Source organism: Saccoglossus kowalevskii, chromosome 21, assembly GCF_978046115.1.
Source record: "Saccoglossus kowalevskii chromosome 21, keSacKowa6.1, whole genome shotgun sequence".
In the NCBI taxonomy this organism is placed as follows: Eukaryota; Metazoa; Hemichordata; class Enteropneusta; family Harrimaniidae; genus Saccoglossus; species Saccoglossus kowalevskii.
In genome coordinates this window covers 13,648,254-13,770,149 of record NC_140661.1, presented here as the reverse complement: position 1 = coordinate 13,770,149, position 121,896 = coordinate 13,648,254, and the positions used below count along the sequence as shown (strand labels likewise).

The 121,896-nt window shown below is 35.8% G+C and overlaps 1 protein-coding gene across 1 annotated transcript; it reads left to right on the top strand.

Annotated features, from left to right (window-relative positions):
• Positions 1-2,393: 2,393 nt before the first annotated feature.
• PRTG (protogenin) lies at positions 2,394-85,899 on the top strand. Its single transcript, NM_001171244.1, is given in 15 exon segments — positions 2,394-2,506; positions 3,830-4,129; positions 32,713-32,863; positions 33,369-33,664; positions 35,140-35,298; positions 39,842-40,129; positions 42,261-42,395; positions 47,678-47,836; positions 48,421-48,735; positions 49,271-49,468; positions 77,967-78,053; positions 79,250-79,445; positions 80,389-80,516; positions 84,098-84,140; positions 85,488-85,899. Coding segments are annotated over 15 exon segments (2,550 nt in total). The 5' UTR covers positions 2,394-2,439; the 3' UTR covers positions 85,516-85,899.
• Positions 85,900-121,896: the final 35,997 nt, after the last annotated feature.

The following is a 121,896-nucleotide window of genomic DNA, read 5'->3' as shown; positions in this document are numbered from 1 at the left end:
TGGTTTTGTTTAGAAGCGTGTAGCATTTATCTACTTTTTCACAGGTCCTTATATTCAAAGCCAAATACCGGAAAAGGCTGAATAAAATGCATCGCCCGGATGCGCTCACTGGTTGCAAAAGTTGTGAGCTGCGTGGGTGTTTTTTTTTCCCTGCAAACACTTGTGTTTAGAAGTGGGTATATAAATAGAAAAAAAATGGTTTAGAAGTGAGTATGGTTTACGAGAGGTGGGCTACACACCCTTACCCACTTAATGTGGAAGTAGCCCCCCCCCGGGGGGGCCTAATCCCTGCCTGATCGGACTCCCGAAACCACCCCTCTTCATTTATTATTATTAATTTAAAACGTGTAAATAACTAGTAGTGTTGAGGAATCTTCAAATTTAGCTAAAATATCACAGCCTGAATTATTAGACATTCTACAAATTCATGTTCAATATTGAACATTAAAGGTCTTTAAAGTGCGCCGCCAAAGTCGTGGCACATACATTGTATGTCCATGCTTTGTATAGGCTAGTACGTCGCATGGGGCCCCAAATCGAACGCGGCGCATCGCTACGACCGTGAAGGTTTGAATACGATTTATTTATTTTATTTTGAGACGTGCCAACATAGTTTTGCTAATTTGTGGCACTTTTATGTAAAAGGTGGCGGTCGGTATTACCAGGTTTTTGCACACGTGGTATCAATGTCCGAGTACGTTATACGGAGGGCAATTTTATACAGGCTCGTTCGCATACTAATACACCCAAGCTTGATATTTTGTGCATATTCACTGGGTTTTAAATTTACGAACGTGCCAGTGAAACAATGAGTTCTATTATTTTTTTTACATGTTCCGGTGTATTTAACCTATTAGCGAAAATAGCGAAATTAAGACCATGCGACTTATTCTTAGAAGTACACCACCTCTTTCCACTCATGCTATGTATAAACCGCTTAAATCGTTTAAGCCATATTTACAAGGCAACCCATTACTTAACCCCAGCTTACATTAGTAGTACGCTCCAGAGCTATATTCCGTCTCGGGTTTTTCGTTTTTCCAATTAAAAACTATTAAAAGTACCGAGGATCGGAACTATGCTAAGAAACGACTTGCGATTGTCTTCATTTGATCTTGAAAGTTTTCACAGCCCGCTACTGGTGGCTGGTGCGTACCGACTGATTTCAGGTCAACCCACCGAAGTGTACGTTGTTTATTTCACTAAATTGTCATTTGATCGATACAATAGAATACAATAAAATCGAGTTCAAATAAATAACATAAAACAATTATCAGATTCAATAAAATCAAAACTATGCATCTTCATTCTGGAATGATCAACGAAATAAATCAAGCGTTAAAAATGGGGAGGGAAATAAGCTAAGAACGTACAAGGTATTCAAAAAAGATTTTGTATTTAGACAACATCATTGATTTCAATTAGTACTAAATCTACGGAAAATGTTATCAAGATTTCGACTAAGTGATCACACTCTAGAAATATAATTAGGTTGCGGAAAAAATGATGTGATAGAGGCTGAGATGCATTTCATTCTGGAATGTACATGTTTTAAAATTGAAAGACAATCTTTATTTCTAGAGTGTAACATTACTAATAAAAACGCAGGCAAGCAAAAATGGAGATGTTTTTCTTAAAATAATGAAGCATGACCTTGCCCTCTCCAAATTGTTCCGCACTTGCACCTTTGTTGCGCGAAAATATTATGCCCCCTCCGCCAACGGCGCTCCCGCTACAGCGTAATTATGCATGTCAAATATAGTACAAATTTGAGTAAGTAAGTGTAAAATGTTTAATTTGAATTCGTTGAAATACAAGTTTTACCATTTACAGAAAAAAATAAAATAAAAATAACGGTTCTCTTCACTACGTCAATTTGTGTCGTTATCGACACATTTTCTCGCTGTATAAAGCCCACTAAACTGCGTCCGAATGAACAATATACAAACCCTCGATTTCTATACGCCCTTGTGTGGGCCCTTTGTCCTTGAACTCAAATATACTTGATGTATTCGCTATTTTTTTTCGCGGGAAATGCTTTTGCTTGATAACATGGTTCAATAACCAAGTAGTTTCCGTTTTAGTACCCCCTCGGGCATGCTTTCTACCGAATATACAATGTGCCCTCTATATTGGGAAAGAAGAGAGATATTCTTCTTACTAATAAAATATAAATAAAACATTAAAAATTGCGTTTATCCGGTTCGGAAAAAATACTATTGGATAAATTTATTAGCATTTTGATTGGTTTCCGTTGAGGTACTAACAATAAACGGAAGAGCCAAACAGTCATCTAGTGCCACTTTGTTTACGCGGATGCATACACATTTCTGCAGTATGTGATTACGCTGGTAGTATTACTCCACGTATCGCACTGAACAGCAATTCGATGTGAAGTTTTTTTTTATCTGCAAAACTTACTCCAATGTTCGGTTATTTATGGCGAACCAACCTTCAGACCTCGGATCGTGGATGATATTCCTTTTCTCTATACTGCTATACTCAGGTAGGTTGCTCTGTGATCGCGATTTTCGCCGGTTTCAGTACGTATTTAATACGGAATGTCTGCGCTTGCATTTCAGGTCCTATTAAAACATGATGGCGAAAATTGGCCTCGTTCGAGTTCGGCTCTTGTTTACAGATGTTCGCTGTGACATTGGGCACGGTTTCAGCTCGAACGTGTTATTATTGACGCGGTATCTTAGCCGATCTCGGCTTATTGCCAATGGAAACCCCTTCATGTGTTAATGGGTATAATGCTTCGAACCGCCGTTAAAATTTAAGGCAACTTGTATGGCCGCGATGTTGTCCTGCAATCTCAAGTTCAGGGGGCGTACTGGCAATCGGGCCGAAGCTGGCATTGAAACGTTTGATTGGACTACTCCCTGAAACTGAAACAACGCGCTGCTATTGTCTTGAACTTTTTCATTCTCTGCAAATAACGGAATGTTACTACAATTTTTTAGTAGTAGGTGATCGTTCTGTTAGTGCATGTCATTCATTTGCGGTGACCGGCCGCCATGAAATAAACAACACTCGATACAACGTGAACCGTCGTTGGTTGATCGTATTCGCCGCACAGTCGGGTGCGCATCGTTTCGCACATTGCACATCTCAGATAGGTGTACTAGTTTAACGAAAACGAAATCAGTTATGGTACACTCGTCGAAAGACTCTGCTTCAAAAACAAAACAAAACAAAAACAAACCCAAAACACGCTCGATGGTGTGATTAATAGCGGCTTGTTTGACCCTTAACAAATGCTCCCACCTCCCCTTTGAACCATTGACATGGAGACGAAGCGAATACTCGTAAGCGTGGGTACAGTTTCTAACACTGATCACCATTCTTTGGATCACAATAAATCGTGAACTTGCATCCACTATACATTATGGAATACAGGTTACAACTGGAATTGTATTTTGCGATAGAGTGTGTACATCAGTCTGTCCGCTACTACCGTGTTAATGACACTCAACTTGCACTGCAAGTAGGTTACATGAGTCACGTACACACAGTTTTTTTGGACAAGACAACCACCATGGCAATTATGGAAGCCCAGACTTCCCACTTGATCTTTTACTTGTTCTTATTGTCGTTTTAAACCCTATTCGATTTACCTTGGCGTTGCTTTCTCTTTTTTTTGCCGATCGATCGGGTACATTGTTTGCTTTTTGAAAATGAAACTGTTTACACATTCCGTGTGCAAATCTCACAATACTTCGCTTATTGTCATTTAAACTTTTTTTTTTATTTACTATTTTGGTAACCTCTCCTGCATGTTTGGTTTCAGTTGTTTTATTAAAATCTGCTCACTTTATTGTTTTAGGTTTGTCCTCCACAGAAGAGTTGAGATTTACAGTAGAGCCTAAGAATGTGATTGTTGTAAAAGATCGCCCATTTATATGGGACTGTCAAGCTGAAGGGGAGGCGCCAATAAATATAACTTGGAAAAAAAACGGGCAGATAATTGAAAACAATGAACGTCACAATGTTCTCAGGAATGGATCACTTTTTTTTGTGCGGATTGAGCGCAAGAAAACAAAAATAACTGACGAAGGACAGTATGAATGTGTTGCAAGAAATGGAGATGGGGCCATCACCGCCATAGCTGACTTGCAAGTGGCTAGTGAGTACTATTCACACTTTTTTGTTTGTTTGTTTATTTTCCTCAAAAGAGAAACCATGTCATCACCACTGCTTGGCAGTTATATGTAAATTAGGAAAGTAAACTGATTTGTAATCATTAATGTGAAGAACAGGAAACTTAGGCGCATAACTATAGACAACAGCATGTGTTCTGTCCATTTTTCTCCTGCATAATTAAAATTTATAATTGGATTACCTTGGTTGAACAAAAGTCAGCACAACTGTAGTTGTGTTCACGTGTGCCGATAAATGGGGGGAGTTCGGGTAATTTGTCAATATTCAGTGGGCTAAACCTGTATTCTGTTCATATGTTGCAGAGATTTATATTTTAACTTTCATTTATTTAGGCACGTTACATATTACACATAATATAAACAAAAATGGCTGACCAAAACACTGTACCTCATGTTTCTGTTGGTTCTTTTTACAATGTACGTTTGAGATGGTTTAATGTTTAGAAAGATTATCATTGTGTCCATTATCACTTTTTAGTCGAGTGGATTCAGAATTTGAATTAGAAATAAACTGTCCAAATGAGACGGCCATTTCTCTCATGTTGCAGCATAAATCTTGTGACAATTCGTCCGTCAAAGTCAAAATGCTCTGGTTCAAATGCAAATTAATAATATTGTTTTTTTGTTGTTGACCAAGTATTGCCGTGCTCACTGTTTGCTTGCACGTTGTCTGCAAGCTTGGAGTATATTCAGCTAATAGCATTTGGTGCACTGTTAGAAGGTGACCGTGTGTTTTTCAACAGTGGGTTAAAGGAACTCTGGGTCCAGTTCTGTGAACACCCTATGTAGCTAAAAGGAAGCAAATTTTGTCTTTTGATTTGAAGTTCACCGACCCTAACTTTAATTTCCTGTTTTTTACTTGTCTTCATTAGCACTCTCATCATAGTAAACATTAATGAATGATGTCCAAACAATATTTTTTGTCATCGGTTATGTCAAATATAATAATAACATAAAAACCTTAGTTTCATCATAGTACATGTAGTGTGGTACTACAAACTATGTACATTCTAGTTAAAGAACTGTTCCATTGTTGACCTATCTAGTAGTCACTAATACAAAATAAATTAACATAACCCTGTTAAAATTTTAAAAACAAAATGTGTCATTTTTTTTAGATGACCCTATTTATGTGACTGACAGAAAATTCTTGATAAACAGGAGTTATAAAGAACTACCCTGATACTGCAATAAAAGAAATGCCTCGGTTTTCCATCCTTCTTTCCAGTCTAGGATACGATCACTATATACTTTCTTTTTATCCTAAAACCACACAATAGAGGAACTTCTGGGTGATGAAATTGTCAAATGGCTGGTCATTTTTTTGTTGTTTATTTAAATTATATCCTACCTGAAAATTGAAAGTTATTTTCATTTGTGATGAGTGTAGTTGTTTGTTATTAATTACATTTAAAATTTTAATTAATGAATTGACTACCAGGTGTTGACATGGTGTACATTAATTACTTGGAAAGATGGACATGCTTCCGTTTGTATTGAGTGAGTCTGTCAAATGAGTTTGTGCTTACAAGATTTGACAAGCCAAGTAGAATTACGGTAGACATAAGTTTCTGTGAAAAGTTTTTCAAGACAAAAGTTACAATGATTTTGTCACATCAGTTGAAACCCTACAAATATCTGTCATTGTGAATTTACTTTCTGGTGATTTTACAAGATTTAAAATTAACAAAAATGATTTCATGATTTTTTTCCTGACTCTCAATATTAAAGTGGGTTACTTTGAAAATGAACAACAGAAGTCATCAGGTCTTTTGTTTTGTCTTTTGTCAACATTATTTGATGGTGGACGATTATTTTGTTTTCTCTTGCTTTTGATCTGCACCAGCTGGGTAGAGCTGATACTGGAATATATTAGCGAATATCGTTGTAAACGTCACTATTTCTACCTTGTTTTTAAATCAAACAGTCATTTAATTTAAATTTGTATGCATTATGGATTTACTGGGCAAGGTAGTGAAATTCAGTAGTTGTTATCATTGTATACTCATGTTATCTCCAATATTTGTCCAAATGATCCGGATTCTCTCTGAATGGACTGGGTGTCTATAGCCTATATAATCAAAACTGAATATATATATAATTGAATTTTCATAAAATTATGTCAAGTCACAGGCCTTGAATTTCATTATCCTGAGGACATCCAATTTCAAGGGCAAAAGTTTTTAAAATTTTGAAAGAAATATTTGAAGTTCATGGATGTATTTAGATGTGGCAATCTAGGCAACCGTCTCCATGGTGTTTTTTGAATCTGGAACTTGTGCATCTGTTGCAAATATCATTAAAATAACATAACATGATATACCATTTTCTGTTCATTGTGAAATTCGGTGTTCTGTGAGAATTCGTAAAAACCAGTCAAACAAAGGTCATAATAGCATAGTGGTGTCAACATATTGCATGAGATTTAGAAATATTTTTTTTTTGGTATTTCCACGTTTAAAATTGTGCTATATACACATTTGAAGGCCAATTTTGATGAAGTTGGGGTATCTCAATGCTATATTTCCAACTGAATATTCAAGTTCAAAATCAGATCGTTTGATTTTTGTGGCAGAGGTTCGATCTGCACCTTTCATGTATTATGCAAGATTTTGCACTGAACGAAAAATCGTCTATTGGATATACATATCAATGGCAAATGTTTTGTTTTTTATGATTTAATGCACTTTTTAATAACAAAAATATATAAATTGATAGCTTGACATTTTCTCTACCAGTTCCTTCTTTTCATCATAATTCACAAGATAGTTCCGTTTACGGTCTACATTTTCCTTCAAAAGATTGTGACAAAAATTGCCAAATTTTTTGAGTAAAAACTGAAAAATTACTCAAATTTTTACTTGGGTTCATTCATAGAAATATTGAAAAATATATATAAAAAAAAAGGTGCAGAAGAATTTGGGCGAGAACGTCAGGTGGTGAACAAAATATTTTTTTCATGTACTTACTTGATTCATAGGAGTCAAAACTCCTAACTATGTGATCTCTCTTCACAGCGATAAATTGGTAATTTATTGCCTTTCCCACAGACGAGATGTTGTTTGACTTCAGGAGAAACATTTTCCCCAGTCAAACATTCTCTTACACAGTTCCTCAAATTTTGGGTACTTTAAGAAATTCACAGAAACATGTATATTGTGAAACTATGTGTAAATTGGCTTAGTCAATCGTATATGATATAATCATATTGGGCATAAACCATTAAACTCTTCTATTGAATCTTAAATCAACACCAATAAATAGCTGTAGTAAAATTTATGTGTTTTCATTCATCAATGCTATCAATTTGAAGAAAACATAATAAACATAGGCTTAGAAATTTTAATTTGATTTATCATCTTTTCATCCTTTGATATTTACATGTATACATAAATTTAATCATGTCCTGATAGTGAACGTGATTGCTTTGTCACATCTTAACTATTTCACCACCAGATTTTTTAGCCCAAATTTTTTTACACTTTTTCCTTAAATTCTTTAATATTTCTGGAAATGAACCCTAATTTTAGAGCCAACAGACAAAATTTGAGTCAATTTTCAGTTTTTACTCCAAAAAAAATTAGCAATTTTTGTCCCAATACTCTGAAGGAAAGTGCAGACTATAACAGGACTATTTTGTGAATTTGTGATGAAAAAAGGGAACTGGTGGTGAAAAGGTTAAACAAACATTCTCAGAGAATATCTCATCAATTATTAAAAGTAACAACAACAAAAAACTCCCAGATCAGGGAAATGAAATTTGGTGATGGATGTAAATTTAAATTCGGCAATAAATTTGGTATATGCTTGATTGATTATTATTGGTACATACATCCAACTGGTAATGCTAATATACATTCTAGTTCTTTTCTCCTGTCTCTGCCCTACAGTGTTTAAATCAGCGTGGACATTATAATCATTTACATTTTTTTTTCAATATTTGTTCACTAATTTTAATGAATCCTAATTCAAAAATTTGATTTTAATTCCTTTTATTTTACAAAAAAAAGAGATGAATTTTTATTGAACATATCACAAACCACATGCAGAAACACAGTTACCTTACACCGGCCTTCCATGAATATATCAAGGTACAAGTTTAGTGTGCATTTAATTTTCGTGGCTTTAATTAAATCTTTTTGTGGAGTCTTAACTTTATGAATAACTTATTATACTTTTACAGGAGGTAAAATTATAATTTTAACTGTAACTAATTCCTAAGAATGATTGGTAAAATTTCTACACACTGACCAACTATAGTGAATATCACCCGTGACAAAGTGTTGTCTAAAAGTTGTGAGGGCAGTTTTCCCAATTTTAAAAATCATGCTACAGACTTTTTTTTTTTTATAAATCAGTATGTTTCATTTCATGTTGTTTTATATGATTTGAAAATGACTTTTTTTTAAGTGAGTTTTTTAATGTGATATTCATGTGATGAAATTTTTTTTTTTATTTGTTATTTTTCCGCTGTGCGGATTCCAAGCTGTAATCACAGATCCAGGAATTAACAAAAAACATGTGTGCACTAAATAGCATTGTGATTCCTTGAAAAAAATGTTGACGCCTGTATGTCGAAATAAATTATTGAGGGATGGATAGAAGAGAAATGTTATATATGCTCAGAAAATACTATTAGAAAAGTAGACCCAGTCAACACCACATATTTGAACTGTACATTTCAAGCGCGAGTCTTTAATACTCGTTGAATACCTGTCGAAACTTAAATGAATAGTGAGAATGAGAAATTCAAATGAAAGTAATCAATCTTGTTTTGTCAATTAAAAGGCATAACGTTTGTCATTTATCGGTCTCGCAGTCTTCGTCGGAAAACATCTGAAATGTGACTATTTGTAATCTGGTCCTAAGAGTACCGGTATATACGTCAACAATCGGTAATATGGGCTTAGAGAAACTTCCTATTGATGTCTTTGTACTGGTAAATACATTATGTATGTAACTATGTACTTTCAAAAAACTATTGTCATTTATTCTGTATCTGAGGTTAATAGGTCATTGCAAGTTGGAGTTGGACAATTCAATCTACCCACTATGTGTGGTCTATTAAGAGCAAGGGCAAGTTAAATCCATTCAATATTGTGTTGTTAAAGCACCAATTTTTCTGCTTCAAATACTTTCTGATATTTCTTGAAATTTATCGTTGCCTGTTTTCAATGATATGTAATTCGACAGTTTAGTTAAAGTATATTTAAATCAGGCTGAATTTGATACGTTAATAAAAAAAATGTCAACAAACAAACTACTCTCTGATTGGTCTAACTGATAGGTGTTAGAGATAGACAACCAATCAGACGCAGTCTTGTAAGTAGCTTCGGATTGATTTAAGTTTGGTTCCAACGTAACTAATTTTACCTCCAGTAGCTTTCAATCAATCTTCCTGACTGATGTATTACAGCAAGTCTCGGAAGTATTCGGGCAGCCAATATTGCAAACTCGCTAGCGAATTGGCTAACTGCTTGGGTTCTGAATAAACAGTTGGCTTTTGAATCTCGCTGACATCGACTCGTGACCGTGTCCACCCCAATACTTCTGAGACTTGCTGTAATGACATTATTGCGTGTTAAAATTTAAAGTAAACAACAAAATTCAGAAAGAAAAAAAAAAGTAACTTCAAATTTACCTGAAAGTTGTTATAATGTACCCTGCCAACTAGTACGATTTAGTTTAATCGGTGAATAATAAATAACAATATTTTATTCCCTGTTAACCCTCGCCAGTGGCAAATTTCTTTCATTTTAGCTCTGGCTACCATAAGTTAGATTAATTTTGGCAAGAAGCTAAGAGGAATCTCTAACCAAATATTCTGAGAAATGTTTATTATTTAAAAACAGGTTATCACCCACAGAAATTGTTTATCAAATAAGTGTTTGTTACATAAATATTGCCAAGTAAAATACATTTTGTGTTTCTGGTAACCATACCTACCAAAATATATTGCGAAATATGGAAAATTTAATTTATGCAAATACTTTAAATTTGGGTATTGTGTACTTCTTTTGACAAAGTAAATAATTCACTTAGTTGTATTTACCTTTTCACCACTAGTTCTATCTTTCCATCGCAAATTAACAAAATAGTCCTGTTTATAGTCTGCACTTTTCCTTCAGAAGATTGCGACAAAAATATCAAAATTTTTATGTAAAAAGTGAAAAATTCATCCAAATTTTGTCTGTTGGCTCCAAAATTAGTGTCCATTTCCAGAAATAATGAAGAATATATGAAAAAGTACAGGCAAACTTGGGCAAGAGAGTCTGGTGGTGAAAAGCTTAAGAAAATATATCATAAAAACTAACATGTCATTTTTCACATCTGTAAATATGGTTATGTTCTAACAAGTAACTTAAAGTACAAACTTATAAGTAAATAAATGGAACTACAACCTCTTAAGTACTTATCTAGTACTGTAAAATGACTAATTTTCACTGGGTTTAAATTTCACTGATTTACCATTTCAGGCATATTCAGTGGGTTTTAAATTCACGGTTTTATCATTTAGATAATGTGTTCTATGCTAAATTTTACATATTCACTGTGTTTTAATTTAGCGCATTTTCCAGTCAGCGAAATAAGCAAAATTAAAACCCAGTGAATAATTACCCCTTTATAGTATTATTGAACCCCTTACCAATAACACAAAATTTACGATTTTTTCGCTCGTTATCATTTAATCATGTGTGTTTAAATTAATGGATGAATCTGTCAGTGTTTTTCATATTGCCAAGTGGGGAAATAATTGATATTTTGCTAAAAAAAAAACGCAATGTAGTATTAACCACTGTAAATAAAACTATTTCATCCTTAGTGAAAACCCAGAAATTATACTTTTCATGATATTGTTTCTGAAGACTATAAAATCATCACTTTGATTTGTAATTTACGATAACTATCCTATAAAACTAGGAAAATACATCAGTTCATTGGTTGACCTTTACTGTGATTACGGTACTCACCCAAGAATGGGGTCAACTATAGAAAATACTCAGGTTACTTGCAGCTTAAACAATCTGATATGAAAGAACCAGATTTAAGGACAAAGAAAAAAACTTAACAAAAAAATAGTGTTGAAATACTAATTTAAATAAATTACATTAAATGTCAACTTAGTGCCATTGATGTGTACAATTGATATATAATGTATTGAGATTGTATGTTTTTTTTTTCTGTAGTTTGACCTATTTCTTTTTATCAGTCAAGGTCAGTTTATTTTAATGAATTATCCAGTAAATTCTCAACTATTGATTGACAACATAGTCATTGGCATAATCTTTAGAACAGCTGGAAAAATGTGTATTTCAAAACTGAGCTGTGTTATTGCGATGGTCGATGGTTGTGCAGGTGTTGTTAGGGAGGAAGGAGGTTTTACCACAGCATGCATTTGATTTTCAAATGGCAATCACTGCTGTTACATTTTTTTAGAAAAAAAGTCCAAGCGTATAATAAATCGTTTGTTAGACTGATGTGATGTGATATGATATTTGAACCATTACTTTGACTAAATTGAAATGAAATTTGTGAAGGAGGTAGTTTTAAATGTTGTAACCCCCCTAAAAAAATCGATGGTGATTTAACTGACTAAAACCTTTGTTCTTGTTCTTGTTCAGGAAGAATTAATTATATTTTTTTTTTTTGCTTTTTAAAGTGTTAACATTTATCTTATTCTGAACAACGTCACCATATTTTTTTTAACCAACATCTTTATGTACTTTTCTCTAATTTTATTCTTAACTGTTGGACATGTTGGACATAATTTTTAAGTGGTTGTTAAGCAAAATTATTCAATGGATCTTGTGTTTTGGATCCAAAAAAAATGTAGACAAAAAAAAAATGTAGTACAAATTATGCATGTATACATATGAAAGTTAGTGTTCAATAAGTTTATTAAGTGTTCCCTTCGCTTTTCTATGAATTTAAAACATACATATACTTCAAAAATAATCATCAAAATTTCCATATTACATAAGATCTGAAAGGTATAAAAATTTTCAAAAAAAAAAATAATCATCAAAATTTCGCATCTTTAATATCTGTATCCAGATTTTTTTTTCCCCATGTTTCGGTGCAAGATTGGTTTTGTTCATGTACCATGATGTGTTGTACTATTGAGTTTATAATTACAATACTCCTGTAAAATGTTGTATGACAATAGTCATCTGATCGATGTCCTCGCTGCCAGATTCTTAAACCCAATATCTTGTTAAACACTCCCCCTACCAGTGTACCTCGTTGGTCTTGTCACGTACGTCATGATAAAAACATGCCACGGCCGTATGCAACAAACAGTCCTGCTTATTAGCCTGTTCACCTTTTTCACCTTGTAAGTATATACCTCCTTGGCACCTTGCGAGAGGTCAGATCATTGTAGCTCTAAATTGCCTTTATTCATTTCCCTATTATCAATAATTTGCCAATTAATTTTCATCTTGAACTTGCTTTTGAAGACAACTTTTGTGATTTTTGCGCTCTCTATCCCAACAAAATGAACTTGATTTTGAACTTAATCAAACTGGTTGAAGTACACTTGAAGTAATCTGGACTGCATGGAATAAATTTGTAATGGTGATACCAACAATGGTAAAGTCATTATAATAAAAAAAAAAAATCCCAAGGTATTTATTATAGTGGCGTGAGAAAAGCAGAGGTCAAACCACTTCTCTTGGAGGTGTCTTTTGGACAATGGAAGTTTATTACCCAACTGTGGACAAACTGGTGTACTTTGCACTGGTTTTAGGTGCTAACCAATTCACAGCCAACATTGCATTGAGCTGTGTCCAAAGTGTTACTGTAACCGATCTGTTCACTGACACATGCCCACAATATTCATATTGTTAGATGCAATGTACTTAATTAGAAATTCTGTATGTTGTCATAGTTACTGTACATTATTGAAACATCAATGAAGTAACTTTTTAGCTCCGCTGTCGTAGAAGATACTCAAGTGAAACTGTTCATATGGTGTTTGTTTGTCATCTATAAGCAATTGTTCTTTTATTGCCTTGACACTGGATATACAAGTCAACTTCCATGACTTAAGAATATTAAAACCATAAAAAGTATAGATAAATAAACTACATAATATAAAACTGTTCCTGCTGGTCCTGGAAAATTGTTCACTCCACCTGGCTTAGAGTGCTAATTGTTGACAACTACAAAATGTTGTTTATAAATATTGTATAAATAATTGCAGTAGGAATGGACTCTTGTCACATACTACACACTGTGGTGGCGTGTATGTTTAGTGTGGCTCGTGAGAACGGGGTCAGTTTTTTTCTTTCATTCCTGACCACCCACATACCATATTCATCCTAGCAGAAATTTTAAATTACTATACACTGAGATTGGGCATAAGCAAAATAAAAACACCCTTGCTAAATTATTTCATCAAAATTGACTTTACTATAGTTTTTTCTTGAAAAGTTATCCAAATTAAAATGTTTGATCATCTATATTGTAAAATTCACCAAGGCAATTAGAGAATTTGACTGTCAGTTCTGTCTGGTTTTATGTAAGATTCAAAAATTGCAGTCCTTTTTTATTTGCGTATTTATTGTTGACTCCTGTGTGCAAAGCACATAATGGGAGTCTTTGCAGTTACCCTGTCTGAATGTGTGTCTGTAATAGAGCAAATATGGTTACATTCTGTTCTTTTCTGCCTTGTATAATATGACAGATGCTTCAACAATTTGAAAAACAGTTTTAAATCCTCTTGTAACATACTACCAGCATGCTGCACCAAAAAGATTGATGATTCATAGGTACGTGCAAAATCTGTGAATCTAAAAATACCAGAATCTGGTGTAAAAATGGAATAAAACAAAACATGCAAACTTGCAATATAGGTCGCTTTATATAGGCTGCTCGATACAGTTTTCCAAACCTGGTGAGTTTGAAGTGGACACAGAGGAGTTTCCATGTGTGACCACATTCTAATGAAGATGTATCAAAATAGTTGTATCTTTACAAATGTTTTATTTTTTCAAAATGTAGTTTGATTTGTTCATTACCTTAAAAAAAATCGCAAAATATGTTTTCTAATTGAACAGGTCGTGTTTTATTTTTCCTTCCATTGAGTCTTATGTATTTACTCTGTAATATACATATAGTAATCCCATGTTTATCTCAAAAATTACGTTTTTACCCCCAATCTTTTCCCCCCCACATTGTACAGCAGTATTAGACAACCTTAAAACATTATAATTATTTTTCTTAGTAATTGAACACCCCTGGCTAGAAATGGCTGACATTATAAAACCACCTTGATGTTTTTTTAATTAAAGGAAATATAACTAGTGACATCTTTAGGGTCTTTCAGTGTTTTGTTTGCATCTTTCACATTTTTGTTTTGAAATTTACCCCATTAACATTTTCTTCATTTATTTCACTTCTCACAAAAACGCATTCTAATTATTCAATTGCTAAAAAATAAAAATAACATTATCATTTTCTTAGTTTACACAACAAGCATGGAATATCAAAAGAACACAAGTACATGTACTATACTCATCTGGCCCAAGGTACTCAAGAAATTATCTAAATGACAATTACGTCTTTTTAGGAAAAATAAAATTGTCAAACAAAAGTTCAGTCATCACTATTAATCTCCACAAAATTTTTACAATCTGTTGCCGATGAAAAAAAATTATGGTTTGCGATTTTTGAAAGATAAAAAGTGTGGAAAAATTATTTAACAACATTCACACCATTACTAGGTCATGTTCAATTGTAATTTACTTGTTCACACCCAATTCACAATAGTCACAATAGACACTGTAATCATTTGAAGAATTGAAAGGATGTCCAATGACCAGGTTTCAGGATAAGTCTAATTTGGGGTGTTTCCGAAGGTATGGGCACTATGTCGAGCGTAACTTTCGAAAATAGAAATGCCTCGAAAGTGGTGGTGGGTGTTTAGTAGAGCATGGGAACAGTACCCGTACTATGTAAACAATATTTAATGAATTGATGGGATATATACATATGTTTATCATATCCATATCATATCCCATATTCCATCCCATATTCCATCTCCCATATCCCACCCCATTCCATATCCCATCTCCCATATCCCATCTCCCATATCCCATCCCCCATATCCCATGCCCCATATCCCATATTGTCACATGTGAGAAGGCTCCTAATTCTGTCAGATAATGATACTTATTTCTTGACTTAAATTACCATCTGAAAGAAGAAATGAAAGTGAGCAATAAACAGACCCCTTTGAAGGCCAATCAGGTAAAAGATCTTGTTAAAGAAAAAGAAAGAACCGGAGATGAATAACATTAATAACATTAATTATAGTAAAATTGAAAAAATTGCACACAATTTGAAAAAAAGTATGTAAATTAGCTAACAGGTAGATATTTCAATTCTGTTTAAAAAAACAGTAGTACACTTAAGCTTCAAATAATTTATAGCCCTTTCTTAATCATTTCAGAACACTATACACTAAATTGAAAGGTTGAGTTTTCTGCTGAATATAAATCTTGCAAGTCACTCTCTAGGTAATTTCTTGAGTCAATTTCAGTATTTTTTTTGGACACATCTGAATGAATGTGTAAATGATTGATTATTTACATCAAGGTTGATGACTCAAGAAAGTAACACCCATGTTTGTATTGTGAATACCTGGACCACTGCCAAGGTCAGTCTTTTTAATAAACTCCTTCAGCTGACCTCACAATTGTCATGGTAACTGTTGCTTAGAAACACCTACATCATCCTTTTGTGAAATAATTGTCCCACTTAGCAGAAAATGAATCTCTTTCACCTATTTCTTGGTCTTTCACATAACTCAACTTCATCTTGGGACAAGAATCTGTGCAATTTTTTTTGAAAGCCATCATTTTCCTGCTTTCTTCAATTTCTCTGTTAATAACCATTAAAATTTAGGAAAAATAATTAGACAGGATTATTTTGTGAAAAATTAAAAAAAAAAACAATTTTATCAATCCCAGGAAGTTTGCAGATATTTGGCTGTTAACTGGCCAATGATGGAAAGGAAACGTGCAAAAACTTATCAATCTACCAAATGGCTTTTGTAGCCAATGGAAGCCAAATATTTTGTGAGTGTGAGGACTTTCCGGGGTAAATATTTTATACATTGCCTTAAAAACATTCATAAAATTCACTGTGGAAGAAAATACATGCTTTAATGCTACAGAGCCCCTTCACACTGCTGAACCGATGTAATCCTATATAATTCTGAGACCTTGTCTTTTTTTATGATTATTTTATTTTAGGTTATATGTACAGAACTTGACCCTTGATCCCAACTTTATGTGTGTTTTGCCCTGTGTGTAACCATAAACCATAGACCATAGTGTGTAACAATTATGGCTAATACTTTACCCTATTATCAACTGAAAATCAGAGTAGGCAATGGCAAATCATTGGTGTCTTGACCTTGGCACAGTGCCAAGTTGAAAAGTTGAAAAACAAACCATGGAATTGAACCAAGCGCTTTGTTCATTGAACCTGAACTTTAATCACTTTGTTGGAATTGAAGATCCTGATCCTGTTTTCGTTTAATTGTTACAAGTTATTAGAATGTTAGTTTGACTCAAATTTAAACAGTAGTTTGGAGACTGATATTATTGGTGTTATTTGTCTGTGCTCACAGAATTTCAACTCTTTAGAAGTATTCATCTCATTACAAAACTGTCAATGTCAAAATCGATCTTTTCAATTCAAACATGATGCAGAACAGAACAACTTTATCAATGGTTTTTCGTATTACATGTACGCAAGTGTACATCAGGGAAAGAAGACAGAAAATATTGAACCATTTTTGGTAGATATTTTACTAACTTCAATTTTGTTGAGTCGTTGTTGTAGGCTTCCACAATACATTCAAAAACCTTGTTTTCATTAATACACACACAATGAATTTAGAAAAATTATAATTTATACAATTTTGGTATTTTTAAATACTTTAGTAAGATATCTTGGGGGGAAATATATGAATAAGTCTGTTTAACTTGTGGAAAGCTGAGAAAACTGGATCATAAATTACTAATTATATAGTTTTGTGTGTTTTATTATTGTACAAGTGCGGTTTAGAAGTTTTCAGTTTTGATACGATAGAACTTTCTCTATTGTGATTGTTATTTCTCTATTATTTTTATTACGTGAAATGCATCATCTGTTTTCAGTTGATACCCACACCTGTGATTATCTGAAATGAAACGTGTGGAGCTAGCATTTTGGCTCCTTCTGTATGACAAAAATAGAAAGATTATGTTGACAAAAACTGCTGTTGTTGTCAGCATCATTATTTTCGTTGTGCTTTGCCCTGTGGTTGTAATAATCAAATAAACTTTCATCTGATTTTAGAATATTTGTTTTTTATTAATTTGTCATATTAAATGTAATTTGATAATTTTAAAGCTTAATTGCAATATTGATATCTATACATTTGGGAAAAATTATGATCCATTGGACATTAATATGTATAATAATAATATTAGTAAATAATTATTCACACGCAAAGGTATTGTTCAAACTAAATATTAATAAAGATTTTTTTGAAAGTTGATATTTTTTGTAATGTAATATAACAAAAAAACATCCAACCAAAAAAGGATTCTCCTCATCATATCTATCAAAATAAGCCGACTGAAACTCGTTGTTTGCAATTATGGTTTGACAATAAACACCTTGTAAAACCTATTGTGAAACACGGCGCGTAGAATTTATGTCAGCGACCAGACGCTATAAAAGTACATGTCAACTCTGATAATTCTACTACTGTAAAAACCCTCAAATAAGAGCCACTTTGTAACACTTTCATTTCTGGGTGGTGCTTATTTGAGGTAACATGTTGACAACTTTGTAGCCAGTGGCTCTTAAACCAGGGTCATCAAACTTTTTCATTGTGAAATAGGGAAGAGGATAAGCAAACACACACACAACCTAAAAGACAAGTAATTATTAATGATGTATCATTGCAATTAATTTATTCTGTAAAAATACTGTTATGGGAATAACAAACGTCAAATAAATACGATGATTCGACGTTTCACCGACAATGTGTAGCGATGCCTGAAGTCACGTCTCACTGACAATGCGTAGCGATGCCTGAAGTCGGATTTGGTAGCACTCTCAGTGTCTGACCCAACACTCGAATCACTTGTACTTCCGTTGTACAATTGTTTACCAAGTTTGGTACGGCAAACTTTTTTCTTGAAAACTGGGATTAACTTGCGTGGCTGTGGCTGGCGTGGTGGTTGATTTGGTGACGATATAAAATAGTTTCGGAGACTTGCAAAGCAAGCATGGAACGAATGAAAAAAATAATGCCCAATCACTTGTATTTATGGCAAAAACAATAAAGAATAACACGTTTTTCTATAGATTTTCACAGCTTGGGTACTTGGGCATTGTTTTAATTGCGCTAGACGTCTGACAGTACAGCTTTGGTTTATATATTTCCTGTTTCATAATTAAGCCAGCTTATAATGATATGTTAATGATATTCACGTACTTCACAGTCCACGCAAACAGGGTCAAACTATAGCCCCACCCCTATATAACCAAATACGAAACGATACCGAGAAAGTAACAATTACATGTATTAAAAATAATTTCCTGTGACCAATCGGAGAGACGAAATCATTCACGAAAGCCCAGGCCTGTTAAAAGGCATTTTCTGATTGGTACAAGTCCAGATTATTTTCAATTCTCACAAATAGCTAATTTAAATATTTGGGTCAGGCGGGTCACGTAGACTTCACTTTGCTGTAAGACAAGTTGATCGCGCAAGTTTGTGGAACTAATCCATTCGACTTCAATATTGATTATTTTCGGCAAGAGAGTCCTCTTCAAACTAATGCCATTTATTTTGTTACTTCCCTGAACATTTTGTCTTGAATCACCCCAAAACGAACATCTCAAACGAAATGCAAAAAATAACCCAAAATCGCGATCAGCGAGAGTGGGCTGCGTAATCATTACATCTCACAGTCGGAGCTACGTCACGATCCCTCAAACGTTGCCAGGACCGGATTAACACCTCTGTTTTCCCCCACTCTAACCAAATTTCCCCCACGCTAAGGAAAAAATCTTTTGTTTTCTACTGACTTCCTGTTCCGGTTCATCTGTGAGAATGTATTTTCAATACCTCCGATTTTCCGATAAAGGCGTTCTAAAATCATGACGTTCTTTACTTGGTTATAACACAGTTGTGGAGGGACTGTTGTTATAAAGACAACATTGGCAGTGAATATCTCGACGTGTCCTTCGGTGTTTCGGCAAAAAACATACTAGTAGTTACTACTAAATAGTTTGTGAATTGGTCGATTGTGTGTCAGAAATATAAAATAGACAAGTTGACAGTCACATTCACGCTCTCAGTGCATTTCTTTCGTCTATCATTCTTCCGTTCTCAATTACACCATAGACCTTAGAAAACAGGCCATCGGGCAAGTTATGGGGATAATCATTATTTGTCTCACACCTTCTGTGGTGCAATAAACAATGCAGGGTGGAAGTGAGGCACGACAAGCTCGGTGTCTGCCTGATTGTAAACAACCGGGCGGCTGGCGCTTATTTCAGGGTTCTTATTGACAAAACCACTCAACTCTTGGTGGCTCTTAATGGAGGGTCAAATGTAACAAATTTTCACTGAGTGGCTCTTAATTGAGGGTGGCGCTTATTTGCGGGTTTTTACGGTATTCAATGAAATAAACAAAAACAAAAATATTGACAGTCGTACTTATAACTGTTGTGCATGTAAACAATTTCTCGGGTGGTTCATCCAGGCATTAAACTTATTTGGGATTCATGACAAATCATCGAAAAGCCACAGCAAAGTAACATAGCCGGAGACAAAAATGTCTTCATCATTTGTGCGCATTGTTCTAGTTGGATCTATTTCACAAGTTGTACCATGTTCTATGAATATGTTAGTTCTAGTTTTAGTAAGATCACATAATCATGACAGATTTGTGTCATATTTACTTACAGCTTACAACTTACAGCCTCCTTAAAAATGATATCAGTACATCGCCCTATCTGCATTTATTACATAATAGAGAAGACATCAAAGTAATGCCACACTTGAGATTGAGCTGCCATAAACTTCAAATTGAAGTTGGCAGACATAAAAGGCCAAAAAAATGCACTTCATCAGAAATTGAAGATGAAATACATTTTGTAACAAGGTGTGATTTTTATAATACTGAAAGAGAAATACTTTATACAGAATTCACAAATGTACTCCCCACTTTTCAATCAGAAAACATTATAAACAAATTCAAAACTATTATTAATACAAAAGAACATAAATTAATCAAGCATGTGACTAAATACTTATAACTTTGTTTCAAGAAACATGACACATAGACATGTACTTATCATACATAATTGTATATCACCACACTATCTCAGGCTAATTTGCCATTTATCTTAATTTTTATTTTTGTTACTGTTTTTAAAATTTATTACATAACGACCTAAAATGATTTGTTTACTTTCATTATGGTGTAATAAATGAAATTATTATTATTTAGGCTCAGTGACCACAACCTTGAAATTGAATTGGGAAGGAAGAGTAAACCAAAACCCCAGAAAATGAAAGAACGTGCAAAAAATGCAATTCAGATCAAATTGAAGATGAAATGCATTTCATCTTAGATTGCAATTTCTATGAAGTAGAGAGAAAACATGTCTTGGAGTATTTTAAAATAAAAATTAATGACTTGTCCAGAATGGAAAGCTTTGTGAAAATAATGGGAAATAATATGGCTTTGTCATATTATTTAAAAAATACTATTTTCTAAAAGATAAATATGTAACTGTGGTCTGGTAGAACCTTGCTGCTGTTTAATCAATTTTTTCAGAGATTTTCTAATTTGTATTTCTTACTATGTTGAATTTCAGTGTATTTTAATTTTAGTGTGTCTTATTTTATTTGTCTTTTGTATTCATTTTTTTTTTTAACTTACTAAACCCACAGATGGTTAAGGTGCTTTTTGTTTCACAATGATAATCAATGTTTTGTTACTACCTTATACTAAAATATGTTTGGATATTTAGAGTACTAACACCGGTTCAGTTAGACTTAAAATACACCACGAATATTCACTTTTGAGATATAATTTTTGGTATGTGTTGGTTCTTGGATATTTCATCTTCGTCGTCCTGTACTTCGTTTAGTAATTCGAACTTCCCAGTTTGCGTAAAAAGTTTCCCGATTTTGACATCTAAAATGCCTTTGCTTCATTATTTGCTGAAGGACGGCCACTGAGGTATGGGCTCTGTAACTTGCAGCACATGAACCTAAAAACGTTAGGTAATCAAACAAAAATGACGTACTAAAGTCCAAATAGTACGTTCAATGTCTTCATAAAAATATAAAAGATGTTAACTAACATTTGAATGTGAAATGGTACAAGAATACAACTATTTACACGCATACTTTGAGGTCCAGTGAATAGTATTGTGGTCTATTCTCAAAGAAATGATTAAGCATTTCATTGTCAGTGTATTCATATAAAAGCCAGCGTATCTATCATAATTAAGCAACTTTTAAAGTGTATGTTTATTCAATCGTTTAGCTCATAGCAACATGTGCGTTATGTAGTAAAACAAACATGGCTTGAATGAGAACATTTGATATGTGTTTTGTGATGACCTAACTCCATTGTGTTGATTTTATGAGACTTCATAAACTGTTAGAGTTTTGATGACCCTTTGATTGATAGAATATACCCTGAGGTTTTTCGAGTTGACTCCCATTATACCTGCCTGTATTCACAATATACAGGTACGTGCAACTGTATGGCGTACTGCTAGATAACTCATTCTTGTATATAGGCTGATTATTATAGCTCTTTGGCTGTTTGTGTTTACCTTTCTGGCTCTTTGGCTGTTTGTGTTTACCTTTCTGGCTCTTTGGCTGTTAGTGTTTACCTTTCTGGCTCTGTGGCCTTTTGTGTTTACTTTTCTGGCTCTGTGGCCTTTTGTGTTTACCTTTCTGGCTCTGTGGCCATATGTGTTTACCTTTCTGGCTCTGTGGCTGTTAGTGTTCACCTTTCTGATCTTGTAACTGTTTGTGTTTACCTTTCTGGCTCTGTGGCCTTTTGTGTTTATCTTTCTGGCTCTGTGGCCTTTTGTGTTTACCTTTCTGGCTCTGTGGCCTTTTGTGTTTACCTTTCTGGCTCTGTGGCCATACGTGTTTACCTTTCTGGCTCTGTGGCTGTTAGTGTTCACCTTTCTGATCTTGTAACTGTTTGTGTTTACCTTTCTGGCTCTGTGGCCTTTTGTGTTTATCTTTCTGGCTCTGTGGCCTTTTGTGTTTACCTTTCTGGCTCTGTGGCCTTTTGTGTTTACTTTTCTGGCTCTGTGGCCTTTTGTGTTTACCTTTCTGGCTCTGTGGCCTTTTGTGTTTACCTTTCTGGTTCTGTGGCCTTTTGTGTTTACCTTTCTGGCTCTGTGGCTGTTAGTGTTTACCTTTCTGACTCTGTGGCCTTTTGTGTTTACCCTTCTGGTTGTGACTATTAGCTATTCTGGAGTGGCTTTGTGGCTGTTACCTATTCTAGCTCTGACTATTGGTTCTGTCATGCCATGGAGCTGATGAACTAGGTACATAGCAAGGGCAGTGAATTATTTTGAGGTCAGAGAAATTAACTTTTTTAGCTCCGCTGTCGACTTTGTCGAGCGTAGCTTATCATATGAGTGATTGTCCGTCGTCGCCGTCCGTCGTTTGTGTCAATGTTTTACTTTTTCGACTTCTTCTTGAAAACTACAAGCCTGAATGCTTTGATACTTGGTGTATATGTACCTTGGGTAGACCTCTCTTAGGTTTGTTCATTTCATGTTGATATCTTCAATTCTCTAATTTTGGTGAATATTTTTGTCATTTTTGGTAAAAAGTGATATTTTCGACTTCTTGTTAAAAACCGCAAGTCCGATTGCTTTGATATTACATATATAGGTACTACATGTAGACCTCTCTCAGATTTGTTCATTTTGTGATGATATCTTCAATTCTCAAATTTTGGTGAATATTTTTGGTAAAAAGTGATATTTTCGACTTCTTGTTAAAAACCAAAATTTCAATTGCTTTGATATTACATATATAGGTACTACATGTGGACCTCTCTCAGATTTGTTCATTTTGTGATGATATCTTCAATTCTCTAATTTTGGTGAATATTTTTGTCATTTTCCACTTCTTGTTAAAAACTGTAAGTCCATTTGCTTTGATACTATACATATTGTTCATTTTCTAATGATGTCTTCAGTTCTTTAATTGAAATGTGCATTGCTAACAGCGGAGCTATCTCAGTCGATAGGCTGCTTGTTTTTTAATTTTGGTACCTAACATATGTCTTTATTCATATGTTTTATATGATTAGAAAAGAGTCACTGTGACCTGTTTGCAGTTGAATATCATGTTATTTATTTCAGTGAGATGACACCTCAACTTTATGTGCTTCGACATAAAACTTGTAAATAATGCATCTTGTCAGATCTGTGTGGAAAGTAATTTTTGAGAAAATGCACATTTTCCCACCACAATAATGCCAAATTATCAACCTGGCAAATTAGTCCCTATAGTGTATTGAAGCTTGATGTAATTGTAGGTGACCTTTCTCCATTAATGAGATGCATGACAATGAAAGTAGTTCCGGCCAGTGACAACTGAAATACACTTGCAGGCAATAATGATGAAAGTTGAACTTCATTTTAGATAAACACATATATCAATGAACTTGTCTAGTGGCTGGTGAAACTGAACCTTTAGTTTACAACTTCCTTTGGACTGAAATCTTGGTATTAGGTTGCATTGATCGTTCCCCCAGCTGGACAACCATTACTGTACACTGTAGGAGTTGCAAGTTTTTCCCATGGGTCATTTGGCACTGTAAATCACTTCTTAAAAACCAGATGAAGATATCAATGGCTTATCAAGTATTTTGTCAGTAGATGATCTGAGTCATGTTCAAAATGGAAAAGAAAATGATGATGAATTTAATTGGAAAAAATTGATTGAAGTTCCATTGTTGCTTCTACTTGATAATAGGAGTTTTGCTCTGAGTAAACAGCCTCAGCAGGAATTTGGCTCTTCCATTTGTAAGTTATCACCATTATTCCCATGAACACTGAAACTGTTGGTGTTAACTTCTCGGTGTACATTTTGCCAAATCTTGGTACAAAGCCGGAAAGTGAAATTTGTTTTTCTCGTGTCTGCCTATTGGCTTCATCTTTGTAAGTGCAAGTCATTCTCAGTCCCTCAGAACTGACCTGACCTACCTGTTACCCGAATAGTACAGTCTTCTATGTGAAGTAGGGCATCTAAGTACATGAAGCGTTGAATTGTTGATAAGGTATATAGCCAATCAAGGTCAAGAAATACAAAAGTTGTTGCCTCCATGCAAATCCATGGAGACATGGCAACTATGTTTCCAAAACCCCAAAACGGAATAGTATAAAGTATTTATAATTAGTAAGATTGACAAGCTTATGAATAGCTTACACAAGTGAATTGTATAGCTTCTAGCGCCTGAACTATGTAATTATTGTCATGGCTGTTACATTTATAGGCGAGTTAAACTAAACTCCATTGAAATTCTGCAAGTAATCACCGTCTCACAACACTGGACGGTGAAGTAATATAGCATTTACAATATCTTCTCATGTTCTAATGAATTATAAGATATATCTGCCTTCTCCATCTGACTTTTTTAATTAAACAGATATTGTGTTGTTTACAACTGTTTTTTGTGTCTGCAAGAAACAACAACAGGCATGACCACGGTTACATTGGCGTAAACAGTCTCAAAAATGGTGGAGTTTAAACCTTGGTGGAGGGGGGGGGGGTTAGCACCGGTTTATGTATTACATAACACTTAAAATTAAAAACTATTGTGAATATAAAATCGGTCTTCTTAATCGTCCTCATTCAGTAACCCTTTGGTACAAGAATATGACAGAGTTTGTCGGGGAAGTTGAGTTCTAAACATTATTCAATTTTTGGCATGTGGTGGGGTGGGAAACGGGAAACGGTCAAAATCAAACATTGCATGATCTGGAACCAACGAGAACTACCGGTACCATCGCTCTCTGTCTCTTCAGAAAAGATTGTTAGAGATTTGTGTATAACATTAACAATCTTGTTGATGCTCGGTTTATACAAGTCCTGCTGTATTGGTTGGTACTTGTGTCAATATTACTCATGGCTTTGTTTTGTTTTATCCATCCCCAATTTCGCAATGACATTATTTTCTGTCTTTTATTTGATTATCACACTATGTTTGTGTTTGCAAAATGTGAAATTTTAATTCCATGAAAAATAAGTCTGGAAATCCCACTGTCTTTTGCTCAGAAGTGCTTCATGACTAATGGCTATTGAAAACAGATGTAATAAAAATATTTTTTGACATGACATTTTGTGACGAGTATTAAAAATTACAATGAATAAGCAAAAATAAATTAAAATGAATAAATAATAATATTTTTTGACATTTTTGTGACGAGAATTACAAATTACAATGAATAAGCAAAAATAAATTAAAATGAATAAATAATAATATTTTTTGACATTTTTGTGACGAGTATTACAAATTACAATGAATTAGCAAAAATAAATTAAAATGAATAAATTTCAATATCTCAGTATAAAAAATAGGTAAATGTGTGGTTGTTAAGGTCATGAGTTATATATTTGATAAATGTGAAGTTATTAGTCGATACGTTGCAGTATCATATTGGATTAAAACTTGGTACATGTGCGCCCTGAAACAATACACAGACCTAAGTATATGCATAATATTTGATTGAACATGTTGAAAACCATACATATTGATTATCTAATTATTATTAGCCAATTTCTGATATCTCAAAAAATCAGATTTGAATTGAAGTTGTCACAGAGATGCTCTGGAATTAATTAGACTGAAAACAACAGACGTAAAATCAAATGTATTTTCTGTAAGTATTGTAAATTTTGATAATGTGATTCACATATTTTTACAAATATTAGTTGCCAAGCTTCTTGTTTGAAAGGCTAATTTTAAAGGGGCACTTAGTTATTTCTAAGCTTTCTTTGATTTTGTACTTAAAAACACCTCATTCAAGGTGTTCTTATGATGAAATCACAGCATTTTACAGTACAATATTTGCTTAAAGTTAGACACTGATCTGAATGTGAAATTCTCCATACAATATTGCAGGTCAAGGACATGGCTATTTGAACACAGTCTTTAGAAATGTTTCGAAAATGTTGTATTTTGATCAAAAAACTCAACTTGCAAATCAGACATTGCATTTAACATTGAGCCATAAAGGGTTACAAATAAAACAATGTAGATCTATGATGTTTGAATTTAAAACTAGGTCATAGCTTTGATAAACTTGGTTAGTGCAGATTGCAAATCCATGAGTAACAAGCTACCATTCATTCAGTGTGTTACATCCGCCCTTGGTTTGATGGGTGTTGAAACTTATTTGATGTCTTGAGTGATAGGAGTATAGATGTCTATTTTATTTTTATGATGTGTTATTTCAGGGCTTTTAGATGAGTCAACTGGTAACTCAACACCTAATAAAACGGGACAAAATCAACTCTGCAGTTTATAATGGCTTTTGAGTAAAAAAAAAACAACCTATTGTTGCCGCGTTTAATTTCAATGTTGTTGCACGTTGGGGGTTAACATGGACAGCTGTGCACGAACACATTAATAGTGACACTGTTCAGAGCAAGCTGGGAAAAGCTGTGAAATCAATATTTTAGTGGAATGGAATAATGGCGAAATTTATAGTGATTGGAAAATTTGATGTATCTTTAAATTGTCAGTTGTCATATCTGACACACATCACAAACTCTGCACCTTCTTCATTTTGTATAGTTGGATCAGTGCCAAATAGGAAACAGTTCTTCATTTTAGGTTTATGTCGCAATCACTAAAATATATACTGAGTAAAGTAAAGATACAACTTTTCTGATTTGGTAGAAGAAAAATAAAATGAAAGAAAAATTCATTTGTTTGTGAAAAAAAATTTAAGTAAAACTTTAGTGATAATACAGTTTAAACACAAATATTTTGCAATTGACCAGAAAATTTGTTCATTCTGAGCCTTAAAACTATTCTGACATTGAGCGTCTTTGTCACCACAATCTAAAGAGTTATACTAATCAAATATTAATGAAATGAGATAGATGGTTTCTTTGTGCAAATTCACAGATTTGATTGCATTCGGATTTGATTGCGTTCTAGCATATTAATGACCTAATTTGCTTAATTTGCTTTAGACCGTTCTGCCTATGTCTCTCAAAAGCAGTTGTGAAACTTTGATAATAATCATTTCAGAGGTAACTAATTTTAGTAGTATTTGAAGAATCATAAACCCAACCCATCCTAATTAATTAATTTTAATTAAACTACTGAAAAGCATCACTATGCTGATGATTAATCAGTTCACAATGATTAAATTAACCTTTTCACCACCAGTTCCTTCTTTTCATCACAAATTCACAAAATAGTCCATTTTAAAGTTTGCACTTTCGTTCAGAAGATTGGGACAAAAATATCCAAATTTGTTGAGTAGAATCTGGAAATTGACTCAAATTTTGTCTGTTGGCTTCAAAATTAGGGTTTATTCCCAGTAATATTGAAGAATACAAGGAAAAAATGCAGACAAATATGGACGAGAAAGCCTGGTGGTGTTTGTTTGTTTGTTGAATCTTAAGAATCATTAAATTCATCGATTGAACAAGTTGAAAGTGCTTTAAACTTTTACTACAAACAATTTTGATTTGTGGATTTTATGCAATTCATGAAGACAAAATTTAGTGAAAATCACTAACTCACGAAATTCACAAAAAATGTGTCCCCTGTGAAATAAAAGCATTTCACAATATCATTATATTAACAAGTAAGATTTAATTAACCTAAGTTGCTCATTGGCATGCTTAATTGGATTTAAATATGCATTTAATTATCAATGTTTCCAGATTCACATAGCAACCAACATTCCCCCCTTAGCCCATGAATATAATATACAAGTTTTGACTTTGATGTTTTGTATTACTCACAGGAAATTGTACTCTGGAATAAATTTAGTCAATTTATTTATTGATCTGCTTTGTTCTATGTATAAATTTTCCAAATATGAAATGGGAAAAATTAATGTTTTCACCCTGTTCCTTTATGCCGAAATTTGATATTTCACGCCTTTCATTGAGGCAGCGGTATATTCACTCATAAATCTAGAACAAAATGTGATTTTGTTCTTGGTATCTGCTTTCTTTCTATTCAGATTTGTGATTTCTTGGGCATCTTATCCAAATTTCTGTGTCCAAAAATATATTTGTCCTTTCTTAGTTATAGCTAAGGAGATATTAGTTGGATAATATATTATACATATATGTTGTGTACATTACACTATAATCTGATACATCTTGCCGAACTTGACGTAGTGATATGGCATTGTACTAACTATGCAAGCTGGTGAAAATAGTGGAATTCTCTCACTATTAATATTTTTTTTTTCAAAGATGTCCACCATTTTGGAAATATCTATTTGATTCATAATTAATGAAGAAATTATCGAAAAATATTTAAAAATATGCAAAATTTTACATTAAAATTTTTGCAGAGAAATATATTGTGTTCAAACGATTAATGTTAATATTTATAAATTTATAACAGTAGCTTTGTCAATAAAAAAAACTACCAGTAGTTGCATTTGACAATGAGATGCATGCTATGCTCTCTTAGATTGCAAGAAATCTGACATTGAAACTGCTGTATGCCATTTTTTTGGGAACAATGTCAATGTACATTAATAAATTTGAAAGTTTTCCAATAGACTAGGAGTCTTTATTTCATAAAATCTTAGAAATTTATGCTAATTGTTTACTTATTATTTATTATTGTTGTTTGTGACAGTGTTTGTTCTTTTGTTCATTTTTGGTGTTAAATTTTGTAATTTCAAGTATTCTAAACTATTCAATAAAAAGTTTGGTGCTGACATTATTAAAGTCTTTCAAGAAAGATGCAAATAAATGGTTTCAAGATAGATGCAACTAAATGGTTTCAAGAAAGATGCAACTAAATGGTTTCAAGAAAGATGCAACTAAATGGTTTCAAGATAGATGCAACTAAATGGTTTCAAGAAAGATGCAACTAAATGGTTTCAAGATAGATGCAACTAAATGGTTTCAAGAAAGATGCAACTAAATGGTTTCAAGAAAGATGCAACTAAATGGTTTCAAGTAAGATGCAACTAAATGGTTTCAAGAAAGATGCAACTAAATGGTTTCAAGAAAGATGCAACTAAATGGTTTCAAGAAAGATGCAACTAAATGGTTTCAAGAAAGATGCAACTAAATGGTTTCAAGAAAGATGCAACTAAATGGTTTCAAGAAAGATGCAACTAAATGGTTTCAAGAAAGATGCAACTAAATGGTTTCAAGATAGATGCAACTAAATGGTTTCAAGATAGATGCAACTAAATGGTTTCAAGAAAGATGCAACTAAATGGTTTCAAGAAAGATGCAACTAAATGGTTTCAAGAAAGATGCAACTAAATGGTTTCAAGAAAGATGCAACTAAATGGTTTCAAGAAAGATGCAACTAAATGGTTTCAAGAAAGATGCAACTAAATGGTTTCAAGATAGATGCAACTAAATGGTTTCAAGATAGATGCAACTAAATGGTTTCAAGAAAGATGCAACTAAATGGTTTCAAGAAAGATGCAACTAAATGGTTTCAAGAAAGATGCAACTAAATGGTTTCAAGAAAGATGCAACTAAATGGTTTCAAGAAAGATGCAACTAAATGGTTTCAAGATAGATGCAACTAAATGGTTTCAAGATAGATGCAACTAAATGGTTTCAAGATAGATGGAAATTATTTACTGCAGAATAGGGCTAAAAATAACAAACTATTAACAATATACAATAGTTCAGACATTATTCAAAATGTATCAGTTACATTTTATTGTCAACATTGCTGAGTCTATTAACTTTGTAACTAAATTGTATTACTTGCATTTATAGGGTAAATAATAGTTTATTGTATTCATACATTTGTATTTATTGATTGGTTGATTGATTCGTTGGTGATATTAGGCAACTACAGCCTAGTATTTTGTTATTTCTTCCTGCATGTACATATGTTTTTGATCAGTCATTGACTTTCTCACCCAAATTTTCTGCACTTTCTTTCTTATATTCTTCTATAATTCTGGAAATGAACCTGAATTTTGGAGCCGACAGACAAAATTTTAGTAAATTTTCAGTTTTTACTCAAAAAATTTGTCTATTTTGTGCAGACTATAAACAGGACTGTTTTGTGATGAAAAGAGGGAACTGGTGGTGAAAACATAACACTCTAATATGTTTTGGTTATTTAGTAAGCATGAGTTTTATACTATTTTGTACCGCCATTATTTTCATAAACTTCAGTCACTTTATCTTGAACCTTGCAGCTTTGTATGATGAGGGCCTGTAACTGAGTGGATATGAGATGAATATTTATTTTAAAGTCGTCTGAATTATCGCAAGACAAACTTACATTTCCAGAAATAATTTTAATGCAAATAACCAAGTCTTTGAAAGATCTGATCAGTGATGTTTTCCTAGTGTCCTTTTATATTTCTGGATTGTGTATCATGCGGTTGTATCTTGCTCATTTCTGCTCATTCGATTGAACCTTTCCAATCGTTCACTGTGTTCTGTAATGCTATTGGTCGGAAATATGTTTTACAGAACTTGTGCCCAATGAGCTCTTCTCCGTTAATGAATATGAAAGTGGCATTTACTTAATATCTAAATCTGTGAACAGATAGTGACCTTCATTTAATGTTAAATTATATATTGTGATTTTATCTCATCTCCAAGCGAGATATAAAAATTTATTATACTTAAGTCACCAATTATTTACCTTCAGTTCACTGTCAAAGAGCCATTATTAAATGATGTATGTTATAAGAAAAAAGGTGCAGCTACTAAATTCTAAACGCCAATAAAAAAGATTTATATCTGTCAGGTAAATCTGGCTTAGTAATTTTATCTTTTTTAATAGCTTCTCCATGTTTCACTGCTCTTTATACAAAGAAAATTGCTATAAATTTTTTAATTATGTTTATTAACAAAGTTTTTCTGATAGTATTAAAAAAATGATGGTCATGACATAAATCTGTTAAACCCTGTGTATCATGTTAACAATTTCTTGTGGCGAGGATAACTTCTAAAAATTGGTTATTTCACCAATCTATGAATATAAAATCTAGGCATATTCTAACTGTATTGTTGCTTGTTGTATATTTTGAAAGTTTATGAGATACAAAGAATAAAAAGATAAAATATTGTATAAATAATTACCGGTACTGATGACCTTATTGTTCTAGTTAAGCACCATCGTTAGTTGGACAGAGTCTGTAAACATGGACTTATAGATTACCTGTGTGCATCTATACCCCTGACATGTCTGGACTGATCACTTTCATATTCAAATACAAATACATTTTTAATAGCACTTAATTGCGTTAAAACATTTCAAAATTGAGCATTTATGCTATTTTAGAACTGGATCTGTTGTGTATGGACCGACTTTATTCAATCTTGGTTTATAAATTGAACATTGTGGAATCTTGATGCACATTTTTTTTTTGTTTTTGCTGATGGACTTCCAAAATTGACGACTGGCAGCCATTTTGTTGTCTACAATTCACTCCACAGTGATCACATTTCAATTACAGTATCACATTAAAATTGTCAGTAATATCTCTCTTATTAACTCCTATAGGTCACTAGCAATTATGAGCAAAATATTCTAAATTGAACCATTTGTTTTTTCAAATTTTATTTATTGTATTTTTCAAAAACTTTCCAGTATCCGGCTTGAACTGCTGTGTCAAGGAAATTAGCATTCAAATTTTCAAAAACATTAAATGTTTGGGTATTAATAAAAAGATGAATATCACCCTCATATAACAATGACAGTGCACTCTGGAGATGACAGAGATTGTTTGTCAAACTCATTAAGTGCAAAATGTGGAAAAGATAAAAGCAAACTTCCTTCCTGATGAGTAATGTAGTTGATAACACTTATCACTGAGACCATCTCTGAAACATATCCTGTCTTTAAGTTCTAGGTTTGTGTCTACAAAGTTAGGGGAGTGTGTGTAAATGATGTAACAGCCACTCAGTTAATGAACTTTAATAAGATGTTACAGTAATACTGTTTTATTATGGATTTGTACTTCGTTAATTACTTTGTTTTCTTTACAGTAACCCCCCCAAGAAAAGGCATCTGCTTTTTCTGAGCATGTTAACTAATCAACTATCAAGAAAAAAACCAAAACACACCTGTCGGTTACATTTTAGATCAAGTATATCTGCAGGCCTGAAAGGGGGCAGGTCATGTTTTTTGGGTGTCAATAGGATCATACCATTATCTCAGAGGGTAGTCCAGTGTGTTTTGATAGAAACTGTTTTGAATCATTTTATTGTTACATGTTGCCATAGTTACACATCAGTGCAACTGAAAGCTTATGATTCTTTGTTTTATTTTTTCAGCTTTATCCAAGTTTCAATCCCATTTACAAAATCCTAAGCCAGTTACAGCTAGCTTAGGCGGAGTAGCAAGATTTGAATGTCACGTAGACTCGTTACCTCCAGCAGTTATTTCATGGGAAAAGGACAAAGATCCAATTCCCTCAAACAACAGGTATGATGATGTCATAGCTATAAAAAGATCTTATTAACATAATTGCATCTTTTCTGATTGTTCCCTCTCAATGCAATTGAAGATACTGTTTATTTTTACATGTGCATGTTTGAAGAGACTAACCGGTAGTCAACAGAAACAAATTTGAAAACAGATTATTTATTGTCTACTGTTTCCATCGCAGAATATTTGTTATGCAAATCTACTGTACTAGTAAATCACGCTCAAATACCACCTTTCAGACCAAGCATCTCCTATGTACTCGGTAAAGCTTTTGGAAGATTGATACCAACTTGTTTGCAACAAATGTGTTAAAAAAGAATTCTGGTTTCTTTGATGTTTTATATGTTCCTGAGTCATGTATTCATGTATGATAAATTGCTGTTAGTTTTATCACCAAGATTGGGCAATGTAGTCAGAATAACAAAATGATACAACTTTATCAATCTTGTTTACCGATATGTGTACACAATGTGAAAATAATCAACTTAATTCTTGTTTTCAGATTCGTTGTTTTACCCTCAGGAGTTCTTCAAATTCACAACATTCAGGAAAGCGATGCCGCAAATTATAGATGCATCGCTGTAAATATCGCCAACAAAAGAAGAAGTGCAGAAGCCCCACTGACAGTGCAGTCAACAATGCCGCCAACAAATGAACCTGATCCAGATAGAAAACCTATTATAGTTCAAGGTCCTAAACCTGAAACAAAAGAGGAAGGAGACACCATTGTTCTGGAGTGTCTCGTTGTCCGGTATTCTCCGGATGATCCAGAACCTGAAGTAACTTGGAATAGGCTAGGTATGATTAATAGTCTTTATCTTGTCCATGATGTTAGTAAAGTTTTGGTATATCCTCGGGGGCGGACATCTGGGCATTTTCACCGCCTGGCAACCCGCGGCGGTGAAAACAAAGGCCCAAAACTCGCAGAAAACGGTACTTTGGGATGATTGTTGAGACTCCTGTGACCAGTGCAACAAGATTAGCCCTACGTGTGTAACATATATAAATTTGGTTGTTCAGGATTACTTCAAAGTTGAGTTTGTGTTGTTTTCTCGAATTTTCACCGGCTCGACCGGCGTTCCACAGCAGCGCGCACAGAGCCCATGGAAATGCATGTACAGTGGTGCGCGTCGTAGCAACGTGGAACGTCTTGTGACTTAGCTCCGCCCCCGAGGATAGGGGATGTCTGTTGTTACCCTCATTAACAATTCCTAGTCCCATGCAAATGAAGTTCATAAACTGAGACTAATATTTTGACCTCCTTGTGTATTCTAACTTCAAACATTACCTAAAACATCTTAGGATACATGTGCATTTCAATTTGTTTCATGATCAGATCCAAGATAGCTGAATGATTGCCATATTTGTGCTAAATTAATTGTGCTATTGTGTACTTCAGATTGTATGTATGTCTGTATGTCTGTATGTATGTATGTATGTATGTATCTATGTATGTGTGTGTGTGTGTCCGTCTGATCCACTGATATCTCAAGAACCATACATCAGTTTTTGATGAAACTTGGTGCATAGATGCTCTGGGCCAATGTGCAGATTTTAGTAGGTTTTGGTAAAAATCCATACATATTAATTACCTAATTTGCATGATAATTAGCCTAATTGTAGCTGTTCCACTGATATCTAAAGAACCACTCATCAAATTTTGATGAAACTTGTTTCATAGATGCTTTGAACTAATGCCAGGTATTCTTATCCTCCAATGAGAAATCTTCTTACATTGTTAGGTTAAATGCATATTTTTATCCTCCAATGAGAAATCTTCTTACATTGTTAAGTTAAATACATATTCGTATCCTCCAATGAGAATTCTTCTTATATTGTTATGTTAAATACATATTCTTATCCTCCAATGAGAAATCTTCTTACATTGTTAAGTTAAATACATATTATTATCCTCCAATGAGAAATCTTCTTACATTGTTAAGTTAAATACATATTTTTATCCTTCAATGAGAAATCTTCTTACATTGTTAAGTTAAATACATATTTTTATCCTCCAATGAGAAATCTTCTTACATTGTTAAGTTAAATACATATTCTTATCCTCCAATGAAAAATCTTCTTACATTGTTAAGTTAAGTTAAATACATATGCATATCCTCCAATGAGAATTCTTTTTACATTATGTTAAATACATATTCTTAGAAAAAAATTAGAAAACCTTGCTGTAATTATTCACTGTGTTTATTTAAATCTTTGTTCCTATCAGTTATTAAAGTCTAATAATTCTAAGAAAATATTTGACGTATTTCTAGGTGGCAGTGCTATTAATTCTGATTTGGGTGTTCCATATGGAAAAAACAATCTACTTATCAGTAATCTTGGTATGACAAGTACTGGTGTGTACAAGTGTACTGCGACTAATCCTGCAACAGGGGGTGCAGTGTCTAAAACAGCACGGATTACTGTACTCGGTAAGTAAAACACAACATAATTGGTTCAGAAATTCTCTCATTTCACTCACATAGTTGTTTCAACGAATCAGAATTGTTGTTACATTTAATTGATTTGATATTTATATATATTTACAACTACATACTTTTCTTGAATTTTGTGCACCAAACGGTATCAGTTAACTGCATCGATATTATTCAGATCAGAAAATAAAAGCGATTTTTTGTTTCTGACTCTTGTGATATCTTATTGATTTTGATGAAATTTTATGTATAGATCCTCTGAGCTAACACGCAGATCTGATTATTTTTGGTAAAATTTATGCATATTAATTACCTAATTTGCATAAAGTTTAGTCAATTTTCGGCTTTTTCGCTATCTCAAATACTAATCATTACATTTCAATATAACATGGTACATATTATATGGTACATATTTTCAACTTCTTGCTGGTAACTATGAGTCCGATCGCTATGATTTTATACATGTGGGTATCATTTTAGGATATCTTCAATTCTCTAATTGAAATGTACATTGCTAACAATGGAGCTATCTCAGTCGAGAAGCTGATTGTTTTACGAATCAATCATCACATTATAATTAAACTGGGTAAATATGTGCTCTAGAACAATACAGAGCTAATTAGTTTTATGTAGAAATCTATGCATATTAATTACTTAATTTGCATAACAAGTACACAATTTTCTACACATATCTCAAAAACAGATTCTTGCATTTCAATAAGACTTGGTATATGAAGTGCCTGGGAACAATGCTGAAGACCTGATTAGTTTTGGATTTAAATTTGGGCATACTAATTGCTTAATTTGCATAATGAGAATCATCATCAATTTGGTTCACAGATGTTCTGGGTTAAACCACAGACATAATTAGTTTAATTAATGTTAAAAAACATGCATTTTAATCATTTAATTATTATTAGCCAATTTCTGATATCTCAAAAAATCAGAGCAATGTTTTTTTATTACTGGTTCCATTTTGTTGTTGATGATCTGTTTTTTTTTTCAAATTCAATAATTGTTTTTCTTGTTTTTTTTAACCGATGTAGTTTCTTAAAGTTGTAGATGATGCAATTTTTTGTTTAAACTGCATGGTATTATGTGTGACCCTTAAAGGTCACACATCCTGGTACTTTAATGACCCCTAAAGGTCACACATCCTGGTACTTTAATGACCCCCAAAGGTCACACATCCTGGTACTTTAATGACCCCTAAAGGTCACACATCCTGGTACTTAATTGATGATCTCATAATAGTCACACAGGTACTTTATAGGGTTAAAATGTAAATATTTGGAAGGAAATAATTTAGAAATTCTCATTGATAGTGAATTTGTACCCCCAGAAAGTATCAGAATGTGTGACCTTTTGAGAGGAAATAATTGGGAAATTCTTATTGATAGTGAATTTGTACCCACAGAAAGTACCAGGATGTGTGACCTTTTGAGAGGAAATAATTGGGAAATTCTTATTGATAGTGAATTTGTACCCACAGAAAGTACCAGGATGTGTGACCTTTTGAGAGGAAATAATTGGGAAATTCTTATTGATAGTGAATTTGTACCCACAGAAAGTACCAGGATGTGTGACCTTTTGAGAGGAAATAATTTGGAAATTCTTATTGATAGTGGATTTGTGACCCAGAAAGTACCAGGATGTGTGACCTTTTGAGAGGAAATAATTTGGAAATTCTTATTGATAGTGAATTTGTACCCCCAGAAAGTACCAGGATGTGTGACCTTTTGAGAGGAAATAATTGGGAAATTCTTATTGATAGTGAATTTGTACCCCCAGAAAGTACCAGGATGTGTGACCTTTTGAGAGGAAATAATTTGGAAATTCTTATTGATAGTGAATTTGTACCCCCAGAAAGTACCAGGGTGTGTGACCTTTTGAGAGGAAATAAATCTGGAAATTCTTATTGATATTGAATTTGTACCCCCAGAAAGTATCAGGATGTGTGACCTTTTGAGAGGAAATAATTTGGAAATTCTTATTGATAGTGAATTTGTACCCCCAGAAAGTACCAGGATGTGTGACCTTTTGGGAGGAAATAATTGAGAAATTGTCAATGATAGTGAATTTGTACCCACAGAAAAAAATAAGGTCATGGTAAAACCTATTATTTTGAAATAAAATTATGTTAAGCTACATGTTTGTGAGAAATATGGTTGCGTACGTCTATAATAATTTATTGATAAATACCATTCACTTCTCCAGAGAGTGGAAGCAGCTCATATCAAAGCTCAGAAGTACAATACTTCATTAGGGTGTGGTGCGCCTTAGGTGAAATATACGAGAAAGATTCGGATGTATTTTTATACCTTTTTGAAAGCAAAATAATGCCCAGTAAAACATTTTTAGAACAGGAAACAGGGTGTAGTCAAGAGCATATTGGCAAACTAGCAATGTTATTCTGACGGAAATAAAACCCTTTGTGGAAAGGTGAAGCATTGACTTGTTAAATTGTTATTATCAAAATGAAAAAAAAACAAACAATAAATTTTGAATGTTATAATAACTGTATGTGACCACATTGAACAATACATCTTGTGTGTGTGTCGTGTGAAATCACATATCGAATACGACCAAAGAGCAACATCTTGTCGCGACTTTTCGAAATCCTTTAATAAATAAGGGAAGAGTTTTCTGTTTTACTTCAGATGTAACCTTGACGATATAACGCTTACTAGAAAACAGTTAAATGATATTTACGTCATTGTATACACACTGTTTTTTCAGATGTTTAACTTATTCGCCACCAGTTTCCTTTTTTCATCACAAAATAGTCCCGTTTATAGTCTGCACTTTCCTTCAGAAGATTGGGACAAAAATAGCCAAATTTTTTGAGTAAAAAATAAAAATTGACTCAAATTTTGGCTGTTGGCTCCAAAATTAGGATTCATTTCCAGAAATATTGAGAAATATAAAGAAAAAAGTGCAGACAAATTTGAACGAGAAAGTCAAGTGGTGTAAATGTTGAATGGGGCATCATATATTGAACAAACTAAATCGTAATGTGTGATCCCACAACTTGCGGGTATGTATGACCAAATTAAGAAGAGATATCAAGGGAATGAAGTTTTAAATAAATCTAGGTTGAAGCTCGCCACAGCCTTAGTTTCTATGTGAAGACTAACAGACTTAGTTGTCCCATGATACTAACTAACCCAACCAATTACAAAGTTAATTCATACGCTATATAGGTCACATGTTCTGTACATCTGTATATGTAGTAATGTAGTCCGGGAAAGGAGTTGCACTGAATTCATGCTTTCATCACTGCCGCACAAGTAGCAAATGTACTTTTCGAAATAACAGATGCACGTACGTCTGTGGGCAGCATGTGTCGTATTTGAATAAATGAAATTGTTGGGTCACATCTACTTTATGCACTTTTCATAGACAATGTAAAAAATGTAAATATAAGCAAAATGCATTTTCTAATTTTGATGTATGCTTATTTAAAGTAAATCATTATTTATGACGTTGTCATATGTCTTGTTTATCTAGGAAGCATTGAATCGAAAAGACATTTACTATTCATGAAATTCAATTACTTTCCAGAGATGTATCTAATACATGTTTTATGTGTAATCTAAGTTTTTTGACCAGTCTGGTCCTGTTCAGTTCAGCTCTCTTCCTTTTGAGGGAAATAGACCCTTTGCATTCAGTAAAACGTTGCCAAGGAAACAGCAGTCATATTGATACTTTATCAGAAGTTTATTACTGTAAAATGATTAATTTTCACTGGATTTAAATTTTGCTGATTTAGCATTTTAGGCATATTTATTGTGTATAAAATTGACGGTTTTATTATTTAGATAATGTGTTCTTTGCTAAATTTTACATATTCACTGGGTTTTAATTTGGCTCATTTTCCAGTCAGCGAAATAAGCGAAATTAAAACCTAGTGAATAATTAACCCTTTTACAGTATACATACCTTAAGCCTTTTAATTTTTGCTGCTAGCAATTTTTGCAATTTGACGATTTTATGATATGGTGAATTATAATTTAAATTAAATTTTCACTACTACAAAATATTATAATTCATACTGACTTTTGTTCCTTGTAAAATTAACTAATTCACAAGCAGTTCCCTCTTTTCATCACAAATTCACAAAATAGTCCTGTTCATAGTCTGCACTTTTCATCCAACGGTTGGGATAAAAATAGCAAACAACATTTTTTGAGTAGAAACTAAAAATTGACACAAATTTTGTCTGTTGGCTCCAAAATTTGGGTTCATTTCCAGAAATATTGAAGAATTTAAGGAAAAAGTGTAAAAAAATTTGGGCTAAAAAATCTGGTGTGAAATAGTTAAGATGTGACAAAGCAATCACGTTCACTATCAGGACATGATTAAATTAATGTATACATGTGAATATCAAACGATGAAAAGATGATAAATCAAATTCAAAGTAAATTCGGTTGAGGAAGTCTGATGGTGAAAAGGTTAAAGTGGTTTATAGTATATGTATAAAATATGTAAGTGCTGAAGAGGTCATTTGATGTTAAATGTGCATTTATTCAATTTTTAGTTCCTCCAAGACTACTTGATGTACCGGAATCTCAAGCAAAACTTGTCGGAGTAACAGCCAGATTTCCCTGCGTTGCTGAGGGTGTGCCACCACCAAGTATCACATGGTACCACAATGCCCAACCAGTTGTTATGAATGGGCGTTTCCAAAACCCCAGTAACAATGACGATCTTGTCATCACTAATATTTGGAAAAATCCGCACGAATCAGACGAAGGTATATATCAATGCGTAGCAGAGAATGTACGTGGACGAGTGCAGGCGTCTGCACAGTTGACGATAATAAAAGGTGAGCTTTTTCCAGCATAGTAACCCTAGCTTGAATGATTGGTCGAGTCAATGGTTATCTGGATAACTGAGGTGATTTGATTGGTCCAGTCAATGGTTATCTGGATAAGTGAGGTGATTTGATTGGTCCAGTCAATGGTTATCCGGATAAGTGAGGTGATTTGATTGGTCCAGTCAATGGTTATCTGGATAAGTGAGGTGATTTGATTGGTCCAGTCAATGGTTATCTGGATAAGTGAGGTGATTTGATTAGTCCAGTCAATGGTTATCTGGATATGTGAGGTGATTTGATTGGTCCAGTCAATGGTTACCTGGATAATGAGGTGATTTGATTGGTCCAGTCAATGGTTATCTGGATAAGTGAGGTGATTTGATTGGTCCAGTCAATGGTTATCTGGATAAGTGAGGTGATTTGATTGGTCCAGTCAATGGTTATCCGGATAAGTGAGGTGATTTGATTGATCCAGTCAATGGTTATCTGGATAAGTGAGGTGATTTGATTGGTCCAGTCAATGGTTACCTGGATAATGAGGTGATTTGATTGGTCCAGTCAATGGTTATCTGGATAAGTGAGGTGATTTGATTGGTCCAGTCAATGGTTATCCGGATAAGTGAGGTGATTTGATTGGTCCAGTCAATGGTTATCTGGATAAGTGAGGTGATTTGATTTGTCCAGTCAATGGTTATCCGGATAAGTGAGGCGATTTGATTAGTTCAGTCAATGGTTACCTAGATAAGTGAGGTGATTTGATTGGTCCAGTCAATGGTTATCTGGATAAGTGAGGTGATTTGATTGGTCCAGTCAATGGTTATCTGGATAAGTGAGGTAATTTGATTGGTCCAGTCAATGGTTATCTGGATAAGTGAGGTGATTTGATTGGTCCAGTCAATGGTTACCTGGATAAGTTAGGTGATTTGATTGGTCCAGTCAATGGTTACCTGGATAAGTGAGGTGATTTGATTGGTCCAGTCAATGGTTACCTGGATAAGTGAGGTGATTTGATCGGTCCAGTCAATGGTTATCTGGATAAGTGAGGTGATTTGATTAGTCCAGTCAATGGTTACCTGGATAAGTGAGGTGATTTGATTGGTCCAGTCAAAGGTTACCTGGATAAGTGAGGTGATTTGATCGGTCCAGTCAATGATTATCCGGATAAGTGAGGTGATTTGATTGGTCCAGTCAATGGTTACCTGGATAAGTGAGGTGATTTGATTGGTCCAGTCAATGGTTATCCGGATAAGTGAGGTGATTTGATTGGTTCAGTCAATGGTTACCTGGATAAGTGAGGTGATTTGATTGGTTCAGTCAATGGTTATCTGGATAAGTGAGGTGATTTGATTGGTCCAGTCAATGGTTACCTGGATAAGTGAGGTGATTTGATTGGTCCAGTCAATGGTTATCCGGATAAGTGAGGTGATTTGATTAGTCCAGTCAATGGTTACCTGGATAAGTGAGGTGATTTGATTGGTTCAGTCAATGGTTATCTGGATAAGTGAGGTGATTTGATTGGTTCAGTCAATGGTTATCTGGATAAGTGAGGTGATTTGATTGGTCCAGTCAATGGTTATCTGGGTAAGTGAGGTGATTTGATTGGTCCAGTCAATGGTTACCTGGATAAGTGAGGTGATTTGATTGGTCCAGTCAATGGTTACCTGGATAAGTGAGGTGATTTGATTAGTCCAGTCAATGGTTATCCGGATAAGTGAGGTGATTTGATTGGTCCAGTCAATGGTTAGCCGGATAAGTGAGGTGATTTGATTGGTCCAGTCAATGGTTACCTGGATAAGTGAGGTGATTTGATTAGTCCAGTCAATGGTACCTGGATAAGTGAGGTGATTTGATTGGCCCAGTCAATGGTTACCTGGATAAGTGAGGTGATTTGATTGGTCCAGTCAATGGTTACCTGGATAAGTGAGGTGATTTGATTGGTCCAGTCAATGGTTACCTGGATATTAGCATATTTGACAGAAGATAATAATCGAGCATAATTATATCCATTTTGTCAGAACTAATAATAAATAATTATAGAAAAATACGTTGACAAAAATCAACTTTTTGATGGGGAAAATATGGCACCTAAAGAGTTAACTTGTACATTACAAATACTAACGTACATTGTTTTCCATTTTAGTTGAGAGCACTCCGTCTCAACCACGTAACTTGCAGGCATTTGCATACTCAAGTACAGAAATCACAGTCACATGGGATCATCCAGAGGAGCTTAGCTCAATAATGGCTTACAATGTACTTTACAGACTAACTGCTGGTAAGATCTTTTGTTATCAACTTAAATGTTGCCTTTATGTGGCACGTATTAGGTAAACCATTGGTTTTAAAGCTGGATGTCAAGACATTTCAAATGACTTGATAACATTGACCAAGATTATTGTTGTTCAAGTTTAAATGAGAACAACAACAGAAGAAGCATGGGATATTAGCGGAAATCTTAATTATTAGTCCCTGTTCGGTTGAAGTCCAAAAACTGGGACTATTAATTTGGGTTTGTTTCGTCCGTATGTACGTCTGAAGCTATATCTCGGACACCCATTGACGGATTTCCTTTTAAACTTTACATGAAGACAATACATAAAGTTTTACATATGCGTGTCAAGTTATTTTTTGATCGGAAAAAAAATTGCCAACTGGCGGCCATTTTGGATGTAAAATTTGCTATTTCTGATACCTAAAAGTGTCCGCAGCAATTTCTTTGAGATGACTGGGCCGATTTGGATCAAACTTAGTATGATGATCACACATATTTGGTTATAGGTGCACGTCATATTTTTTCTTGATTCAAACAAATATGGCCGACTGGTGGCCATTTTGTAATGAACGTTTCTGTTTAAATATGTACAAAGACAGTATACCAATAGATACATCAACATGAACATTATTTTTGTAATTTGATTCTATTTGACTGCCCAATGTCCAATTCTCATGTAAAAGCACTAAATCCATCTCCTATTAATGGTTTCAATCTAATCTCAATGACTTCATCAGCATCAAATTGATATGTCAGATCAAAAAATTTTGGACGGGGACTGTGTCATTAATAATGACTTGTTAGTCCCTGTTCGAACGCAGTCCAAAAACAGGGACTTATCTTTTGACCTCTGTGCGTGCGTCTGTGCGTGCGTCTGTGCGTGCGTCTGTGCGTGCGTCCGGACCTGTATCTTAGAAATGCCTGGACCAATCACAATCAAACTTCACACATACATCATACATGATATCATACATATGCACGTCAATTTGTTTCATGATCTGATTCAAGATGGCCAAATGGCGTCCATTTTTGTGCTAAAAATCATCAAAATCAAGCATTTCTCGGTTGTTTACAGATGAATTTTGTTCAAACCTTGTATATATGTTGGACATTATAGGACCTTGATGCACATCATTTTGTTTTACGATCTGATTCAAGATGACCAAATGGCGGCCATTTATGTTCAAATTTTAAATATTCATTATACATCATATCATAGATATATTAGTTTGACGATCCTATTCAAAATGGCCGAATGGTTGTCATTTTTGTACTAAAAAATCATCAAATATCAAGCATTTCTGGCATTTATGGATGGATTTCGTTCAAACTTGTCTGGCGGCCATTTTGTTTTAATGAATGGGTTTCCAGACCCATATGTCTGAGTTGTTTTGTCTGATTATGTTCAAATTTTTAGCTCCGCTGTCGACTTTGTCGAGCGGAGCTTATCATATGAGTGATTGTCCGTCGTCGTCGTCCGTCGTCCGTGTCAATGTTTTACTTTTTCGACTTCTTCTTGAAAACTACAAGCCTGAATGCTTTGATACTTGGTGTATATGTACCTTGGGTAGACCTCTCTTAGGTTTGTTCATTTCATGTTGATATCTTCAATTCTCTAATGTTGGTGAATATTTTTGTCATTTTTGGTAAAAAGTGATATTTTCGACTTCTTGTTAAAAACCGCAAGTGCAAATGCTTTGATATTACATATATAGGTACTACATGTGGACCTCTCTCAGATTTGTTCATTTTGTAATGATATCTTTAATTCTCTAATTTTGGTGAATATTTTTGTCATTTTTGGTAAAAAGTGATATTTTCGACTTCTTGTTAAAAACCGCATGTCCAATTGCTTTGATACTACATATATAGGTACTACATGTGGACCTCTCTCAGATTTGTTCATTTCGTGATGATATCTTCAATTCTCTATTTTTGGTGAATATTTTTGTCATTTTTGGTAAAAAGTGATATTTTCGACTTCTTGTTAAAAACCGCAAGTCCGATTGCTTTGATATTACATATATAGGTACTACATGTGGACCTCTCTCAGATTTGTTCATTTTGTGATGATATCTTCAATTCTCTAATTTTGGTGAATATTTTTGTCATTTTTGGTAAAAAGTGATATTTTCGACTTCTTGTTAAAAACCGCAAGTCCGATTGCTTTGATATTACATATATAGGTACTACATGTGGACCTCTCTCAGATTTGTTCATTTTGTAATGATATCTTCAATTCTCTAATTTTGGTGAATATTTTTGTAATTTTTGGTAAAAAGTGATATTTTCGACTTCTTGTTAAAAACCAATAGATCAATTGCTTTGATATTACATATATAGATACTACATGTAGACCTTTCGCAGATTTGTTCATTTTGTGATGATATCTTCAGTTCTCTAATTTTGGTGAATATTTTTGTCATTTTTGGTAAAAAGTGATACTTCTTGTTGAAAACTGTAAGTCCGGTTGCTTTGATATTACATATATAGGTACTACATGTGGACCTCTCTCAGATTTGTTCATTTTGTAATGATATCTTTAATTCTCTAATTTTGGTGAATATTTTTGTCATTTTTGGTAAAAAGTGATATTTTCGACTTCTTGTTAAAAACTGTAAGTCCGATTGCTTTGATACTATTCATATTGTTCATTTTCTAATGATGTCTTCAGTTCTTTAATTGAAATGTGCATTGCTAACAGCGGAGCTATCTCAGCCGATAGGCTGCTTGTTAATATTCATTATACATCATGTCACAGATATACAGGTATATTGGTTTGATGATCTTTTTCAAAGTGTGCTATTTTTGTGCTAAAAAATCCTCGAATATCAAGCATTTCTTGCATTTATGGATGGATTTTGTTCAAACTTATAACACACGTTAGACATTACAGGTTCCTGATGCATGTCATTTTATTTTCAGATTGGATTCAAAATAGCTGACTGGCGGCCATTTTGTTTTAATGATTGGGCTTCTAGAGCCATATCTCTTAAATACTTTGACTGATTATATTCAAATTTTATATATTCGTTATACATCATGTTATATATATATATATATATATATATATATATATATATATATATATATATATATATATATATATATATATATATATATATATATATATATACATGTATTCAAAATGGCTGATTTTGAATGCTGTTCCAGAACAATATCTCTCAATATGGACAAGTACTTGTTTGAGGATCAGATACAAATGTCAATCATTTTAATGTTAAAAAAATCATATTCCTGACATGGTTATATTCCAGTTATATTACTATAAACATAACTATATATCTCAAATTTGATAACTAACGGGGACTGTGCCATGCATGGCTTGTTTTATTATATATTTCATTATAAATGATTCTGTGATCTTGTGTGTCACCATGCAATGATTCTGTGACCTTGTGTGTCGCCATGCAAAGATTATGTGACCTTTTGTTGCCATGCAAAGATTTGGTGACCTTGTGTTGCCATGAGATGATTCGGTGACCTTGTGTTGCCATGCAAGGATTCGGTGACCTTGTGTCGCTATGAAATGTTTCAGTGACCTTCTGTCACCATGCAATGACTCTGTGACCTTGTGTCACCATGCAATGACTCTGTGACCTTGTGTCACCATGCAAAGATTTGGTGACCTTGTGTTGCCATGCAAAGATTTGGTGACCTTGTGTTGCCATGCAAAGATTTGGTGACCTTGTGTTGCCATGCAAAGATTTGGTGACCTTGTGTTGCCGTGAGGTGATTCAATGACCTTGTTTCGCCATGCAAAGATTCAGTGACTTTGTGCCGCTGTGAAATAATTCAGTGACCTTCTGTCACCATGCAATGACTGTGATCTTGTGTCACCATGCAAAGATTTGCTGACCTTCTGTCGCTATGAGATGATTCAGTGACCTTGTCACCATGAAATGGTTCTGTAATGTTATCACCATTAAAATGAAGTAGTGAAATGACTTAGTGACTTTGTGTCCAATGCTTACAATTCATAGGTTTTAATTGTTTTCAAGCACAAAGATGGGTGTGATGCCGTCTGTCAGTATACGTTAAATTATTTGTATTTGAACCTTAAAATTATTTTGACATGATCAGTCATTTATGACGTAATCAATATTCCTATATTTTCTCTCTCGTTTTTGTTTTCATTTTTTCCAGACATAATCAAAGTTTTAAATTTTTCACTATGTTGTCTTTGACATAATCAAGGTTTCCATGTTTTCACTGTTTCTTTGACAAAAATCAAGGTTTCCATGTTTTTATTGTGTTTCTATAACAAAAATCAAGGTTTCTAAGTTTTTACCATGTTTCTATGACAAAAATCAAGGTTTCTATGTTTTTACTTTGTTTCTATGACAAAAATCAAGGTTTCTATGTTTTTACTATGTTTCTATGACAAAATTCAAGGTTTCTATGTTTTTACCATGTTTCTATGACAAAAATCAAGGTTTCTATGTTTTTACCATGTTTCTATCACAAAAATCAAGGTTTCTATGTTTTTACCATGTTTGTATCACAAAAATCAAGGTTTCTATGTTTTTACTATGTTTCTATGACAAAATGCAAGGTTTCTATGTTTTTACTATGTTTCTATGACAAAATTCAAGGTTTCTATGTTTTTACCATGTTTCTATGACAAAAATCAAGGTTTCTATGTTTTTACTATGTTTCTATGACAAAATGCAAGGTTTCTATGTTTTTACCATGTTTCTATGACAAAAATTAAGGTTTCTATGTTTTTACTATGTTTCTATGACAAAATGTAAGGTTTCTATGTTTTTACCATGTTTCTATGACAAAAATTAAGGTTTCTATGTTTTTACCATGTTTCTATCACAAAAATCAAGGTTTCTATGTTTTTACCATGTTTCTATGACAAAAATCAAGGTTTCTAAGTTTTTACCATGTTTCTATCACAAAAATCAAGGTTGTTACGTTTTTACAATGTTTCTATCACAAAAATCAAGGTTTCTAAGTTTTTACCATGTTTCTATCACAAAAATCAAGGTTTCCATGTTTTTACTTTGTTTCTATGACAAAAATCAAGGTTTCTAAGTTTTTACCATGTTTCTATCACAAAAATCAAGGTTGTTACGTTTTTACAATGTTTCTATCACAAAAATCAAGGTTTCTAAGTTTTTACCATGTTTCTATCACAAAAATCAAGGTTGTTACGTTTTTACAATGTTTCTATCACAGAAATCAAGGTTTCTATGTTTTTACCATGTTTCTATCACAAAAATCAAGGTTTCTATGTTTTTACTTTGTTTCTATAGGTGGCAGTGACAAAGAGGTGGCTGTGGAAGGCAGTAAATCGATTTGTGTATTAGAAATACTGCAACCGTATACAAACTATACGGTTCATATTATCCCCTATGTCACCAGTGGTGCAGGTGATCCTTCAAATTATATCACCGTTCAAACACTGGAAGATAGTAAGTCAATACTCGATTTGTATGTCCACTTATTAACGCTTCACTATTCACATTTCGTTATTATTTTATTTAGTTATGATGTCACAGTGTTAATCAAAATTTGCTGTATAAAAATTTCCACAAGAGACAAGCCTCAAAACAATCAAAACACTGTGTTTTCTCATCACAAATAACACTTTCTCTGTTTAAATAATCAAGACTGCTGTTTAACCTGCAGTAGAAATTATGACAGGTATTAAAATTGCTGATGGTCAACAGTTTCTTGTTATTTTTATTAACGTATATAACTGTAAAATGACTAATTTTAACTGGGTTTAAATTTCGCTGATTTACCATTTCAGGCATATTCAATGGGTTTTAAATTCACGGTTTTATCATTTAGATAATGTGTTCTATGCTAAATTTTACATATTCACTGGGTTTTAATTTAGCACATTTTCCAGTCAGTGAAATAAGCTAAATTAAAACCCAGTGAATAATTAACCCCTTTACAGTAGTTTCCAAAGTAAGTGAACTATGTCGTGAATTGTTTCATTTTGCAACTTTCGTGCTGTTTAATGTAATTACTTGTTTTTTATTTTCAGTTCCTGATAAAGCTCCAGAATTCACCTTGTCGAGTAATACCCCATCTAGCATCATCATAACATGGGGTCCTTTAGAAAAAGAGCATGCTAAAGGAAATATCATTAGTTATCGTATCTATTACCGATATGCTGACCACCTTGATGAACCGGTGTTACAAGTGGATGTTGGCGGTCATATTCGTGAATATGTTTTGGAAAACTTGGAGCCGAGTACTACTTATGAAGTGAAAATGTCTGCATCAACATCTGTGGGAGAGGGAGTCATGTCGCAATCTTGGAACTCCAGGACAACACCAGAATTTTTGGACTACAATAGTGAGTTGATTTTTGTCTCGTATCATAAATCAACCAAGTTTTTTTCAATAATTTCAATCAAGACCTGTATGTGATCAACGAATTAAATCTCAGTTTGCTCAGTTTGCTTTAAAAAGTGCAAAATGTTGTATAAAAAATGTGGCTGAGCAAATTTCAACAAATTGTGCTGGCAAATGCACATGCATTGTAGATTTTGCATAATTTGGTTAATCTTGCTTGCCAACACATTCACCACACATTACTTGTCTATTTATCTATTATCGCCTGCCATATATATATTATCATCATTTCTCATGCACATGAAAACTTATGATTATGCAAAGTAATCAAAATCACCCTTGACCTTCTTACCACAATCTTTTCCCAATCTTCTGAAGGAAAGTGCAGACTTTATAAACAGGACTATTTTGTGAATTTTGATGAATAGAAGGAACTGGTGGTGAAAAGATTATAGTTTTGTTTGTAACTTATAACAAGTTTTACAATGTTTCGCTGGGTATCATTAACTTACATAATTATGTTGTTTTATTTCTAGTCCCACAAGCTCCACTGCTATATCTATGGAAGGTTAATTCCAGTGCCGTGCAGGTTCAGTGGTCGATGCATTCAGTAAATGTACCTACTCCTGTGCTTGGATTCAAACTCTATTATGCTTTAGCCAGCAATATCAATGATCTTGCTGGACCTGTGATGTTACCTAGCAATGTGACCTCATATACCTTGTCAGGACTTTGTAAGTACACGTCAAGAAATTATCACTTTTTGACACTTTTCACGAAATAAACCTGTTTTTTGTTTTTTTTAATTTGGCTGAGACCGGCAGTCAATAGGTAATTGTGTCCATTTGGTCCAAAATTAACAAGGAAATAATAAAAAAACAACATAAAAATGTACAGTATGTTGTACTAATATTTTGGCGAGAAAATTATTCAAATAAAAGCTGTGGTAATTTTGAATCTAACAGATTTAATTTTAATTGTTTGTCATTTAACTGAGAATGTTCAAGTCTGATAATGCCATGACAGGATTTGTCAGCCAATCAGAGTGCCTTACAAAAACAAACCAGATGGTAGGTTAAAATAATCTGTCAACAAACAGGCTGCTTTCTGATTGGTCTGACTGTTAGATATTAGGATTGGGTAGCCAATCAGACACAATGCAAGCTGCTCTCTGATTGGTCTGACTGTTAGATATTAGGATTGGGTAGCCAATCAGGAACAATGCAAGCTGCTCTCTGATTGGTCTGACTGTTAGATATTAGGATTGGGTAGCCAATCAGACACAATGCAAGCTGCTCTCTGATTGGTCTGACTGTTAGATATTAGGATTGGGTAGCCAATCAGGAACAATGCAAGCTGCTCTCTGATTGGTCTGACTGTTAGATATTAGGATTGGGTAGCCAATCAGGAACAATGCAAGCTGCTCTCTGATTGGTCTGACTGTTAGATATTAGGATTGGGTAGCCAATCAGACACAATGCAAGCTGCTCTCTGATTGGTCTGACTGTTAGATATTAGGATTGGGTAGCCAATCAGGAACAATGCAAGCTGCTCTCTGATTGGTCTGACTGTTAGATATTAGGATTGGGTAGCCAATCAGGAACAATGCAAGCTGCTCTCTGATTGGTCTGACTGTTAGGATTGGGTAGCCAATCAGACACAATGCTAGCTGCTCTCTGATTGGTCTGACTGTTAGGATTGGGTAGCCAATCAGACACAATGCAAGCTGCTCTCTGATTGGTCTGACTGTTAGATATTAGGATTGGGTAGCCAATCAGACACAATTCAAGCTGCTCTCTGATTGGTCTGACTGTTAGGTGTTAGGATTGGGTAGGCAATTAGACACAATGCAAGCTGCTCTCTGATTAGTCTGACTGTTAGGATTGGGTAGCCAATCAGACACAATGCAGCTGCTCTCTGATTGGTCTGACTGTTAGATATTAGGATTGGGTAGCCAATCAGACACAATGCAAGCTGCTCTCTGATTGGTCTGACTGTTTGATATTAGGATTGGGTAGCCAATCAGACACAATGCAGCTGCTCTCTGATTGGTCTGACTGTTAGATATTAGGATTGGGTAGCCAATCAGACACAATGCAAGCTGCTCTCTGATTGGTCTGACTGTTTGATATTAGGATTGGGTAGCCAATCAGACACAATGCAGCTGCTCTCTGATTGGTCTGACTGTTAGATATTAGGATTGGGTAGCCAATCAGACACAATGCAAGCTGCTCTCTGATTGGTCTGACTGTTTGATATTAGGATTGGGTAGCCAATCAGACACAATGCAGCTGCTCTCTGATTGGTCTGACTGTTAGATATTAGGATTGGGTAGCCAATCAGACACAATGCAAGCTGCTCTCTGATTGGTCTGACTGTTAGGTGTTAGGATTGGGTAGGCAATTAGACACAATGCAAGCTGCTCTCTGATTGGTCTGACTGTTAGGATTGGGTAGCCAATCAGACACAATGCAAGCTTCTCTCTGATTGGTCTGACTGTTAGGTGTTAGGATTGGGTAGGCAATCAGACACAATGCAGCTGCTCTCTGATTGGTCTGACTGTTAGGTGTTAGGATTGGGTAGGCAATTAGACACAATGCAAGCTGCTCTCTGATTAGTCTGACTGTTAGGATTGGGTAGCCAATCAGACACAATGCAAGCTGCTCTCTGATTGGTCTGACTGTTAGGTGTTAGGATTGGGTAGGCAATTAGACACAATGCAAGCTGCTCTCTGATTAGTCTGACTGTTAGGATTGGGTAGCCAATCAGACACAATGCAAGCTGCTTTCTGATTGGTTTGACTGTTAGGTGTTCGGATTGGATAGCCAATCAGGCACAATTTTGAAAGTAGTTTTGCATCAACACTGAACATTAGCGTTGTTAATCACCTTGTGCACAGCATTTAAACAGGCCAATGAACATGTGTTTGTAGTCCATTTGTATGACATCACATACTTACATTTGCATAAATCTGAATAAGATATTACCAGCATCATACCTAGGCATCATCACAATTTAGGGTATTGTGAGTGGAACATTGTGTAAAATCTAGGCTAACTAGTTTACAGTTAACAGGGTTTCTTATCAAATTAGGAATTGTAATATTTGAGAAGATGATTAAGTTCGGTATGAGAAATGGCAATATTCATAATGGTGAGTGAATTAAATGTTATTTGTCTAATGCAAGACTTAACAACATATTAAATAATTGGCCTAGGCATATCAGGTTTCTGGCATACAATGCTATACAGTTGATCCATAAGAATTCCTTGTACTATTAACAGTATGAAAGGCATCTCTTTTTCAAATGTCAAAACCATCGTAACATATTTCTAATGTAAAGGCAAAACTATCAAGCTCCGTTGGGGGTCATGTTAATCCTCTCCATAGATGTGGTTCATTCATGATTTTTGGTCACTTGATACTGTTCTGTCTGGTAGTTGTCGCCTTATTAGCTCCGCTGTCTACTTTGTCGAGCGGAGCTTATCATATGAGTGATTGTCCGTCATTTTTATTAAAAAGTGATATTTTCGACTTCTTGTTAAAAACCGCAAGTCCAATTGCTTTTATATTACATATATAGGTACTACATGTGGAGCTCTCTCAGATTTGTTAATCTCGTGGTGGTATCTCCAATTATCTAATTTTGATGATTATTTTTGTCATTTTTAGTGAAAATGTTGAAAACAGAAAGTCCCGTTGCTTTGATACTATACACATTGTTCATTTTCTAATAATATCTTCTGTTCTTTAATTGAAATGTGCATTGCTAACAGCAGAGCTATCTCAGCCGACAGGCTGCTTGTTCACTGTCCGGGACATCTTTTTTACTCACAGTCTGGTAAATCATATACTCACTGTCCGGTACATGTTTTCACTCACTCACTGACTGGTACATCATTTTTGTTCCCCATATGAAGTCAGAATTCATAGTGTTGAGAAAATCCTTTAAAAGTCTTTTGTTTTTTTTGAGGTCTTGAATGTTTTTGAGTTGTCTTTATATTACAGGAGTAATAAAAAAAAAAGTCTTTAAATTTCTTCATAGTTATTAATTCATTTTAGAAAAGCCTGTTTTCTCCAGGGAATTACCATATCCTCTGAACTTTGATGATGATGTTGGCCTGAATTAAGGGTCAAAATGTCCTGGGGGGGGAATGCATGAAAGTTTGGGAAAGGTCTGGAAATATCCTGGAAATCATTTGGCTCTTAGTGCTATGGACCCTTGAAGTGAGCATTTGCATGCATGCAAACTGGCAATGGATGTTCTCTGATATTTTCTGGTCAATGTATATAGCCCGCGTGTGTGGTTAAATCTGAAATCTGTCGTTTAGTGCTTTTAGTTAGAGGCAGGTGTGATCATAGTAACGCTCCATTGCAGTTTCAAGAGCACATTTTTATTTTAAAGAAATGTGTATTCTTGCTGAATAGCAATTAACCATTGTCAAAGTTATCATAAAATTTCTTTTACTGCTTTTTTACTGCTGTTTCCTCCATTATTACTCTTGTGTTGTCAGCAGCTGTAGTTGTGGTCCCTGATATCAAAGTAATTAAAGTCGTTCATCTCAGCTATAAGGTGATTTCGTATTCAGCAGAACCCATAAAACGTAAACGTGTATGTTTTCGAAGTTCAATTAGTGTGGGCCTAGTAGAGGTTGAATGATAGCGAGGGAATAATCATAGTTGATTGGTTGGCTTGTTGCCAGGATATCAATTGATATATATAATTATGCTTAGTGCTGTGTTTTTTCTTGCTAACAATTTCATTTGGCACTTTCTGTGATTCTGTTGTTTGTATCACTGTGCATAAAGTAAGTGACTGAGCGTTAAACAAATGTGATTAGTTTCATGAAGTTGTTTGATACAAAAAAACAAAAACCTTTGCTTCATTTCACATGTTGAACAACTTACTGTAGATTGTCCAGTTCAATTTTTAGTAACATTTCGTAATCACGACAAATGTTATTTTGTTATATTATAGCCTATAAAGGTGTTAAAGTTCAATGTATGTTGTTGTTGTTTATTTATTATTGGCCAGATTTCTGATGTGTTTTAATATCGCTGGACAAATTTTCCCGACTTTTCTGAGATTTCATTTTGTCATAGCGATTCTTCTCGCACATGCCTTTAAATCATAAAATCACCTATTTTCATGGAGTTTTGTATTTCTGTAGAAAATTTAAAAGTTTTTTTTGCTCATTATTGTTTTTGGAGATTTTGTGTATTTTTAGTCTGTTGATAAATGGTAACAAATGGCATGTAGGCGTGGATGTGTTTTGTTTTGTTTTGCACTCGCAGAGTGTGAGTTAACATTTTGTTAATAAAAACAATTCTTGGCATTATTCAGCGTAATGTAGATACCTTGTTCCAAAAATATGATTCAACTGTATAACTGTGCAGGAAATTTAGTAGGAGCCTATAGTTAGTAGAGATGGTACATTGGTTAGCCTTGCGTCTGGGGGGGGGGGGGTAGTGGGTTCGATTCCCCAAGTCCACTGTTTAATCAGCAGTACAGTCTGACCTTTCTTCCAAACATTTGGTATTGGGTTTTGGATAATAGTTATAATCTGTTATTTTTATCAGTATTAGTCTAATCATCACAATAGTCTATTTTTATATTCTTTCATTTTATATATTAGTTTTGTGAAAATATTTTATTTCCTGATTGTTATCCTGGTTCAATTTTACAGAAAACATATATGGATGAAAATTATACAATTTGTCAGCTTCAAATTATTGTTTTTGACATGCACTGTACATGTCGCATTGAATCCATATCAAACTCAAAATGGCATAACCACTGACGTTTTAACAGGGAACCTTGGGTTTATTAGACGTCCTTTCTAGCTTATTGGGTTTGGGATACACCCTTCCTAGCTCATTGGGTTTGGGATACTTCCTCTCTTGCCAATTGGGTTAGGTATACACCCTTCCTGGCACATTGGGTTTGGGATACTTCTTTCTAGCTCATTGGGTTTGGGATACACCCATTCTAGCACATTGGGTTTGGGATACACCCTTCCTAGCTCATTGGGTTTGGGATACTCCCATCTAGCCGATTGGGTTAGGTATACACCCTTCCTGGCACATTGTATTTGGGATACTCCCTTTCTAGCCGATTGGGTTAGGTATACACCCTTTCTAGCTCATTGGGTTTGGGATACACCCATCCTAGCTCATTGGGTTTGGGATACTCCCTTTTTAGCTCACTAGGTTTGGGATACTCCCTTTCTAGCTCATTGGGTTTGGTATACGCCTTTCCTGGCACATTGGGTTTGGGATACTCCCTTTCTAGCCGATTGGGTTAGGTATATACCCTTCCTGGCACATTGTATTTGGGATACACCCATCCTAGCTCATTGGGTTAGGTATACACCCTTTCTAGCTCATTGGGTTTGGGATACTCCCTTTCTAGCTGATTGGGTTTGGGATACTCCCTTTCTAGCTGATTGGGTTTGGGATACACCCATCCTAGCTCATTGGGTTTAGGATACTCCCTTTCTAGCTCATTGGGTTTGGGATACTCCCTTTCTAGCTCATTAGGTTTGGGATACTCCCTTTCTAGCTCATTAGGTTTGGGATACTCCCTTTCTAGCTCATTGGGTTTGGGATACACCTTTCCTAGCCGATTGGGTTTGGTATACACCTTTCCTGGCATATTGGGTTTGGGATACTCCCTTTCTAGCTCATTATATTTGGGATACACCCTTTCTAGCTCATTATATTTGGGATACACCCTTCCTAGCTCATTGGGTTTGGGATACTCCCTTTCTAGCTGATTGGGTTTGGGATACACCCATCCTAGCTCATTGGGTTTGAGATACACCCTTTCTAGCTCATTGGGTTTGGTATACACCCTTTCTACCTCATTGGGTTTGGGATACGCTCTTCCTAGCTCATTGAGTTTGGGATACTCCCTTTCTAGCCGATTGGGTTAGGTATACACCATTTCTACCTCATTGGGTTTGGGATACTCCCTTTCTAGCCGATAGGGTTTGGGATACTCCCTTTCTAGCTCATTGAGTTTGGGATACTCCCTTTCTAGCTCATTGAGTTTGGGATACTCCCTTTCTAGCTCATTGAGTTTGGGATACTCCCTTTCTAGCTCATTGGGTTTGGTATACACCCATCCTAGCTCATTGGGTTTGGGATATTTCTTTTCTAGCTCATTGAATTCGATATACACCCAACTGAGCATTTGGGTTTGGGATATTCCCTTTCTAGCTCATTGAGTTTCGGATACACCCTTTCTAGCTCATTTGGTTTGGGATACTCCCTTTCTAGCTCAATGGGTTTGGTATACACCCATCCTAGCTCATTGGGTTTGGGATATTCCCCTTCTAGCTCATTGAGTTTGGGATACACCCTTTCTAGCTCATTGGGTTTGGGATACTCCCTTTCTAGCTCATTATATTTGGGATACTCCCTTTCTAGCTCATTAAGTTTGGGATACACCCTTTCTAGCTCATTGAGTTTGGGATACTCCCTTTCTAGCTCATTGGGTTTGGGATACTCCCTTTCTAGCTCATTGGGTTCGGGATACTCCTTTTCTAGCTCACTGAGTTTGGTATACACCCATCCTGGCTCATTGGGTTTGGGATATTCCCTTTCTAGCTCATTGAGTTCGGTATACACCTTTCCTGGCACATTGTATTTGGGATACTCCTTTCTAGCTCATGTTAAAGTAATCAATGTACTATGTCCATGAATCTGACTGGCAAACACCCATTCATGTGTTTCAGTGCAGCACCCACAAATCTAATTAATTGCCTAATTAATTACCAAACTTATCTCATACTGAGACCATGAAACCGGTCCGCATTTATTCATGCAGTGTATTCAGATGAGGAGACACTCTGTCTGATATGACTATACAAAATTGGCAGTAGATGTATCGTGTAATACACGTGTGGTGCCTTGATTAATCCTATCTTCAATTAATGCTTTCATATTTCAAACCCTGCCTCTTAATGGCTTAATATGTTGGTGTTTTGTCTTGTGATTGTGCATTAGTTTGCCACTTAATAGACATGCTCCATGGCTTTTTTAAGACCTTCTTCCTATATGTCTGTAACAGCTGCTGATTTTGTTTTGAACTTGAGCTCAAACCTCATGTTTGAAATTATTTATGAGAGGTTGGTTAGTGCAGTAATAAAATGTTTTTAAGTCCATTAGCAAATGTACTTGATTTTTCAGTATATTCTTAAGAAACTATTTTTCCAGATGAAATTATGTATAGGTGACTGACTCAATATTTGACCTAGTTTGTAAAGCATGTCATCATTTGTCGATAAATTTTACAATATTATTGATTAAGCATGAATTCAGCTTATTTTAAAATAATGACTTTCATGATATTCATTGTTAAAATTTAACATCAAATTTAAATTAATTGATTGATTGCGTAGGCCAAAAATAAATAGGTTTTGTTTCTCATCACATGCTTACTGGTAAAGTGCGCCAACTGTGGTACAATTGGGAAATGTTTTGTTTTCTGTTTTAGAGAATATTTTGTTGTTCCGATCAGCCTTTATTGTATGTTTTTGAAAGCATTATTGGATAAATGTTAAACTTGTAAGTTGTTGTGGGTTTAAAAAATCTTACTACAACAAAGAAGTTAAAAAAAAAAAAAAAAAAAAAATTGTGTCACCACATCACTATTTTTTCAGAGGAAAAGCAAAATCTTTTTTTTTATCTTGTCGCAGATTTTTTATAGACTGAGAAGTGCTGTTGTAAGTCCATTGTGACAGTCAATAGGTTGTTTTTATCAGTTTTTACTGAGCTACGAGTTGGAAACCTTAATATTTTCATTTCTGTAACAAGGAATGTTGCGCATTCCATGTTAGCTCACTAATACAAATTGGATTTGAAGTATGTATAACATTTTATATAGGATGTAGGTTACAGTGTGGAGTATCACATTGAATTACTATAATTGACAGATTGGAATTGGCCTTGAATACAATAGCCCATCAGCAGTCAGTAGCATTTCCATGAACCTAAAACTAGGTCACTGATTCAATCTATTCTTGTCACTAATTTAGCAGGGAATGTTAGTCTTTTGAATCCATTTATTTATATGTTTTTGAATCAGTCAAGAGAAAAATGAGACACTATTTGAATAATAATGCATGTAATTTTTTCTGCAAATTCGTCACTTTTACCAAAACACTTAATTATTCATTATATATAGGTTGAAACATATTTGAAAATTTTAATAATTTTTTTTTTCATTTTATTTATTTTGAAATAACTGTACAGTACCTGCAAAAAAAATAAAAATAACTAACATTTTTTTTGCCTAGTTACAACTTAGGTACGAACTATGTTTCTCATATTTCCATTACTGTACTTTGAAAATGGGCGCCAATTTTTTGCGCCAACAGATGAGCGTATCACGAAAATTTAAATTGGATTGCTCCTCAAGCTTTTCTTATTCCTCAAATAAAAATATATTAATTTTGACTTCGATCAAAGTGCACCAAAAAGAAAAAAAAAAACTTGTAATACAAGAAATATCTGTACAGTGATTTTTTTTCTGTAAACAGTCAGAAATGTATCATATGGTTGGAATAAATATATTAATTGTGATTTGGGTCAAAGTTCACCAAAAAAAGAAATTAAAATACAAAAAAAAATGAAGTGCCTTTCTTTTCTGTGAACAGTCAGAAATGTATCACAGATGGTAGGAAGGAAGTCATGTGACCTGAATAATGAGTGTATAAAAAAGCCTTGACCTTTGACCCCAGTAATGGAGTCTCTGAACCAAATAATAATTGTAATGCTACTGAGCTGGTTGAATTAAAGATTGATGCTTTATTGTCTTGATCATTAATCTCTTGGATGCCATATTTTCCCCGCCAAATCATGGGTGCAACATTTTGTACATTTTTTGTGTACTTTTCTGTAATTTTTAGAATTTCTGAATCAAATGAACATTATTAACCATTGGTCATAAGCCTTGATCAAAATTTTGAGAAAAAATTAGAAAAATGGATGAAAGTTTGGTGAATTGTGACAAAAGTTGATTTTTGCGTTTCAAGCATGCACTGTTGGTGGTAGGTATTGTGATTTTAACTTACTTATGTTGATTAAATTTCTGGATACAGTTTTGTTTAAAGGGCGCTATGCATGTGCGATATATGGACCTCATATGTACATTGATGACAACTTCAACTAACTAATAAGTGCAGACTAATAAGTACAAACTGATACGTTACTAAGCTCTAACTAAGGAATTTATTTGGTGATTATAAGGTGTTGAAGGAGTCATCAGCACTAATTACTGCATGTTGCGCCCAGTTCAGAACTCGTACTGGTGATTTCCATTAGATAAGTGCATTGGATTGTGGGAAAAATCAATGTTTATCTACACAAATATTGCACATGCACTATGTGATGATCATTGCTTCTTAAAGGTTATATCCAACCAGTTAAATGCCTGAACAAACGAGTAATGTACTACCAAATCATCAATCAATAAGTAACACCCCCATCTATCAATATGCTTATCCACTCACTGACTTTTCACCTAACAACACGAAATATTAAATGAGTGTGGGCAAGGTGATATGTCATGGATTAATAACAGTTGAAAAAGTAACATTCACACAAACATCGAATAGAGCACTACATGTATTTGCGCTTTTGCTTTTTTAGAGGGATGGAGCTCGGTTCCAATAACGGTGAATTAACACAAACCTCTCCAACCCACGCACCAAAATACCTCAAACAAATAAATGCCAAATAGAGTACTGCATTGACCATCTGCCTTTTGGGTAGATAGTGTTGAGCTCATGTATGAACAAAAGGCCAATGTTATCGTCAATTATTTTGTGGGGGTGGTGGTTTGGTTGCTGCTAGTTGACTTAGAAGTGAATGGCTCAGATTGTTTGTTTAGGGATATCAACATACATATTAACTTAATGAAGCTTACTTTTAAATGGTTGAGGGTGAATGTATAAATATTAATAAACACAGTTTATTCATTTTAGGATTGAATAAATTCAGGGAAGAGATTATTATCATAAAATTGATAATTCTATAATGATTTGTGTTTTTTCAATTATCAATTTTGTTAAATTTCTGAGCACTATAACTGGTAATAGCTATGCTTTAGGATTAGGTTGTTTATTAAGTGGGTTAGTGGTATTTAAAAACCAACATTGGAATTATGCACTGATGACAGAAAAATGGCTATTCCTAAATCCATGTATGGAGGTCATACATTTGACACCTTTTCACCACCTGTTCTCTCTTTGCATCGCAAATTCACAAAATAGTCCTGTTTATAGTCTGCACTTTTCTTGGTACAAAAATAGCTAATTTTTTTTTAGTTAAAACTGAAAATTGACACAAATTGTGTCTGTTGGTTTCAAAATTAGAGTTTATTTCCAGAAATATTGAAGAATATAAGAAAAAAGTGAAGAAAAATTTGGGCAACAAAGTCTGGTGGTGAAAAGGTGAACATCCACCGGTGGTTAGCTAAAAAAATTGACTTTTCTCTTTAATTAGTCCCCGTTCGGACGGAGTCCGAAAACGGGGACTTATGTTTTGCCCTGTGTGCGTCCGTCCGTCCGTCCGTGATCACCTGTATCTCGAACATGCATGGACCGATTATGTTCAAACTTCACTCATACATCACACATTATATGGGACATATGCACATGCATTTTTTTCATGATCCGATTAACGATAGCCGAATAGCGGCCATTTTAAGGCCGAAAATGCATCAAAATCGCACATTTTCACCATTCCGGACCCGGATCTCAGTTATGCATGGACGGATTTCGTTCAGATTTGGTACATACATTAAACATAATAGGACCTTGATGCACGTCATTTTTTTCCCGGATCAAGTTCGAAATGGCCGACTGGCGGCCATTTTGTTAAAGAATTCAGTTCTGGATCCGTATCCAAGACATGTCTGGATTGATCAAGTTCAAACTTCACACACACATGGTGCATCATGTCACAAATAGATATGTGCATTTGTTTCATGATCCGCTTAACAATAGCTGAATGATGGCCATTTTAAGACCGAAAATGCATTAAAATCACGTATTTTCACAATTCCGGAACCAGATCTCAGTCATGCATGGATGGATTTTGTTCAGATTTAGTACAATGTGTTGTACATATGCAGATGCATTTCGGTCATGATCTGCTTTGAATGTATATGTCACTCAAATATGAACGGAACGGGGACGTGTCATTGACAATGACTTGTTTAACATAGAAGGATAGAACATGATGTCAGATTAGTGTAAATCTCAAATAACAACTGTTGTGCGATTCTCGCTGCGTAAGCACAATAAAAGGGTAAAAAAAGGACAGATTTGACTTTTTTCAAAGCATGTCATGACTGAAATATGCAAACTATTTGTTGCTAAGTCTTGCAGCATATGACGGGTATATCAAGGTGAGAATAAAATAGGGTGCCTTTTTTATTGAGATCAGTTTTCAAACAAGGATATAAGATTTTGTCCTATTCTCTTCTTTATGTACTTAAATGACCTTTCGGGCCAATTACTGATCAGTTGATATTGTGATTGTTTAAATACAAAAAAAAAATAATAATAAAATGTAGTTGTTGCCCTGGTGTTTCGAAGACCTGAGTTCAAATACCAACCCCGGTTAATTGTGTCAAAGCCACTGGGCCATGTACTAATGGAAGTGACATTTGGGGGGGGGGGGGGCATGTTCGATGGGCCCGGTTGAAATTTCATTGTGAAAGAAAGCTTTTCACAAGGCCTCAAACACGAGCTACCGTATTTGCTCTATTACAAGTACATCTTCAATAAAGCTTACTGAGACCAAAAATTAATCGTAAATTGGGGATCATAAACCATAGACGTGTGTGGTTCAATTACGTATGCGCATGCCCTACTAATAGAACAATACGTATGATTGTGCAAGCAATTTGCTTTGTCATGATTGGTTGAAAACATGGCATCTTTTATAAGAGCTCTGTCATAATTGGTTGATAATATGGCATGCTTATAAGGGCTCTGTCATGATTGGTTGAAAATATGGCATGCTTATAAGAGCTTTGTCATGATTGGTTGAAAATATGGCATCTTTATAAGAGCTCTGTTATAATTGGTTGAAAATATGGCATGCTTATAAGAGCTTTGTCATGATTGGTTGAAAATATGGCAATGCTTATAAGAGCTCTGTTATAATTGGTTAAAACTATGGCATCTTTATAAGAGCTCTGTCATAATTGGTTGAAAACTTGGCATGCTCATAAGAGCTTTTCATGATTGGTTGAAAATATGGCTATGCTCATAAGAGCCTTGTCATAATTGGTTGAAAATATGGCATGCTTGTAAGAGCTTTGTCATGATTGGTTGAAAGTATGGCTATGCTTATAAGAGCTCTGTCATAATTGGTTGAAAACTTGGCATGCTCATAAGAGCTTTTTCATGATTGGTTGAAAATATGGCATGGTTATAAGAGCTCTGTCATGAATAGGTGGAATATGTCATACTAGAAATAGAACTAGCATAACTGGGGGGGGGGGGGGGGCACACCTGGCGAATCAAATATGAACAACCCCACATGGTGGCGTTACTACAGATGTTTAGCAACTTGTCCAACTACCTGTACAAAAAACATTGAGAAATTATTTAAAAGTCACAACATTTATAAATTTTCTACTAATTTATTTCATGAATCGAAAAAAACCTTGTACAGTTAAAATAATGTATTTCAAATCAACGCTATCATTGCCCTATTCTCAAGAATGCTGTATTTGCATGATAAAGTTTGTTGTATGTACAAGCCTTTGCATGTTATGAGTGAGCTTATATTGGTATGAATGATAGTTATATAAGGCTGAGAAAAAAACATCTCTGTTTCTCGTTTCCGAGCGCATCATTTTGAACTATGTGCCTCAGACGTTTTTTTCTTCTAAAGCATTCCAAAATGTGCTTGTACTCGCACTTGTCTCAAATTTCCCCCATTTTAGCTCAGTATTCAAAAAAAAATTTCCATGATATGAGAAACAGAATTTTTTTTTTTCCTGGCCTTAGGTGTTCAGATTAAAAGGATCGTTTTTATCATTTTTACCTTGCCCTTATTTTTCGCTTTTCTATCAGTCACCCAGTTTAATGCCATATCTATATGTAGATCGTGAATGTCAATCAAGTCTATATTTTGTTTTTCCTTGATTAGTTATTTTATTGCCTTTCATTAATAATTAATAATTAATTTCATTAATAGATGCAATATCATAATCATGTCAGTTAAGTTCAAATGTTTGTGCAAATATAATCCAGTTTATAATTATAGTTTTGTATTTTTATGTGGCGCTGGCTTTACTGCATCGATTGCTTATAAATGGGTGGTGATCATAACCGTATACGCTGTCTTGATTAGGGTTTTATCTGATGAGCAATGTCTCATAGCAGTAAACTCTGAACACTTTTTTTTGTTAATTTATGTTAAATTATGTAAATTATTGAAAAATACATAAAAATGAGTAAAATGACGCACTCAAATTTTGCCAGGAAAACTACCATAGTTCATTTTCTGTGTCAATGATATTTTTGAGGGCGGGGTTATGTCACAGGATGTTCTATGTTGCTAAGATGTGCATCACTGTACCGTGTATTTCTATGGGCTCTGTGTGAGCCGGTTGAGAAGCCATGAAAATAGCTAAAGTCAAAGAAATAGCACAAACTCAACTTTGAAGTAATCCTGCGCAACCAAATTTATATATGTAGGGTTAATCTAGTTCATGGAGTCTCAACAACCATCCAAAAGTACAGTTTTCTGAGATTTGTTGGCCTTTGTTTTCACCGTGATGGTTGCCATGCGGTGAAAATGCCCCTGAGAATTGAGAATTCATAGCATTAGAAAAGTCACTTTTTTTTCGCCAGTGGTCACCAAGGTTTCATTGAGAACGAGAGCTGCAAGCTTTCGTTTTTCCTCTTAAAAACAGTGTTCATTTTTTTCAGTCATTGCTTCCACTGTTTACAAATACCATGGTTACTTTTGTCAGGGGAGCAGTAGATGTGGTTAGTTATTGTCAGATTTTCTTAGTAGTAGTAAAAACAAACATGAACAACTTTAGTGGAATCGTTCGTTTAATCAATTTGGTAAGCTGTGGGTATTTACAAAGATGAAATTTAAAACCATTGTAGATCCATGTGGAATGATACAAAATTTTAGACATTTCACAGTATAAACCCTGTTTAATTTCTCCTCAAAAAAAAAATCATGAACAATTGGTAATTTATAAGTCTTGTTTTTTAATCAGACTATATACATGTTGTTATGTAGTGTGCGGGTACATTTATATACCCTGGTAAGAATCGGGAAATAAATTTCTTTCATTTAATATACTCGTTATTCCCTTCGTGTTCATTTTCTTGGCTTCAATTTTGTTTGGCATTTTCACTAGTTGTACAATTTGTGAAGTAGGAGATAGTGTCTAAAACTAATGAATTTCTCTATTTATGCTCTTCTTAAAATTTAGGTCAGCTTGGCATATGTAATTGGCTATTCATGCATTTGTAATTCTGTAATCGATAATATGCCTGTAATCTTTCGGTGCTGGGATATCGTTCTGAAAAACGATGCATCTCATTGGATTTGGTCACTAGGCAGACTATTTTGACAGAAAAACTAAAAAAAAAATTGTGTGCGAGAATGATCAATTTTGTCATACTTCAGAAAATCTTCAATCAAAAATGTTATTTTTAAAATGGCTACTTTGCGAAATACTGTCTTGCTTAGCATAGAAAATTAAAAAATTTGTTTCTTGTATTGTTTTGAATTTTTAAGTGATGTGATAAGGAATTCTTTAGTTTTATATTTATTTGTTAATTTATGCATGGTTTGGGAGAGTTGGTGGTTGGATTTTTCCAAAATGTTTTTGTGCCAGGTGGCAGTTCTGACCATTGAATATCACTGTTATCTCTCCTGACCTTTTTTTTCTTTTCTTTTTTTGTATGTGCAAATTGCAAGTGCTAGTGCTGACACATATCGTATCACCTTACTGAACACTATATGGTCTATGATACAAACAACACAAGATAAACACTGACATTTTGATTAAAATAAGAACTATTTTCACTGCAGGGGGGCAGAAATGAGAAATACTGAAAAATCCTATTTCTTGGCTTTCTATTTACCAGTGTGGATGTTTTGATTTCTGTAATTATTGGGTAACTTTGGTGGTATTAATTTAAAGAAAGCAATAGAGGAAATTAAGAAGAATAGTGTATTTTTTAACTATTTCACCACCAGACTTTCTCGCCCAAATTGTTCTGCACTTTTTTTCTTATATTCTTCAATATTTCTGGAAATGAACCCTAATTTTAGAGCCAATAGACACAATTTGAGTAAATTTTCAGTTTTTACTCAAAAAATTTGGGGTTTTTTGTCCCAATCTTCTGAAGAAAAGTACAGACTATAAACAGGACTATTTTGTGAATTTGTGATGAAAAGCGGGAACTGGTGGTGAAAAAGTGAAGGTCAAGGCTTTGTGTTTACTCTTGTGTGTCCCTTACTTTCTGGAAGTGAGAGTTTAGTATACAATAACATTTTATAAATGGTGATAGTAATTGCACTTCCCTTGTTTACAATATAGGTATCTTTTAATGTAAATTGGTTGTGATGTACACTTTCAGTTCCGTCTTTCATGCATTTCCTGTTGTAATCTGCTTGTCGTTGTCTCTGATTTATGTCAGAACTTGTATCTCTCAACCATAATTTTTCCCGTCCAAAATTGTAATGCAAACTTTTGCACATTTTTATGCATTTTCCTATGATTTCTTTGTTATTTTGGGGCCAGATGGGCTTAGTTTTCCCTTTGCCTTCAGGTCTTGATCAAGATGGTTGACGAAAACATCAAAGGGGTTTGTTTGTTTGTTCAGTTCGTGAAAAACAGTGACCAAATACAGTATGCAACAAGCTGGTTCTTCCCACTCTCTCTAAATGTCCACGTATTGCTTCTGGCATGCTTGTACGCTGGATCCACAAAATTATGGCTTCTTACGATATGTCCATTGCCACGTCACTGCTATATTCATCAGTATATATCGTACTAGTAGAGCAAGTATGGCAAGTACATAAATCCCGTACATAAATGAGGTGTCATTAAAAGTTGGAAATGAAAGGTAGAATTGAGGTTAAAATTAGGTTTCGTACTGCAATGGATGTGACGTGACGTCTACAGGTCATGATGTTGGCAGTGATAGAAATTTTGGTCATGGAGTCCTGTCACATGGTTCTAAATATGGAATATTTTTGTACAGCAAAATATAACTCATTTGTGACGAATTACGTTCGGAATGCCGTATAAAATTGTCGCCCTAATTTTTTGACCAATTTTGTATCAAATACAAATGTATTTTACAGCATTGCGATATTTACGGATTACAAATCTGATCATTTCAATTTTGAAATTTTCCATCATTGAAAAAATAAAGACGACTTACATTAGGTTTTTTTTTTCACCATTATAGTCAAGGTATGCCCTTTAGAGTGAAATGTATTTTTAGTAGCGTTTCTGTTGTGACCTTGTAACTCACATAATTAGATCCTGCATGGTTAGTAAAGCTAAAAATAATAACCTGGACTTCTTTTCATTTCGTTTTTTAATACTTTAAGATTTTGAAGTAGAAAAATTGAACTAGATATACTTATTTTATTTTTATTTATATATTTATTTTGTAAAAATAAAATTTAAATAAAAAAATCGTAAAAATTTCATTCAAATAATTTTTTTTCTTCAATTATAAACATCATATGACAACAAAATTAATTAAAATTGACACTAGAACTAAGTATTTTTTTGCCCAAATATAATAAAACTAGAATTGCCAACCCCCTCCCTCCCCCATCAATAGTAGAGTGAGTCAAATTATTGAATGATAAGTTGTCGACACCATCCACCATGATGTATCTATTCTGGATAAGCAAGCCCTGTAACCATTCAAAAATTAGGAGGTGAAAAATATGAAAAACAATATTATCAGCTAAAAAATACTAGTAAATGGATACAGATTTCTTCTAATGTGGTATGTTTTTGAAATGTATTTACTCACTTTGCACTGCCCTAACAGAATTTGATTTAATCTGTCGCCCAATCACAATTTCTGTTACACAGCATGTTAGCCATGGTATGATAGTCTGATTTTGATTGGCCAATCAAACCTAAAGATTCTGACTATTAAAGCGTTAATCATGAGTCATGATTTCAAAAATGAAAACTATTTGGCAAACTTACTTTTGAAGTTATCACTTCAAAACAAAATCAGCTCTGGATTCTAAAAGACTATGCATGGTGTTTATTACAGAGTATTGCATACTAACCCCTTTGGTTAATGAAATTTTAATTTCATAAACAAATGGGATAATTGCCAATTATCATATAATACTGGTTAAATAAAATCAAAATAACAGTGGATAGCTCCCGTAGGGGGCGTCCTTCCCCTGTCATCTGATTTGCATACTTCCATTTTTAACCACGAGATTGATTCACGGTTGAAATTTGGGCTTGCCAAAATATCATTGTTTTTGCGGTGGAAATTCATTGTTACCACCCATCAACACAGCCACCGAACTATTAGTGTGTCAGGAAGCTCTTGTGGACGTCAAGAACTTCGTACTTAGTCACCTTGAGTAAAAAATTGTAGTTTTAGTAACGAAACTCAAAAGCCCGCCTTCAGTTTCAAGATGGCGGAAAATATGGATACCGGAGAGTTGAACACCGTTCATCCCAGCACTTCGGATTCAAACACTTTCGGACGAAAGTGTGAAGAGTGCCATATATCGATGCTCACTTACGATGATCACCGTATTTGCATTCCATGTGGCAGAAAATGTAATGGGCACATCAACTGCGGTGTTTGCCTCGCCTGGCCGATAGAAACTTGGAACTGGGATTCCCGCCTACGCAAGTCAACGGGAAAATCAGGAAAGAAGAAATCCAAAAAACGTCATTTGGAGGAGTCTTCGGTTTCATCGGTACCTACCAACGCTGAGGACGAACTATTGGCAGACGAACCCAGCCAAAAACGTCCAAAGGAGACTGACAATGAGCAAAGTGTTATAGCTCATTTACAGAACAAGGTGGATCTACTGACCAGAAAAATTAAAGTTTTGGAAAACCCAGTAGACGAAGAGGTACCACCAAAAGCATGGAGTGTCAGCGCTCTCCAGGCGGAAAAGAAAAAATCCTACACAACAGTGGTGCGAGAAAATGTTGAAGACGCACTGGCTGAGGCAGGCGTGATTTTTTCTACTGAAGATGCTACAAGCAACGCGGGGGAGGCCGGCTCGTCGAAAACCACAACAGTGAGTGATACCGACAAGGAGGACCCCGAATTCAAAATCCGCTCCGATGCTATCACGAAAGGTGCGGTTATGGTCAAGAAAATCTTACCTCTACCGATTCCACCGATGGCGGACGCCCCACGTTTCTCGATCGGTTTGTCTACACTGCCGAAAAAGGACACTTTTGCGACTTCAGCAATGCTACCATGGTCTCCCCGACTGACACAGGGCGCTGCTATAACACAACGCGTGATCGGAGGAGGCAAATGGGATCGTGAAGTTACCGAGAAAACCGCTACAGCCACCAAGGACGACTTCTTGGGGACTAACCGGGACGATTGGAGCAGACGCTACCAAAAAGTCATACCGCCCGCTGATGAGTGGAAAACACCGGTCGGTACCGACGCCAGCCTGCACGAACGACCTCTCGGCGTACAACCACCAGAACTGGAGCCATGCGTCCGGGAAATGGTCGCCGAAGGAAGTATAACGAAACATCCACTCGGCAAACCACAAGTTTACATCCCGTATTGCCTGTCCCAGTCAACGCTATGTAGATTGGAAAACAACGTTTGGGACACTTCTCTTGCATTAAGCCATAGAGAATTTTTCACTACTACTACACAAATTCAGTTAGCGAAATTCAAAACAGGCAACATCACCAAGGATGAACTGTTTAGCACATTAGAGCCGCTGTTGGTCGCGACTAACGTCGTCGACGCTGACATAATACAGAGTCACCTCCAGTTACGAGCGACTATTCAACACTCTCGCCGTGCAGCAGTTTGGTCCGCTATGCTAAAGACAGCCGCCAACGCTGAAATCAAGAACGAATTGGCGACGATCGATTTCAGAGGGACCAAATTATTCGACGGAAAACTCAGCGCTGTGAATTCTAAGTTGAATGAGAAAGCAGCGGCAAAAGTTAACCGTGTGATGATCGAAGGCGCCTTTAAAGCCAAGCAAGCCGCTAATAACAAACAGAGCATCGCGACCAAGGCGAAGCCAGTTAACCAAGCTACTACGGGTCAGCCCAAGGGAAACGCAAAGGCAAACCCGAATCAGGCAAAAGGAAAAAGTGAAAACCAGCAGCGACAGAATAAACAATTCTCGAAACAGACTGGTAACACTAAAAAGTCTTCCTGACTATACGTCAGCAAATATGGTAATGTATCAAAACAAGGTGCGATTAAACATGTCAAATATTACTCAAGTCTCCGAGTATTTTTGTCAAACAAATCAAACCACAGATCCCCTTACACATATACCACTTGCATTAAACGATTCGGTTCAGTGCCCAGGTCGGCGGGAACCAAGTCGTGCAAAACATCGTGCATTAAGCGATTTTGTTCAGTGCCCAGGATGGCGGGAACTCAATCGTGCACAACAAAAACACGGTCGGCCGCACCTCAGGTCGGTGGGCGATCGTATAAACAAACAACCGGCCGAATGCGTGGACCTAGGGAGAATGACGCATCGACCGGTGAAAAAACAGAAACCCGTAAGGCAGAGTCCCTACTCCCCTCCAGGTTGGAAAAAAAGGGGGGGAAGGACGTTAAACGGGGATATAACGCCGCATTCACTCCAGGGGGAAATGGAGAAATCGGCGATGTCAATGTATACCGCCACAAGCGACCGAGGGTTGGTGAGTCCCTCGACGCCGGTGGCACTGCGTCTGCAGAAATGTATTCCCCGGTGGAAAGAAACTATAAACGATCCGTATGTGATATCGATAATAACACACGGGTATCGAATACCGTTGATAAAAGAACCGAAATGCAAAAAAAGAACATGTATTTCGGGGAAACCGGGCTCTACTCAGTCAACAATACTGAAAGAAAGCGTGGAAATACTACTCGAAAAAAAGGTAATTCAGCGGGTACAAAACCCGAAAAATTCTTTCATCTCGAGGTTATTTCCCGTCAAGAAATCCAACGGTGGGTACAGGCTGGTGCTGGATTTAAAGGAGTTGAACAAATTTGTGAAGAAAGAAACGTTCAAAATGTTAACTCCGGCACTAGTGCGAGCGTCAATTCAAAAAGGGGACTGGATGACGTCCCTCGACTTGACCGACGCTTACCTGCACATACCAATACACACAGAAAGCAGGCGCTTGTTACGATTCGTGGTGAACGGTGTAACGTATCAGTACACCGTCCTACCTTTCGGCCTGACGTCAGCCCCACTTCTGTTTACAAAAGTTCTACGCACAGTGGTGGCGTTACTGCACAAGAACGCAGCAGACGTCAACCCCTACTTAGACGACTGGCTGATAAAAAGTCAAAATCGGAACCTGATTTGTCAATCAACCGAGCGGACTGTCAGTCTACTGTTAAAGCTAGGTTTTCTGATAAATATGGAAAAATCAGAATTAATACCGACGCAGAAAATAGTCTTTCTGGGCATGGAACTGGATGCGGAGAAAGGCATGATCCGACCAGCCCAGCACAGAATCGACAATGTACAAAAAATGATACAATCATTTCTAAAACAAAAACAAGCCACACTACGCCAGGTAATGCGACTAGTGGGGATGTTAACTTCGATGAGGGGCTTAGTACCGAGAGCGGCGCTACAGTCCAGACCGATCCAACGCCTAGTGTTAGACGCACAGTTAAAAATGCGACTATCAAAGGACGGGATAAAATACGAAAAACCGGTACTGTTCACACCGGCCTTTCTGGAATCACTTCCGTGGTGGGGCAACCTCAAGAACCTCACGGCGGGAATTCCCATGGACAAGGCGAAACCGACAGTAACGTTGGTGACGGATGCATCCATGACGGGCTGGGGAGGGCACTGCATGGACGGGATTGCACACGGTCAGTGGAACGAAAAACAAAGGAAATTTCACATAAACCGACTGGAAATGCTAGCGGTGCAGTTCTCCCTGCAATCCTTCAAAAAAGCGGTAAAAAACCGGGCCGTGTTAATAAGATCCGACAATCAGACTGTAGTAGCTTACCTCAACAAGGAAGGGGGAACGAAATCACAGTCGTTAAACGACCATGCTGTAGCAGTGCTAAAGTGGTGTGCACAAAACAAAGTCGAGCTGATGTGCAAACATATACCGGGAGTCCAAAACGGTGTAGCGGACTCGCTATCCCGGGGGAAACCCTACGACGACACAGAATGGGAGCTGTCACAGACGGCAGTAAACCTAGTGTTCGACATGTGGGGGGAACCCCAGGTAGATCTGTTTGCAACACCGGAAAACAAAAAACGTCCCGTTTTTGTGACGCGTTATCCGGACAAACAGTCACTGACGTGGGACGCACTTCAGATGGAGTGGGGCGGAATGTTCAGTTACGCATTCCCACCATTTTCATTGATCCACCGAACGTTACAAAAACTGGAACAATCGGAGAACTCGCACATGATTCTAGTGGCACCGAACTGGCCGTCTCAGACTTGGTTTCCGTTACTGCTGTCTCTGCTAACGGACCATCCGAGAAGCCTGCCACAAGAAATCACGTTGACACAACCCGGCGGTTATACACCAACCAACCCGGAGCTGTACCAACTTCACGTGTGGAAACTATCCAGCAATTTAGAATTGCGCAAGGGTTTTCAAGCCAAGTGTCGCAAACAACGACGGCCGGGCTTAGGGATTCCTCAAATGGATTGTATCAATACCACTGGGAAAAATTTCGTAATTGGTGTCTTGCAGGGGATATACATCCACTCTATCCCTCTTTGCCCCAAGTAGCGGAGTTTTTTTCTTATTTGATCAACGAAAAAAAGTTGAAACCGGGGACAGTAGAAAACTATAAATCGGCGATCAACTCTGTACTCAAACTAAGCCTAGACAAAAACATTTCGGATGACCCGACAATCTCCGATCTGTTCAAGGGCTTTATTACACAGGCGGGCCCCATTGAGAGGTACAAAGCGCCTGCATGGAGCTTGTCAGTAGTCCTTGAAGCGCTACGACAATTCCCATACGAACCGAAGGAATTGGCGTCACTACAGGACTGGACGAAAAAGACTGTTTTTCTACTAGCACTCGCTTCAGGGAGGCGAGTTAGCGAAATACACGCTCTGTCATTTGAAGACAATTTTACGGTGTTTTATCCCGATAAAGCGATTTTAATGACATCAGTAAAATTCAGAGGGAAAAATCAGAAACTGCACGAGACGGCGACTCCGATCGTTATCCCGGCACTGAGCAATATTTCCAATGAAAAACAAGACAGAATTCTTTGTCCGGTACGTGCGCTAGCTTATTATAAGAAACGTACTTCCGGGGTCAGAAGGGGTCAAAGGTCGATGTTCGTTTGTTACCAAAAAGGTAAACAAAGCTCAGCGGCGTCGAAATTCACGTTAGCGAGATGGGTAAAAGAGACAGTTTACCACGCTTATAGTGATAAGTATTTGAGCACAGAGGCAGGCAAAGTCACTGCCAAGATGCATGACTTAAGAGGCATAGGTAATACACTGGCATTTGCTAGCGGAGCTTCTTTAGCCCAGGTGCTAGCAGCCGGGTCCTGGAAAACTAGCAACACTTTTCTCTCTTATTACCTGAAAGACCTAGCGGCCGAGTCACAGGGCCTACACTCGTTAGGCTACCTAGTGACAGGCCAAGTTGTAACGAAACAATAGGGCATGTAACTTTCCGCAACTGCAAGAATTATTCAGTTAGCGGGAGTTATACAGTTGGGGGGATGGAATTTTTTCAATTCCATAATCAGGTGGGGTAGTATTTATCTGCCAAGAGATATTCTCTGGTAATCTGTCCCATTTGTTTATGAAATTAAAATTTCATTAACCAAAGGGGTTAGTATGCAATACTCTGTAATAAACTTTTAAAACTAGCGCCGAAGGCGCATATTAGTTTTTATGTTTATATAAGAGATTGCATACTTACCTTCCCACCCAAAACCACCCCAGATAAATAGCTACGAATCAATATCGTGGTCAAAAAGATCTGGAAGTATGCAAATCAGATGACAGGGGAAGGACGCCCCCTACGGGAGCTATCCACTGTTATTTTGATTTTATTTAACCAGTATTATATGATAATTGGCAATTATCCCATTTGTTTATGAAATTAAAATTTCATTAACCAAAGGTAAGTATGCAATCTCTTATATAAACATAAAAACTAATATGCGCCTTCGGCGCTAGTTTTAAAAATTGTTGATATTCCACTTGGATTTGAACTTTCCAACAACTTTCACCTTTTGACACCTACACAATGTTAAGTGCACTAGCTCTACATGTCAGGTCACTTGAGGGTCACTTGAGGCTTAGTATTCTAAAACTGCAATTTTTTTTTGTGGAGATGAAATGAGTAGAACTAATGCCAGTGTAATTTGATGAATGTTGAATGAATGACTTATTAACTGATTGATTAATTGAAATAAATGAATGAATAAATGAACGAAAAAAAGAATCTTGATATTAGCTACCATGAGCAACAATTTGTATTGACTCCAATGAATAGATTACAAATGAATGTTGAAAAATAGCATACAGGGAACAACAATATTCATTGACTCAATAAATAAATAAGTGAAGAAATGAATCAATGAATCAATAAAATGCATGTTAAAATTAGCATACTGTGGGGTAACATTTGGCATTGACTCAAATGCAGAAATGAATGTTGTAATTAGCATGCAACATGCATTGACTTGATCTATAGAAGGAAGGAAGGAATGAATGAATGAATGCATGACTTGTTGAAATTGGCATACTGTGGGGTAACATTTGGCATTGACTCAAATGCAGAAATGAATGTTGTAATTAGCATGCAACATGCATTGACTTGATCTATAGAAGGAAGGAAGGAATGAATGAATGCATGTTGAAATTGGCATACTGTGGCGGGTAACATTGGCATTGACTCAAATGCAGAAATGAATGTTGTAATTAGCATGCAACATTATGCATTGATTTGATCTATAGAAGGAATGAATGAATGAATGTTACAAGTTAAATTAGCTTACTATGAAGATATTCACTGCAACGAATGAATTAATAATTGAATATGAAAATGAACGTTGAAATTAGCATGCAGCATTGACTTGATCTATAGAAGGAAGGAATGAATGAATGAATGAATGTTACAAGTTGAAATTAGCTTACTATGAAGATATTCACTGAAACGAATGAATTAATTAATAATTGAATATGAAAATGAACGTTGAAATTAGCATGCAGCATTATGCATTGACTTGATCTATAGAATGAATGAATGAATGAATGAATGAATGAATGTTGTAAGTTGAAATTAGCTTACTATGAAGAAGATATTCACTGAAATGCATGGATGGATGAATCAATTAATTTATAATTGAATATCAAAATGAATGTTGAAATTAGCATGCTGTGAGTAGCGTTAGTTATTGACTAGTGTACACGTGTATAGATGTAGGATGAGTGACAGGCGTGTCGTTATCTCTCACTAGAACCCATCTTCAATGTGTCTTTAGTGTGACCTTATCAAATATTAAAATGCAATCATCCTCAACTTTTTCTCCTCGTCAATTCATGGAAATGATAAAAATGTCTCTATTACTTTGTCCTTGAATGAGCTTAAAGCATTTTGAAATGACCTTTGAGTTAGAAATTACTAGTTTCATGTGTAATCCATTCCCTAATAGAACCATAATTTTCCATCAAAAAATGTTGGCACAATATTTTGACTATTTTTATATATTTTTTGACCAAATTAACATAATTTCCTAATAGCTACAGGTCTTAATCGAAATTCTAAAAAAATAAATAATAATATGTTGGTTTGATTTTGGTGACAAAAAATATTTCCCACTTTACTGTGTTTCATGGTTCATGGATGGATGGTTTTCATGAGGACTTTGTACAACAGTTGCACTAATGGTCCTGGTAAAATATTCACGGTAAAAAATATTTAGATTTTTCCTGCCTAGTGGATTTAAATGGTTTCGGTTTAATGGTTTTCGGTTAGAGATTGGATAGGTGGTTGACAGATATGCTCACACTCCGGTTTTCTTGTAAACACAAGGTTGTCTGGTAACTTATGAATTACGAAAACATGGGTCCATATTGGAAAGCTCAGGACCATATTGGAAAACTGATTGATTTCATTTCTAAATTATTTTCCAATCGCTCCAATAAAATTGGTAAAAAATTTCAGCAAACATCACAAACTAGCAGAACCAGCACATGAAATAGGTTTTGCGTGAAATAGAACACACTCACAGGTACAGTGATATTTTTATATTCAATAGATTTAATTAGAAGAAATTCCACATTTGGTGTATGTTGTCAAGTTTATTGGACAGTTATTTTCGTGATGAATACTGTATTCGCCCTATCAAAAGTGTATGTATATAGCCGATGTGTCGATCAAAATTAGTCGCATTTTGTTAATCTCCTATACAATTACATGTCATTTATTGTTTATAGGCATTTGTATTGACGATGCGCTTTCACTAGAGCAATTACAGTGTATGTTTGTGATCATTGCTCTATATAGTTTAGATTGACGCAAAACTCTCTGCACTTGCATCTGTTACCATCAAACTATGTGAGAATGTCATGCTATTTATAAAAAGAAATGTTCTAATGTGTCAGTTCTCCTTCAAAAATGTGTTTGAAGGAAAGCCCGTTGTTGGTTATATAACGATTGACTGCGGGCTATCACTTTATTTTCGACTTACAAGTGGATGTTAGACAAGGTTACACAAGAGTCGCGAAAGATGAAGAAATATTTACTAATAAACGGACCTTGTGTTGTCGCGTGCTTCTCTTATTCGTAAAGCACGTTCTGAATGTTTTCTGAGGACAGAATCTTTGTTCATGTTTCTACAATTGAACCTCTATTGTATGTATGTTGGTCTATAGACCTTTCACATGTCGTTGTATTACGTGTAACTTTCACATGTCGATGTACTACGTTTAACTTTCACATGTTGTTGTATTTCGTGTAACTTTCACATGTCGTATTACGTGTAACTTTCACATGTTGTATTACGTGCAACTTTCACATGTCGTTGTATTATGTGTAACTTTCACATGTCGTATTACGTGTAACTTTCACATGTCGTTGTATTTCGTGTAACTTTCACATGTCGTTGTATTACGTGTAACTTTCACATGTCGTTGTATTACGTGTAACTTTCACATGTCGTTGTATTACATGTAACTTTCACATGTCGTTGTATTACGTGTAACTTTCACATGTCGTTGTATTACGTGTAACTTTCACATGTCGTTGTATTACGTGCAACTTTCACATGTCGTATTACGTGTAACTTTCACATGTCGTTGTATTACGTGTAACTTTCACATGTCGTCTGACGTGCACCTGACATACATCCACCTTAATTCCAATATTTTAGTTTAGTCTCTGAACAACTTTCTTCGCTCGTTTTTTAGTCAGAGTCAGAAGTACATGTTCAGGACATTATGTTTGTCAGGCATTATTGACAGGCATGAAAGTCTGTGGAAAAATAAATTTCGTACACTCTCAAATTTCACAAGTTGCATCTGTGTAATTTCAATGGATCATATAATGTCACTAGGCATTGGAAACCCTTATCTATTATCTGCCCTTTGAATATTCTAGATACGTTTCATGTTTAATACAAATGCCATGATTCATAACTCTATGCCAATTGATGGAAATTAAGTTTACGAAATAATCCAAAAGGAATTGTGTCTCTCAGAGAACTTTTATATTCTACTTTCGCCATTTGTTGCCTATCATCAATTAGCAAAATTTGTCTATATCGTTATCGCGTGAAACCTGAACGGATGTACATTTATTTACACTGTCACGTAGTCCCTAATATGAATATGGTTTATATGACGAAATGTATCATACTGTATGTTACATTAGTGCTTGCTTTTTTTTTTTTTTTGCTCACATATATAAGGTTAAGTAACCTTCAATGTCAGGAACAGGAACTATTACCAAAATTTTTTTTTTTAATTTTATAAATGTTAGTCTTCTTTCTTGGTTTGAAATTTACTTTCATTTTGTTAAAAAAAATAGATATGACATACTGGAAAATATCTTTAGTGCATACACCGCTGTAAACTGAACAAAATTTTCTGTAATATTTTTGTTTGGTTTATACAGTTTTCAAAGTATGCCGTCAATATAGGAATTTAAAACCATTGAGTGTGTGCACTGTGATTAAGTGACTTGAGAAGATAAACCACTGTAGAAGTTTACTGCTACCTCTCTGTGTATCTGATAAATTAATGATAAATCTGGTTTGTTTTGCTGAGCTCCTTCATGGCTCTTTGAAATGAACGTGGCATGATTCTCATTAGGAGCCCTTTGGCCCCTGACATTTACGTGGGATATATGTATACATGATGTTTTCTGTAACTAGGTCATGTGTCTTAGTACCCATGAATAAATAGTAAAGTAGTTCCGGCCATGCATTTTGTGGTCATTGATTGCATGACGTCATCGTTCAAATTACATGTCCTTGAATTTCACCATGCTTCTGTTAGTCAACCTGGTTGGCTTCAGTTTGTTTTCAATTAAATTGTTTTAAAATTCATCTGATGTACTCTACTTTGTGTATCATCATTGATGATCATGTTCATGCTACCTACGTGCAGAGTTGAAGGACATTTGAGGTGAATGCTACTAACGGTGACTGCCCTCTTGGGGTGACCTGGTTTAATTTTATGGGAAATTTCCATGTTGTTGATCAATTGGCACAGTTCAACGGTAATCACCACCTTTTGATGAGATTTAATTACATTTTCTGTCCAAGTGAAAGATTATTAATTTGATTTATATAAACAATTTTACTCATAATTATTTGAAAAAGCAGGTGAAACACATTAAAGTATTGTGTTCGATACCTATTTTAATGAATTCAAATATTACAATCAAATTTTATTTAAAATTAATGTAATTGTAAATTTATAATAACATTAAAATAAAATTTACAATGCATACAAATTAAATTTCAGTGAAATTTTGTTTATTTGCAGTGCCATCTACCAGTTACTTTGTGCTATTATTGGCGTACAATGATTATGGGGACGGTCATGATGCATCACGTTATATCGAGACCCTCGGTAAGTGATAAATTGTCAAAACTATTTTTGTCAACTTTTCATATTTTTTAAATCCAAGTGAGCCAAAATGACCTTTATGCCAGGCATATATTTATAATAAAAACATGCAGGTAGCTGGAAAATTGAATTTTTTGCTGTTTACATTTGCATACTGTGAAATAATTTATTTCTACTGGAATTAAATTTTCGCTGAAAGGACTTTTTGGGTATTTTGTATGGAATTTATTTTCACTGATTTTTTGGTGAGTTGAATGAAATATAGGAAAAAAGGTATATTCGCTGGATTTTATTTTCACTGAATCACTCTTTCAGCGAAAATAGCATAAATTTATTCCAAGCGAAAATAAAGTATTTTATAGTACTTTATTTTAGCTCGAAATAATTTTTACGGAAAAGACATTTTGGGTGTTTTGTATGGACTTTAATTTCATTGATTTTTGATGAGTTGAATGTAAAACACAAGAAAAAAGGTATATTCGTTATTTTTTATTTTCACTGAATCATCCCTTCAGCGAAAATAAATTACAAGTGAAAATTAAGAATTTTACAACAGTATGTCCATCCAGAAATGTATATTGGTGGTATACCGAAAGTCCCGGGTCATAAGCCCATCCTCGGGTATAAGCTAATCCCTCTATTTTTAGACAATTACGAAGATTTAAAGTGAGTTCAGAGACTCCCTGGTTATAGGACAAGGTTGTTTTTACCGGGCGAGGCTGATTGATTAACATTTATTAAAATATGCAGGTATAAAGATTGTTGGTTGTTTTTTTGTGCCAGGATTCCGTGGTTATAGGACAAGGTTATAGTTGCACAGCACCCTCATGCCATGGACATGCGCCCCCCCCCCCTTACCCTGGGGAGCAGATCCTCTGGCAACCATAAAATTCTGATTGACCAGAGATCACATGTGGACACAGTCTTCAAGTGTGACCTGTCTGATAGTAATTTTGGCCCCAAGGAAGCCATAGAATGCTTCATTTTAACTTAAAATTATCAGAAACTCCACACCCTTGTAGGGAGATCTCTATCTCTCCCACTTAGTGGCGCCGCTAAATTGCAGTGCTCCCTCTTGCAGTTTTTTTCTAGCAGGAATCACAAAGGATATATAAAAACCCCGGATAATCATAATAATAATTCCCACCTGAACAAAAAAGTTTTCTTTTACTTATCGACTATGACAATTTCTTTTATAGTGCCGACCCCATCTATAAATATTCCGGTGAATCCTGCACCGCCTTATCCTAATGAAATTGACGCCATTGTTGAGACCCCGTCTACAATTTTGGTGAAATGGTCCAAGCCTCAGACAAGCCTGGAAATTATCTACTACACAGTTCGCTTCCATCCGGCTGCTATAACCAATGCTTCGTTGGTAAAGAAAGAAGAGAGGTAAAATTACATAATGTATTATGTCAAAGAGCCACGAACATCTGATGAAAGAGGATGGAACGCTATTTGATAGACAAAAAAAGTCTAACAGCTCTCTAACTCCCACTCTCGTCGACCATTTACATAAAGGCTTGACAAGATGTTCAAGTTTGACATTCCAATATTACCCTTTTCACCCCCACTTCCCCCTTTTCATCACAAATTCACAAAATAGTCCCGTTTATAGTCTGGACTTTTCCTAACAAGATTTTTTGAGCAAAAACTGAAAATTGAATCAAATTATGTCTGTTGGTTCCGAAATTAGGGTACATTTCCAGAAATAATGAAGAATATCAGAAAAAAATGCAGAAAAATGTAGGCGAAAAAGTTTGGCGGTAAAAAGGTTAAATGATGATGACAGGGTCTATTGATTGGATGGAAACTGTAAAAAAAACAAGGTTCTGTGAAAAATGTAGGAGTGAACATTTCTTTAGGTCGGCGAGTCACATTGACTCTTGTAACAGTGAACTTTTTGTATCTTTAAGGTAGTGAGTCACAGTGACTTTAACTGGAGTCTAAACGAGTCACAGTGATTTTCACTGGAGTTCTAGCTAGTTACTTACTTTTGCTAGGATCTTAGGGAGTCACGATGATGTTCACTGGGGTCTTAGAGAGTGGCAGTGACTTTTGCAAATTTTTGTCCCCGCAAATGTCATAAAATTAGCATATTGCAATAATTTGTTGTTCACTTTATAAATTATATAATTAAGTAATAATTAGTCATAATAAAAAATATAATTTTTCATGAAAACATAAATTCTTAATACGAGTATAAACTTTTTTATATTTTATGCCAACATCGACTGTGTTTACTTTTTCCCATGATACAAAGCATGGAATAGATGTTAAAGCATTACAAAGTTACACGTATTCCTAACACATGTTATACTTTGTATTTTTGTAGCAATACAGAGCAGATAATGCTAATGGATTTGATACCATTTACCGAATACGTTATTGCAGTCAAAGCACATGCACGTAGCAGCGAGAGTCGCTTCAGCAATGATATCACAGCTAACACGCCGGAAGATCGTAAGTCGTATATTCATCAATTTATATCATGGAATCAAAGCCTAATTTGCACTTGTTTTCCATGCGTATCAAGTTGCTTGTCATTTTAAAAATTGCTTTGCGTCCGTTCTGTAATGGAAATTTCTCTTCAAATCACTCATGCAAGTTCTCGAAGGCGTTCCATGTTACTTTAATGAGCTATTTTATGAATGGTGGCCATCTGAGCATACACCACTCATATCCCCATGAGCTATCATCCAAGAAAGGAAGGATTACATTTTGCAGGAGCCTCATGGTCATTATTGAATTGACATCTTAATTACTACATTAGACAATGTTCGTAATTGTCACCTGACATAAAAATATTGTTAAAAAGGCCTTGAATCAAGCCCCAGGACCTTGTCATTTTTGCAAAGATTAAACTGAGCCCATGACCTTGTAAATTTGGCAAGGCCTTGAACCGAGCTTGTGACCTTGTAAGTATGAATGTCAGTGCTGGAACAAAATCATCCCACCCTCTGTATTATCTTATGTTCTACTAGGCCTGATTGATAATGTCTTATCATCCATCCCTCTCACATGTTCCAATATGAAACCCCTTTAGATTCATCTCACCATTGTTCACTGTAACTTTCACAGGAATCCTAGGGAGTCACTACCAATTTCACTGCAGTCATAGGGAGTCACATCACTATGACTTTCACTGAGATCTTAAGGAGTCATAATAACTATCATTGGGGTCCTAGGGAGTTGCTATGACATTCACAAAACGTTGTTCCCACAAACACTCCAAAATTATGAAATAGCAAGCTTTTATTTTTAAAACTTGTCTTGGGAGAAAAAAGTTAACTTTACTTGTACTTGTTTAAAATTTCTTTGGGAGTTGAAGTTATAGAAATTTCAGATCTTTTCAGATTTTTTAGTCAGACGCAGCCTGTAAAGTTATAATTTTGGCTATTCTTCTGGATGTCTGTCCTGATGTTCATGTACATCTTCAACATTTTCTCAGAAATTTTGCAGCAGACTTCAATGAGACTGGACAGGTTAATGCTAGAAATGCTCAGATTTTTTTTCCAAATCTGAAAATTATAAGCATGCCTTATAATAATGATTTTTTTTATCAAAAAAAAAAAAGTGTCAACTTATATTTATATTAAATGTCGTATGCTGCTTAAAATTTTTACTACCATTTCCCGGTATACCGTTCATTGATGTGTTCTTTTCAAATATTGCCATAAAATCGTATTTGCCACTGCTTCGGCGCCATTTTTGCAGCTAATTTTCACCGTAAGATATTCTGTCACATGCACAAATGTTTTGTTTTATTTGGCCGTCATACTGGATATCCATAATATTTTTTTTTACCTAGTGGTAAATTATGTGAAATTTTCAACTGCCGTTGTGGTAGATTTTTAAATGGTGGAATTAAGTTGGAGGTTAAATCGATGAATTTTGCAATGAAAGTGAAATCAAGAGTGGTTTTACCGATGTTGATCTATCAACCAGCAGCTCTGCCTACCAGCAGGCTTTGTTTACTGAAACAATGATGGAAGTTGTGATGTTTATTTGACTTCTCACTTTCAAGATTTGGACAGAAAGATTTTTTTTTTTGATTTTTTATGAGATTATTCTGTAATAAACAGAGAATGAGCTGTACAGATGCACTGAGCAATTAACTGGTTTGTTTTTACCAATCAACTATTTTACCGACTTCAAACGTAGTTCGTGCGCTATTTATGCTAACATTTCCCCAAAAATCTTAAAATGCACATTGACATGAAAATTTATAAATTTACCCTTTTAAAACTTGTTTTTATTTTGAAAACCATGAGTACCCAGTATCTGCTTTATGTATGCAGTGTTTGAATAGTGGGAAAAAATGGCAGTGTGGTAGACATGTTTAAAGGAGTTATGAATAAAGCAGAGAAACCTGGGAACGTGTATTACCTACAAGTATGAAGATGAGTTTTGATAATGTACCATGTAATAAAATACAATACTGCTGATATAAAAAAAAAGTGAAATGCTAATTTTCTTCACTGCACAAGATATTAACAAATCAGTTATCATAAATGAAATTATTGGATTTTACAAAAATAAATAAATTGTAGGTCGAAGTAAATCATGCAAATTGCGTACTGGGTGAACCATGTTGGTAGACCTTTTTTCAAGAATGTGCAGTAGCCCGATGTTTCCAATATGCAGAGTCTGAATATGCTGCCAAAACAAATGTGCGAGAATGATTTGTACAAATTTGTTCGGGTCGCTTATTTGTGGACTGTTTATATATATATAGTTTCTGTTTGAAAGACTGGTGTACATTTTGCTTAGGGACCATTTTCATTTTCATTCATATTTGGCACATACATCATAAATATAGAAATACACGTCCATGTCAGTTTGTTTCATAATCAGATCAAAGATGGCCGACTGGCATCCATTTTGTTTTTTGAAAAATGTGGTTTGAAATAAACATTATACATGTTGAGATACATGACCATGATGATTTGTTTCATGTTCGAATCCATCTTGTTTTTTTAGTCCCCGTTCGGACACAGTCCGAAAACGGGGACTTATGTTTTGACCTCTGTGTATCCATGCGTGCATGCGTCTGTGCGTGCGTCCGGACCTGTATCTTAGAAATGCCTGGATCAATCACAATCAAACTTCACACATACATCATACATGATAGCATACATATGCATGTCAATTTGTTTCACAATCTGATTCAAGGTGGCCGAATGGCGGCCATTTTTGTGCTAAAAATCATCAAAAACAAGCATTTCTCAGCTGTTAACAGATGGATTTTGTTCAAACTTGGTATATAAATTAGACATTATAGGACCTTGATGCACATCATTTTGTTTTACGATCTGATTCAAAATGGCCGAATGGCGGCCATTTTGTGCTAAAAAAATCATCAAAATCAAGCATTTCTCGGCTGTTTACAGATGGATTTTGTTCAAACTTGGTATATACATTAGACATTATGGGACCTTGATGCAAATAATTTTGTTTTTTAGATAAGATTCAAAATGGCTGTCTGGTGGCCATTTTGTTTTAATGATTGGGCTTCTAGAGCCATATCTCTTAAATGCTTTGACTGATTATATTCAAATTTTATATATTAGTTATACATCATGTTATATATATACATGTATTTAAAATGGCTGATTTTGAATGCTGTTCCAGAGCAATATCCCTCAATATGGACAAGTACTTTTTTGACGATCAGATACAAATTTCAATCATTTTAATGTTAAAAAATCATATTCCTGACATGGTTATATTCCAGCTATATTACTATAAACAAAACTATATATCTTAAATTTGATAACTAACAGGGACTGTGCCATGCATGGCTTGTTCAAAATGTATCTTTGACCCGTTTTTCTTCTCTTCTCTTTTCTTTTCTTCTCAAAATATACATGTTAGGATACATGTCCATGACAATTAGTTTCACAATCAGAACGGCCAGCAATCTTGCTTTTTGACCACTGTACTGTATCTCAGTACATGTGCGTGGACAAATAAAATTCAGTTTGGATACAAAAAATGCATGGTTACTAGAAGAGCTAGTATTAAACCTTGTCTGATTGCAGGAACTTCAAGAAGGCGACATAAGAGACGCAAGTGTTTACAAAGGTACGTTCTCTATTTTCAGCTGGGGGGTGGACATCTAGTGACGTGCCTAGCAATGTGATTATTATGTTTATGTTGATTGCCAACTTTATATCCATGTGAATAGCCAGATTATTAAAAAACAAACGATCGTCTTAATCTACGAACCTAGTTTGTCTGTCAAATTATTTTACATTAATTAATTCCTGAGGTTGCTGTTTTCACGTTATTCACTTTCTGGTCTGAATACCAACAACTTGGGGGGGGGGGGTGTTCATTTGTTGATTAAATTTATTCTTTAGAAAATAACTAGTTGCCTATAATTATATTCATATCTTGAATGAATGTACTGAACACAAGGACCTTACTTGCAATAAAGATCTTGAATTGTGAATTCCTGAATCACCAATCTCGTGTAATTCAACATGGCAGATTTACAGTGACAACACAAGATGAACAGGAAATGATGACGACGTTTATTTGTGTGTTTAACTGAACATTTAAGTAGATATTGATATTGATTGATTGACTATTGATCGATCGCAATTTAATAAGGTGTTGACATGAAAATCGGTTTGGATGTGCCATTCGTTTTTATTGCGCTGACCTAAGTTGTCATCGTTTATACATCAGATTACTAGTTGTCCGAGTTTATACACTGCGCATAGCCAGTGTATGGTCAGCAACAGATATGCCGGCCAGTCTTCTCTTTATTTTGGTATTAAAAATTGTTCACTTCAAACGAAGTGAATAATCGTGTTTATAACATCAGAATTCAAAATCGTCACATTCTTTCTGATTTTGGCATTTCACGATGGCATTGTTGTCTGATCTTTACGTACGTAAGTATTGGCAGTAGAACTTTCGAATGCATAATGGTATTGCCAAGATGCTACCGGAAATCAACATCATAAAATGTAATTTACAAGCTTTATTGTAAATAAATAAGTAGAAATAATAAACTGATCAGAAGATAATGATATTTGATCTGTATCACAATGAAAACTGACTGAATTAAATGTAAATTTGTTCAAATGTTTCAACAATATTAGATTCATACATGTATTAATGACTTTTTCATTTAGTCTCACTGAACCAAGTATAGAGATGTTAATAATGAACCATCAAAAACTTTAACCATTTTCACAGACAATTCTCACTCTTGTTTCTGAACAATTTTAAGCTGTTCAATACATACTAATCTCAATTTTTGCTTTTTCACTTGTCCCAAATTTTTTCTTTGTGTTGTATTTACAGTTTGTTAGTATTCTTGAATTACTTTTGAATATTTTCTGTGTCACTCCTTCTGTGTCCTTTCAAAACTATCTTTGATTATACTTATTTTTGACTATCAACTTTTTTCTTTTACAGGAATCGGAGGTCCTGTAAGCTGTTTTAATTTTGCCAGAGGCAAAGTTTCGCGTATTACGCAAGTCAGATTTTTGTAGCAGTGACAATTTTTCTAGGATCCCACGACATGGAGTCGTCGCAACAAAAGCCTTATAATCAGAAAAATTTCTCGCAGTGAAAATTAAATAGTTTGCAGTATTTTATACCCTTCGAAATTGATTGAAATATTTAGTAATATCACAGCACTAAGAAGACAATTATTATTACTATTACATTGAAGGTTATGAGCAGACCAACCCTTATCGATAATGGCTTGCTTAATTATTACTTGCTCTGAAAACATAGCTTTGTATTTACAACTGATTATTAACAGATGATACTGTATGTACAGTGAATACATTTTAAATAATAAACCATACCTAGTTACTAAAAATGGTGTTTTACAATGTGAGAATAATTCTGTTGCATAGTGGTGATATTGAAACAAACCCAGGTCTTGTTAATATACAAAGACCTGAATTAACAAAGGAGTCAAAAAAGGTCCATGTACGTCAATGTAGTCTTCTGAGTGCATGTTGGACAAATAGTTTTGTTGCACTTGTGTACTCTGTGTGGATTCTGGACAATGGAAGTATTCAGTTATCAGTACAATACTAGATTATGGGAAATCACTTTATGATGGGTTGTACCAAAGTAGAGTACATATTCATCCACCAGTTTTGCAGATGTTCCATGTACTACTTCAACATTATGGGTATTTTATATTCAAATAACGGGGACTGTGACATTCATGTCTTGTCTTGTCTTGTTGAATGTAGCAAATAATTATTCAAAATAAAATCCTTATTTTCAGGCCCATCTTCGCCAACCAATTTTGTAGTAAATGTATTTGACTATCAGAGTGTAAGATTAGAATGGACACCACCGGAACATCCCAATGGTATCATTACTACTTATATAATTTTATATAATTATGATATATCGGCTCCCGAGGAAGCTTGGAACAAAGATGAGAAAGAAGGTATAGTTAAACAGAACTGTCATTGTGTTGAAAATAGTCACCAGTTTTTAGCTCTGCTGTCGACTTTCTCGAGCGGAGCTTATCATATGAGTGATTGTCCGTCGGCGTCCGTGTCAATGTTTTACTTTTTTGACTTCTTCTTGAAAACTACAAGCCTGAATGCTTTGATACTTGGTACCTTGGGTAGACCTCTCTCAGATTTGTTCATTTCATGATCATATCTTCAATTCTCTAATTTTGGTGAATATTTTTGTCATTTTTGGTAAAAAGTGATATTTTCGACTTCTTGTTAAAAACCACAAGTCCAATTGCTTTGATATTACATATATAGGTACTACATGTGGGCCACTCTCATATTTGTTCATTTCATGATGATATCTTCAATTCTCTAATTTTGATGAATATTTTTGTCATTTTTGGTAAAAAGTGATATTTTCAACTTCTTGTTAAAAATCACAATCATTTATGTTGAAAAATGATATTTTTGAATTTATGTTGAAAACAGCAAGTCCCATTGCATTGATACTATGCATATTGTTCATTTTCTAATGATATCTTCTGTTCTTTAATTGAAATGTGTATTGCTAACAGCGGAGCTATCTCAGCCGAGAGGCTGCTTGTTGTATTTTGTGAAAGTCTGCCACCAATGGCGACATATAGAATGTTTATGTAACTGATTTTTGCGTTTTACCTTGCCTGTATTATTGTTGATGAAGGGAAAAGTATACAAGAGGGGGAGTGTTTATAAATTTTGCTTTCTGCTTAAATTATTTTTGTGTGGTTACGTTTATTTTTCATTTAAACAGTTTGGGTTCTTGGCAAGTTGAATTTTGGTACATGTTGTATGCATGTATATTGTTGAAATATCACTTAAAATTGTCGGATTGTGGTTAAAATTATTTAAAATAAATGTTTTTCATCACCATTTAATTGATTATGATTAGTTGGTATAACTTTACGCTTTGTATCTTTTAATCTCAGGGACCGTTATGTATTCAGTGGTACAGAATTTGATGCCAAGTGTTCAGTGCTATTTTATGATGAGAGCTAGCACTGGTGTAGGCGAAGGACCACCAACAGATCCAGTAGCTGTTGTTTTGCCTGCACCATCCATGACTGCACCAATCAATACTACAAGAACCACAACAGTGACTGCTGAACCTACAGGTACATGTTTAAAGCGGGGGAAGACCATAGCGTGTTCACAAACAAGCGTCTATCCATGAATACTGTGAAATACTGTAAAAACATGTTGAAAAAGCGACATGCAATTTTAGCGAATTGTGGTAAAATGACGTAATAGCGAAATGTTGATTTATCGAATCTCTCTTGTCATTGTTGATTTCTTTGTTTGGCGGTTATTTTGAATTTATAATAAAGTCATTAGTGACATCTTGAATTAGCGAATCAGTTCTCTCGCTAAATTCGCAAAAAAGACATGCTCGTGAAAAAGACATGTTTTACAGTACTTTATTTTACTTGGAATTAATTTTCGCTGAAAAGACTTTTTGAGCGTTTTGTATGGAATTTATTTTCACTGATTTTTGGCAAGTTGAATATAATATATAGGAAAAAGGGATATTCGCTGGATTTTATTTTCACTGAATCATTACTTCAGTGAAAATAGTAAAAATTAATTCCAAGCGAAAATAAACTATTCTACAGTATTTGCATTTATAGAGTGTGTTATCGTTTAACAGGACTCAATTGATCGCTTAAATATTTAAAAAAACGTTTTTGTCTTGTTCACTGGATAACTGTTCACAGACACCTAACACTGTGCGTAACATTGTTAGTCAAACACATGATAAACGGACAGACAGACACATGACAGATGGGAAAAATTAAACATAACACATGCTTGGCTATAGGATTGTATTTTCTTTATCAGAGACTATTTTTTTTTGAGTCACCCTCACCAATATACATTGATAGGTGGCGCTATAACCAGTGAGGCTTACAGTTGACTGAACAATACACCTGGAAAATAAACTGGAAAAGTCTGAAAAAATAAAAATATTATCAGTATATCCAGATTGATTGACCTGGTATAAAATCTGTAAAAATATGTACCATAATCACTGTACTTGCAACAAGCCTATGCAGCATAGTATCTCTGTGCTCAGTCCGGTTCTCTGCAGCATTGTAGCTCTGTGTTTAGTCCGGTTCTCTGCAGCATTGCAGCATTGTAGCTCTGTGTTCAGTCCGGTTCTCTGCAGCATTGTAGCTCTGTGTTTAGTCCGGTTCTCTGCAGCATTGCAGCATTGTAGCTCTGTGCTCAGTCCGGTTCTCTGCAGCATTGTAGCTCTGTGCTCAGTCTGGTTCTCTGCAGCATTGTAGCTCTGTGTTCAGTCTGGTTCTCTGCAGCATTGTAGTTCTGTGCTCAGTCTGGTTCTCTGCAGCATTGTAGCTCTGTGCTCAGTCTGGTTCTCTGCAGCATTGTAGCTCTGTGCTCAGTCTGGTTCTCTGCAGCATTGTAGCTCTGTGCTCAGTCTGGTTCTCTGCAGCATTGTAGCTCTGTGCTCAGTCTGGTTCTCTGCAGCATTGTAGCTCTGTGCTCAGTCTGGTTCTCTGCAGCATTGTAGCTCTGTGCTCAGTCCGGTTCTCTGCAGCATTGTAGCTCTGTGCTCAGTCTGGTTCTCTGCAGCATTGTAGCTCTGTGCTCAGTCCGGTTCTCTGCAGCATTGTAGCTCTGTGCTCAGTCTGGTTCTCTGCAGCATTGTAGCTCTGTGCTCAGTCCGGTTCTCTGCAGCATTTTAGCTCTGTGCTCAGTCCGGTTCTCTGCAGCATTGTAGCTCTGTGCTCAGTCTGGTTCTCTGCAGCATTGTAGCTCTGTGCTCAGTCTGGTTCTCTGCAGCATTGTAGCTCTGTGCTCAGTCTGGTTCTCTGCAGCATTGTAGCTCTGTGCTCAGTCTGGTTCTCTGCAGCATTGTAGCTCTGTGCTCAGTCTGGTTCTCTGCAGCATTGTAGCTCTGTGCTCAGTCTGGTTCTCTGCAGCACTGTAGCTCTGTGCTCAGTCTGGTTCTCTGCAGCACTGTAGCTCTGTGCTCAGTCTGGTTCTCTGCAGCACAGTAGCTCTGTGCTCAGTCTGGTTCTCTGCAGCATAGTAGCTCTGTGCTCAGTCTGGTTCTCTGTAGCATTGTAGCTCTGTGCTCAGTCCGGTTCTCTGTAGCATTGTATCTCTGTGCTCAGTCCGGTTCTCTGCAGCATTGTAGCTCTGTGCTCAGTCCGGTTCTCTGCAGCATTGTATCTCTGTGCTCAGTCCGGTTCTCTGCAGCATTGTAGCTCTGTGCTCAGTCTGGTTCTCTGCAGCATTGTAGCTCTGTGCTCAGTCTGGTTCTCTGCAGCATTGTAGCTCTGTGCTCAGTCTGGTTCTCTGCAGCATTTTAGCTCTGTGCTCAGTCTGGTTCTCTGCAGCATTGTAGCTCTGTGCTCAGTCTGGTTCTCTGCAGCATTTTAGCTCTGTGCACAGTCTGGTTCTCTGCAGCATTGTAGCTCTGTGCTCAGTCTGGTTCTCTGCAGCATTGTAGCTCTGTGCTCAGTCCGGTTCTCTGCAGCATTGTAGCTCTGTGCTCAGTCCGGTTCTCTGCAGCATTGTAGCTCTGTGCTCAGTCCGGTTCTCTGCAGCATTGTAGCTCTGTGCTCAGTCTGGTTCTCTGCAGCATTGTAGCTCTGTGCTCAGTCTGGTTCTCTGCAGCATTGTAGCTCTGTGCTCAGTCTGGTTCTCTGCAGCATTGTAGCTCTGTGCTCAGTCTGGTTCTCTGCAGCATTGTAGCTCTGTGCTCAGTCTGGTTCTCTGCAGCATTGTAGCTCTGTGCTCAGTCTGGTTCTCTGCAGCATTGTAGCTCTGTGCTCAGTCTGGTTCTCTGCAGCATTGTAGCTCTGTGCTCAGTCTGGTTCTCTGCAGCATTGTAGCTCTGTGCTCAGTCTGGTTCTCTGCAGCATTGTAGCTCTGTGCTCAGTCTGGTTCTCTGCAGCATTGTAGCTCTGTGCTCAGTCTGGTTCTCTGCAGCATTGTAGCTCTGTGCTCAGTCTGGTTCTCTGCAGCATTGTAGCTCTGTGCTCAGTCTGGTTCTCTGCAGCATTGTAGCTCTGTGCTCAGTCTGGTTCTCTGCAGCATTGTAGCTCTGTGTTCAGTCCGTTTCTCTGCAGCATTGTAGTTCTGTGTTTAGTCCGGTTCTCTGCAGCATTGAAGCTCTGTGTTCAGTCCGGTTCTCCGCAGCATTGTAGCTCTGTGTTCAGTCCGGTTCTCCGCAGCATTGTAGCTCTGTGTTCAGTCCGGTTCTTTGTAGCTCTGTGCTCAGTCTGTTTTTCTGTAGCTCCATGCTCAGTCTGGTTCTCTGCCGCATTGTAGCTCCATGCTCAGCAGGGTTCTGCGCAATCCTGTCATCTGCGGTATTGTGTCAGCAGGGTTTTGTGTGGCTAGTGCTTATTGTGGTTCCTAATTTGTAATCGCGTATTTGTTATTTGTTTACAGGTTATGGTGTGATTGATGAATATGGTCGTGATGGTGAACTGAGTCTCATTGTGGGGATCACATTAGCTGCTCTCTGTATACTTGTCATACTCGTTATTATTATATATCGAACTAGGTAGGTATTTTGTTTGTGATATATCCCTACTTGTTACAAAAGTTGCAAAATAACAATAAAACGCTGGTATGTACAGCCTCCCAAAAAGCACAAATCTTTAAAATTTGTACTTGCAAACAAACACATATATTAGAACATGAAACGCAGGATTTTAGCTGTGCCAAACATTTTGCAATAGCAGACACCATGCCACACCCACTACCTACCATGCCACACCCACTCCCTACCATGCCACACCCACTCCCTACCATGCCACACCCACTCCCTACCATGCCACACCCACTCCCTACCATGCCACACCCACTCCCTACCATGCCACACCCACTCCCTACCATGCCACACCCACTACCTACCATGCCACACCCACTACCTACCATGCCACACCCACTGTGCATGAAAAATGCAGTTTGAAATAGTTCATGGATAATAAATAGTATTGCTCAAGCTGAATCTCTAAGATCACAAACAGCACTATGTATTCGTGGTTCGAATGAACCTACTCTGCTTAATAATTTAAACAAATTTATGTGTTGCAACCCTAAAACAAATCAACAAACTGAAAATTTTAACGGGATATCCGTAAGCTAAAGGGCCCTTAATAGAAAGTCAACGTAGCGTTTATTTTGAATTGATATAAAATCTGTAAAAGCATGTGCCTTGTTTTGTCATAATCACTGTACCTGCAACAACCCTAGGCAGCATTTGTGCTCAGTTCGGTGGTCTTCAGCATTGTAGCTCTGTGCTCAATTCGGTTCTCTGCAGCATTGTAGCTCTGTGCTCAGTTCGTTGGTCTTCAGCCAGTGAACGTGAATCAGATACTGTTCAAATTTAAGTTCCCTGACAATCTAGATAGTTGAAAGAATTTGGTGAATCAAACCAAAGAGTACTTGTTATTCTCAACAAAACTAGATACATTTCTTATTGTTCATTAATAAATAAAAAAAACTACAATTTTGTTTTCAGAACTGGCTGGTACTCACTCTGTAAAAAACCTTACACCTTGCAAATAGCAATACCGATGGGTAACGGGCACGTCCCGAACTGTAATGGTAATGGGCAGGCTAGGAACTATGGCAGACGTCTCAGTGATGTGGAATTGGAGAGCTTTGCTCCTATGTTAACTAAACTACCTGAACAAGTCAATATAGACACTAAAGTATGTATTAATTAGTTTTCAAAGCTTTTTAGTTGGTTGTTCAAATTTTATTTATTATTGTTTTCAAATAGTTTTCCATGAACATGAATGAACTCATAAAAACGCTTCTGGGTGTTATGACCATTTGGTTTAAAATTTGAAAAAGAAAACATGCATAAGAAATGTGCTGAATGTGATACCAAAATTTGTGGAAATGAAATTATGCCATTGAAAGTTAATGCTAGGAGAATTATCTACTTTTGTGTTTGAACTATTATAAATTTCATTCATTTTAGGGTGGAAATGGTGTTGTCATGAATGGGTACAGTCCAGTCGGCCTTCACAGTAATGGAGTACCTCCAAACATGCGGTTGCTAAGCAACAGCAACACCCCTGTTACAGTTTCCACCCCAATCTCTGCTTCATCTTCGTCATCTGGTTGTCATGGGGATCCAACTGGAGATGAAGATACAACTGTAAGTACTGATTCACCCATTTTATAAATAATTTCTATTTCATGTCATGAAACCATATCTTCTTTCATATTCATATATCCTGACAATTTCCAATTCAGTGAGAGCGCTTGATGAAAATTCACATTTTATTTGTTTACCTGTTTAAAGATGCAGTGTCACTTTGCAATCTGTGGGGTACCATCCCATGACCACTGTATACACATCATCAAAAGTTGAGATTCTGGACAGTAGATGAAAAATTGACTGCAGAATAGAGTGTATAAGCAGACCTACTAACTTAAGATAAATTTATAAACAATATACATTCACTTAGTTAGGGGGCTTTGTTTGTCCTTGGAGGCCTGTACTCTCAAAATTAAATTGAGGGAGATAGTGAGGATATATCTATAATATTTTTTTTTTCATTACAAATTGCTAAAAACCTACTATGACGTATTAAGCATATCTTTATTGTCTGCGTACTTTGTCTGCATTTAATTTATTTCACCCTCTGAAAAAACGATTATGGTTATGTCAGTTCCAGTTTTAGTAAGATCTCATAATCATGACCTATACTATTAACCTGGTGTTTATTTGTCACTTTCACTATCACATCTCAGGTAATGTTTATAGTATTAAACAACAAATTAAATGTTCGTTGACATAACTTTTTCGGATTCATTGAAGTTGTTCATAAGGCTGAAAAATCAAAAACTGGGATTATGGCGTTATTTGTTTTCTTTTTTATGCAGCACCACGAGGAGAATGAAACACTCCAAACTACACTTCAGAGCTCCATCCCTAGCTGCCATAGTGATGAAGATGAAGATGGTGGCTCCCCAATTGATGCCATGGCAACGGATAGTGTTTGTAATGCTGCCTCCCATGACACAGACTGTAGTCAAAAGCTACCTCATAAGACAGCTGAGAACTGTCCAGTGTCCTTGTCAAACCAAGACAAAAATACGGGTGTTTTAACTGAACTTGGGGATGCTGAGACATGTGCGACAGAGGAAGCTGAAGTCTTACAAAATTCTTCCACTCAGGATTACCATGGCAACAGTGATAATGAGGTTTGCCAAAAAAGCAGTGACTCTGTCACAATTCCACTGTTGTCAACTGCAGGGAATGGCCCACCGTTCTCAGGAAACTCAAAAATAAACACTCAAGATGATCCTGTTTGGAAAAGACGGACACCATCCTCTTGTGAACTTTCAAACAAGTCCCACCTCCAAAACCACCAGAACACTCGTGATTCTCAGGATATTTATAGGAATTCACAAATCAGGGAAGGGAAAGATGACAAGAGAGACAATGATGAGATCAAACATGATACCTCACCGCATTTTATTGAGCTTGCACTAAATATGTAATAATATATTGTGATTTTATATTAGGATTCAACATTGTATAAATATATTACATGCTTTAGAATAGGATCAATTTTAAACTATTTTAAAATATTTTATTGTATCTGAAGCTGAAAATTTTAAAAGTCGCCCCCGCACATTTTTTTTATATTTGTGTTGTCAGCATGTGGCAGTTCTTAGTTGGAAAGGAGAATGCTTGGTGGATCTGGAGAAAACATGAATTGTTTTTTTTTTTTGCCGTTCGGCGTACAGGGTATTACAATAAGGAACGACAAGCTACCTCTAAACAATCGATCTTCTCCACTCTAAATGAAATGGAACATTACAAGGTTCTCAGCAACTACACTACCTCTAAACAATAATGGAACAGTCCAGGATATCAATTCTCATCCCTCATAATGGAATGGAAGAGTCCATGATAGCCAGTTTTCAGTGCACTGCCCGGTGACTGACCAATGCGTATGCATGTTCGTATCATATTTTTAGCTGTAGCATATTCATGCCCCTCATTCGTTGTATACTATTTAATTTTCATGCACATTTCCATAATTCCAGTGGTTTTGATATCAAGTAATCCCACATAATTTTTTCCCCGTATTTTCCATATATTTTTATCAAGGTCTGTAGCCGAATAAATGGGCAAAATGTTGCACGAACAATTTTACGGAAAATTTATATCACCCAGAGAAGAGTGTGCTTGTAAACTTCTAAGACAAGTTCTTCTAAAGTCATTTACTATTTAATAATAATCACTATTTAAAAATTGTAAAAGCTAGTATTCAAATATCGCCTTCCATTACTTGATGTCAGAACCTACCCAGAGTTTGTTGTTATTGCTTGACTCGATATACGTGTGGCTTGCACATTTCTTATTTTCACCTTTGAGGGCAGTATAACATCTATTTAAATTGTATCTCTAGCTTGAAACACATTGCATTTCTTGTGTCTTGAAATCACATCTAATCATGCAACTCAGGTTGAAGAGATACATAATTATATGCTTGTATTTCCTCTCAATAAGAGGATTAATACCAATATTGACCCTTTGACCAAGTTTTGTCTTGTTTTGGTGCCTATTACTTAACTATTCTTTTATTAATATTATTATTATTATTATTATTGTTAAATATCTGACCTGCCTACCTCATTAGAAACCATGTTCACACCAACCTCAGGAAGCAGTTCAGTTTACTTGTGCAACTGTATATGATAAAGATTTTTTGCAGTAAAGATTATTATATCCAAGGACATGCAATTCATCTTTTACCATGTATGGCATAAACAGGGTTTTCTTCATTGACATTTTAATGCAGTAGTTTGTGAACATGGTCATTTTTGTTTTTTGTTTTTTTTTTTCGTTTTTTTTTGTTTGACGAAAGATCTTACAACTGTACAAGACTTTTAATATAGCAGGGAAGTATAGCTGAAAGTATATATATAGTTTCTTATGTTTTAAATATTTTGATAGTTTTTACCAAAATTGAATGGTTCATAGTGACTTTTGTTTTATTTAATTTCAATTTTAGAAAGAAAGAAACGGTTAACTGGTAGGGTTTTGTTTGCGTTGTCGTGGAAACAACACATTTTTAAACCCATTGTATTTCAGTTACATTTGTATGTCTTTGTCCTTTTGTCTTTTTTTATATATATGATATATATACCTCTATGTAAGTTATATAGTTATACTCCGTCTTATTCTGCGTGCAAGACAAGACCTTGTAAATAACATGATTATTATCATATAATTTATTATCTATATTACTTCCATGTAAGGATATTTATAAAATTGACAGTAACAGATCATGTGACCATGTCTTTATATGGGCATGCCATGAATTTGATGATTTCCATATTTGGACGTCATGACATGATGATGCCATTTTATCAGTCGCTGCAGGCAATAAATGCTTGGAAGAATAATTATTTGGGGGCTGTTTGTTTGTCCTCTGTTTGCTTCGCAGCGTTTCTATGGTTACAACAGGTGAAAGCAGTTGTATCATTGCTGCTGCTGATTGTAAGCTTCATAGCCAATCATGTCACAGAAATTTGGTCACATGACTCAGTCGTCCAATCAGTTGGTTTCCTTTTAAGTCAAAGAAGTGATGTTTGGTTCATCCCACATTTGGTATTTAACTATTTACTTAAACAATTCAGCAGCTTTTTTTTTTTTGTCTTTATCCATAAAAAATGTAGGGGGAGTACTGATAAGGACCAAACCACAGTTACAACTTCTTGAAACTCAAAAGATATCTCTTTATATTTTGAATCAAAATATAACTTGATTTAAAATGGAAACTCTGACTGACACTGGGAGTGTTAAATGCAGCTGAAATTTTCCTTGTATTTTTTAACTAATATATATATAATAGTATCTAATTGTTGGCAGTATTTAAAAGTAATTAATGTAGTGTCTCCATTTATATGCTTGTGATTCGGTGAATATGCCTAGTGATATATGCATGTTATAGTCATGTTTTTACCTCAGTCTCAATTGTTTTAGAAGTTGACACATATTGTGGCAATTGTTTCAGGTTCATTGTCTATCTGCAAATATAAACATCTCAGGGTCCACGCACTTCAGCTCTTCGTGTTTAACTGACAATTCCTATTATATCAGCTGCCTTCGTTTTGCTTCATTGCTGTGGTTGTTTTATACCAAGGACTATTTATTGCATATTGGTAGTTCCTCTGTTAAGGGGCGGGGCATCTATCATTGAAACTGCTACATCGTTAATGCAAGTCGTTCAATATTGTTAGGCTAGGCTGGGTTAGATTGGGGTAGTATTCGTTTTGTATTGCAAGCACTCAAATTGCATAAGAATACTATGTGTTGAAATTACTAATCGTATTGTGTTTAATTTGGAAACATTCTCGTCAGATACATGGACTAGAAATTTATATGAATGGTCGTAAATATTTGATATAAAAAAAACAGGAAAAATGCTAAAATATGCATGAGGTAAAACAGAAACAAAAATTTTACTTTTCAAATTATCGCAAAAGACTTTCATTTGGGGTAGGGGTAGCCCAGCTACTAATGACTTGCATTTCCAATCTATCGGTTTCTGTGATCGACTGCCTCTAGAAAATTTCAATTCCAGTAATCACATATTGGATGATAAAAATGCAGTTTTTCAATGGTTGTCATGGTATTGAAATAAAATATGTACTTACGTGTGGTTCAGTTTCAAAGAGGACAAACCTTGCCTTTCTGATATCCCATGATGCAATTCTCAAGGTTAATTCTTCCACAGCTTTTGTCATATCTTTCTACCCACCAATAAAATATTTCTGTTTTCGTCAGGAATTTTAATGATATTCTATGAATTGTGTTAAGTCTTCACCTTTTGAATGTAGCCCAGCTTGTGTATCTCCTTTCAAATAACATGAGCACATTTTTTTTTTCAGATTATTTTAAATATAATAAAACAAAATTTGGTCTATATTTAACACAGCATTGTTAAGCTTATGGTAGCATAAGATATAACAAATTTACAGATCAAATTTAAAAAAAAAATAATGTGCTCACAGATGTGATCAGTTCAATATCACCCATTTCTACAACCTTCTTTAGATGTTGTTTTCTGAAAACCAGAACCATCTGCCTCTCAACTGAAAAATCATTTTGCAGGGCACTGAATTGCAACAAGTACGAAGATAAATGAAATACAAGCAAAGCAGTATAATGTGCACTCGAGCACTTAAAAAGGTGTTGTCATGGAACTGAAATCCATAAATCAGAGTTATGAAATGAAACCTATAACTCAAGCAGTAATATTGGCATTTATTCTTTCTCTCTTAAAGGGCAGTGGCCATTACCACCAGCTTTTAAATAAAGAATTTCACTGCTTAGAGGCGATGCCATTGCTTATAAGTTCATAGAATTTAGTGCTTCAAAACGACAAATGCAACCTTTATCTTCTTGTACCAAATAATCCTACATAACTTGTTTCCCCTTTTAATATAGAGATGTAGATAATTGACAATTATGTAAATTTGTTTCAAAATTAATAAGAAAGTTAAGAATAATTAATAAAACTACAAAATGTTGCATTATGGCAGTAAAAAATCTTCTGGCAAGAGTTAAGTGCTTTGAGAGCAAATTCTACTGCTTTGTTCATATGTTATAGGTAATCATCCCAAATTATTGTATTTCCCGTAATATGAATACAATATTGGATATGTTAATGTCTTAACTAAGAATATTTGTAGTTATTTATAAATTTAATCTTTATAAAACTGACCTAAAAACAATAACTCTGTTGGCATTCGAAGAAAATTAATGTGATATGTATTATGGGATATGTATACATCATGACAACTGTGAATCAACAATTAAGACACTTTTTTTTTCATTCTTATTTCATCATGGATATCTGAAATGCAAGGATTGGAATCCTCGCAAAAACACCCTAAACAATTTAAATGTTTAACGCTTGTCTCTGTAGTTTGATTCAGCTTTGGGATTCTGCGGTCAGTAAAATTGCTTATTTTTCTACTGCAGCATTTTTAAAAACCTCCAAAATGTATGTTATTGTGACCATCTTGTATAAACACTGTTTAATTTTGTATATGTAAAAAGAAAAGAGTTTATAATAATTGTCTCAGTGTTTATACTAAGAATTACTTGTCTTGTAATAAAACAATCCTCACAATTCAACTCAGAATTGTAGTGTGTTGTATTTAATAAAAATTAAAATGACAGTTTTGATGTTTGGTGATACTACACTGGAGCCAGCAGAGGCATAACTATTTATTAGTCCCCGTTCGGGGACTTATAGTTCGGTCTCCGGCCGTCTGTGCGTCTGAGTCGTATCTCAGAATCCCTTGGGCCGATTCTGTTCATTCTTTGCATGTGCCAAGTACTTTGTGTGGGACATATGCACATGCAGTGGTTTAGTGATTCGATTCAAAATGGCCGACTGGCAGCCATCTTGTTTTTTGTAAAATGTTGTATTTTGGACATGCTTTATCAGTTGTCATTCAAACTTGGTACATAGATTATTCATGTTAGGATACATGTCCATGATGATTTATTTCGCAATTGGATCAAAGATTTTATGCGGTATCTTGTCAGTTTTCATTCAAATTTGGCACATACGTGTACTTTATACATGTTAGGATGCATGTCCATGACAATTTGTTTCAAAATCTAGTCAAGGATGGCTGATTGACAGCCATCTGACTTTTTGGCCTTACTGCTATATTTCCACAATTTATGTACCATTTTTATTCGAATTTGGCACATACATCATATACATATCAATGTGTTTCATAATCAGATCAAAGATGGCCGAATATTGGCTGTTTTTATTTTTGGCCATATTACTACTACACGGAACACGTGTTTTGATGTAAATAAACAATCTGTTGTATACGCCACTTGGAACTCAAGTTTCAAGGACATGCTCGCGACAACCCCTCCACTTTCAAATGACGAGCACAAAGAGAACTTTCAAACATTTAACGGGGACTGTGTCATTTTCAATGACTTGTAAACATTAATATTTGTTTATTTAAATTTCACCAGCACAGAACAACTATTCTATGTGTTCCAGAAAAATTAAGGCAAAAAGGCAAGATTGTATGATTGATTGTATGAGCACATCTATGTTGTTATAATATCTATCTGATGTGCTAATGCTTGATAACTGATGTAGGAATGCTTAAGTCTGAATGATGTGCGAATACCTAATAATTGATGTATGAATGCTTGATAACTGATTCGGAAATGCTTGATAACTGATGTGGGAATGCTTAAGTGTGAATACCTAATAACTGATGTTTGATAACTGATGTGCGAATGCTTGATAACTGATGTGGGAATGCTTAAGTCTGAATGATGTGTGAATACCTAATAACTGATGTGCGAATGCTTAATAGTTGATGTGGGAATGCTTAAGTCTGAATGATGTGTGAATACCTAATAACTGATGTGCGAATGCTTAATAGTTGATGTGGGAATGCTTAAGTCTGAATGATGTGTGAATACCTAATAACTGATGTGCGAATGCTTAATAGTTGATGTGGGAATGCTTAAGTCTGAATGATGTGTGAATACCTAATAACTGATGTGCGAATGCTTAATAGTTGATGTGGGAATGCTTAAGTCTGAATGATGTGTGAATACCTAATAACTGATGTGCGAATGCTTAATAGTTGATGTGGGAATGCTTAAGTCTGAATGATGTGTGAATACCTAATAACTGATGTGCGAATGCTTAATAGTTGATGTGGGAATGCTTAAGTCTGAATGATGTGCGAATACCTAATAACTGATGTGTGAATACCTAATAACTGATGTGGGAATGTCTGATGTGCGAATACCTAATAACTGATGTGTGAATGCCAATTAGCTGAATGACTTCGAACAATCAGACTTTCAACTAAAAAAAACTGAATGCAAACAAATTTATGCAAATTAGATAATTACGATGCTCATATTAAACAAAAATACATTGTTTATTATGCACAGAACAATTTTAAACAATTATAGAACACAAACGGCATGTATATATTAAGTTTCAGTGTTTTTTTAAATCACTCCCCAAATATGATGGCTTTATCAAAATCTTCTGCAGATCAACTTCTTGCAGTCAATTTCTCCTATTGTCCCATGCTTAAGTCTCGATTTAAAATAACTAATTACCTGCCTAGTGTCTTGATAAAATGAAGTACATGTATATGACAATGAGTGTAAACCCAATGGCAGGACGAATGCGTGGTCGTCTCGCCCTGTTCTGTTCAATATGGGACTCATAGCGACGTACACAACGCATGTGAAATGCATTTTTTTTACACGAAATTTTAACATGCCTGCGCGACGACCACCACCCATGTATTTTAATGCTATGAAACCTAATGTACTGGGCATGGTTCAGGCATCCTAAACTTAATGTACTGAGCAAAGACTTACCTAAACAAGTAACCTGTAGAAGGCTGTGTGGGTAATATTTTTATATTGATTTTTGTTGCATTTGCAGCAAATAGTTACCAAACAATGAGAAATCTATTGGATTGGATTTACCTCTCAGCTGGCTTCAAATACATAGTTCAAGCCTGCCTAACCGGTACTTATACCAGGATTTAGCTACAGAACATAGACAGTCTGTGGTTACAGCTTCATGTTCCGAGTAATCGCAAGAAATTGACATTACAATAGAAAAATAAAAGACTGGCACTCCAATGCAATTAATCCTCGGATTGAAACGTAGACTTTGAAGTCAATGGTGTAAGCAATGAATAACTTCAAGTTGGCATAGAGACGACATAGTTTATTTAACCAGTGCTGAACTAGAAGCTGAAATTATAATTAAGTTCGTTGTCATATAATTTGTTTATTTCAATTTCTCCTGAGAAGTCAAATAGAATACATCGGTGAATGGATGTTTTGGGGGTGTAGTTTACACTGTGTATGGAATGGTAGGGTTGGGTGTCATATAATTTGTTCATTTCCAACTCTCATGAAGTCACATAGAATTTCACTTAATTATTTTATGGAGTTTATTTTAGCGGAAAAATGTTTACAGTGAAAATGAAGTATTTCACATTATTACATATGTACTGCAGTTTATTTTGATTCGTCCCTGAAATCAAAATCGGTATTTCCACACCACATATGCAAATGAGGTCTTGGAGCAAACAAATTAGTCTTTTCAAGAGTAGCGTTTTTCGAAACATAGCAGAAATAAACAATATTTAGAAGTACGATATTTTACGCTTGGGTACATGGATATACTTGCCGAGTGAAATGAAATTTGAACAAGAATAATGGTACTTCTAGGCAGTCACTTATTTTGACTAAAACTATTAAATTTGCATATCACCCATGCAATAATGTTTTCGGTATTTTCACGGTTGATATGCAAATGAACATGGTATTGGCGATCCGCTCCACTGGGATTGCTCTTACAGCCAATACAAAGTCAGCTTGGACGTTCAGTTGCGAGACGTAACAAAAAAAACGCAGCCAGTGATACATTTTGAAAATAAAAATACAAAATAAACGCAATCAGAGGCGCCGACCACGCGCGTTGGCAATAAATAGAACGCGTTGTGACACAGTCTCACCAGCCTCTTTCACTGACGCAATATAATTATGCTATTTCCCAACGCACTTATATTTAATACATTGACAAAAAACACCCCAAGAAAAATGTAAATCAAGCTTGTAATTACAAGTAACTCAACTCGAATGCAATATTCATCACTGTAAAAGTGGATAAATTCGAACCAGCCAGCTCATGATTGGAGACGTCCCGTCGTCTTCGTTGATAACTCGCCAATTCACCATAATCGTGGTGGTGAACTGTTTTAATAGCTGATTTGTAAAAGATGGACATTCAATTCATATTCATCCCAACTTATTTGAATATTCCTTCGGAAATTTGAGACATTGTTAAAAAATCCTGTACAGGGTTATGTCTGATCATAGACCCTCCAGTAGAGGGTCTATGGTCTGATGTAAACTAATAATACGCAATTATCCAGGCAGTACTAGAAATTATTGCTGATACTAAAAAAAAATTGTATTGGGAAGTTGGATACTTGAACGTGTAGTCCCGGGGCATGTAGTAGACGAACATAATCGTACTGTCACATGTTTTTCGTCTTAGCCTTGTCTTTTCGTCTTAACCGTCGCAGTCCCTTCATTGAATGTTTAGTTTGATAATTTATAAACATATATTCAGTGTGAAACTGTTGCTTTCAAGTTGTGTTAATACAAAGATGATTTAAACTTGTCCCTTCCGTTGCCAACGTATTCAATATACGGAAATAGCATGTGTGTGCGTTTGCGTGAGTGAAAGATGCAGGCGAGATTACTCGTCGCAACGCGTTCTCTTTATTTCCAACGCGCGTGGTCGGCGCCTTTGATTGCGTTTATTTTGTTTTTTCATACTCGAAATCTATCACTGGCACCGTTTATTTTGTCATGTCTCACAACTGAACGTCCAAGCTTTGTTGATAACTTCTCACTAAACGTATCTCCTGCTACAAATTTAGGATACAACACCCCAGACATAGCTTATTTTACTTAGCTTGAGTGTGGGCACAAAGTTACTTTTTGTAAAATCCGAAAACAAATTCTTACCACCGTTTCCATGGCAACATCCAAAAACTGATTCTTTTAATACCTTCACGCCAAATGTATTACACCTTACATTTCTTTAATTAAAAAGCACGGACATAGCTCATTCTACTCAGCTTGAGTGTAGGCAACAATTTACTGTTTTTTATGTCTATTTTCATTACCGAGAAAATGGACCCCAACGTTGGGGTAACTTTTCACCAGCAACAGCTTCTAACTCCTCTCTTAGCTAATTTTGTTCATACATGACAGGCAGGTTGTACCGTCACTAATTGGAAAAAACAATCCTGGCCCACAGCTACCATGGCAACAGTCAGAAACTGTTTTTTTGAATACTTTCGCGCCAACTTTATTACCTCCTACCAGTCTTGTGATAGCAGTGTTTAAATGATTATGCCTTTTATTTTGGCTACGTTGCACACCGGCGCCGACGGACATTGTTACACTGTATCAACGTAATCTCAACGCAACTTTGAACTTTGAATGAAATGTAAATACTGCCTCCAATCTAGAAAATACTATCGCAAAACGGATGGAAATAATACATTTAACGGCAGAATACGTCCTAGCAATACAATTAAGTGACTTCTAAAGACTGAATGTTTTTTGCGAACTTCATATACGGTGCCCGGTTTTAGTTAGGATGTTTCTGCTGGCGACGTTGCGACGTTACCCAGTTACAAATAAAGATTACCAACGCCAAATGAACAACATTTTAACCGGTAATGAAGATTCATTCAATCCACGGCTAACAAGTTACATCACAAGCGAAGTTGTAGCGTGCGGCTCAGCGACGACCGCTGTCGACGAAAGTCATCCCGTCAGTGGAGTACCGCAGTAGCATGGCATGTTTGCCAATGCAAAATTCTGTGGAGAAACTTTTAACTTCAACATAAATTTGTGTCAACCCTTCACCATTGTATTCAAACGAATCACGTGGTGTGCCGTTCTTCTTCAAACCCGACATTCAATCAATAGGGGAGTTTCAGTTAAAATAAACATCGCAAATCATGCAAATTCAACATTTTCAAACCAGTATACTAAAACAGAAATGCTAAGTAATGCAAAAGAAGGATAGATGTTACTTTTCAGTATACACATCTCTGTTGATACTATCCCTCACATATTCTACCCCCAATTATTCCTGCGTAAAATGGACTAGCCTCTTTCTTGTTGACATTCAGAGTAAAATCACGTGACAGGCTGTTAAAATTGGCTGTTGCATACACTTTCGCCGGTCTGGAAAATGTGTTTAATTAGCTCTCATTCAAGCAACAATGCAGATTTCCCAGTTGGGGTGAAACTATTGGACTCTGCCATTAAAAAATAGGGGTGTTTTGAGAAAAAAACGAATAACCCTGGAGTGCACACAACACACTGAATTTCGGAACAAATCTTGCATTATTTACAGCAGCAGAATACCACAGAAATATCAGACGAAACATGGAAACACTATATATTGTATTTCGGCCTGAACCCTCTCTATTGCAATTCCAGGAATTACACCCATATGTGCACCCATTTTCAACCTTGGTATCACCCAACCCTGAAAACAAATTCTTAATACCACGCTGAAGCGTTTGGTAACAACAGGGACTGTGCGTAAACTTAATGTATTGAACAAACATCCCAAACCCATTGAACTGAATACTGTTTATCCCTGTTACAATTGAGTTTGAATCGAAAATCGGATGACGGACAGATGTAAAACGAACGGCAGTGAATTCTTGTAAATCGTGTGTAGAAAGATGACACGGTTCTTGCAAACTTCCGTAGAACAATACAATATCTTCAATTTGGCTTGACGCGACACAATCTCTGCCCTTGAGAACTCATGATGAAGCAACTGCATATGACATGCCATCACGTGGCAAAGTGTTGGTCACTAGCAATGTGTCCGTAACTACTCAATGAAAATTGGCGACTGTTTGAAATTGACCTGCGACCCACATTTATAGTTAATTATCGCCCTCTTATAAGCATATATTAACATACAAAAAAATACATATCTATAAATCCCAGTCACAATCCCAAACCTAAAAGGTTGAACGGGATGCATCCAAAGTATGTTGGTGTAATATTTTGCATATATATTAATGTATTTTTCTACACTTTTTGTGATAATTCTGGGCCGAATGGGACATCATTTCCTATAAGTTACACGTCTTGACCAAAATAAGGAAGTTTTTTGTGTGAAGGGTTTTAATGTTGACTGCATCGACCATTCTGCCTGCACATCACTTAAATTAACCTTCTAAATTTGTGTTGTGGGGGCAGCCATGTAAGTAATTTATTGTTTAGGTTTCGACAAAAATAAATCTTAATCTATAATAGTGATATGATGGGGGCAACGTCGTTGCGTGCGAGTGTGCACGAGAATTCCTGCATGCCAATGGTGTGTGAGAAATCCAGCATGCCAAGGGTGTGTGAGAAATCCTGCATGCAAGGGTGTATGGGAAATCATGCATGCAAGGATGTATGGGAAATCCTGCATGCCAAGGGTGTATGAGAAATCCTGCATGCCAAGGGTGTGTGAGAAATCCAGCATGCAAGGGTGTGTGAGAAATCCTGCATGCAAGGGTGTATGAGAAATCCTGCATGCAAGGGTGTATGAGAAATCCTGCATGCAAGGGTGTATGAGAAATCCTGCATGCAAGGGTGTATGAGAAATCCTGCATGCGAGGGTGTATGAGAAATCCTGCATGCGAGGGTGTATGAGAAATCCTGCATGCAATGGTGTATGAGAAATCCTGCATGCAAGGGTGTATGAGAAATCCAGCATGCAAGGGTGTATGAGGAATGCTGCATGCAAGGGTGTATGATAAATCCTGCATGCAAGGGTGTATGAGAAATCCTGCATGCAAGGGTGTATGAGAATTCCTACATGCAAGGGTGTATGATAAATCCAGCATACAAGGGTGTATGAGGAATGCTGCATGCAAGGGTGTATGATAAATCCTGCATGCAAGGGTGTATGAGAAATCCTGCATGCAAGGGTGTATGAGAAATCCTGCATGCAATGGTGTATGAGAAATCATGCATGCAAGCGTGTATGAGAAATCCTGCATGCAAGGGTGTATGAGAAATTCAGCTGCATGCAAAGGTGTATGAGAAATCCTGCGTGCAAGGGTCATCGAAAATATGTATTTAATCGTACTTTGAGAAATATTGCCAAATATAAAATGACTGTCATTCACTAAAATATGACCACTATTTTCCCGAAAATGGGATCGTGACTCTAAACTTTTTAAAAGTTCACATTCTTGGTTACAAGTGCAATTCGATAAATTGTTGTTTTTTAACAAGTAGGCGTCAGTCAGTCTAGCTAAACGCATTGAAGTCCGTTCTTTCAATGTGACAGAAACGCCAGATGGCTATGTCACCCTCGTTTATTCTCTCTACAAACCCGTGTTAAAACGTGTCATTTTGTAATTGCTGTTTTTCATATTGCAAAAAACGAGCTATGCCCACACTGGAAATAGTTATTTGTATTGGAGCTCGTTTAAGCATCGAGCACATATAGAATTTGATTTAAACACATAAAATTGAATGTTAAAATATACTGAATGATAAAACTTTATTATCATTATTATATCCAGATGATTTAGTTGGAGACATATTGTTCCAAATGGAACATGGTAATAAATTTATTGAAAACACAAATGTTAATGTTGAGGAATAAACCATTCAAATAATCTGAATACTTTTATTACAATTATTAGCTGTGTGACATTTAAACTCGGGGTAATAATCTCATCAGCTGGACATTTTGTAGAAGCAAAGAAAACATTAACAGAGAAAGCAAGCAACGCTATGTTTATACTGAACAAAACAATGGAAGGGAACACTGACATCAAACTCTTCTTGAAATTATTTCATTCAAACATTAAACCCATCTTACTCTATGGTGCCAATGTCTGGGGATCAGAGATTTTGGAAAATGGAAAATAGGAGAAATGTTCAATTGAAAAAAATCACACTTGAACTTTTGTTTAAACAATATACATGCAACGCAGCATGTAAGAACGAAATAGGCGAATTACCATTAAATTGATATTAATACTGATTAAGACTAAAATATATGCCAGAGGATAACCATACAAAACAAGCCAATCCGATTAAAATCCGATGTAGGTATGAGGCTCCATTTTTTTTATTATTAATAAAATTTTGATGACCATTCATATAATATTTATTTGTATTTGAATATGTCGATTTTTTGTTTTTCTTGCCGTTAATCTGTTCTTGGAAAATACGGTGTTCCATTCGCCTCAAACTAAGATTATTAACTGAGATTATGGGGTAGGCAATGACTCAATAGGTATTCATTCAATGCTGAGGATAGAAATCTAAATAAGTTCGATTGTGATCGGTATTTTAGAAACCCAAACCATTTTCAGTACGATTGAGTTACAAATGACCACGCCCATTTTATGCAAAACCACGGCCAAATTGTAAATCGATTAAAGTCTAATTAAAGTTAACCGAACTTCGAGTTACGGGCAACCTACATTTTAAACATTTAAACATCTTTTTTGTTGTGCCACAACAATCATCTGGCCATTTTCTTATGTTTATAGTAGTAACCAACTCAGGTGTAATGTCATAGTTGTTTGAGGTGATGAGTGTTTTAATGATTGAGAATATACTAATAGGTAAACATTGTAGCCATTGTTTACTGGTAACTTAGGCCCTCTCAAGCAACCAGCCATGAAACAACGCCCAAAATACTGTACGTGTACAACCTAAGCACACTGTCACATAAATATCTGTATCGGGGAGGAGGTATATTCATGAACGTAAAAAAATACGTAGAAAAGATTATTTCAGCACAAAAAACAAACACATAGTAAAATGTATAATCTGCAAAGTATGCTGGGAAACGCCATGGTCTCTGCTCTGACTCCTTTCCGGTACATGTTTTTCTAATACAGAATAATCTATGGCCTGTATATATTGTCCAAAATAGTGAAAAAAACACTAAACGTTCGTTTTTTGTTTTGTTTTTCTGGCAAGGTGTTCTACCTCGAGTTTATGTTTGGTATTTATTTGTTGCTGTCCTTTTGTAAAAGTGGCTCACCAATCTTCCAAGAATAGAAGCTGCATACAACTTGTACACAATACGCATACGCATTTGTTCAATAAAATACATAGATAGATTCAAGTTTAAGACTGGTGCTGATTATATTAGCTAAAACGAAATGTAATATTAGTGTATGTTAGTAACAAATTTCATACAAATAATTACTGGGTTAGAAAGTTTTGTCTGCAATCTATAGAGCCAACTAAAATATTTTTGACCTCTTTATAAATTTCCTCACACGGGCATGGAACGTGTAGTTAAACAAACCAGAGTTATCCATGGTGGAGATAAAAAGAGACCTCAAACCATTAGCTTCATGCTGGACTACAGCTAGTCTGCCGATAAGCTTCAAATGATGACATCACATATTTAAACAATGTTTGACCAGTATTGTTGAAAACTGTTTGTGAATGTTTCAAGCCTCTGCCTGTCGGATCAAATCCTTTATATTATAAAATGGTACAGTGTAACGCTTTTGTGAACACCCGATTTTTAAGTGTAAACACAGATATTACACACGTCAATGGTTGTGTACACGGTATGCTTTCTTCACAATACTGTTGAGTGATTTCTAACAGGCACTCTAAGCAACCTGTCCTGCAGTTTTGTTGATTCTGCACGTTGGGTAAACAACGGATACGATCAATTTACCGTGTATGGTCAGAGACTGTGGTACAGGATATCACCCGTCACGTCAACCGTTCACCTAAGTGCACGTGAAATAAGTACTGACATACGTTACAACTGCCAATGTACACATTTGCCACGGTAGCTTGATCTGTTTATCATACCAAACCTGGTAAACTGGCTACACTGACCATGTAACTATGCACAGTGCAGTGAAAACCCGTGTAAACCATTGGGAATTGGAATAACTGCGCGAGATATGGAACTCATCATATGAACGAAGATGGCGACTTTGAGTACCAACGAGTACAAACTGACACGTTGCTAAGCTTTAACTAGGCAATTTCTTTGGTTATTGGAGGGTATAAAAGCAGTCACCAGCGATAAATAGTGCACTTTGCATCCAGGTGAAAACTCGTACCCGTGATTTTCATTAGAATACCGCATTGGATTATGTTTATTAACGCAAATGTCACACATGCGCGGCGCGACGACCACAACCCTTTAAGTAAATTAAAAGCGGATGAACGTCTGCTACAAAAGTCGAAAGATTTGAAGAGAGAAATATTACATTGAAATACCCCTGCTTCATCAAACTCGGTCATCATCACATCAACATTACTTTCGCGTTTGTCGAATCCCACGCGATGTTTGAACGTTGTTGAGTTGCTGGTTCCCGCCCGGGTTCCCGCCTCAATTGTCATGGCGCACCAAGCCACAAGAGGCCGGTAACTAGTAACGAATCCGGCATTCCGATTGGCCCGTCACTTTCTCGTTGCCTGTACGAAACTGTTTCTTTTGTTTGAAATTTGTACAGAAACAGCGAGAAATCATGCCAGAAACATCTCAAATGTGCAAGTCTTAGCAGGTAGAATGTATGGGCATGGCGTAATGAAGACTTGCTTACAGAAAACGAATATTGGAATGTTTTCAAATTAAGTCACTTAGTGGGCCTTTGGGCCGGGAACCAGCGAATGTTTGGACAACGCCATGACCTTTGTTTTGTTTTTTCTTTCGATTTTACGCATTTCGCGAGATCTCGCAGGGAACGGAAATGGTCTATTACACAATAGGTGATTTTCCGAACAATTGCGAGATCTCGCGAGATGCATGAAAGACGCGCGTCGAACGTCTGCCGCAAAAATCGAACGATTTGATTTTGAACTAGAATTTCTTTATTTCGCAGCTTACATTGACCGGCCGATCTTCGACAGAGGAATATTGCTTCCGAATACCCTCACTTAATCGAAATTGCCTATCATCAAATGTGGACAGCACATTATTAAGCATGGAAATGTCCCCGAAATACTTTCGCGTTTGTCGAATCCCACGCGATGTTTGACGCGACTACGACGCTATGACCTTTGTTTGTCCTGTTTTTACGTTCGATTTCACGCATAACGCGTGATTCTCGCAGTGTACGGAAAATGGTCTATCACACTTCTTATAATCACCGAGTCAAAACAATCGCTTTTAGCTACATATTATCACCAATGCTAACAATTTGTACCAGGTGACTTTCATTTCACAGTGAATGAGAGAGAAGCTGGACACTTAAAAATATCAGTTCTTCAATGAACGTGCAATTCATACCATAATATATCGATGGATAACGCAACAATTAAATGTATAAAGAGCGGCAGTCGTCGTGCCGCGTCCTGTTCGATATGGGACTCATAGCGACGTATACAACGCGTGTAAAATACATTGTTTGTTTACATGAAATTCGAACACGCGTTGCGCGACAACCACCGCCCTTTAAATGTATAACCTTAGTTGTTGTTTACGCACGAAATGTACACCACCTTGTCCCAATAACCGAGATAATCCCATTTATTTACGGCTTGAAAATATGTCAAGGTCCACGTCAGTAACACGAGAACGTGTCAAGATCTCGCAAGAATAACCAATGAATTGTGTTCCAGCCCATTCCATATCACGTATCACCAAACTGTTACGTACAGTTCATTGCGTCCTAAACTAAACTGGTTTAGACTGGTTTATTTTTTTGTATAATTTATTGCAGAGTTACAACAATTCACGCTTTATTTCCAGCGGAAGTGTGAACGTTGACTCTTAGTTTCGACGTGATACTTAATGTCTTAAATATTTCATGGTGATTATTCTTTGTGTGCACATGCCTTGTTATTTTGTCACCACGATTTTTTAAAGCCTTCATTTATAACCTATTTAATTTAATACTTAATTGTTTCATGCAATATAGACTACTTACTACACCGGAAAACTCAATCTTCCGTTATTATTTGAGTCAAATATATGGGTGACATGCAATTTTTTTTAAAACTGCGCCCTCATCGATGGTCTCGTCGTATTTGTATCCGTCGGTGGGGGCGCATTAACAAAAAGAAGAAACGATTATCAGAGTACTGCCGCCGGCTCCGTCTGTTTTCTCAATACAGCTCCCTTCTTCGCCTCACTACCGGTATCGAAGCGACGAACACAGACATCGTGTCTGTAGTCATGAGGACAGTCCGCTACCCCACCACAGATTAATAATATTCAACGACATCAAATAATTAAAAGCGTAAACGTAAAAATATTATTTTTAAAAGTAGTCAAGAAAGACTACTTGATTGCAATCCTCGGGGGCGGAGCTACGTCACAGACGTTCTACGTTGCTAAGACGCGCACCATTGTACGACGTATTTCTATGGGCTCTGTGTGCGCTGCTGTGGAACGCCGGTCGAGCCGGCGAAAATTCGAGAAAACAACACAAACTCAACTTTGAAGTAATCCTGAACAACCGAATATATATATGTTACACAAGTAGGGCTAATCTTGTTACACTGTTCAGAGAAGTCTCAACAATCATCCCAAAGTACCGTTTTCGGCGAGTTTTTGGCCTTTGTTTTCACCGCGATGGTCATCCTTAGAAATACAATGTTTCTATCAGTTAATAGCAATAAAGATTAGTTGTGATAACTACTACTATAAAAAGAAAGTTAGTTGTTAAAAGGATAAAACAAGTGTTACATATCAAATGGCATTTTCATTTCTTGATTGAAATGAGTTATGAATATAGTTGCCAATCTTTTTTATTATTACATCATCTTTTGAAGTCATCAAGAAATTAAATTTCTGGAGATCATCCTGTGTTTCTTGTGGAAATGTAATGTCTTGTATGATTTGTTGGCGTATTACTTTATATTGTGATTTCATAACAAAGTGAAGTTCATCTTCTATTTCATTCTGTGAACATTGTTTGCAAATTCTATTTTCAGTAGGTATTTTTGGTTGCATATGTCTTCCTTTTTCTATTGCTAAATTGTGATTACTAGTTCGAAATTTTGTCATTGAAATTCTTTGTTTCAAATTCAGCACATCCAAGTATTTTTCAAAATTATAAGAGTCTTTGAATTTTTCATAAGTTCTCAGCTTTGTTTTTTCAGTTATATTTTTTCACTAGAACCTTACTAGTATGTATTTTTGTTTGACAACTTTGCTAATTTGCTGTATATGTTTTGTTAACAAATCATTCTGTTGTTCTCGTGAAAAGTTCATGTTGTTCATCATTTTTTGTATTGAAGAGTACCATTGTAAATTGGATTTCTTTTGTTCAAGGTATGCTTGTTTTGTGATATTATTGTCTGGTAATTTACTGATACGAGTCCAGTATTTTATTAAATTGATCTGAATATCTACTAAGAGTGGGAATTCTCCTACTTCGGCTCTGCATGCAATGTTTGCCACAAATTTGTTCAGTCCTAGTAGTTGTTTGTAAAATTCAATTGTGTTTTTTCTGTTATTGTTTTGTTCCATTTTGTACTTGTTGTGGGGATATACTAGTTCATCATTTTGACAGACCACACTTATATCTTCACAAAGTCGAATAAGTGGAATGAATCGACCAACCAGTACCTCCGAATTTTCCGTTCATTCGCCCTATGACAAACATCGTTGTACATGTAGTTGCTTTGAAGCAGGAGTTTAATCCTACAATGAAACCCTGAATAATAGTTGTCACTAGATGGCGCTATATAACTAAATTGCACTTGCAAAATAATAAACAAAAATACGCGTTCACCTCAAGTCCAATCTTTAACTCTTGTGAACATTTGCGTGCATTTAAGCGAACAGAATATTTAAAGACGTTGGAATTCCATGTGTTCTATTGTTGTCACGTTAATCTGAACAAGGCCTTGATTGCACTTGTTTGTTGAGCACTTGATTTGTTCTGGACTAGCCTTAGTAGTTCATGTGGGTCCGTTTGTCAATATTGTAAGACAGACTAATGTAGGGACAATAGTGGCCTCAGAGGGTAACCAAAGTTCGATCATATTTCGCCATTATGCACTTAAAGACGTTTGTCGTATCATTGGATCTATTGTCTGGTATCCATTGAACGGCCGAGTAGAGTCCTATTAATGAACAAACTGCAATGAAAGGAAAACACATCTACGGTAATTGGCGTTTTTCGTGTGAGTGGTTGTACTTCGTGATGAGGTACCGTGTACTTTGCTCGGTCGCTCAGTAGGTTGAACGCATTAAATGAAAAAGCACGCCATCGTCACAAGGTTAATAAAGGGTGGCAGTCGTCGTGCCGCGTCCTGTTCGATATGGGACTCATAGCGACGTATACAACGCGTGTAAAATACATTGTTTATTTACATGAAATTCGAACACGCGCTGCGCGACGACCACTGCGCTTTAAATAAAACCGTTGATTCGACATTGTAGGTATAAACAGATCTTTACCAGATACCCAGAATACAACTCAAAGAACGAAGTTTTATGTTTTTAAATATTGCGTCATAGGGAAAACAGTGTTTTTTTTTACCACAATTCATAAATATTCTTGCGCATAATTATCCGTTACAGGATATTTTAATGTTTGGCAATGACATTTTCTGTTAAATAAATTCATTTGATCCGATAGATCATGTATGTAAAACATGGTAGTTTGCCTCAAAGAGTCAGTTTTACATAATAAATGTGTCTACTTACTAATAAGCAAATACAATTTGCTAAACAACTGAATTTAGGGTCCCCTAGTATGATACACATCACACCCGGAGTCAGAATGCACATACACCCATTTAGCTTTTGTCTCGACTTCGAAATCTCACTAAAATAGAAATGACGTTCAGAAATGATGGACAGATCAAATTCGGACAACGTGACAAGACGATAACGACAATTTCAGCCCAACTGTGTTACTTCGCGCTGTGATTCTCTATTTTTTGTTGATTTAGTTGTCTGTTCGACTAGGACAGTCTTCCTGAATGAAATTACTTGATGTACAGCCACATCATTTGAAACAAACGCTATATTGTTGTGCGGGCGATATTTTGGTCAGCTGTTCGATCATTCCAACATTTACAAGAAACGACAACATGTTCATAATTGTGTGATATTTCGAACCAGACATTTATTTGCCAAGTCGTTGCATGATATACATATATCAGGAACGCTATTTCAGTGAGTACAACCTGAATAGGTTTGAACGAGGGTGAACTAAAATGGCTGTCTTTATGACGTACTAGGACAAACATACCATGTAGCAATGAAACCACTTAGTATTTTTTTGAAATATCCTTCTCGAGCTAATACTAGGAGGTCACGGCGGCATTGTCAATATTTTGTGTTGTTACTCAAATGCTTTGTATTATTGTTAGGGTATATCAGAAAATACTGTCATTGTCATGAGAAGTATTGATTCCTATTCCCGCGTGATAATCACGAAGTGTATCTCACTACTGCAATACTGACTTGGAAGCAATGAACAAGTTATATTTCACATCACATTTAAATTATATCACAATAGTTCGAATGTTCGATTACATAAGATATGGAGAGAGGGTTCACCGCATAAAAATAGAAACCTACGCATAGATGACATAACAAGAATTTGTTCAAAATAAATATCATGGTGTTGTATTGTGGCGTTATCAATAGATGAACACACCAATGTCACAGTTCTATATCGAACGAGTTTACAGTGATGTGATCCGATAACTGAATACAGTGAAAAAAAAATCCTTCAAATAAACGTAAAACGAATATATTCGCGAGGTCGGTGTCATCCTCATTTTCAAAGCACTCAAGGTAACGCCCAGTCTGCATTCACCAATCAAATCTGACGTCACTGCACGAGCGTTGCTTTTAATTTAATAATATATATATACTGTATAAATAATTTAAAACGTACGTGTCCTTTATTAAAGCGCGATAGTCGTCGCGCTGCGCATGTTCGACATTTGTGTTGATAAACATTGATTTTCCCACAATCCAATGCGCTCTTCAAATGGAAATCACAAGTATGAGGTTTGACCTGGGCGCGACTTGCACTGATTACCGCCGGTGACTCCTTCGATGCCTTCCAATAACATGAAAATTGCCTATAAATTAAAGCTTGGAAACGTGTCAGTTCGTACTCGTTGATCTGAGCAACAGTCAAAGTCGCCATCTTTGTTTATATGAGACCCATATATCTCGCACATGCGCAGCGTGACGACTACCGCGCTTTAAGTAATACTTTTCTGCGACGGTCGCTGTATTTTGTCCGCCCAATATATACTTATCGTATATATGTCTGTCTGTAACGGAAACCCGTTACGGAAACCCACGCACAACCAGACACTGTGTAAATTCAATCTTACGTCACATCAACTGTGAAGGCTGAAAACCAGACATTTTTCTCATATTTGAACTTCACGTTCAGTCATCCGGAGGGGCTGGATTCGATGTGTATGTACCATTTCTCACTTGCCATTCATATAGTGGACCAATCGCATCGATGCTGTATGGCTATAAGTAGGAAAATACATCAGTTAGTTAACGTTGTTAAAACAGTAACAATATCCACCGAAATGGTGATTATATTACCATACGCCAAATAATGACGCATAGAATAGAAGATTGTTAGTTATTTCAAGTACGTGTTATTAGCTGCATCTTGCTTTCAATCGTTCTGTTGAAGGGTTGACACAATATGGTGTAGTTTCATTTATTAGTTGAAGGGCGGTGGGCGTCTCGCCACGCATGTCCGAGATGGGGCTCATGTGAACAAATACGGCGACTTTAACTGTTGCACACACCAACTGAGAAGTTACAAAGCCTTAACTATATAATATTTGGTTATTGTAGGGTACCGAATGAGCTACTGGTAGTAATTAGTGCGCCCAGGTCAAAACTCGTACTCGTGATTTCCATTAAAAGAGCACATTGAACAAATGTCACACATGCGTGGTGCGACGACCACCGTCTTTTAAGGGCTCATACCACTAATTGAATTTCCATAGACGACAATGTTAACATATGACGAGATTGCTATATGAAAATGACGAAGAAAGTTGAAAATTTGGCTCAAAAATGGGAAATCAACATGCCAGTAATCAACCATATGAAAAAAACTAACATGTTGGCCAGCTCAAACTCTTGCAAATCTCAGGTAAACAAGACACACCTACTGTATTTGGATTGCACCAAGAGAAATCACTGGAAAAACACCAAGATTAGAACATCCATTAACACACAGAATAAACCCACAGGTACACAGCCGCTAAGTAGTAAACAAAAGACCACATGTTGGTCTCACCTCTGACCCAGGTGATTACGCCCTCAAACAGGGAGCACCTGAGAAAAATAATATTTAAAAAATTTCATTGGTTCTTGCTGGGCATTTAAATGGCTACGAGCAGCCATTGGTTAATTAGTGGCATGAGACCTTCAACGAACTGATTGTCACCAGTCTGAGATACACTTAAAAAGTATATGAAAGTATTCTCTTGACTATATGAGCAATCACAGTGGTGATTGCTGCCCGAATTGCATTTAACTCAGTCGCTGCGGGGGCACTCCATTTCGCATGATTACGCAAGAGAGCGTAGTGATCTCAAGATAACACGATACATCCCACAATGCAACTTCACGAGTTAGGACGGTTGAACAGTTAGTTACTAAGTAGTCAGGGAGTGAGAGTCAAGTTGAGTAGAGGAAAGGAGAGCGCAGGGTAGCTGGTCAACGAGAGAGTTGGGTCGAAGACCGAGTGAACATACCCCAAATTCAACCCAGACAGCGTCTCCCGGACGACGAACCAATCAACCAACCCCAAAACCAGAAAGAATAAGCTAATACACGCGTAAAACCCGATGACATGATCATGAATAGACGACTTCGCCGGCTGCTGCGTCATCACGGAATGCGCGCCGAGGCAGAAAGGAATCAACTTGTTGTGTAAGAAGATGCATACTCCTACCGACTGGAAGTCGATCAATGTTCATTGGTCCCACAGTCAGGTGGCGCACATCTGATACAATAAAATAAATGCGATATTTACTATATGGGGGCCGCCATCTTGAATGACGCATGAAGCTAAATAAGAGACAAGTTGTGAAACGTGTTTTTCAGATTCCTACAAATCAGGACAAAAATATCAATATTTCACAAAAATACGGTCCGTTGGTGTTATATTAAGCCAACCGATAACAAAATTCAGCCGAATTCGTCGTTTTTGTGTGGAAAAATCCCTTGCATACGAACACCTAATTACGCGAAGAACCTGGAACACTAAGTCGGGGTATTTGAAACCGAAATTGTCATCTAAGCGTTAGGCCGTCGCTGATTGGCTGCTGTGCCGGAATGCCAATTTTTAGTTTCAAATACCCCGGCATAGTGTTCTATGTTCTTTGTTCGTATGCAAGGGATTTTTCCACACAAAAACGACGAATTCGGCCGAAATTTGTTATCGGTTGGCTTAATATAACCCCAACGGATCGTATTTTTTGTGAAAGATTGGTACTTTTGTCCTGATTTGTAGGAATCTGAAAAACGCGTTTCACAACTTGTCTCTTATTTAGTTTTATGCGTCATTCAAGATGGCGGCCCCCATGTAGTAAATATCGTATTTATTTTATTATCACGTGTGCGCCGACTGACTGTGATTGGTTCCCCAGGCTCCGTACGCATAGTAGATGAGCAACCCGGGAACTCGAATCTCCGATCATGAGTCTAATAGAAATTGTTTCACACTTACGTAAAAACTGTCAGCGTTCATCTTTAACATGTGTTTCTTCTTACGCTTTCGTACTCTGTGGAACAACGACATTGCAAGAAAGCACATGAAGTGCATAAAGCTGTGGTCGTTAAGATCGTTATAAATATACATATAAATCAAAATGGATGTTTGAATTCAAATGGACTAACCCAGGGATGGCATTGTGTCACAGGTTTGTGTTTTTCCCTGTATCTTGTGGTAGTTTAGAAATATTATTTGTGCATAGTACACTTCTAATACCTTAGACGAAAGCGACCGCTGAGATCTCGCTGAGAGAGAAAGTCACGAGACTTGCGTTTGATCCTCAAATAGAGTTCTATTCTATCCTGTCATCGTGTTCACAGTTCCAAATACCCCGACAAAAACTATGGATACACAGGTCAGCAGAACAGTGAATGCGATTACACTATGGGGGGGGGGGCGTCCCGTGGCTCTCTCGTTCTCAACGAGATCTCGACGGCATTTGTACATTCTTAATCACCTTACCTTCTGATCACTATAATAGCTGATGGTATAGCACATAATGTGATAATCAGAGCTACAATGGTTACTCCTGCAGATACTTCGATAATAGGATCAAGGGGATCTAAAATCGTCAAAATAAAAACAAATATCACGTAATACACATTCACCATGCTAGCTTCAGAAATACAGAAGGGCAGAAGGGCAAGTTTAACGATGCTGTTCACAATGCCGATATTGTTTTGATGTGCGTACATCCAACAATAATAAATACTGCCTTCCACAAGTTGAGTCGAAGCATATACACAAGACAGAATTTGATATATCCAAAACACCTGTCAAAAGCGCTCTGATTGGTCTGAATGTTAGGTGTTAGGATTGAATAACCAATCAGGCCCAGTCTTGCCAGAACAACTACCGGGTACACACCCAAACTAACGTCTATCTGAGCGACAACTTATAAATGAGCTAACATGAGTTTGTCATAAAAAACAAACTGTCAAACATCTTGCCTAAGACTAGGTTACTAAATATTTTTTTTTCGCTGCTAAGATAAAATTAAAAAGGATGGATGACCTTTTAGAATATTAACGATAAATTAATTCACTGTATATCTAAGTCCCTTCGCCAGAGCGATGATTAAGACCGTAGACAAATTAGAAATTTAGTGTGCGACGCTGTGCAACTAATTTTGACGATGCCATCCAGATTTCAAATGGGATCCCTAGCAAGTAAGATGGAGCAACCCCCAACTAGACCAAACACAATACCCGTGTAGTTTGTTAGACCTGTTTTGAGCACATGCCAGAAGCGAATAACATAATATTACTAACACGATGGTACAGCATCAATTAGTATATCAATTGGATATTCACATCGTGGACCAGCAAAACCCTCCTGACAACTGCAATAAAGAAGGAAATACTATTTAAAGTGCAATAGTTGCAAACAATTTCACACTCAACGACGACAATGGTGTTTTTGTTGCTCAGTCTGATAGATTAGACCACGTTTGGGGACAATTTGTTTTTGCATCGTGCTTGCATGCATGCATGTATGTCCTGATTGAAAGCACGTCGAACAGATTTTGCCAAAAACGAAAATAACCTGTATTTGTTCGAATATGTACGGATTTACTCCATTTAGATCGAAAGAAATCAATGTGCACCGCGCTGATTCGTGATCAAATCTATTCTCTTGAATTAAACGGAGAAGAAAGTCAACTTGTTGCGATTAGGTTCCCAAATCATTATGAATTATAATGAGACAATAATATTATAATGATATACACTTACCTGCATGAAATTGTGTTGTTTGAGTATATAACAAAACATTTGCCATCATTTTTGCAAGAATCATTTGAACATACAGGTATCGCTGAAAAAATAAAACAATAGCTGAGTAATCATATAGTCATATGACGTGTGCTACCTCTATACCATTTGCAAGCCAGCGATGTATGTAAATCATAATTTTGAAATGCACCATCTGAAATAAACACACACACACTCACTCACAAAACGGAATCTAGCTTTCCAAATTGTTATTTTGAAATAATCGAAAAACAATATTGTGATATAATGGAAAACTGTTTATGAGGTTTGAATTTTATTTGTAAATAATAGTCAGCAGGTCATCAATATGCACACCACGCTTATATCCTACTTTTGTACAAACAGTTAAACAACCAACATGGAAACGCTAACATTGATGAGGGGAATTAGGTTGGAGAGTATCTTTGTAGCCACATAGCATGAAAGCAACATGGTTGACAGTTTATAATGTAGAAGCATACCACGACTCTTTTAATTAGTGGTGCTGAACAGCGGGTCAAGGAGAGTAGGTGTCATATGAAAGAGGTTTCGAGATTTGATTGTGATATTGATTGTCGAAAACCTTCGAATTATGATAGCGTTCAATTTGAAATAATAAAAGCATAGTGGCATACCTGTTGGCGGTTTTGTTGTAGGTTCAGGTGTTGTTCCCATTATAGTGGACTCGAGCATTGCTAACTTTGTGCTAGTTAAAGGCCTGGCAGATACTGAAAATGTAGATGATAGAAGTGTTCCCAACTTCGTGGTAGATTCAGTAGTTATTTTGCCTGTGGCGGGGATATGAGGTATTGTTGAATCCGATGATGATATATCTGTGGAATGTTCAAATGTTCTCATCCTCCTAGTGGAATCAGGTGATGTAATTATTCTGGAAGATTCAGATGTTGTTATTATTGTAGATTCAGAAGGTGCTATCACAGAGGTAGATTCGGGAATAGTCATCTCTATTGTTGGTTCAGGTGTTGTTACCTCTGCGCTAGATTGCGGCTGTGAAATAGATTCTGTTTTTGTTATCTCTGTGGCATATTCTGACAAGGTTATCATTGTGGTTGATTGTGGTTTTGATATTACGGTGCGTGGTTCATGGCTTGTTAAGGTGATAGAAGCTGGGAGTGTTATCAGTGGTGTACTCCCAGGTAATGTCAATGAATCATATGTTGACATATCTCTGGAAGATTCTGGCGTTGATATCTTTGTGGTAGAATCAAGAACTGTTATCATTGTGATAGATCCAGGTGTCATTATCTTATTGCCAGATTCAGGTGTTGTAATCATTGTAGATTGAAGTGTTGGAATCTCTGTCGTAAATTCAGACTCAGCTGTCTCTTTGTTCGGCAGTAGTGTTGTTATCGCCATGATAGACGCAGTTTGTGTATTTAAATCGCGTGTTATTCTATCTGTGGTAGATTCAAGCGTTGCTATTTTCGTTGTAGATTCAGGTGTTGTAATCTTTGTAGATTGAAGTGTTGGAATCTCTGTCGTGAATTCAGACTCAGCTGTCTCTTTGTTTGGCAGTAGTGTTGTTATCGCCGTGATAGACGCAGTTTGTGTATTTAAATCACGTGTTATTCTATCTGTGGTAGATTCAAGTGTTGCTATTTTCGTTGTAGATTCAGGTGTTGTAATCTTTGTAGATTGAAGTGTTGGAATCTCTGTCGTAAATTCAGACTCAGCTGTCTCTTTGTTCGGCAGTAGTGTTGTTATCGCCATGATAGACGCAGTTTGTGTATTTAAATCGCGTGTTATTCTATCTGTGGTAGATTCAAGCGTTGCTATTTTCGTTGTAGATTCAGGTGTTGTAATCTTTGTAGATTGAAGTGTTGGAATCTCTGTCGTAAATTCAGACTCAGCTGTCTCTTTGTTCTGCAGTAGTGTTGTTATCGCCGTGATAGACGCAGTTTGTGTATTTAAATCACGTGTTATTCTATCTGTGGTAGATTCAAGCGTTGCTATTTTCGTTGTAGATTCAGGTGTTGTAATCTTTGTAGATTGAAGTGTTGGAATCTCTGTCGTAAATTCAGACTCAGTTGTCTCTTTGTTCGGCAGTAGTGTTGTTATCGCCTTGATAGACGCAGTTTGTGTATTTAAATCACGTGTTATTCTATCTGTGGTAGATTCAAGCGTTGCTATTTTCGTTGTAGATTCAGGTGTTGTAATCTTTGTAGATTGAAGTGTTGGAATCTCTGTCGATTCAGACTCAGCTGTCCCTTTGTTCGGCAGTAGTGTTGTTATCGCCGTGATAGACGC